This window comes from Bos grunniens, chromosome 2 (genome assembly GCF_055505025.1).
Source record: "Bos grunniens cultivar Pamir isolate PY7600 chromosome 2, Bosgru_T2T1.0, whole genome shotgun sequence".
Lineage (NCBI taxonomy): Eukaryota > Metazoa > Chordata > Mammalia > Artiodactyla > Bovidae > Bos > Bos grunniens.
The window spans coordinates 134,192,854-134,337,032 of record NC_141166.1 but is presented as its reverse complement, the minus strand read 5'-3'; the positions used below and the strand labels follow the sequence as shown (position 1 = coordinate 134,337,032).

Genomic DNA, 144,179 nt, shown 5'->3' with positions numbered 1-144,179 from the left:
AAAATGTATGCTTTTGAACTGTGGTGTTAGAGAAGACTCTTGAGAGTCCCTTGGACTGCAAGGAGATCCAACCAGTCCATCCTAAAGGAAATCAGTCCTGAATATTCATTGAAAGGACTGATGCTGAAGCTGAAGCTCCAGTACTCTGGCCACCTGATGCGAAGAACTGACTCCTTGGAAAAGACCCTGATGCTGGGAAAGATTGAAGGCAGGAGGAGAAGGGGACAACAGAGGATGAGATGGTTATCACTCGATGGATATGAGTTTGAGCAAGCTCCAGGAGTTGGTGTTGGACAGGGAAGCCTGGTGTACTGCAGTCCATGGGATTGCAAAGAGTCTGGCATGACTGTGTGACTGAACTGAAACTGATTATCTGTAGGTTAGAAAAGCATAAATGTTCATACCATTATGCAGGATAGCACTGCTCATGACACTAACCTCCCTCCTAAGCCCTTCTTTTGCTCTCATACCAAGTGGAGGAGAATACCTGTATTTGGAAGGCAGCTTTCTGTTCTAATTATGCTTATTAGGGACAGTAATAAGACAGAAAGTTTGGTTTAAATGCACTTCTAGTGCTTCATCCTTCCTCATAAGTCATGGCAGGAAAGAGTTAAAAATTGGTTGAAACAGTGTGTGCCATCAAGAGGCAGATTTTAAAAAATGGCACAGCTGTGAGTTTGGACAAATGCTTAATAATGTCTTCTCTTCAAGAAAAGGCTAATAGTATCACTTCTTTGGCTACAGAGTAGGAATTATTCCTCAGGATACTGACATGATGAATGTCAGTCTCCTGATGTATGGTCTTCCTTAGCAATAACTCTGCTGTCCTGTCAGGCTCAAGGAGGGAAGGAGCTCTTTATGTGGCCATACTGTAACTCAATGAGGTCTGCTCTTTCTGGGAACTTCGTATGAACTCCTCCTGTAGCAATGTCTCTTGAAATGAGATGCTTTGTAGATTTCTCTGGTGCATGATCAGAGATGCCAAAAATAGCATATGCACCGAAGAGCCGAATCTGGTGTAAAACTATTTGCACCTTGTAGTGCTATCTGTCGACCCACAGGTTGTGATCAATGAACTCTCAGCCCTTAGCATCGGGCTCAAGCTCCTGGAAGGGGGGAGGACATCCACCACCTTGGCTGCCTCACATAGTCAGTAGCCAGCCTTTGAGAGCCTAAGGTGAGGACGAAAAAAACAAATCACAGTTGAAGAAATCAAAATCTTCAAGATAATGGAAACAAATTCAAGATCTCATGGAGAGTGTGCTATGACAGAAGTACACATAGAGAAGGCCAGGGGAGAAGGAGCAGATTGTGCTGAGAATGACTGAGGAAGAATTGAAGCTAATCCACTTCTCAGGCTTTGCAAATTTTTCCAGTTGTCTTTCTCCTAAAGTTTGATGATGAAGAAATTTCTATCTAGAAATCCCCTCTTAGTATCTTTACAATATTAAAGTTCAAGAAATGATTGAAGAGAAAGTATGCTTTATACAAGACAACATTATAGTATCTTAATAAGCCCCTTATCCTGAGTGTTTTACTTGCGGGGCTCAGAATTACTCTACTTAGGACAATGCTCATTGATTCAAGAGGAACACTGAGCATCATGCAACATGTACAGCTGTTTTCCTGTGGTAGAGGGGGTGGGGGGAATCTGGGAAAATGAAACCATAAGACCAGGATAAAACTCATCCTTCACATCTCTGTAAGGAATGAAAAATTCCCCTGAACCCCTGGATCTGGAGCTGACCAGATCCAGGACACCCTCAGATGCAATGAGCTCAGTCATTGTTGCCAGAACTTTATCAGAGATTATAACTCCAGTACCTCTGTGTCATCAGTACATCATCCCTTACCTACAATCAAATTGACTCAAGATGCTGGGATGATGTATTGTATTTAAAATGAAAGTCATATATTTCACTGGCATCAGACCAAATGAAGAAATGATTACCAACCCACCTACCTATTTAAGGCATACAACACACAATGAGCATCAGAGGCTACTGCTAATGGCAGAACCACTGCAAATGGGAAATTTTCATGTATTCCTATATTCTTATGTTTGCAATTTATTTTTACCAGGTTCCATCTTTAAGTCTAGATTAATTTATGGATGTAACTGAAATGCATACAGATATATTTATTTAAATAAATATTTATTTTAGAATAGTTTTAGATGCACAGAAAAATGTCAGTTTCCTAACACCTCACACCCAGCTTCCCTTTCTATTAACACTTCACATTAATACAACACATTTGTCACAATTAGTGAACCAATCCCAAGGTATAATAATCAACTAAAGTACATACTTTATTCAGATTTTCTTAGTTTTTACTCAACCTCCTTTTTCTGTATCAGAATCTCATTCATGATATAAAATGTGGTTGTCATAGTTCCTTGATCCCCTGGGCTATAAAAATGTCTGACATGTTCCTTGTTTTTGATGACCTTGACAAATTTGAGGTGTACTGGGCAGGTATTGTGTAGAACATCCTTCAAATGGATTTTTCTTATAGACTTTTTTCATGATTAAACTGACGGATTTGAGGGAGGAAAATCACAAAGTAAATTGCAATTATCATTATATCATACCTAGAAGAAATTCTATCAGGACTTCCCTGGTAGTACAGTGACTAAGACTCTCCTCCCAATGCAGGGGACCTGGGTCAATCTCTGGACAGGGAACTAGATTCCACCTGCCACAACTAAGTGTTCCATGCTGCATCCAACTAAATATCCCACACGCCATGACCAGGATTTAAGATTCTGCATCCTGAAACTAAGTCTGGCACAGTCAAATAAATAAGTAAATAAATAAAAACTTTAAAATAGTTATTAGAGTATCAACTGCACGACCACTACACAAAAAAGCAGAAGAAAAAAATCACACTGCATATATCAGTTCAACTCAGTTCAGTCACTCAGTCACGTCCAACTCTTTGCAACCCTGCAGCACGCCAGGCCTCCCTGTCATTCACCAACTCCCAGAACTTAATCAAAGTCATGTCCATCGAGTCAGTGATACCATCCAACCATCTCATCCTCTGTCATCCCCTTCTCCTCCTGCCTTCAACCTTTCCCAGCATCAGGGTCTTTTCCAAGGAGTCAGTTCTTTGCATCAGTTGGCCAGAGTACTGGAGCTTCAGCTTCAGCATCAGCCCTTTCAATGAGTATTCAGGACTCATTTTCTTTAGGATGGACTGGTTGGATCTCCTTGCAGTCCAAGGGACTCTCAAGAGTCTTCTCCAACACCACAGTTCAAAAGCATCAATTCTTCAGTGCTCAGCATTCTTTTTGGTCCAACACTTACATCCACTTATGACTAGGAAAAACCATAGCTTTGACGAGACAGACCTTTGTTGGCAAAGTAATGTCTCTGCTTTTAAACATGCTGACTAGGTTGGTCATAGCTTTTCTTCTGAGGAGCAAGTGTCTTTTAATTTCATGGCCTCACCCATCATCTGCAGTGATTTTGGAGCCCCCCAAAATAGTCTGTCCCTGTTTCTGTTGTTTCTCCATCTATTCGCCATGAAGTGATGGGACCAGATGCCATGACCTTAGTTTTTTGAATGTTGAGTTTTAAAGCCAATTTTTTCACTCTCCTCTTTCACTTTCATCAAGAGGCTCCTTAGTTCTTCTTCATTCTCCACCATTAGAGTGGTACCATTAGCGTATCTGAGACTGTTGATATTTCTCCCGGCAATCTTAATTCCAGCTTATGCTTCATTCAGCCCAGAATTTCACATGATGTACTCTGTATATAGGTTAAATAATCAGGGTGACAAAATACAGCCTTGACGTACTCCTTTCCCAATTTGGAACCAGTTTGTTGTTCCATGTCCAGTTGTAACTGCCGCTTCTTGACCTGCACACAGATTTCTCAGGAGGCAGATAAGGTGGTCTGGTATTCCCATTTCTTTAAGAATTTTCCAGTTTGTTGTGACCCACACAGCCAAAGGCTTTGGTGTAGTAAATAAAGCAAAAGTAGATGTTTTTATCTGGAACTCTCTTGCTTTTTCAATGATCTAATGGATGTTGGCAATTTGATCTCTGGTTCCTCTGCCTTTTCTAAATCCAGCTTGAATATCTGGAATTTCATGCTTCACACAGTTGAAACCTGCCTTGGAGAATTTTGAGCACTACAATTTCAAATATAATGTATAAAAACAAAAAATAAATACTATTAACATAGCTTACATTAGGAAGTGAGAAATTTCCCTCTCTTTTGTTGTTGTTCAGTTGCTCAGTCATGTTTGACTTTTTGCAACCCTCTGGACTGCAGCATACCAGGCGTCCCTGTCCTTCACCATCTCCTGGAGTTTGCTGAAATTCATGCCTGTTGAGTTGGTGATGCCATCCAACCATCTCATCCTCTGTTGTCCCCCTTCTTTTCCTGCCTTCAATCTTTCCCAGCATGAGGGTCTTTTCCAATGAGTCATTTGTTCACATCAGGTGGGCAAAGTATTGTAGCTTCAGCTTCAGGATCAGTCCTTCCAATGAATATTCAGGGTTGATTTTCTTCAGGAAATCAGAATATTTGGGATTGACTGGTTTGATATCCTTGCAGTCCAAGAGATTCTCAAGAGTTTTCCTTAACACAACAGTTCTAAAGCTTCAATTCTTTAGCGGTCAGCTTTCTTCATAGTTCAACTCTCACATCCATATGTAACTACTGGAGAAACCATAGCTTTGACTATACAGACTTTAGTTGGCAAAGTAATGTCTCTGCTTCTTAATATGCTATCTAGGTTTGTCATAGCTTTTTTCCCAAGGAGTGAGTGTCTTTTAATTTCATGGCTGGCTGCAGTCACTATCTGCAGTGATTTTGGCAAGAAAATAAAGTCTGTCACTGTTTCCATTGTTTCCCCATCTATTTGCCATGAAGTGATGGGACCAGATGCCATGATCTTAGTTTTTTGAACGTTGAATTTTATGTGCCAGCTTTCTCACTCTCCTTTCACCTTCATCAAGAGGTTCTTTAGTTCCTCTTTGCTTTCTGCCATTAGGATGATATCATCTGCATATTTGAGGTTATTGATATTTCTCCCAGCAATCTTGATTACAGCTTTTGCTTTATCCAACCCATGCTTGTGCTTCATTCCTCCTTAACAACTGTTAATTTCTTGTGGCTGGACTAATAATAAAATTTGACACTAGACAGATTTATCAGAAAAATAGAAATAAATCTTAATCATCTGTACACAGAGGTCCCATAGAAATGAAACTTAGGAAGTAACTAAATCAGGCAGCTTTTACACTTTTCAAAGAAAGAAAGAATGAATTTGTGATAAATTGACAGGACAAAGTACCTTTGGTTTAGGGAGACCAATTAGTGAGAAATCTGAACAGAATTTGGGCTTGGGTAGGCAATTAGAGAAGTAATAAGGTTTGTTTACATAGGCTTTTCAGCCCAAGTTTTTAAATCTTTGGTGATAAAGGGATCCTTCTACTTCAAGATGTAACTTTCACATAAGTGATTTATTTCTTGTTTGTAGTAAGACAGAAAGGAGGGTCAGAGTATTCCTCTTGTATTGGCTATGTCTTAAGTGATATAATTCAGAATAATCAGCACATCATTGAGGTACATTTTTGGGCAGCCTACCTTGATCCTTGACACTTATCACTGTCAACTCTGAGCTTTTCAGATACTGGTTTCATTCACTTAACAATATGTATTTAACATTTGTCCATGTCTTCATGGCTTGACCACTCATTCATTTTTATGGTCGAATAGCCTCCAATCATGGATGGAATAATGTATATTATGTGTCACCTGGATGAGGTGGGTTTGGCAGAGTTTTCTGTTGGACAGTTATTCTTATTTCATCATCTCCATACTGTTACTTTTTGGAAGGGGTCACTATTTAAACCCCATGCTTAGGGGTAGGGATTTATACTTCATCTCTTTGAATAGGAGTATCTGTACTTTCTGCTATTATAGGATGACCCAGGCTCATTATCCCAGTTTTAGAATCAACCATTTCTCCAAAGATTCCTCATAGAAACCAAGATTTTATCATAGAGTTTGAAGGATGTTTCAGTTCAGTTCAGTTCAGTTCAGTCACTCAGTCGTGTCCGACTGTGACTCCATGAATCGCAGCACGCCAGGCCTCCCTGTCCATCACCAACTCCCAGAGTTGACTCAAACTCACATCCATCAAGTCGGTGATGCCATCCAGCCATCTCATCCTCTGTCATCTGCTAGGAGCCGGTGTAAGGAGCTCCGCCTGTGACAAAGGTCATGAGGAAGGAGGTTCGGCATATGCAAAGGCGGGATCGAACCTCAGGAGTCCCCCTGCAAATTCTTGAGCATCTACCCCCCAAACCAGAGTCTGCCTACTTTCTGCTTTGTGCTCTCACCTACACCTCTGACTTTATGGGGGGCTGTCCCCCACTACCTCTCTCTGAAAAAAGAGTTAACTTACAGCTCCAGTTAATAATTCCTGGGTGTGACAGTCTCAACCTAAAAACTCCTTTGGAAGTCCTCTAGCCTGCCTGAATAGGTTTTTCCGGCCACATGTGATTGTTCAGAGCCTCCCAACTGTGAGAGGCATGAGATGTTCTAAACTGTCTAAATACAGATTCCTTTGAGCAGTTAAAAGATTGATTAAAAATTGTATGGGTGAAGGGTTTTTCACTTGTTGGGCCAATGTTTGCTGCTAAGTTTCCATATCCCTTACCTGCTGTGTCCCTAGTAGGGTATTGATTAATATAATTGGTGTAAGTAGTAGCTTTAATGTTTGTCACCTTGGACCCTTGAGTTAATTCTTTTTCTTGTTATAGCCCACCACACTTTGCCCTGTAGGAATGCAACTTTATCTAATGCTTTTGGAGGATGGCGCCTGACTAATCACCTGTAGAGAAAAATAAGTTTTCTGAAGAAAGGGTCTTAAAATGTTAACAGGCCTCCAGGCCAGAAGATGATGCAAATCACCTAAACTTTTGCATATGATAAGTTTGCAGGAAGAAAGCCTGGCTTACTGCATGACTCTACCCCTTCCCCCATTATCCTCTATGCATAACAAGGTATAAAAACTACTTTGGAAAATAAAGTGCGGGCCTTGTTCACCAAAACTTGGTCTCACCATGTCGTTCTTTCTCTCACCTTCTGGCTGAATTATTCAGCCTCTTTTGTCCACTGAATTTCCTCACTGAGCTATCCTTATTTAACCACTATTTATATCCTTAATTAACGTTTAATTAAGCAATTGTTTCCTGATCCTCGCCGACGCCGTCCCCGCTTCGAATTCCCTGGATCCACCAGGGCTGGACCCCGGCAGTCATCCCCTTTTCCTCCTTCCTCCAATTCCTCCAAGCATCAGTCTTTTCCAGTGAGTCAGCTCTTTGCATGAGGTGGCCAAAGTACTGGGGTTTCAGCTTTAGCATCATTCCTTCCAAAGAAATCCCAGGGCTGATCTCCTTTAGAATGGACTTGTTGGATCTCCTTGCAGTCCAAGGGACTCTCAAGAGTCTTCTCCAACACCACAGTTCAGAAGCATCAATTCTTCGGTGCTCAGCCTTCTTCACAGTCCAACTCTCACATCCATACACGATGACTGGAAAAACCATAGCCTTGACTAGACGGACCTTTGTTGGCAAAGTAGTGCCTCTGCTTTTCAATATGCTATCTGGGTTGGTAATAACTTTCTTTCCAAGGAGTAAGTGTCTTAATTTCATGGCTGCAGTCTCCATCTGCAGTGATTTTGGAGCCCAACAAAATAAAGTCTACTGGTACATATTTGTTTGTAGGTCTTCTCAGTTGACAGAATAAGGAAATACATATATGTACTGACCTACTTACACACATATCTATAAATATTTCTAAATGTATCCATTTGATTCTATATTAGCTCAACAAGAGGTCACACTCATGTCTCCATTATCTAAGGTTCATTCTAGTTTTCTTTCAATGTGAAAACTTTATCTGTGCAAGAGTACAGTGATTGGGGCTTCCCAGGTGATCCTAATGATAAATAACCTGCCTACTGATGCAGAAGTTGTAAGAGATGTGGGTTCAATCCCTAGATTGGGAGGATTCCCCTGAAGGAGGGTATGACAACCCACTCCACTGTTCTTGCCTGGAGAATTTCCATGGACAGAGAAGCCTGGCGAGCTATGGTCCATAGGGTCACAAAGAGTCAGACATGACTGAAACAATTTAGCACACACACTCACAGATTATGAAAAGTGTCTTTTACATTCAGTCACAAGCTCTACTTATTTCCAAAGTTACTTAGGTCAGAATCTTTCTTTCCCATCTTCTTTAGTGAGGTTATATCATACACTATAATAGTAAGCAGTTTTGGTCATAGTCTACATTTCATCCTGGGTTTTTCTGACCACCTGAATGTTGTTTTTAAAATTTACATGCATTAAACTCCGCTCTTTGTGCTACAAAGTTCTAAAGTTTTTGACAGATGCATGATGGCATGTTTTTACCAAAAGAGCATCATACGGAACAGTTTTACTATTCCAAAAAGTTTCTGGTGCTTTACCTAGTCAAACCTCTCTTTTCCCAAAATTGTGGCACCTGCTTATATAGTTTTGCGTTTTCAAGAATGTCCTATAAATAGAATAATAAAGTATGTAGCCTCTTCAGAAGCTGGCTTCTTTCAGGTAACAATATGCATTTAACTTTTATCCATGCCTTAGTATGATTTGATAGCTCATTCCTTTTTTATTGCTGAATAGCACCCATCTATGGATTGAATCATATGAATATGATAATCTATGAATAGAGGTATCACAGTTTGACTATCCATTCATCTGCTGAATCTTAGTGCTTCCAGTTTGGGGAATTATTAATAATGCTGCTATAAATATTTATATACAGGCTTTTGTGTTTTCAAATCATTTGGGTGAATGAATTTCCAGTAGTGCATTTCTGGATCTTTATGGTAAGATTTTTTTCAGTTTTGTAAGAACATGCCAAACTGTCTTAAAATTTTGTATTCTAATCATCAATGAATGAGTGTTTCTGTTGCTCTGCATTCTCACTATCAGCTGGTATTGCCAGTTTAAAGAAAAAAATTAAATCAGTGAATGGCTCTAAACATATTTTTCTCAGGTGCACATACAATATTCTCCAGGATAGACCATATGTTAGGCCACAAAAAAGTCTTAATAAATTGGCATAGATTAAAATAATGTAAATAATAAATATCATTGTCTTAAAAAATCCCCAGTTGAAATTTCCAGTCAAACAGAATGAAAAAAAAAAAAAATCAATCACAGAAGGAATCTGGAAGATACAAAGTTTGTAGAAATTAAACAACACACTTTTAAAAATAAAAATTGCATATATTTTCAGTGTGCAGCATATGTTTACATATATATATTTAGGTTTCCCAGGTGGCTCACTGGGTAAAGAACCTACCTGTGATGCAGGAGATGCCAGAGATATAGGGTAGATTACTGGGTTGGAAAGATTCCCCTAGAGGAGGGCATGGTAATCAACTCTAGTATTCTTGCCCAGAGAATCCCATGGATAGAGGAGCCTGGCAGACTACAGTCAATAAGTTGCAAGAGTGGGACATGTCTGAAGTGACTGAGCACAGCACAACATATATATATATATATATATATATATATATATATATATATATTTATATATTTATATATTTATATATTTATATTTATATATACACAGCACAGTGTGTGTATATATATATATATATGTATATATAACTGAAATGATTACTACAGTCAAGCTAGTTAATATATATCTATTTCTTCACATAGTTATCATTCTTTTTATTTTGGTCATGAGAGTACCTGAAGTCTACTCCCTTTGCAGGTTTCCAGCATACAATATAGTTGTATTAATTATAGTCACCATGCTGTACATTACATAAGCTTATTCATCCTACAGAACCTCGACTTTGTACCCTTTGACCAACATTTTGGGTCATTTGGGAGTTTGGAGGAGAATGGATACATGTATATATATAACTGAGTTCCTTCCCTGCTCACCTGAAACTGTCACAACATTGTTAACTGGCTATGCCTCAATACAAAACAAAAAGTTAAAAATGAATAAATAAAATAAGATATTAAAGGACAAAAAATGAGCAAAAGAAAAGAGTAAAGATTAGAAGAGAGATAAATAAATTACAGATAGAAAAACAATAAAATTAAAAATTGGTTATCAGAAAAGATTAATGAAGTTGACAAAAGTTTAGCTATATTGACTCAGAAAAATCAAGAAAGAACACTCAAACTACTAAAATCAGAAAGGAAAGTGGAGATATTACTACCAATATTACAGAAATAAAAAGGATTACAAGAGAGAATTATGAAAAAATATACACCAACAAATTGGACAACCTAGATGAAATGAACAAATTCATAGAAACACTCAATCTATTGAGTCTGAATTATGAAGTAGAAAATCTGAATAAAGCTATAGCTCATCAGGATATTGGCATAATAACAAAACAGTAAAAAACCTCCTGCAAGCACAAAAGCCCTGAACAAGATAGCATTGTTGATGAATTCTGCCGAATCAAACCTGTAGTGAGGTAATACTTGATGCCCATAAAGATGATTTTTTTTTTAAAGGAAGATAAGTATTGGCAAAGCCTTTGACTGTGTGGATCATAATAAACTGTGGAAAATTCTGAAAGAGATGGGAATACCAGACCACCTGACCTGCCTCTTGAGAAACCTATGTGCAGGTCAGGAAGCAACAGTCAGAACTGGACATGGAACAATAGACTGGTCCCAAATAGGAAAAGGAGTATGTCAAGGCTGTATATTGTCACCCTGCTTATTTAACTTATATGCAGAGTACATCATGAGAAATGCTGGGCTGGATGAAGCCCAAGCTGGAATCAAGATTGCTGGGAGAAATATCAGTAACCTCAGGAATGCAGATGACACCACCCTTATGGCAGAAAGTGAAGAATTAAAGAGCCTCTTGATGAAAGTGAAAGAAAAGAATGAAAATGTTGGCTTAAAATTCAACACTCAGAAAACAAAGATCATGGCATCCGGCCCCATCTATTTCATGGGAAATAGATAGGGAAACAGTGGAAAGAGTAGCAGACTATTTTTTCGGGCTCCAAAATCACTGCAGATGGTGACTGCAGCCATGAAATCAAAAGATGCTTACTCCTTGGAAGGAAAGTTATTAACAACCTAGACAGCATATTGAAAAGCAGAGACATTACTTTGCCAACAAAGGTCCATCTAGTCAAGACTATGGTTTTGCCAGTGGTCATGTATGTATGTGAGAGTTGGACTGTGAAGAAAGCTGAGCACTGAAGAATTGATGCTTTTGAAATGTGGTGTTGGAGAAGACTCTTGAGAGTCCCTTGGACTGCAAGGAGATCCAACCAGTCCATCCTAAAGGAGATCAGTCCTGGGTGTTCAAAGGACAGATGTTGAAGCTGAAACTCCAATATTTTGGACACCTCATGTGAAGAGTTGGAAAAGACCCTGATGGTGGGAGGGATTGGGGGCAGGATGAGAAGGGGACGACAGAGGATGAGAAGGCTGGATGGCATCACTGACTCGATAGACATGAGTTTGGGTAAACTCCGGGAGTTGGTGATGGACAGGGAGGCCTGGCGTGCTGCGATTCATGTGGTCACAAAGAGTTGGACACAACTGAGTGACTGAACTGAATGGAACTGAAGTATTGGAAGGATGTGGAGAAATTTGAACCTTAATGCATTACTGATAGAATGTAAAATGGTACAGCCATTGTGGAAAACAGTTAAGCAGTTCCTCAAAAAGTTCAACATGGAATTACCATTTGACCCAGCAATTCCACTGCTAGCATGTACCCCAAATCATTGAAATCCAGGTTTTAACCAGATAATTATACCAGTGTTCAGAGCAGCATTATTCATAATACACCATATGTGAAAACAACCCAAATATTCATCATTAGTAGAATGGATAAACACAATGTATGCACATGCAATGAAATAGTCTTCATCGTTAAAAAGAAATTCTGATACATATTACTATATGAATAAGCCCTAAAAGCATTATGCTAAGTGAAGTAACATAGCATATGTGTATGCTTATTTTTGTCCCACTTTTTGTGATCCCACGGACTGTAACCCTGCAGGCTCCTCTGTCCATGGGATTTCCTAGGCAAGAATACTGGAGTGGGTTGCCATTTCCTCCTACTGGGAATCTTCCTGATCCAGGTATCAAACCCACATCAGCAGCATCTCCTACATTGCAGGCAGATTCTTTACCACTGAGCCACAGGAGAAGCCCACTAAGTGAAGTCAGCAAGATACAAAAGAACAGCAAATGGTATGATTCCACATCTGTGATGTACCTAGAATATATAAATTCAAAGGTACAGAAAATAAAATAGAGATTAGCAGGGCTAAGGTAGTGGGGAGTTCAGATTTATTATTTTATGGGTATAGTTGCTGTTTAGGGTGATGAAAACATTCTAAGATGGACAGTGGTGATAGTTGGACAACATTGTGAATGTACTTAATGCCCCTGAATTGTAATTGGTTAAAATAGTAAATAGTAAATTTTGTGTTACGTATATAGAAAACAATAAAAAATGAAGGGAAACTCTCTAATACTTATCAGGTGATGCTAAGATTCAGCAGGATTGATAACTACTTGTTCTGATCCTTGGTACCTCTTCACCAACAGATAACTCTCCTTTAAATGAGGCTCTACACATTTCACTCTTAGTGTGGTGGTATAGATGGTGGCTTTAAATGAGCCTATGTACCTTGTATCTTGTACCTATGTCCCTTGGGCACACATGACTCAACTTCTCTAAGAATCAATTCTCTCATCTGTAAAATTAGAGTGTTCCACAGTTTTTTTTTAATTTAATAAGATTATACAGGAAGCTTAAAACAGTATATGACACCTGGTTCACATACGGGTGATGATGAAGATTCCTTAAATCAAAGGTTGGGGTTGTGTGGTTAAAAATGAACTTAGAGCAATGGTTCTCACATTTGAGCAGCACCAGAATCACCTGGAGCCTTGTTAAAATATATTCTTAGGTCTGGGTTCAGGCCTAATTCTAACCAGTAATTATCTCAGGTGATATTAATGTTGCTGGTCTAAGATCCACACTTGGAGAACCATGGATTTGGAGCTATCACTGAGATCTCCATCCTTTGAATAACCCAATGCACCCCCATAGGTCCTGCTCCAAGAATCTAATTTTAGAAGAGGTTCCCTATCTTATTAGAGGAAATACTGCCTGGACTGTCAGACATATATAATCTTAACCTTTAGAATTTATCAAGCATCTCAAAAATGCATATGCATATTAAGCAAAGTAGTCAGAATTTGAACTAAGTTTAAAACTAATTCTATAAGTTTGTATTTTAAAATTCAGTAAATTGAATAATGAAGTTTCAGAAAACCTAGAGGATTATGTAGGCATGCTTTGGAGAACAAGCCAGTGAAAAATCACTTCTGTAGACTCTGGGTTTTGTTTTAGCTATTAGAACCTCTGCTACCTCTGATGGTGAATGAGCATCTGAATCAGACTTCCTGCCAGATGTCTTTGTCATAGCTTTCTATAACACCAACTTGGACTATGAGAAATGTAACAGAACAAGCATATGAAGATGCACTAGCATCAGAAACCAGTAGATCTAAGCAATGACTTAAGCCCCTTTCCTGTAAAATACAGAAAAGAAAAAATGAATTTAGATTTTGAGGATTGGAACTCCTGCTTGTGGACTGGGGAAACTGAGAAACAAAGAACAAAGAAAAGGGGGAACTGAAACTGAATAGGGCTCTGCAGGACCCTCCTGGATACAAAAGCCCCCATTTCTTTTTTTGTAGTAAAAGGCTTTAGTCTCCTAGCCTTACCTGAGTTTCAAAGAGCAGACTCAAGCAGTTACTAACCACGGTATTGAGGGAAGGCAGGAAGAAAGGAAATGCTGCCAAGAAACAATACTGCAGTGATAAAACAAAGTCTTTGAGTTCCTCTGCAAAGGATGTAATAACAATCTGAAACTATCTTTGAGTTCTCCTGCAGGAACTAAGGCTCCCACCCAGATGGAGGATGGTGACCACCTGCTGAGACACCAGACTGGTCAGAACCAGAAGACTGATGATTGAGATTCCTGGAACACTACCTGTTACCTCACCAACAACCAATCAGAAGAAAGTCAGGCATTTTGCTCCCTCACCCCAAACTCTTCCCTGAAAACCATCAGGGAGTACAGGTCTTTTGAGAATGAGCCACTCATTCTCTTTGCCTGGCCCTAGCAATAAACTTTCCTCTGCTCCAACCTCAAACATTTAGGTTTCTTTGATCTCACTGCACTGGGCACACACCTTGGCTTTGACAGCACTGTATTTCTCCCTCCTTAGACCCCATTAGGAAAGGCAGTCTTCTACAAAGTTACTCTAATTCCACTTGAGGATCTCTAAAATCAGTTAAGCCTATTCAAGTGGCATCCCATGTAGCCTCATTGGTATGCCACTCTAGCCAAGAGTGCTGGGCACTGTAAATGGCAGATAAATTATGTATACCAGGGCTCAGAGAACATTTAGCATGCCTGAAGCAATGTGCATTTTGAAAGAAAGTCATTTTGATTTTATAATATATTATAGATCCACAGCCTTCACAAGACTCACAGCCCCCATGCTGATGTCTGAGAGCTTATTGGGGTAAGCAAAGGGTGTGACTGTAGCCCTCTGCCCCAGGTCCTATGGCCACTGCCCTCAAATCCTCAGCCCAGAGTGGGAGGCTGCTCTGAAATTTGTCCCTCCTTGTTAGATCTTTAGGTTTTAGCTCATTCTTTTGCCTTGGAATGTGCTAACTTCCCAAGCTCTAAGTTGAAGTTCAATTAAAACCAGCCTCTCCCTCTATGCCACCTGCTTGGTCAATGTGATCTCAACAGCTTACTCTGCTCTCTGCACCACAGGACTCTCTGCAGGACTCCCCATCATGGAATCTTCCATTTATGGCACCAAGCTCTTCTGCACAGGTGGGGACTTCCATAGGGAAAGTCATCCACAGAAATGAGCCAAATCACTCCTGGAGAATATAATGCCTTGAAATCACCAATACATCTTAAGGTTTCATACAATAGTCCCTTTGCCAGGAATGCCACTTCTTTCCTTCATTATCTAGGGAAACAGGCATTCCTTTCAGAGTCCATTCCAGTTGAATCCTCCACTACGCTTTCCCCATTCTTCTTATCTGTTTTCACAACAACCACCACCCCTGCCACCTCTACCCCTAAATACATATACACACAGCAATATAAACAATATTTCAGGTGGACATGCACTGGGTCTGGTAAACCCAATCATTGCATGAGTCACTTCTACTGTAATGATTTCTCTCTCACTAGGCTCCTAACTTCTATAGGCACAGAATACGGTACTTTTCTTTCTTCATCACTGGTCTCTAGCATGGCGCCTGGTGCTGGGAAGTTGTACAGTAAGCTATCATCTCGATTTTGTGAAGATGTGGTTTATTCCAGAGATCATGCTTACACAAGTGGTAATGGCTGAAGGTTGTGGAAGAACCAGGGGCTTGAAATTTGAACAACTTGATTTCAGTGTTGACTTTATTAAAGACCTTACCAGATGAACTGACATTGACTTCTGAACTGAAGCCATCTGAACTCCTTGGTCACTGGAAGGAACAAGTCAGCATAACTTAGTACATGAGCCTTGTCTAAGTTTCAGGGTAGATGTAAACTGCTCTGAACTGTGCAGGTATATTACCTGGAAGAAAGCATTTACTTTTCAAATCACTCTTACTTAGCATTTAATTTTAAGTATCCTAACAAGTTCTGTAATAGATATGGAAACTGTACACAGAAGAAACATGTACAACCTAAAAGTTGGAAGCTGTGTCTTATTCTAGTCATTACTGAGGACCGTAGCCTGGGACACAGCCTTTCAGATCACTCTGAGGAAAAGTTCTGAAAAGGAAAGGGAGATATAAAGGCCAGGATATATGGAAGTTTTTGCTAAGAACAAAAAGCAAATCAATATAAAAAGATTACTTCTAATTACAAAAAAAATAGACATCTCAAGTTAATAATTTTAACACTTTTCTGTGTATGTGAAGATGCCAGAATCTGGGTTTATTGAAATTATTCCTTAGATGTGTATCTTAACTATCTAGGGACAGTATCTTGTTTTCCTCCATCCTGATTTCCCCTCAGGGTGCACCATCGAGGGCAGCTGATGGCTTGATGATGGACAACAGTCACTGATTACTGGAATGACCGGCAACAATTTTTTGTCCCCATACCTAGGGCTTTCCTGGTGGCATGCAGGACATCTGGGTTTAATCCCTAGGTTGGGAAGATCCCCTGGAGAAGGGAACGACAACCAAATTCAGTATTCTTTCCTAGAGAATTCCATGAACAGAGGGGCCTGTGGGCTATAGTCCATGGGGTCGCAGAGTTGGACACAACTGAGTGACTAACACTTTCACCTGAGAATTGTAATCAATAGCCTTTTTGTTTTCTATATTAAACAATATTGGACCAAGCAAACATAATAGCTACTTTGCTTTGAAAAGTACTGGCTCTTGGAAAATAAGACTGGAAGTCACACAAAATAGATTACTTATCAAAACTAACTTCTTGATACATCAATATTCACTTCAAGACCCTCATCTGTCTGTGACTGCTAACCTAAATCTATTATGCAAAAATTCTTTCTAGTACCTACCAGTTCTTTCCTCAAGGCTTGTGTTAAAGTGATCTGACTCATATCCTAAAAACTTATAATTATCCCACTGGGTTTCTCTTTTTGAGATGTTCCTAGAATTCTGTCAAGGTGGTGTTCTTCTTTGCTGCAGTAAATTAATAAACTTAATTTTGCTTGATCTGAAGACTCTCCAATGGTTTTAAGGACAGCTCTCAGCTGTCAGCCTCTGGTTCAAATGAGTAACAATGCTATACTTATTCAGATGTCACATGATATGCTCAGCTCTCTAAAAATCACTTTAGACGGCAGAGAGGAAGAACCTCTAGGTTCTTCTGGTCGTTCTAAGAAATAAATTGCCATGAGGCAGATTAACAGAAGAAAATCATACAAAAGTTCAATGACGTGTTTACATGAGAGAAGCCCAGGAAAACTGAGTAACTCATCTAAATGGCCAAAACCCTCACCTTAAATTCCGTCTTCAGCTAAAGACAAAAGAGTACATTGGGGGAAGGGGTTTGGGACTTCAAAGGGGAGAAAGGCAATTGATGAGATAGAAAAACAAGGATTTGGTAGATGAATGTTTGTTGGGCCCACACAGAGACAGTTTGAGACACAGAGAGAAATTTTAACAGACAGACTTTGGTGAGTTCCTCCCTGTCTGCACAGCCAGTTTACACCATAGTTTTCTATGGGGATAGCTTCCTGGAACAGGCACTTTATCTACACATTCATTTAGGCAGTTATGGGGAATGCCAAAGTTTCTTCCTTAGTCTTTTGGGCCTTGATTATTCTCATCTCTAAATAATCCACCCTCCAAAGAGACATTTTGGGGTGGCAAATGTTGCTCCCTTACCAAGATCAGTATGTAAGCAAATAAAGAAACAAAACCCAACCAAACAAGAACAAAACCATTAAGTAGAAAAAAAATAAAATTCATATATCATATTCATGGTTTTACTCACCAGTGAGAAAATATCTTTGTTTTACTTCAAGACAATTTGCCCCTGTTTTCAGTATAATTCTAACAGTTTTGGTTGCTTATATCAAATTAAAAACTGCCAAGCTTTTAAGGAAGTGTAGAAATAGAGTCTCTACTCAGAACCAGAAAGCAAAGGACTGTATGCCTTGTATCTTGCTTTGAGGACCACCTGCCCATTTCTGGGGGTATCTGTGAGGGTGTTTCTGGAAGAAATTAGCATTTGAATAAGTAAAGAGAGTTAGGAAGAGCAATCTCACCAATGTCTTTCAATCTGTTGAGAGTCCAAATAGAACAAAAAGCAAAGGAAGGACCAATTCCCCCTCTCTCTTTTTGACCTGGAATGCCCATCTCTTCCTGCCCTTAGACTGAATTACACCATTAGCAACTAGAATTGCAAATTGTGTGAAGAGTGAAACCCCAACAACTTGTGGTCACTCCACTTTACCACTTCCTGGGTACCCATGCTCCCACTGGGCCATATTGAGTGTAGATCCTCAAATACTCAGGTGGCCCTTTTCTCCTTTCCTTTCCAACTTCACCATCTGCTGAATACTCATCTGCTTCTGTGAAAATGCAGTGACCTTCTCAGTTCTATAGTCCCTTCCTGATGTGGCTTATTGTTTCTTCCTTAATGTTCCCTTGTATCTGTCTTCACTGACTCACCAGGGACACTAGAGATGCACATGTCCAGCACATGCTTTGAGAGTCAGCTTCTTGTCAAGTCAGTGCTAGTGATGACTGTCCATTCTAGGAATGAGTGAAAGAGGTAGAAATTATGTAAGAAAACAACAAAAAATGTGATTGTAATGTGTAAGGAAGAACCCAATGCTATGAATATAAACTGATGTGGTGGCTAGGGGGTGGACAGGGTGATTATCTACTGTAAGATTGATTCTCAGGGAAATGCCACTTCTTGAGCTCTTGGTCTCACTGCAGTGTGCACTCCAACTATGTAGGAGGGTGGGAGGAAACCAGACATGTTGGCAACACAGGAGAGAAGGTCTTCACGTGGCTGGCCAGAAGATCTTATGAAGGCAGGGAGTCCTAAAACAGGTCTTAAAAAATATCCTTTCTACATTGCACTGTCTAACCTCCACCATAATGCCTAGTTATTGGGTTTTTCAATAAAAGGTATGACTATCTCAAATGCCTCATGTACTCAAGTCATTAACATTTGGACTTATGCAGTAGAAACATCCTTGCAAACAAATTCTTAGGACGTGGCAATCACAAGCAGGGATCCAGGACTGAATTGTTCTATGACTGCAATTGTTCTATGACTCCAAGTTTGCATCAGGCAAAGCCAGGAAAATGAGCATATTGTGGTTAAGCAGATGACTTGACTCTTTCATTTAAGGGTTATAGAATTTTTCTTGCAACTCTAAAACTTAGATTAAAGTAAATAAATATTTAACTTAGGTTTCCAAAAAGCAGAATCTGAAACAAAAGTCTGCATAAAGGTAGTTCTTTGGGGAAGAAATATCAGGTAGCAAGAGAAAGAAGCAGGGGAAGGGCAATGGGGAAAGCCAATATAAGGAAGCATTATAAATTCAGCCATGGCCACCATCAACTGAGGCTCAACCCACAGGTCTTCTGTGTAAACTTTTTCTGTTTGTCCACTTGGGGGACAAACGGGTCCACTGGTTCTCACCTACCATTGGTAAGTTCCAAGGTAAGTGAATGCCATAGTACAAGAGCTTAAGAACTAATTCAAATTCTGCCTCTGCCTCTACCATTTACTACCAGTATAAACTTTAATTTATAAGTTATTTAAAGCCTCTGTGTGTCTATTTCCTCACAGCCAAATGGACAAATTATATATGTATTGATTTGATGTGAGGATAAAACAGAACAATAGTGTAAAGTACCTGAAATCATGCCCAGCATGGCTAAGAGGCTTTACCCCATTTCAGTTGTTTGGTTGGTGTTTCCCAACATTTCCTAAGGACTCATCTGAGAGCTTGTTAAAAATTCAGATCCCTAGGTCTTTACCCTGCAGAGGTTCTGAGATCAAAACTTCCTTAGAGCTACTTTTTGCAATCTTACTTGAAAAGAGCTTGCTGTGGGGTGTGTGTGTATGTGTGAGTGTGATTTGCTCCTTTGTCTTGAAAGAAGAGAATAAAAAAGACTTCTAAGGAGTTGAGATTTCCAGGATATATTCATTCTGGTTTGTCAAAGTCAATCTAGAATTCATTCTCAAAAAAACACCTTTTCCCTCAAAATGTTGAATGCCCGAGAATTTGGTCTCTAAATTACCAGCAAGTCATGGGTGATTGGAGCAGGGTAAGATTCAGCTAGAATCTGAAACCAAAAGGATGATAAATGAAAATAAATGTATGCATTTTCTCAGATGAAGTCACAAGCTAATCTAGAACAAAAGACAACAGTCTAGGAAGAAATAAGAAATGGATCAGCAGGAATGTCAAGCATTACCCTCTTCGTGGGAGATGGATAGGAACATGCAGTGGTGTCCCACTCTTTGGTTCCCATCTGTATGGCCACCTCTGCCTGTGATGCAGGTGTTTGAAGAGACTGTGTCTGTGCTTCTTGATGTCTCCTCACCAAGCCTGGAAAACTGAGAATTTTCTTTGGGAAAAATGTGCCCTGATAATGAGAGGCTGAGATACCTGGAGTAACAGGCAAGTTTGATCTTGGAGTACAAAATGAAACAGAGCAAAAGCTAAGAGAATTGTATCAAGAGAACACACCTGTTATAGCAAGCCCCCTTTTCCAACAACACAAGAGAGGACTCTACACATGGTCATCACCAAATGGTCAATACTGAAATCAGATTGAATATATTCTTTGCAGTCAAAGATGGAGAAGCTCTGTATAGTCAGCAAAAATAAGACCTGGAGCTGACTATGGCTCAGATCATCAGCTGTTTACTACAAAATTCAGGCTTAGATTAAAGAAAGTAGGAAAAACCACTAGGCCATTCAGGTAAGACCTAAATCAGATTCCTCAGTGATTATACACTGGAGGTGTTGAATAGATACAAGGGATTAGATCTGGCAGACGGACCGCCTGAAGAACTATCAACAGAATTTTCTAACACTATATGGGAGGTAGTGACCAAAACCATCCCAAAGAAAAAGAGATACAGAAGGCAGAGTGACTATCTAAGGAGGCTTTACAAATAGGTGAGGAAAGAAGAAAAGCAAAAGGCAAAGGAGAAAGGCAAAATATACCCACCTGAATGCAAAGTTCTAGAGAATAGCAAGGAGAGATAAGAAGGCCTTCTTAAATGAACAATGCAAAAAATAGAGGAAAACATAGACTGGAAAACACTAGAGATCTCATCAAGAAAATTGGAGATATCAAGGGAAAATTTCATACAAGGATGGGCAAAATAGAGGACAGAAATGATAAGGACCTAACAGAAGCACAAGAGTTTAAGAAGAGATGGCAGGAATAAACAGAAGAACTATACAAAAGAAGATCTTAATGACCCATATAACCATGATGATGTGGTCAGTCATCTAGAGCCAGACATTCTGGAATGTGAAGTTACGTGGGCCTTAGGAAGCATTACTAAGAACAAACTAGTGGAGGTGATGGAAGTCCAGCTGAGCTATTTAAAATCATAAAACATGATATAGCTTAAAGTGCTGCACTCAATATGTCAGTAAATTTGGAACTCAGCAGTGACCACAGGACTGGAAAAAGTCAGTTTTCATTCAAATTCCAAAGAAGGGCCATGCCAAAGATTGTTCAAACTACTGTACAATTGCACTCACTGAAAAAAAAAAAAAAAAAAAAAACTGGAAAATTCTTAAAAAGATGGTAGTACCAGATCACTTTACCTGCCTCCTGAGAAACCTGTATACTGGTCAAGGAGCAACAGTTAAAACTAGATATGGAACAATGGACTGGTTCAAAATTGGGAAAGAAATACAACAAAGCTGTAGATTGTCACCCTGTTTGTTTAACTTATATGCAGAGTACATCATAAGACATGCTGGGTTGGATGAACCACAAGTTTAAATCAATATTGGCAGGAGAAATATCAACAGCATCAGATATGCAGATGATACCACTAATGACAGAAAGTGAAGAGGAACTAAAGAGCTTCTTGATGAGCTTGAAAGAGGAGAGTGAAAAAGCTGGCTTAAAATTCAAAAATGAAATTCTATATGGAAAGCCCCAAATACATGTATTTCTTTTATTTTTAATGAGTTATCATAGATGTGTAATAAAACTGAAACATTTTACAGGAAAAAAAAATTCAACATTAAAAAAACTAAGATCATGGCATCCGATCCCATCACTCTATGGAAAATAGAAAAGAAAACAGTAGAAGCAGTGACAGGTTTTATTCTCTTGAGCTTCAAAATCACTGTGTATGGTGGCTGCAGCTATTAAATTAAAAGACATTTACTCCTTGGAAGGAAACCTATGATAAACCATTCAGTGTATTAAAAAGCAGAGACATCACTTTGTCTGCAAAGGTCTATATAGTCAAAGCTCTGTTTTTTCTAGTAGTCATGTATAGATGTGAGAGTTGGGCCACAAAGAAGGCTAAATGTTGATGAATTGATGGTTTTTGAATTGTGGTGCTGGAGAACACTCTTGAGAGTCCCTTGGGCAGCAAGGAGATCAAGCTAGTCAATCTGAAAGGAAATCAGCCCTGGATATTCATTTAAAGGACTGATACTGAAGCTGAAACCCCAATACTTTGGCCACCTGATGTGAAGAGCCAATTCATTGGAAAAAACACTGTTGCTGGAAAAGATTGAAGGCAAAAGGAGAAGGGGGTGGGAGAGGATGAGATGGTTAGATAGTATCATCGACAAAATGGACATGAATTTGAGAAAACTCTGGGACATGGTGAAGGGCAGGGAAGCCTGGTGTGCTCCATCCTATAGGGTTGCAAAGAGTTGGACACGACTTGGTGACTGAACAAAAACAACAAATGAGAGGCTATGCAATTCCAGCTAACATGCTGGGCAGCACTGCAGGGAGTTTCAGGACTCCTGGAGGTTTATGCAGGTGAAAGAAGAAGATAGCAGCGCAGGCACTTGCGGTGAGTGATCCTGCCCCAGAAGGACAGTACAGGTAGTCTTCCTCTGAAAGGGGAAGGTCTCACAAGGTTTCCAAGTTGGTGCGGAGGGACTTGGGATGCAGGATATTGCTTCTGCCTCACGTGTTACAGCTCAGACTGTGGATCTGCCTCCTGCTTTTATGCCAGCCTAAATTTCTCTTTCTTAAGTCAGCTAGTTAGCCTTCTTCCTCTCCTTTACCTCCCTATCTCCATCTCATTAACTCTCCTCCTCCTCACACATCCTTCCCACCCATCCTCCAATGTGGGTCTCCTCTCAACGTCTTCTTCCCCATGGGTCTTCTCACCCAGCCCCAGTGAAGTCATGCCACCCATCTGATACTGAAAACTTTTGGTTTGATGTGTGCTATGCGCCTTGACCACCCACTTTTCCTGGTACAGCTCTATTTCTGATATCTCTGCCCAGCTTGACCTGAACTCAGTGCTGAGCACATCTCTTGTCTGAGAAATGTGGAGTGTTTGCATCACCTACTTCCTGGCCTCCCTGTGAAAGATGCTAGGATTTGAAAGGAGACTTGCAAGGCAAACAGGAGCTAGGCTATACACATGACACCCCTGGGAGGTGCTGGCAGTTCAGGAGTCCTGCAAAGCACATAGGAGCTGGGTTGGGTAGATGACATCACTAGGAGGGGCTGGTAGTCTGAGCTGTTAAATCCAACAAAACCCAGGAAACATGGGAATTTCCAGGGATGATGTTAGCACAAAGCCCTGATGTGGAATGAAGCCTGACACATGGTCTGTGATCCTGAAATCAAGCAGGATCCTGTGGGGGTCCTAGGCATGGAAGCCTTTAGTAAAGGGTTACTAATCAGGAAAGGGAAAGGATACAAAGATGAAGGAGGAGCAGCCAAGAAACAACAGTGCAGTCAAGAGGCAGGGTCCTGGATCCCCCTTAAGGGATACACATAACAATATCTTTGAACTCTTTGCATAACTAAGAAATAAAGTGTTAGTTGCTGAGTCATTTCCAACTCTGTGACCCCATGGACTGTAGCCCACCAGGCTCCTCTGTCCATGGAATTCTCCAAGCAAGAATATTGGAATGGGTAAATGGGTAACCTTTTCCTTCTCCAGGGGAACTTACCAACCCAGGGATCAGACCCAGGTCTCCTGAATTGCAGACAGATTCTTTACCATCGGAGACACGAGGGAAGCCTTTGCAGAACTAATACCTCTAACAAATGGAAGACATTTGCATTCTTCATTTCAGAGAAGACCATCTGAGGCCAGATTCAAAGAGTGCAAGCCCTTCACACATGCTAATCCTTATCAGAAAACCTGCCCTTAAACCACTGCTATAAAATTCTTCATGAAATATAACTGGGTTGGGACATACAGTTTTGAAGGACATGCATTTTTTTCCTTTCCCTGAAAAAAGCAATTTAGCAATTCTTTTCTGTTTCACCCAAGCCTCTGTCCTTGAGACTTGATTCAGTACCAGTGCACAGAGGTTGAGTTCTCAATACCAATCCCTGGAAGAAGACTGGTAGAAACAGGATCCCAGGATCAGAGTGAAGGCTATCAGGTAGGACAGATAAAATACAGAAGGCCTAGATAAATTTGAAGTTCAGAGTAACTGTGGACACATTTGTGTATAATTATGCCTCATGCAATACTTAGGTGATATTTAATAGTGATGGGCAGAATAAAGCCACCAAGGAGATGTCCTAATCCCCAGAAAACTGTGAATGTGTTCAAAAGGGAATTAAGATTGCTAATAAACCTAAAACAAGAACATTATCTGGGTTATGTTAGTGAGACCAGTGAAATCACAAGGAATACGAAATGGGGAAGAAGGAGGCAGAATAATCAGTGTCAGAATGATGCATGGTGAAAAAGGCTCAACTGGTCGTGCTTTGAAGATGGATAAATCTGGTCCCATCACTTCATGGGAAATAGATGGGGAAACAGTGGAAACAGTGTCAGACTTTATTTTTTGGGGCTCCAAAATCACTGCAGATTGTGATTGCAGCCATGAAATTAAAAGACGCTTACTCCTTGGAAGAAAAGTTATGACCAACCTAGATAGCATATTCAAAAGCAGAGGCATTTGCCAACAAAGGTCCGTCTAGTCAGGGCTATGGTTTCTCCAGTGGTCATGTATGGATGTGAGAGTTGGACTGTGAAGAAAGCTGAGCGCCGAAGAATTGATGCTTTTGAACTGTGGTGTTGGAGAAGACTCCTGAGAGTCCCTTGGACTGCAAGGAGATCCAACCAGTCCATTCTAAAGGAGATCAGCCCTGGGATTTCTTTGGAAGGAATGATGCTGAAGCTGAAACTCCAATTACTTTGGCCACCTCTTGCAAAGAGTTGACACATTGGAAAAGCCTGATGCTGGGAGGGATTGGGGGCAGGAGGAGAAGGGGACAACAGAGGATGAGATGGCTGGATGGCATCACCGACTCAATGGATGTGAGTTTGAGTGAACTCCAGGAGTTGGTGATGGACAGGGAGGGCTGGCGTGCTGCAATTCATGGGGTCGTAAAGAGTCGGACACGACTGAGCAACTGAACTGAACTGAACCAAACTGATAATGAGTGATCTTGAGCATCTTTTCATGTGTTTGTTAGCCATCTGTTTGTCATCTTTGGAGAAATGTGTGTTTAGTTCTTTGGCCCATTTTTTTGACTGGGTCGTTTATTTTTCTGGAATTGAGCTACAGGGGTTGCTTGTATATTTTTGAGATTAATTCTAGGTCAGTTGCTTCATTTGCTATTATTTTATCCCATTCTGAAGGCTGTCTTTTCACCTTGATGTTTCCTTCATTGTGCAAAAGCTTTTAAGTTTAATTAGGTCCCATTTGTTTATTTTTGCTTTTATTTTCATTACTGTGGAGGTGGGTCATAAAGGATCCTGCTATGATTTTTGTCAGAGAGTGTTTTGCCTATGTTTTCCTCTAGGAGTTTTATAATCTCTGATCTTACATTTAGATATTTAATCCACTTTGAGTTTATTGTTGTATATGGTGTTAGAAAGTGTTCTAGTTTCATTCTTTTATAAGTGGTTGACCAGTTTTCCCAGCGCCACTTGTTAAAGAGATTGCCTTTTCTCCATTGTATTTTCTTGCCTCCTTTGTCAAAGATAAGGTTTCCGTAGGTGCGTGAATTTATCTCTGAGCTTTCTATTTTGCTCCATTAGTCTTTGTTTCTGTCTTTGTGTAAGTACCATACTGTCTTGATGACTGTTGCTTTTTAGTATAGCCTGAAGTCAGGCAGGTTGATTCCTTCAGTTCCATTCTTCTTTCTGAAGATTGCTTTGGCTATTCGAGGTTTTTTATATTTCCATACAAATTATGAAATTATTTGTTCTAATTCTCTGAAAAATACCATTGGTAGCTTGATAGGGATTGCATTGAATCTATAGATTGCTTTGGGTAGTATACTTATTTTCACTATATTGATTCTTCCTCCATGAACATAGTGTTTCATTAGTGTTTTATAGTTTTCTATATATAGGTCTTTTGTTTCTTTAGGCAGATTTATTCGTAAGTATTTTATTCTTTTCATTGCAACAGTGAATGGAATTGCTTCCTTAATTTCTCTTTCTGTTTTCTCATTGTTAGTATATAGGAATGCAAGGGATTTCTGTGTGTTAATTTTATATCCTGCAACTTTACTATATTCATTGATTAGCTCTAGTAATTTTCTGATAGAGTCTTTAGGGTTTTCCATGTAGAGGGTCATGTCATCTGCAAAAAGTGAGTGTTTTACTTCTTTTTTTTTCCAATCTGGATTCCTTTAATTTCTTTTTCTGCTCTGATTGCTGTGGCCAAAACTTCCAAAACTATGTTAAATAGTAGTGGTGAGAATGGGCATCCTTGTCTTGTTCCTGACTTTAGAGGAAATGCTTTCAATTTTTCAGCATTGAGGATAATGTTTGCTGTGCGTTTGTCATATATAGTTTTTATTATGTTGAGGTATGTTCCTTCTATGCCTGCTTTCTGGAGGGTTTTTTTTCATCATAAATGGATGTGGAATTTTGTCAAAGGATTTCTCTGCATCTTTTGAGATAATCATATGGTTTTTATCTTTCAATTTGGTAATGTGGTGTATCACATTGTGATTTTGATTTGTGAATATTGAAGAATCCTTGCATCCCTGGGATAAAGCCCACTTGGTCATGATGTATGATCTTTTTAATATGTTGTTGGATTTTGTTTGCTATAATTTTGTTAAGAATTTTTGCATCTATGTTCAACAGTGATATTGGCCTATAGTTTTCTTTTTTTGTGGCATCTTTTTCTGGTTTTGGTATTAGGGTGATGGTAGCCTCTTAGAATGAGTTTGAAATTTACCTTCCTCTGCAATTTTCTGTAAGAGTTTGAGTAGGATAGGTGTTAGCTCTTCCCTAAATTTTTGGTAGAATTCAGCTGTGGAGCCATCTGGGTCCTGGGCTTTTGTTTGTTGGATTGTTGGAAGATTTCTGATTACAGTTTCAATTTCTGTGCTTGCAATGGGTCTGTTAAGATTTTCTATTTCTTCCTGGTTCACTTTTGGAAAGTTATACTTTTCTAAGAATGTATCCATTTCTTCCAAGTTGTCCATTTTATTGTCATATAGTTGCTGATAGTAGTCTATGATCCTTTGTATTTCTGTGTTTTCCATTGTGATTTCTCCATTTTCATTTCTAATTTTGTTGATTTGATTCTTCTCCTTTTGTTTCTTGATGAGTCTGGCAAATAGTTTGTCAATTTTATTTATCTTCTCAAAGAACTAGCTTTTAGCTTTGTTGATTTTGGCTATGGTCTCTCTCTCTCTCTTATTTTATTTTATTTTTTTTTCATTTATTTCTGCCCTAACTTCTATGATTTATTTCCTTCTACTAACCTTGGGGTGCTTCATTTCTTCTTTTTCTAGTTGCTTTAGGTGTAGAGTTAGGTTATTTATTTGATTTCTCTCCTGTTTCTGAGGTAGGCTTATATTGTTATGAACCTTCCCCTTAGCACTGCTTTTACTGAATCCCATAGGTTTTAGATTGTTGTGTTTTCATTTTCATTCATTTCTATGCATATTTTGATTTCTTTTTTTTATTTCTTCTGTGATTTGTTGGTTATTCAGAAGTGTGTTGTTTAGCCTCCATATGTTTGTATTTTTAATAGTTTTCTTCCTGTAATTGACATCTAATCTTAGCACATTGTGATAATAAAAGGTACTTGAGATGATTTCAATTTTTTTAATTTACCAAGGCTAGCTTTATGGCCCAGGATGTGTTCTATCCTGGAGAAGTTTCCATGTGCATTTGAGAAGAAGGTGAAATTTATTGTTTTTGGGTGAAATGTTTTATAGATATCAATTAGGTCTAACTGTTTCATTTTATCATTTAAGGTTTGTGTTTCCTTGCTAATTTCCTGTTTAGTTTATCTATCCATAGGTGTGAGTGGAGTATTAAAGTCTTCCACTATTATTGTGTTACTGTTAATTTACCCTTTATATTTATTAGCATTTGCCTTACATACTGTGGTGCACCTATGTTGGGTACATATATATTTATAATTGCTATATCTTCTTCTTGGATTGACCCTTTGATCTTTATGTAGTGTCCTTCTTTGTCTCTTTTCACAGCTTTTATTTCATAGTCTATTTTATCTGACATGAGTATTGCTACTCCTGCTTTCTTTTGGTCTGCGTTTGCACGAAATATCTTTTTCCAGCCCTTTGCTTTCAGTCTGCATGTGTCCCTAGGTTTGAGGTGGGTCTCATGTAGATAGCAAATATAGGGGTCTTGTTTTTGTATTCATTCAGCAAGTCTTTTTCTTTTGGTTGGGGCATTCAACCCATTTACATTTAAGGTAATCATTAATAAGTAGGATCCCGTTGCCATTTACTTTGTTGCTTTGGGTTTGAGTTTATACACCTTTTCCATGTTTCCTGTCTAGAGAAGATCCTTTAGCATTTGTTGAAGAGCTGGTTTGGTGTTGCTGAATTCTCTGAGCTTTTTCTTGTCTGTAAAGCTTTTGATTTCTCCTTCATATTTGAATGAGATCCTTGCTGGGTACAATAATCTGGGTTGTAGGTTTTTCTCTTCTATCACTTTAAGTATGTCCTGCCCTTCCCTTGTGGCTTGAAGAGTTTCTTTTGAAAGATCAGCTGTTATCCTTATGGGGATACCCTTGTGGGTTATTTGTTGTTTTTCCCTTGCTGGTTTTAATATTTGTTCTTTGTGTTTGATCTTCATTAATTTGATTAATATGTGTCTTGGGGTGTTTTCCCTTGAGTTTATCCTGTTTGGGACTCTCTGGTTTTCTTGGACTTGGGTGGCTATTTCCTTCCCCATTTCAGGGAAGTTTTCAATTATTATCTCCTCAAGTATTTTCTCATGGACTTTCTTTTTGTCTTCTTCTTCTGGGACTCCTATGATTCAAATGTTGGGGCATTTAACATTGTCCCAGAGGTCTCTGAGGTTGTCCTCATTTCTTTTAATTCTTCTTTCTTCCTCTCTTCTTCATTTATTTCCACCATTCTATCTTCCACCTCACTTATCCTATTTTCTGCCTCAGTTTTACTGTTGGTTCCCTCCAGAGTGCTTTTGATCTCAGTTATTGTATTATTAATTATTGATTGACTCTTTTATATTTCTTTAGGTCCTTGTTAAACTTTTCTTGCATCTTCTCAATCCTTGTCTCCAGACTATTTACCTGTTACTCCATTTTGTTTTCAAAATTTTGGATCATTTTTATTATCATTATTCTGAATTCTTTTTCATGTAGACTCCCTATATCCTCCTCTTTTGTTTGGTTTGGTGGGCTTTTATCATGTTCCTTTACCTGTTGAGTATTTTTCTGTCTTTTTATCTTGTTTAGGCTCCTGTGTTTGGGGTGACTTTTCTGTAGAATGGAAGTTTGTGATTCCTCTTTATTGTGGAGTTTCCTCCCTGTGGATGTGGTTAAATGAGTGGCTTATCAAGGTTTCCTGGTTAGGGAAGCTTGCATCGGTTTTCTGGTGCATGGAGCTGGATCTCTTCTCTCTGGAGTTCAATGAAGTGTCCAATAATGAGTTTTGAGATGTCTATGGGTTTGGTGTGACTTTTGGCTGCCTGTATTTTTGTGCTTAGGGTTATGTTCCTACTTTGTCGGAGAGTTAGTTTGGTATGTCTTGCTCTGAAACTTGTTGGTTCTTGGGTGGAGCTTTGTTTCAGTGTAGATATGGAGGCTTTTGGATGAGCTCTTGTCGATTAATGTTCCCTGGGAATAGGAGTTTTCTGGTGTTCTCAAGTTTTGCATTTAAGCCTCCTGCCTCTGTATTTCATTTATTCTTACAGTAGCCTCAAGACTTCTCCATCCATACAGCACTGATGATATAACATCTAGGTTAATGGTGAAAGATTCTCCATAGTGGGGGACACCCAGAGAGTTTTACAAAGTTACATGGAGATGAGAAGAGGGAGAACGGAGATAAAGGTGACCAGGAGGAGAAGAGGGAAGAACAAGCTAGCCAGTAATCAGTTCCCAGTAATCAACTCAGAGAGGTTCACAGAGTTCCATAGAGAAGAGAAGAGGGAGGAAGGAGATAGACATAACCAGGAGGAGAGGAGGGGGAGTCAAAAGGAGAGAGACCAGTCTAGTCTGTGATCAGTTCCCTAAGTGTTCTCCACAGCCCAGAACATCCTAAGAGATTCACAGAGTTAAGTAGAGAAGAGAAGGGGGAGGGAGGAGATAGAGGTGACCCGGAGGAGAAAAAGGACAGTCAAAAGAGGAGAGAGAAATCAAGCCAGTAATCACACTCCTAAGTAAAAATGGATACTGAAGATTGGATTCTTAAAAGTACAGAATTGGTAACAAATACCAAAAAGCAAAGATTAAAAATATAGAGATTAGACTCTCAAAATACAATAGTTTTAAAAAATCTCAGAAGTTATAAAAAAATATGAAAGTTTCTTTTAAAATAGGGTCTTTTTTACAAGGTAATAGTAGATTTTTAATTTTTTAATTTTATTTATTTATTTTTTAAATTTTATTTTATTTTTAAACTTTACATAATTGTATTAGTTTTGCCAAATATCAAAATGAATCCACCACAGGTATACATGTGTTCCCCATCCTGAACCCTCCTCCCTCCCCATACCATCCCTCTGGGTCGTCCCAGTGCACTAGCCCCAAGCACAAGTGGGCAAAGGTGGTCATTTATTTAGGCTCACTTGTTCAATTGTGCTGTGGGGAGAGAGGAACACTGCAAACACAAATCATTGGTGTATGTGGGAAGTGCTCGCAGTGTCTGGGCCACACTGGGTTTGCCCCCACTCACGGTGTGTGTGCTTTCCTGGTCTACACTGCTCAGGCTCCAGGTTGCTCTGCAGGGGAACTGTCTAAAGTGGCCCCTGGGTTGCATGTACTTCCCAGGTCGAAACAGCTCAGGTTCAGATTTTTGGGTACTCCACAAAGGCACAGACTCTGTTGGGCCTCCGTTTTGTGCCCTTCCCAGGTCTGAGCAGCTCAGGCGACCAGGTGCTTGGAGAGTGCACATTCCCCAGGTGGGGCGGTGTGTCTTATCACCTCCCTGGTCCCAGCCGCTCGGTTTCCTGGAAGCGCAGCGGGAGCACCATCTCAGGTGTGCTGTGTGTCTCCTCTGGGGAGCTGATCTCTGGCTGCAACCCTCCTGGCGGATGTCAACTGTCCAAGATCCCAGGAAGGCTCGGTTAACAACTGGGAACGTGTTCGCAGTTTGGTAGGGGATGCCTTCTCTGGGGCTGAGTTTGCCCCTTTCTGGCTCTGGCTGCCACCTGCCTGCCTCCCTGCCTCTGGCGGGGGATTGTCTGGTCTGCTGCTGGCTAGCTCTCCTCTGGTATTCGCTCAGTCCTTTGTTCTGTGAGTGGGCCAGCAGTGCCTTAGGTTAGAGCTCTTCCCAGGAAAGTTCTTTCTCTCTCTCTCTTTTTTTTTCTCTCTGAGTATCCCACAGTTTGGGTTGCTATCTCAGGTTAGCTCCCTCAGATTGCCCTCAGGGCATTCAGGCCCCGTCCTTACCCTAAGCAATGCAGCCTGTGCCTCCCTGTTCAGCCCCCACTTGCTGGTGGCAGACGTGAGTGTCTGAACTACTTCTCCACTGGGAGTTGCAGTTAGACGCATAATCTGTGGGTTTTATTTATTTTTTCCTCCAAGTTATGTTGCTCTCTGAGATTCCAAAACTCCCCACAGACCCACCAGTGACAGGGTTTCCGGGTGTTTGGAAACTTCTCCTTTTTTACATCTTCCTCTTCTGGACAGGTCTCCTTCCTTAACTCTTTTGTCTCTCTTTTTATCTTTTATATTTTGTCCTACTTCCTTTCAAAGACAATGGGCTGCCTTTCTGGGTGCCTGGTGTCCTCCACCAGGATTCAGAAGTTGTTTTGTGGTATTTGCTCAGTGCTAGAATGATCTTTCAATGAATTTGTGGGGGGAGAAAGTGGTCTACCCGTCCTATTCCTCAGCCATCTTAGCTCTGCTCCATAGGGACTTTAAAGAGGTTATTATTTTAAAGGATTTCTTCCTAATCCAAGAGGAGATAAAACAAGATTAAGATGCAATCATGCAAAGAAAGACCATATGAGGACACAGAGAGAAGATGGCCATCTGGCAGGAGATCCTGAGAGAAACCAACCTTGCTGGCCAACACCTTGATCCAGCACATCTACCTTCCAGAACTATGAGGAAATAAATTTTTGTTGTTTAATTCACCCAGTCTGTGGTATTTATTTTGTTTGCTGCTGCTGCTGCTAAGTCGCTTCAGTTGTGTCCGACTCTGTGCGACCCCAAAGATGGCAGCCCACCAGGCTCCCCTGTCCCTGGGATTCTCCAAGCAAGAACACTGGCAACTGGGTTGCCATTTCCTTCTCCAATGTATGAAAGTGAAAAGTGAAAGTGAAGTTACTCACTGATGTGTAGATCAGTCTTATGGACTCTGTGGGAGAGGGAGACGGAGGGGAGATTTGGGAGAATGGCATTGAAACATGTATAATATCATGTATGAAACGAGTCGCCAGTCCAGGTTCGATGCACGATACTGGATGCTTGGGGCTGGTGCACTGGGACGACCCAGAGGGAGGGTATGGGGAGGGAGGAGGGAGGAGGGTTCAGGATGGGGAAACACAGGTATACCTGTGGCGGATTCATTTAGATATTTGGCAAAACTAATACAATATTGTAAAGTTTAAAAATAAAATAAAATTAAAAAAGAAAAAAAAAAAAAAGAAAGTGAAGTCACTCAGTCGTGTCCGACTCTTCGCGACCCCATAGACTGCAGCCTACCAGGCTCCTCCGTCCATGGGATTTTCCAGGCAAGAGCACTGGAGTGGGTTGCCATTGCCCTCTCTGATTTATTTTGATGGTCAGGTCAGAGGTAATTAATACAGGTGGGGGAATGAAAAGGAGAGGCAGTCAAGGAAGTCAAAGGGGTTTCAATTCTTGGAGGAGGTAGTGGTTGGTGCAAATCCCATTTGGATTAGGCACAGGGCATCACTAGCAAATCCTTTGGTTCCCACCACCATGCCATTGTCTGGTTTTTCTAAAAAGAAATTTCCTATACATTCTACTCACTCTCCAGGTTTTGGAATGCAGTTCTTTATTATCTCCATTCAGCAGCCAAGGAAACTGAGGTTTATATCTTTTGTGACTTGCCTGTAACTTTATAAATATTTAGGGACAGATCTCCTGACCCTCTTCTTAAATTCCTGCAATGCAATTCTCCCAGGTCACTCTACTCTGCAGAGTGATTCTGAAACTCCAGAATTACTTCAGGAGCTTGTTTGCAGCAAGTTAGCTCAGTTGGTAAAGAATCTGCCTGCAATGCAGGAGACCCAGGTTAGATTCCTGGGTCGGGAAGATCTGCTGGAGAAGGGATAGGCTACCCACTCCAGTATTCTTGGGCTTCCCTTGTGGCTCAGCTGGTAAAGAATCTGCCTGCAATGTGGGAGACCTAGTTTTGCTCTCTGGGTTGGGGAAATACCCTGGAGAAGGGAAAGGCTACCCACTCCAGTGTTCTGGCCTGGAGAATTCCATCTCTAGGAATTCTCTGTATAGTCTTTGGGATTGCAAAGAGTCAGACATGACTGAACGACTTTCACCTTCACTTTCTTTCACTTTCAGCTCTGGTCTGATAGAAGCAAAATGAAATACAAGCTAGATTGTCATAGATGGATAGACACAGGGTCTCCTCAGCAGCTGGCCTGGCAATCCTAATTGGCAAGCACTTTTGATAAGCCAGCTAAGGGTGGTAGCCTCAGGCTGGAGCTCTGGTTCTTGGTGACAGAAGCCAGATTCTCTGCCAGCATAGAGGGAGAGAGTAGGGATGCAGAGGACAAGACTCTCAGGAGAAACAGAGTGACTGAAGACAGTGAATGGAGGCAAAAGCTTCCACTGCAAATGTCACTATGGGATGTGAGTTATTTCAAACTGAGAGCCATCAAAGCCCAAAAGACTCTGGAAGAAACTTTGAACTACTCCTTAATGCCTAGAAGAATATACCTTGAGGACCTGTTCCAGGAAGTGAGTTATTGGCATAGGGTCACTATAATGTGAACTAGGTGTGCAGACTGGGAGGAACCCAGCAAAGTTTCTTTGTTAAGAGTCTTCTCTGTGTCCCACTGTATCTGATGGCCCAGTAAACATTTGTTAACCAAACATTTGTTTTTCTATTTTTATGTCAAAGTCCAAAACCCCTTTTCTTTTCATTGGAAAAGACTTTGATGCTGGGAAAGATTTAAGGCAAAAGGAGGAGGGTGGCAGAGGATGAGTTGGTTAGATAGAATCACTGACTCAATGGGCACGAATCACAGCAAACTCTGAGAGATAGTGAAGGACAGGGAAGCCTGGCTTACTACAGACCACAGGATTGCAGAGATTCAGCCATGACGTAGCAACTGAACAACAGCAACCCAAACCCCTGACCCAAAATTCTTTTCTGTCTTTAGCCACGGATGATTTTTAAGATGGGAGTTTCAGCCATTTTGGTGAATTATTCAGCTTTCCTGTGTTTCTCCCATGTGTGTGTGTGTGTGCAAGCTATGTCATTTCTGTCATAGCCAACTCTTTGTAATCCTGTGGATTGTAGCCTGCCAGGCTTCTCTATCCATGGGACTGTCCAGTCAAGAATACTGTATTGGGTTGCTATGTCCTCCTCCAGAGGATCTTCCTGACCCAGGGATCGAAACTATGTCTCCTGCATTGCAGGTAAATTCCTTACCACTGAATCACTAGGGAAGCCTTCTCCAATGTGTACATGTTATTAGACTTTGTTTGATTTTTTTCTGCTAATCTGTGTCATGTCAACTTAGTTCTTAGACCGGCCAGAAGAACCCAGAAGGGGAGAAGAAAATTTCCTCTCCAATAACAGTTTATTACCCCTCAAAATGTTAGGCTAGTGACTGAGGGGAAAGGGCCTCATCTTCCTCCCCTACAACATGCATGCATGTTAAGTCGCTTCAGTTGTGTCCAACTCTGTGCGACCCCATAGACAGCAGCCCACCAGGCTCCTCTGTCCCTGGAATTCTCCCGGCAAGAATACTGGAGTGGGTTGCCATTTCCTTCTCCAATGCATGCATGCATGCTAAGTCGCTTCAGTTGTGACCAACTCTGTGTGACCCTATGGACAGCAATCCACGAGGCCCCTCTGTCCATGGGATTCTCTAGGCGAGAATACTGGAGTGGGTTACCTTTCCTTCTCATACAGAGCCTTTAGCAATTTGTGTGGAGGTCTCTAATGCTTAGAACAGTTGGTGTGTGTGTGTGTGTATGCACACACATATGTTTTGTTTCAGGACTGGTGGAAACTCCAAGAAGAGGATGGAAACTTGAGGTTTTGATTAAAGACAAACCAGCGGCACAGAAGCAGAAACACCAATTCTGTAAGCTAACTCCTGTCTCCAGGGCACCTTATTTGTATGTACCCTAACCCCCACAATCCTACAACACTGACACATCTCGTCCATCTGCCCTGACCTGGGCTTCCTCCTTGGCATGGCCATAGGAGGCCATGTGCCTGCTTCCCCATCTTTCCTTCCCTGGGATCAAACTTTCTTCAGAAGACCTACTGTCCATTTGTTGGCCTAACTGCTACCTTAGTTTGACAATCATTTCATAAACCTTCTCAAAATGCCCTTTCTCACCTGGACACACATCTTCTACCCTAGTCACCCCCAAGACTTGGTTTCTATCTAGTTCCCTCCTTGGGCCAGTGGCAACATTTTAGAATGGTTCCACCTTTAACTTCTTGTGGAAGCCAGAGCAAAAGCCTGGGATTGCAGGAGTGGGGGTGGGGTTGTTAGCAAGAGCAAAGGGATTCTTGTTCTGTGTGTGTGTGATTGGAAGAATCCTGCAACTTTCTGCCTTGGAGAGGGCAGGGTCTTGGAGAGCCCCTTGAATCATGGATGAAAGCTGGGTCAAGACTTGTAGGTGAGTTGTGGGGAGCTCTGGGGATGTGTGTAAGGTGGGGGATGACCACCTAACCACAGTAGATGCACTGTTTGGGAACAACATTTTAAGGAGTCAAACTTATTCCCTGTGAAAGATGGCAATTCAAACACATTATATCTGAAAAGAAAAAGTGTGCAAAAATAAGATAAAAACTTGAAACAGGAACAGGAAGATTTCTCTGTTTGCTTTTTTTCCCTTCCAGAATTACCAGTATAAATGATCTCTTTTTACATTACAAACTAGTGTTGACATATAGAAACTTAATTGTGTATTTGTTATGACAAAGTGATACCCATGACTGATAGAACTGCAGAGTTTAATTAGAGAGGGAGAATGAAATATTACCTGTGTTAAGCTGAATGAACACCAGTTATAAATGCTGACCTCAGCCTGGGGAAATGCTGCACTTAGCCTTAGGCTAGGTCTTTTGGCCAGTGGAGCTCACTCCTTCCTTTCTTCAAGTGGGACTAGTGTCTGCCTGCTATCCACACACCCAATTGGTGGAAGTCTTTCTCTCAGACCCCTTATGTAAATGCCACCTGCAACCCTGTGCATTTTTTAAGGCCTCCAGACCCTTTTCTAAAGTTTTCCAATTTTCTCCAGCCCCACCTACCTCCATGAGTTAGACTGAGGAGAAAAAGGAGAAAGTACAGGTTTTTGTACCAAAATCCTTTACTAGTTTCCTTGGGCAGCATCAATTAACCTCATTTACTTGCCTCTACCTATATGTATGTCAGGAAGCAACAGTTAGAACTGGACATGGAACAATAGACTGGTTCCAAATAGGAAAAGGAGTACGTCAAGACTGTATATTGTCACCCTGCTTATTTAACTTACTTGCAGAGTACATCATGAGAAACGCTGGCCTGGAAGAAGCACAAGCTGGAATCAAGATTGCTGGGAGAAATATCAATGACCTCAGATATTCAGATGACACCACCCTTATGGCAGAAACTGAAGAGGAACTAAAAAGCCTCTTGATGAAAGTGAAAGAGGAGAGTGAAAAAGTTGGCTTAAAGCTCAACATTCAGAAAACTAAGATCATGGCATCTGGTCCCATCACTTCATGGGAAATAGATGGGCGAACACTGGAAACAGTGTCCAACTTTATTTTTGGGGGCTCCAAAATCACTGCAGATGGTGACTGCAGCCATGAAATTAAAAGACACTTACTCCTTGGATGGAAAGTTATGACCAACCTAGATAGCATATTCAAAAGCAGAGATATTGCTTTGCCAACAAAGGTCCGTCTAGTCAAGGCTATGGTTTTTCCAGTGGTCATGTATGGATGTGAGAGTTGGACTGTGAAGAAAGCTGAGTGCTGAAGAATTGATGCTTTTGAACTGTGGTGTTGGAGAAGACTCTTGAGAGTCCCTTGGACTGCAAGGAGATCCAACCAGTTCATTCTAAAGTAAATTAGTCCTGGGTGTTCATTGGAAGGACTGATGCTAAAGCTGAAATTCCAATACTGTGGCCACCTCATGCCAAGAGTTGACACATTGGAAAAGACTCTGATGCTGGGAGGGATTGGGGGCAGGAGGAGAAGGGGACGACAGAGGATGAGATGGCTGGATGGCATCACTGACTCAATGGACGTGAGTCTGAGTGAACTCCGGGAGTTGGTGATGGACAGGGAGGCCTGGCATGCTTTGATTCATGGTGTCGCAGATTTAGACACGACTGAGCGACTAAGCTGAAAACTGAACTGAACTGAAGATGTGAAGAACAACGCTTATTCTAAGGGATGATTTTACTATTAAATGAGTTATAATAATATAAAGTTCCTGTCTTATAGGCATCCCTTCTTTTTTGTAGAGTACTTTATAGAGCATTCATGCACTTACGCCATATCTCATCATTTATTCATTCATATTCACCAAATTTACCTGTGTGTGCTTTTTTTTTGGGGGGGGGGACGGCATGCCTTGCAGGCTGTGAGATGTTAGTTCCCTGACCAAGGATTGAACCTGTGCCCCCAGCGCTGGGAGCTGGGAGTCTTAACCACTGGATTGCCAGGGAAGTGGGTTTACCATTTTGAAAGGCATGATGCTGCCTTTTTCATCTGTATCCTCACAGTACCACAGGTCTAACTGTAAAATGCAATTGGTTTTAATTGTCCTGGACTAGCCATCCCACTTGACTCTACCCTGTTTCCTGCCCCTTAGACAATGATATCATCAAAACATTGACTTCATTACAGTGGGTTTATAATAATTAACTAATATAAAGCATTATATTAATCCTAATTAATTAATGTAAAACATGATTAATCCTAAAGCATGCTCAAACTTTCAGGAGAGTAAAGGCAAGTTCTTGACCTTGTGGATTTCATAGCCCAATCACACACAGGATAGTCCTGACAGGGTGTCTGGTGAATAGAAAAGAGGTGACACTCTTCACCTGAGTTTTTCTCATATATTCATCTGGTGCACAACAATCATATCTGGATTTAAAAAAATGTCAATCTTGAAAGGTAAACCAATGGGTTGACAACCAGGAGCCTTGGATTTTCACTGAGTCATCACCCAATCTCCAATGAGGGTGTGCTTGCCTAACATTGTGGGTATGAATTCATCACATTTCTTCTCTAATAACTCAAAATCCTGTGAAATGAGGGGGTGATCCTGCACCCTCAGTGACCTTTGTGTAAATCATTCCATGCCTTAGTTTGCTAAAATGAAACAAATGAACTATGTTTCCCTCTTGTCAAACATCTGGTGTTTTTCTTCATGTATTTTGCTTTCGGTGACTCATAGTACCCAAAGATATCATTTCATGTTTTTCTTTAGAAGTTTAGTTTTGCTTTCCTCACATAAGTCTAACATTTGGCAACTGTCCCAGCATCATCTACTGGGACACACACCTTTCCCCACTGATTTGTAATAATACTACTGCCATATATCAATTTTTTGTCTATGTGCAAGACTATTTCCACCCTCTCTATCTAATTCTATTATTATTTCTGCTTCTGCTGAGTTTTTAAAAAATTACTTTGCTTTATAGCAAATCTTGACTCTAACACGGTATGCAATTTTTTAAATAATTCTTTTGTTAAAATCATCCTTGATTTTCTTGGCTTTTGGAATTCTACATACATATTAAGATCAGCTAGCAAATTTCAGAAACAAATCCGTTGGGATTCAGGTTAGATTTACATTGAATTTTAAAATTAGTTTGGGGAGAACTGACATGTTTAAACTACTGAATTTTGGTATATTAGCATGATATAGGAGAAGGCAATGGCACCCACCTCCAGTACTCTTGCCTGGAAAATCCCATGGATGGAGGAGCTTGGTAGGCTGAAGCCCATGGGGTCGCTAGGAGTCCGACATGACTGAGCGACTTCCCTTTCACTTTCCACTTTCATGCCTTGGAGAAGGCAATGGCAATCCACTCCAGTGTTCTTGCCTGGAGAATCCCAGGGACAGGGAAGCCTGGTGGGCTGCTGTCTATGGGATTGCACAGAGTTGGACACAGCTGACATGACTTAGCAGCAGCAACAGCATGATATAGCTCTCAGGTTATTCAACTTTTTCTTTTGCCATTCAATTAACTTGTAATTTTTATACACAAAGGACTTGCCCATATTTATTTAAATCTGTTTTATATAAAATTATTTTATACTTTTTTATATAACATTTCTTTGCTATTATGATGTGCATCACTAGATGGTCAACAAAAATCAGATTGATTATATTCTTTGCAGCCAAAGATGGAGAAGCTCTATAAAGTCAGCAAAAACAAGACCAGGAGCTGACTGTGGCTCAGATCATGATCCTCTTATTGCCAAATTCAGACTTAAATTGAAGAAAGTAGGAAAAACCAGTAGAAAATTCAAGTATGAACTAAATCAAATCCCTTCTGATTATACAGTGGAAGTGAGAAATAGATTTAAGGGACTAGATCTCATAGAGAGAGTGCCTGATGAACTATGGATGGAGGTTTGTGACATTGTACAGGAGGCAGGGATCAAGATTATCCCAAGAAAACAAAATGCAAAAAAGCAAAGTGGCTGTCTGAGGAGGCCTTACAAATAGCTGTGAAGTGAAGAGAAGTGAAAAGCAAAGGAGAAAAGGAAAGATATACCCTTTAAATGCAGACTTCCAAAGCAGAGCAAGGAGAGATTTAAAAAAAAAAAAAAAAAAAAACCCTTCCTCAGTGACCAGTGCAAAGAAATAGAGGAAAACAATAGACTGGGAAAGACTAGAGATCTCTTCAAGAAAATTAGAGACACCAAGGGAATATTTCATGCACAGATGGGCTCAATAAAGGACAGAAATGGTATGGACTTGACAGAAGCAGAAGATATTTTTATTTTATTTTATTTTTAAACTTTACATAATTGTATTAGTTTTGCCAAATATCAAAATGAATCCGCCACAGGTATACATGTGTTCCCCATCCTGAACCCTCCTCCCTCCTCCCTCCCCATACCATCCCTCTGGGTCGTCCCAGTGCACTAGCCCCAAGCATCCAGTATCGTGCATCGAACCTGGACTGGCAACTCGTTACTTACATGATATTTTACATGTTTCAATGCCATTCTCCCAAATCTTCCCAACCTCTCCCTCTCCCACAGAGTCCATAAGACTGTTCTATACATCAGTGTCTCTTTTGCTGTCTCGTACACCAGGTTATTGTTACCATCTTTCTAAATTCCATATATATGCGTTAGTATACTGTATTTATGTTTTTCCTTCTGGCTTACTTCACTCTGTATAATAGGCTCCAGTTTCATCCACCTCATTAGAACTGATTCAAATGTATTCTTTTTAATGGCTGAGTAATACTCCATTGTGTATATGTACCACTGCTTTCTTATCCATTCATCTGCTGATGGACATCTAGGTTGCTTCCATGTCCTGGCTATTATAAACAGTGCTGCGATGAACATTGGGGTACACGTGTCTCTTTCCCTTCTGGTTTCCTCAGTGTGTATGCCCAGCAGTGGGATTGCTGGGTCATAAGGCAGTTCTATGTCCAGTTTTTTAAGGAATCGCCACACTGTTCTCCATAGTGGCTGTACTAGTTTACATTCCCACCAACAGTGTAAGAGGTTTCCCTTTTCTCCACACCCTCTCCAGCATTTATTATTTGTAGACTTTTGGATCGCAGCCATTCTGACTGGTGTGAAATGGTACCTCATAGTGGTTTTGATTTGCATTTCTCTGATAATGAGTGATGTTGAGCATCTTTTCATGTGTTTGTTAGCCATCTGTATGTCTTCTTTGGAGAAATGTCTATTTAGTTCTTTGGCCCATTTTTTGATTGGGTCGTTTATTTTTCTGGAGTTGAGCTGTAGGAGTTGCTTGTATATTTTTGAGATTAGTTGTTTGTTGGTTGCTTCATTTGCTATTATTTTCTCCCATTCTGAAGGCTGTCTTTTCACCTTGCTAATAGTTTCCTTTGATGTGCAGAAGCTTTTAAGGTTAATTAGGTCCCATTTGTTTATTTTTGCTTTTATTTCCAATATTCTGGGAGGTGGGTCATAGAGGATCCTGCTGTGATGTATGTCAGAGAGTGTTTTGCCTATGTTCTCCTCTAGGAGTTTTATAGTTTCTGGTCTTACGTTTAGATCTTTAATCCATTTTGAGTTTATTTTTGTGTATGGTGTTAGAAAGTGTTCTAGTTTCATTCTTTTACAAGTGGTTGACCAGATTTCCCAGCACCACTTGTTAAAGAGATTGTCTTTAATCCATTGTATATTCTTGCCTCCTTTGTCAAAGATAAGGTGTCCATATGTGCGTGGATTTATCTCTGGGCTTTCTATTTTATTCCATTGATCAATATTTCTGTCTTTGTGCCAGTACCATACTGTCTTTGATAACTGGCTTTGTAGTAGAGCCTGAAGTCAGGTAGGTTGATTCCTCCAGTTCCATTCTTCTTTCTCAAGATTGCTTTGGCTATTCGAGGTTTTTTGTATTTCCATACAAATTGTGAAATTATTTGTTCTAGCTCTGTGAAGAATACTGTTGGTAGCTTGATAGGGATTGCATTGAATCTATAAATTGCTTTGGGTAGTATACTCATTTTCACTATATTGATTCTTCCAATCCATGAACATGGTATATTTCTCCATCTATTGGTGTCCTCTTTGATTTCTTTCACCAGTGTTTTATAGTTTTCTATATATAGGTCTTTAGTTTCTTTAGGTAGATATATTCCTAAGTATTTTATTCTTTCCGTTGCAATGGTGAATGGAATTGTTTCCTTAATTTCTCTTTCTGTTTTCTCATTATTAGTGTATAGGAATGCAAGGGATTTCTGTGTGTTGATTTTATATCCTGCAACTTGACTATAGTCATTGATTAGCTCTAGTAATTTTCTGGTGGAATCTTTAGGGTTTTCTATGTAGAGGATCATGTCATCTGCAAATAGTGAGAGTTTTACTTCTTCTTTTCCAATTTGGATTCCTTTTATTTCATTTTCTGCTCTGATTGCTGTGGCCAAAACTTCCAAAACTGTGTTGAATAGTAATGGTGAAAGTGGGCACCCTTGTCTTGTTCCTGACTTTAGAGGAAATGCTTTCAATTTTTCACCATTGAGGATAATGTTTGCTGTGGGTTTGTCATATATAGCTTTTATTATGTTGAGGTATGTTTCTTCTATTCCTGCTTTCTGGAGAGTTTTTATCATAAATGGATGTTGAATTTTGTTCTGCATCTATTGAGATAATCATATGGTTTTTATTTTTCAATTTGTTAATGTGGTGTATTACATTGATTGATTTGTGGATATTGAAGAATCCTTGCATCCCTGGGATAAAGCCCACTTGATCATGGTGTATGATCTTTTTAATGTGTTGTTGGATTCTGATTGCTAGAATTTTGTTAAGGATTTTTGCATCTGTGTTCATCAGTGATATTGGCCTGCAGTTTTCTGTTTTTGTGGCATCTTTGTCAGGTTTTGGTATTAGGGTGATGGTGGCCTCATAGAATGAGTTTGGAAGTTTACCTTCCTCTGCAATTTTTTGGAAGAGTTTGAGCAGGATAGGTGTCAGCTCTTCTCTAAATTTTTGGTAGAATTCAGCTGTGAAGCCGTCTGGACCGGGGCTTTTGTTTGCTGGAAGATTTTTGAGTACAGTTTCAATTTCCGTGCTTGTGATGGGTCTGTTAAGATTTTCTATTTCTTCCTGGTCCAGTTTTGGAAAGTTGTACTTTTCTAAGAATTTGTCCATTTCTTCCACGTTGTCCATTTTATTGGCATATAATTGTTGATAGTAGTCTCTTATGATCCTTTGTATTTCTGTGTTGTCTGTTGTGATCTCTCCATTTTCGTTTCTAATTTTGTTGATTTGATTTTTCTCCCTTTGTTTCTTGATGAGTCTGGCTAATGGTTTGTCAATTTTATTTATCCTTTCAAAGAACCAGCTTTTGGTTTTGTTGATTTTTGCTATGGTCTCTTTTGTGTCTTTTGCATTTATTTCTGCTCTAATTTTTAAGATTTCTTTCCTTCTACTAACCCTGGGGTTCTTCATTTCTTCCTTTTCTAGTTGCTTTAGGTGTAGAGTTAGGTTATTTATTTGACTTTTTTCTTGTTTCTTGAGGTGTGCCTGTATTGCTATGAACTTTTCCCTTAGGACTGCTTTTACCGTGTCCCACAGGTTTTGGGTTGTTGTGTTTTCATTTTCATTCTTTTCTATGCAAATTTTGATTTGTTTTTTGATTTCTTCTGTGATTTGTTGGTTATTCAGCAGCGTGTTGTTCAGCCTCCATATGTTGGAGTTTTTAATAGTTTTTCTCCTGTAATTGAGATCTAATCTTACTGCATTGTGGTCAGAAAAAATGCTTGGAATGTTTTCTATTTTTTTGAATTTACCAAGGCTAGCTTTATGGCCCAGGATGTGATCTATCCTGGAGAAGGTTCCATGTGCACTTGAGAAAAAGGTGAAATTTATTGTTTTGGGATGAAATGTTCTATAGATATCAATTAGGTCTAACTGGTCTATTGTATCGTTTAAAGTTTGTGTTTCCTTGTTAATTTTCTGTTTAGTTGATCTATCCATAGGTGTGAGTGGGGTATTAAAGTCTCCCACTATTATTGTGTTATTGTTAATTTCTCCTTTCATACTTGTTAGCATTTGTCTTACGTACTGTGGTGCTCCCGTGTTGGGTGCATATATATTTATAATTGTTATATCTTCTTCTTGGATTGATCCTTTGATCATTATGTAGTGACCTTCTTTGTCTCTTTTCACAGTCTTTGTTTTAAAGTCTATTTTATCTGATATGAGTATTGCTACTCCTGCTTTCTTTTGGTCCCTATTTGCATGGAAAATCTTTTTCCAGCCCTTCACTTTCAGTCTGTATGTGTCCCCTGTTTTGAGGTGGGTCTCTTGTAGACAACATATGTAGGGGTCTTGTTTTTGTATCCATTCAGCCAGTCTTTGTCTTTTGGTTGGGGCATTCAACCCATTTACGTTTAAGGTAATTACTGATAAGTATGATCCCATTGCCATTTACTTTATTGTTTTGGGTTCGAGTTTATACACCGTTTTTGTGTTTCCTGTCTAGAGAATATCCTTTAGTATTTGTTGGAGAGCCGGTTTGGTGGTGCAGAATTCTCTCAGCTTTTGCTTGTCTGAAAAGCTTTTGATTTCTCCTTCATACTTGAATGAGATCCTTGCTGGGTACAATAATCTGGGCTGTAGGTTATTTTCTTTCATCATTTTAAGTATGTCTTGCCATTCCCTCCTGGCTTGAAGAGTTTCTATTGAAAGATCAGCTGTTATCCTTATGGGAATTCCCTTGTGTGTTATTTGTTGTTTTTCCCTTGCTGCTTTTAATATTTGTTCTTTGTGTTTGATCTTTGTTAATTTGATTAATATGTGTCTTGGGGTGTTTCTCCTTGGGTTTATCCTGTTTGGGACTCTCTGGGTTTCTTGGACTTGGGTGATTATTTCCTTCCCCATTTTAGGGAAGTTTTCCACTATTATCTCAAGTATTTTCTCATGGTCTTTCTTTTTGTCTTCTTCTTCTGGAACCCCTATGATTCGAATGTTGTAGCGTTTAATATTGTCCTGGAGGTCTCTGAGATTGTCCTCATTTCTTTTAATTCGTTTTTCTTTTATCCTCTCTGATTCATTTATTTCTACCATTCTATCTTCTAATTCACTAATCCTGTCTTCTGCCTCTGTTATTCTACTATTTGTTGCCTCCAGAGTGTTTTTAATTTCATTTATTGCATTATTCATTATATATTGACTCTTTTTTATTTCTTCTAGGTCCTTGTTAAACCTTTCTTGCATCTTCTCAATCCTTGCCTCCAGGCTATTTATCTGTGATTCCATTTTAGTTTCAAGATTTTGGATCAATTTCACTATCATTATTTGGAATTCTTTATCAGGTAGATTCCCTATCTCTTCCTCTTTTGTTTGGTTTGGTGGGCATTTATCCTGTTCCTTTATCTGCTGAGTATTCCTCTGTCTCTTCATCTTGTTTAAATTGCTGAGTTTGGGGTGTCCTTTCTGTATTCTGGCAGTTTGTGGAGTTCTCTTTATTTGGTGTTTCCTCACTGTGTGTGGGTTTGTACAGGTGGCTTGTCAAGGTTTCCTGGTTAGGGAAACTTGTGTCGGTGTTCTGGTGGGTGGAGCTGTATTTCTTCTCTCTGGAGTGCAATGAAATGTCCAGTAATGAGTTATGAGATGTCTATAGTTTTGGGGTGACTTTGGGCAGCCTGTATCTTGAAGCTCAGGGCTGTGTTCCTTTGTTGCTGGAGAATTTGCTTGGTATGTTTTGCCCTGAAACTTATTGGCCCTTGTGCGGTGCTTGGTTTCAGTGTCGGTATGGAGGCATTTGATGAGCTCCTGTCAATTAATGTTCCTTGGAGTCAGGAGTTCCCTGGGGTCAGGGTTTGGACTTAAGTCTCCTGAGAAGCAGAAGATATTAAGAAGAGGTGGTAAGAATACACAGAAGATCTGTACAAAAAAAGATCTTCATGACCCAGATAATCACGATGGTGTGATCACTGACCTAGAACCAGACATCCTGGAATGTGAAGTCAAGTGGGCCTTAGGAAGCATCAGTACGAACAAAGCTAGTGGAGGTGATGGAATTCCAGTTGAGCTATTTCAAATCCTAAAAGATGATGTTGTGAAAGTGCTGCATTCAATATGTCAACAAATTTGGAAATCTCAGCAGTGACCACAGGACTGGAAAAGATCAGTTTTCATTCCAGTCCCAAAGAAAGGCAATGCCAAAGAATGCTCAAATTACTGCACAATTGCACTCATTTCACGTGCTAGTAAAGTAATGCTCAAAATTCTCCAAGCCAGGCTTCAACAATACATGAACCATAAACTTCCAGATGATCAAGCTGGTTTTAGAAAAGGCAGAGGAACCAGAGATCAAATTGCCAACATGTGCTGGATCATTGAAAAAGCAAGAGAGTTCCAGAAAAACGTATACCTCTGTTTATTGATTATGCCAACACCTTGTACTGTGTGAATCACAGTAAACTGTGGAAAATTCTGAAAGAAATGGGAATACCAGGCCACCTGACCTACCTCTTGAGAAATCTGTATGCAGGTCAGGAAGCAACAGTTAGAACTGGACATGGAACAACAGACTGGTTCCAAATAGGAAAAGGAGTATGTCAAGGCTGTATATTGTCACCCTGCTTATTTCACTTATATGCAGAGTAAGTCATGAGAAACGCTGGGCTAGATGAAGCCTAAGCTGGAATCAAGATTGCTGGGAGAAATATCAGTGACCTCAGGAATGCAGATGACACCACCCTTATGGCAGAAAGTGAAGAACTAAAAAGCCTCTTGATGAAAGTGAAAAAGGAGAGTGAAAATGTTGGCTTAAAATTCAACACTCAAAAACAAAGATCATGGCATCTGGTCCCATCACTTCATGGCAAATAGATGGGGAAACAGTGAAAAGAGTGGCAGACTATTTTGGGGGACTCCAAAATCACTGCAGATGGTGACTGAAGCCATGAAATTAAAAGATGCTTACTCCTTGGAAGGAAAGTTATGACCACTCTAGACTGCATGTTAAAAAGCAGAGACATTGCTTTGCCAAAAAAGGTCCATCTAGTCAAGACTATGGTTTTTCCAGTGGTCATACATGGATGTGAGAGTTGGACTATAAAGAAAGATGAGTGCCAAAGAATTGAATCTTTTGAACTATGGTGTTGGAGAAGACTCTAGAGAGTCTCTTGGACTGCAGGGACATCCAACCTGTTCATCCTAAAGGAAATTAGTCCTGAATATTAATTGCAAGGATTGATGTTGAAGCTGAAACTCCAATACTTTGGCCACCTGATGCAAAGAGTTGACTCATTTGAAAAGACCCTGATGCTGGGAAAGATTGAAGGCAGGAGGAGAAGGGGACGACAGAGGATGAGATGGTTGAATCGCATCACTGACTCAGTGGACATGAGTTGAGCAAACTCCAGGAGTTGGTGATGGACAGGGAGGCCTGGCATGCTGCAGTCCATGGGGTGGCCAAAAGTGAGACATGACTGGGTGACTGAACTGAACTGAACTTCTGTTTAGCCTATTGTTATTGTTCATTTGCTAAGTCATGTCTGCCTCTTTGTGACCCCATAGACCACAGAACACCAGGCTTCCCTGTTCTCCTCTATCTCTCAGAATTTGCTCAAGTTCATGTCCATTGAGTCAGTGATGCTATGTAACCACCTCATCCTCTACTGCCCTCTTCTCCTCATGCCCTCATTTTTCCCCCAAATCAGGGTCTTTTCCAGTGAGTCAGGTGGCCCAGGTATTGGAGCTTCAGCTGCAGCATCAGTCCTTTCAATGAATATTCAGGAATGATTTCCTTTAGGATTGACTGGTTTGATCTCCATACTGTTCATGGGACTCTCAAGAATCTTCTCCAGTATCAGAATTCAAAAGCATCAATTCTTTGACACTCAGTTTTCTTTATAGTCCAACTGTCACATCCTTACATGACTACTACAAAAATCATAGCTTTGACTATATGGACCTTTGTTGGCAAAGTGATGTTTTTGCTTTCTAATACACTTTCTAGGCTTGTCATAGCTTTCTTTCCAAGAAGCAAGTGTCTTCTAATTTCATGGCTGCAGTCACTGTCCACAGTTATTCTGTAGCCCAAGGAAAGAAAACCTGTCACTGCTTCTGCTTTTTCCCCTTTTATTTGCCATGAAATGATGGGGCAGCCACTTGGGAAGATCAGCTGGAAAAGGGAAAGGCTACCCACTCTAGTATTCTGGCCTGGATAATTCCATGGACTGTATAGTCCATAGGGTTGCAAAGACTTGGACATGACTGAGCAACTTTCACTTTATCAGCATAGGAAAAGAGTGTAATTGTCTGATAGTTTGAACCTTCTTTAGCCCTACCCTTCTTTTGGACTGGAATGAAAACCGATATTTTCCAGTCCTGTGGCCACTGCTGAGTTTTCCAAATGTACTAACATATTGAGAGCAGCACTTTAACAGCATCCTCTTTTAGGATTTTGAATAGCTCAGCTAGAATTCTATCACCTCCACTATCTCTGTTGTAATTCTTCTCAAGGCCTTATTAACTTCACACTCTAGGATATCTGGCTCTAGGGGAGTGACCACACCATGGTGGATATCTGGGTTATTAAGAATGTTTTTGTATAGCTCATTTGTGTATTTTTGTCATCTCTTCTTAATTTTTTCTGCATCTGTTAGGTCCTTACCATTTCTGTCCTGTATTGTACCCATCCTTGCACAATGTTTCCTTGATAGCTCCAATTTTCTTGAAGAGATCTCTAGTCTTTCCCATTCTATTGTTTTCATCTATTTCTTTGCATTGTTCATTTAGGCAGACTTTTTTTTTTTTATTTCTCCTTGTTATTCTGTGGATCTCTGCACTCAGATGCATATATCTTACCCTTTCTCCTTTGCTTTTCTCTTCTCTTCTTTCCTCAGCTATTTGTAAAGCCTCCTCAGACAACCACTTTTCCTTCTTGCATTTCTTTTCTTCTTTTATTTATTTTTTTAAAGATGATTTTATTCACTGCCTCTGTACAGTGTTAGGAACATCTGTCCATAGTTCTTCAGGCAGTCTGTCTACCAGATCTAATCCCTAGAATGAATTTTCCACTTCTACTGTATAATCATAAGGGATTTATTTAGGCCATACCTGAATGGCGTAGTGATTTTCCCTACTTTGTTTAATCTAAGCCTGAATTTTGCAGTAAGCAGCTGATGGTCTGAGCCACTGTCAGCTCCAGGTCTTGTTTTTGCTGACTGTATAGAGCTTCTCCATCTTTGGCTGCAAAGAATATAATCAATCTGATTTTGGTATTGACCGTTTGGTAATGTCCATGTGCAGGGTTATCTCTTGTGTTTTTTGGGAAATGGTGTTTGCTATGACCAGTGCAAATACTTGGCAAAATTCTGCTAGCTTTTGCTCTGCTTCATTTTGTACTCCAAGGCCAAACTTGCCTGTTAATCCAGGTAACTCTTGACTTCCTATCTTTGTATTCCAATCCCCTATGATGAAAAGAACATCTGTCTTTGACGTTAGTTCTAGAAGGTCTTGTAGGTCTTCATGGAACTGGTCAAATTCAACTTCTTCGGCATGAGTGGTTGGATAGACTTGAATTACTGTGATATTGAGCAGTTTGCTTTGGAAGTGAACCAAAATCATTCTGTTGTTTTTGAGAAATACACCCAAGTCCTACATTTCTTTGATGACTATGAGGGCTTATCCAATTATTGCCTAGACTAAATAGTTATTAAAAATGTTATTAAATTTTGTATCATCTTACATCCATCCATTGACTCAAATTAGATTTAGCAATTAATAACCTTTCTTGGATTTTCTAAGTAAGTGCCTAGAATATTTCTGCCTTTTGTTGTTTGTTTATTTTATTTGACCTCATGGTGATCATGGCTTCCATGTTGAAGGGAAAGTTTTAAATGGTCAAACATTATATTAAGTGTTTGCTATAGATTATTTTTTATCAAACTAGGAAATTTCATTTTGTTCTTACTTCCTTAAATTGTTTATTTATAAACCATAAATGATATATGGTAATGTTGATTAAATCTTTTCTATTATTTTCCTTGATTATATGTACACCTGTGACTGATTCATGTCAATGTATGGCAGAAACCACCATGATTGTAAAGTAATTAACCTCCAATTAAAATAAATAAATTAATTAAAGAAATGTATGTTGAAAACAATCACAATATTGTAAAGTAGTTATCCTCCAATCAAAATTAATTAATGAATATATTAACAGATTTTCTCTGATTTATTTTAACTACTACTTAACATCTTTATAACATACATTTTTTATGCATTTACCTGAATTTTTAACATTTTTGAAAATGTGTCTTACAGTTATAGTCTGTTAGACTACTTGAATGGAGATGTTTTTCTTTGATATTCAACAGCATTTCATATTAAGTGAGCTGCATTTTAGGTTTTCTAATATTTAACTATTTAACAATTCTGATATAAACCCACCTTAATATAATTTATTTGGTATCTTTGTATTTATTTCATAAGATAGGACTATAATTTTTTGCTTTCTTCTACCTACCTTATTTTATTTTATTGTATTTCATTGAAATATAGCATTATTTTCAGATGTATGACATAATGGTTATATATTTGTATGTATTCCAAAATGATCACCATACGTCTACTTAACATCCATCGTCATATGTGTTGTGTGTGCTGTGTGCTCAGTGGCTCAGTCATAGCCAATTGAACCCCAGTCTCTTGCGTCTCCTGCATTGGGAAGTTGATTTTTCACCACTGTGCCACCTGGGAAGCATGCGTCTATCAACGGCTGTGTGAAAAGAGGAAACCTTGATGTTTCAGACAACATGGATGACTCTTTAGGGCATTATGCTCAGTGAACTAAGTCAGACAAAGACAAATGCCGTATGATCTCATTTATATGTCAAGAATCCCTGACAATATGCTGGATATTAGAACACAGTGAATCCAAGCTAACAGTGTGCCACAGCCGTTACAGAGCTGACTGCTTAAATGATCAAGCTAATATGACCTCATGTATATGTGGACTCTTTTAAAAATAAATAAATAAACTAGCTCATTGTTACAAGAACAGATTGGTGGTTGCCCAAAGCAATGGCAGGGAATGGGGAAGGGCAGCTAAATGGGTGAAGGGAGTTAAAGATACAAACTTCCTGTTACAAAATAAGTAAGTCCTGAGGATGTAAGGTGTAGCATGTTGACAATAATTAATGTGTATATTAGTTGCTCAGTCATGTCCGACTTTTTGCAACCCCGTGGAGCCTGCCAGGCTCCTCTGTCAATGGAATTTTCCAGGCAAGAATAGTGGAGTGGGTTACCATTTCCTTCTCCAGGGGATCTTCCCTAACCAGGGATCATCCTGGATCTCCTGCATTGCTGGCAGATTCTTTACCATCTGAGCCACCAGGAAAGCCCCCAGTAGTTAATAATACAGTATTATGTATTTGAAAGTTGCTATAGTTACAAGTTTTTCTTTGTGATGAGAATGTTAAAGATTTCCTCTTAGCAACTTTCAAATATATAATATTGTGTTATTAACTATTGTCAACATACTGCACATTACATCCCTTCATGTGTTTCTCATCTGTCAAGGTTTTTTTTTTTAATCTAACAAAGTGTTCATATTATAACTTATAAATTAAGTGGTATGAAATAGTTTACTTATCTTATGATTTAAAAATCTCTCTATAGCTATAGCCCTCTTTTCTTCTGAGTATTTTATTTCTTCTTTTTCTTTATATTTAGAGTCTGTCCATGCTATTAGTTTTTAAAATAGTATATACTTTTGTTTTTCATAATCTTTATTACTATTTCTTTATTTTATATTTCATAAATTTTAACCTATCAACGTTTTCATTGTTCTGCACTTTAAGTTTTATATTCTATTCTTTTTCTAATCTCTTGTTTTGCAAGTTTGGATAATCTTTTTTCTTTTCTAATATATACAACTCAACTAGTCCTTAGACTTTGACTATCTAATAAAAATTGTTCGGTTTTTACTAATTTGTAATTTTCATTAGGATTCTTTTCACAAATATATGTTTTTCACATTTCTAAGGAAATGTGAAGGCTACTTTGTGCTGTTTCTTGCTTATTTGTCCTTTACTCATATGTTACAACAAGAAAAAATATAGTGTAAATGATTTGATATCTGGTTATCCTTGCTCTGCATGTGGTCTATTTTTTATTTTTATTTTTTAAATTTTTATTTATTTTTAAAATTTTAATTGGAGGCTAATTACTTTAAAATATTGTGGTGGTTTTTGCCATACATTCCCATGAATCAGCCATGGGTGTACATATGTTCCCCATCCTGAACTTCCCTTCCACCTCCCTCCCCATCCCATCTCTCAGGGTCATCCCAGTGCAGCAGCCCTGAGCACCCTGTCTGATGTGTCAAACCTGGACTGGTGATCTGTTTAACATATGATAATACACGTTTCAATGCTATTCTCCCAAACCATCCCACCCTTGTCTTCTCCCACAGAGTCCAACAGTCTGTTCTTTACATCTGTGTCTCTTTTGTTGTCTCACATACAGGGTCATCATTACCATCTTTCTAAATTCCATATATAAGCATTAATATACCATATTGGTGTTTTTCTTTCTGATTTACTTCACTCTGTATAATAGGCTCCAGTTTCATCCACCTCATTAGAACTCATTCAAATGCATTCTTTTTAATAGCTGAGTAATATTCCATTGTGTATATGTACCATAGCTTCCTTACCAATTCATCTGCTGATGGACATCTAGGTTGCTTCCATGTCCTGGCTATTGTAAACAGTGCTGTGATGAACATTGGGGTACATATGTCTCTTTCAGTTCTGGTTTCCTCAGTGTGTATGCCCAGCAGTGGGATTGCTGGGTCATATGTCAGTTCTATTTCCAGGTTTTAAGGAATGTCCACACTATTCTCCATAGTTGCTGTGCTAGTTTGCATTCCCACTAACAGTGTAAGAGGGTTCCTTGTTCTTCACACCCTCTCCAGCATTTATTGTTTGTAGACTTTTGGATCGCAGCCATTCTGACCAGTGTGAGATGTTACCTCATTTTTTAAAAATGTAGCATTTTTAAAATTATTGTTTGTGACATTCTGCATGTCTTATATTATTCTATATTTTTACTGATTTTAAAAATAATACTGAGTGCTCAGATTCTGAGAGATGAATTAAATATTCACACCTATGTATTTAGATTACTCAACTTGTCCTTATAATTTTGTGTGTTTTACCTTTATATACTTTAAAACTATCTTAGGCTCTGGGTTGCTATAGTTTTCCAGTGAATTCATTCATCATTTTTCATGTTCAAAATACTTTTTTTCAGTAACAATTGTCTTTTGTTTTAAAACATATTTTATCAAACCATTTTAATTAATGCTTTTCCTGATATATCTTTTTATATTCCTTTCTTATCTTTTCTTAATGTTTAATATTTGTGAGTTAAACTGAACATTGTTTAAAGGTTAAAGTAGTCATAAGGGAGTGAGATGATGAAATTCTGATATTCTTACCCCAGAATCATGATGGTGGTTATATCTCCTGTCTTCCCTTCACCCAACTTGTCTCAGAAATTATGCTGGATAGGAAAAATTGTGGACTCAGTTGAACTTTGAAGAACTATCATAACATAGCCAAAACCTATCATAACATAATCTATATTTTATTTTTTTATTTTTATTTTTTTATGATCTATATTTTAAAAATTATTATTTTTGCTACTGTTTTTTTCAAAACACTTTTCAACCCATAAACAAGCATCCTTGACAATATGCTAGATATCTGAGTACAGTGAGTCCAAGCTAACAGAGTTACAGCCATTACAGAGCCGACTGCTGGATTCTTTCTGTGTGTGCTCTGTGCTCAGTTGCTTCAATCATGTCCAACTCTTCAACCCCATGGACCATAGCCCACCAGGCTCCTCTATCCATGGGGTTTTCCCAGAAGGAACACTGGCATGGGTTGGCATTTCCTTCTCCAGGGGATCTTCTCAAACCAGGAATCGAAGCCTTGTCTTCCACGTCTCCTGCTTTGTAGGCAGATTTTTTGCCCCTGAGCCATAGGGGAAGCCTGATTCTCTCTGTCCTGGCAACCAAATACTACTCTTCCCTTCACATTTATTGAATTAGTTTCCCTGCTATTTTGCCTCCACCCTCTGCAAACCCCAACATTCCACCTACCTACTTCACAGAATACTGAACTAGAATTGTCCATGAGCCTCTAACACTTTGTCTTATGGATGGGGAAATGGAGACTCTGGCAGGGAAAGAGGATGGCTCGGCCTGAGCTCTAATTCCCGAGCTCACGATTCCCCTCTGCCTGTGGTATACACACTGTATCATTCTTCATTGTTTTGTGCCACTAGCAAACTTCTATTGTGTGATTGTGTGTGGGTTTTTGAATTTTTTTCCAAGGGTGCTGTTGTGCATAAGGAACAGCTTTCTCTGCCTCTCCATGTTCACAGTGCCCTGTAGATATTAGATCATTATTTGCTTTTTCATAGGTCCTTGCTTTGTCTCCTGGTTTTCACAGTGAGATACTGAGGGCTGTGAGAGGCAGAGCCTTGGGCTTGGTTGTATTTTCCCAGCTCCCATCTTAGCAGCCCATACCTAGACGTGGTGGCTACAGTAAATATTTGTTGACTTGAAGAGCTAGTGAAATTCATTTCCTCTCCTCCTCCACTTCTGCATTTAGACTGCTTTCTTTTCCCAGGGTGCCCTGACTTCATTATGACTGCAGGGTTTCACAGAAATGCTGTTCTCTCTGTACCAAGACAGCACAAAGCCTTGGGGAAACCACTTCAGTGATGAATATACCCAGAGACACTTCAAAATTGCCATTCCAAATATTTTTAAAATTCTCCAAATTATTAATCAAGATGTAATTTTTAATGCTTCTTTTTCAATATCCCACATAAATTATATTCTTTCCTTGGTTGTTATTAAAGAAATCTCTCCTGGTTCATTTCTGAGTCTGACATGTTCTGCATATAAAATCAATAGCTGGAGATTTTTAATAGTCATCAAGATTATGACTGTGCTCTTGCATTTTCTTTCACCCTTCTTTCTCAGCTTGATTCATTTTGCCTCTTCTTCCAAACTTGGCAGACAAGGACCTCTCCAAATGTAGACTCTGAATTATTAATGATGCTCAGGCCACCAACAGTGCCCACACAGCTTGTGCACAGCTCATTCTGAAAGGATGCATCAAATCATTAAATGCTGGATGCCCCCTATAAACCCTGGAACCACACACATCTAGAGATGTTATTTTACTAAATTATTTCTCTACTGCTAGTTTTTAGATTATTTAGGCTTGGTTCAGTTACACTTATTTTAACATACATTTGTTAGCCACAAATTGTCCCAAGAGATTGGATCAAAAGTTGTGTTCTCAGCAGCTCTCATAAATTAATGAAAAAGGCACATGCACAAACAACAAGGTCAGGGCATAAAGGGTATCAAATACAGAGGGAAGGTCAGTTCCTCAGAATACAGGAAAAGAAGACTCCTTGGAGAAGAAATGATTTCATCTGCTCCTGGAAAGAAGAAAACCTGGAGAATCATGGGAAAGTGTTGGGTTAGAGGACATTTCAGACAAAGGGAAGGCTATAAGTGATATCAGTTCAGTTCAGTCACTCAGTCGTATCTGACTCTTTGTGACCCCATGAATTGCAGCACGCCAGGCCTCCCCGTCCATCACCAACCCCCGAGTTCACTCAAACTCATGTCCATCGAGTCGGTTATGCCATCCAGCCATCTCATCCTCTGTCGTCCCCTTCTCCTCCTGCCCCCAATCCCTCCCAGCATCAAAGTCTTTTCCACTGAGTCAATTCTTCACATGAGGTGGCCAAAATATTGGAGTTTCAGCTTTAGCATCATTCCTTCCAAAGAACACCCAAGTCTGATTTTTAGAATGGACTGGTTGGATCTCCTTGCAGTCCAAGGGACTCTCAAGAGTCTTTTCCAACACCACAGTTCAAAAGCATCAATTCTTTGGCACTCAGCTTTCTTCAAGTCCAACTCTCACATCCATACATGACTACTGGAAAAACCTTGACTAGATGGACCTTTGTTGGCAAAGTAATGTCTCTGCTTTTGAATAAGCGATATAGCCCATGTGAAAGCAAGTGATGAATATTAAATATGAAGCCCAAAGTTGCCGGGACAAGGGGGATGTTTCATAGTGCAACACAGGAATCCTTTCCACCAGGAAGGTGTGTCTCAGGTTAGATTTACTCAGGGTGTTCCTTTAACTATAACAAAGTGACCAGAGTAAATAACTGCTTACCACTGTTAGAGACAAAATTGTATGCAGAAGTGAGAAAATTCAGGACAGGAAACACCCTGATAAGTCAGGGCTGAGCCCTTTTTAAGAGTGGCAAACAGCCAGTGTCTCTCCAGTTGTGACAAATGGTGGACACAGGCAGTCTTAATTCTGCATGACCCTAGGAAGGGCTTGGTCCTTGGCAACACAGGTTATACTCTTGAAAATTACTCCAAACTTAGATCAACTTTATGGCAGGAGACTGCGACTGTATATTTTTAATTTAAACATTAAAACTATGTAAAATGTAAATGAAAATTCAGTGCAGAGCTGTGGGAAATTGCAGAACCTGATGATACAAAAGAAAAAGATGCAGAGCAGACTAGACAGTCTTCTCTTAGATACACTTAAATAAGGGTTTGCATCAGCTTTTCCTTTAGAAGCAATGGAAAGTATCTGTTCAAACACACTTGATGTCTTTGCCCTTCAAAGTTCTGTTCGAGAAAATCTCACTCAAATTGGATTGACTTTGTTTGCTGGAATAATTGAAAAGTCCATAGTCAAGGGTTGCATCGTTGCATCTGGATCAGGCTCCATGATGGGTCAGGATGTCTTTCATCTGCTACCTGCTAGTCTCAGTCTCCTGAGTCTCCTCTGGGGCTCTGTGCTGACATCCCTCACTTGTTATGTCCAGAAGAAAGAGAGCCTCTGTTTCCAAAAGTGCCAGCTGAGGCCCACACATCACTCTTCGTGGCCCTGACTGGGACATGTGCACACCCCAGGAACAAACACTGTGTTAAATGAGGTAGATTAATGGGATCAAGGGGCCTGCTGAAGAAAAATCAGAGTGCTGGGACGGAAGATGGGTACTGGATGGTCATAGACTCACTCAGGCAATGCACAGCAATCAGGTGACATTTTAACACCCAACTGAAATCTCACCTCTTTTGGGGAAACCTTGTCTTACTCATTCTGCAGCATTTACCTCTTCATCTGTTACAATTCTCTTTCCACAACTGAATTGGGTGCTCCTTCAGAGTTTGCACCCACTTTTGCAGGGTGCCAGACCAAGAACAGGGTGTGCTGAGGTGAAGGGCATAGATATGGGGTACACACAAGCATACTATATACATGCTAGGGACATGCACTTATTGGTAGCATTTCTGCATTGATTCTTTTTTATCTTTTTTTTTATTTTTAGAGGTATAATTGATTATAAAATTACATTAGTTTTAGGTATAGATATTAATGGTTCTATATCTGTAGGCATTGATTATTTTGAGGTAAAGATCTAAACACATTACTAATTTTACCAATACTTGTAATATACATATAATTTATTGCAGGTCATTGTTTTTATTGTTCATTCACTAAGTCATGCCTGACTCTTTATGACCTCATGGACTGCAGCATGCCAGTCTTTACCATCTCCCAGAGTTTGTTCAAACTCATGTCCATTGAGTTGATGATGCCATCCAACCATCTCATCTTCTGTTGTCCCCTTCTCCTCAATCTTTCCCAGCATCAGAGTCTTTTCCAATGAATTGGCTATTCGAATCAGGTGGCCAAAGTATTGTAGCTTCAGCTTCAGCATCAGTCCTTCCAATGAATATTCAGGGTTGAATTCCTTTAGGATTGACTGATTTGATCTTGCAGCCCAAGGGACTTTCAGGAGTCTTCTCCAGCACCACAATTTGAAAGTATCAATTCTTCAATGCTTAGCCTTCTTTATGGTTCAACCCTTTTGTGCCCAGGAGCACCACAGGGGATTGCTTAGTTTCACTAGAAGGACTCACTGATGAGACCCTAAACCAGGTACCTAGGTTAACTTGGACCTTGATGTTCTTGATCTGGTTATCTTGTAATAAGAAACACATAATTAAGATGTTAATAATAAACTGAAAAATAAAAGATGAGTTGCACATGTTTAGGGGACTGTGGCCACCCTTCATATTCCTCCTGGGTCTGGAGTTGTGGGCACATTGTTAAAACACTTGTCAATGAAGCCCATTGAGTGCATTGCTAATGTGAATTATAATCCTTACCCTCTTCAGAACATATGCCCTCCACCCTCTTCAGAACATATGCCCTCCACGTCAGGGCAAGAAGCAAGAAAACATTCTTCATAAAAGAGGAGGAACAGTCACAAAGAGTTCATATCATTATTTTTCAGGTAAGAGAAACATGATATTAGGAAAAAATGTTTTCTGATGAAAAATTATATTTCATTCTTTTTTTTTTCTGTTCAGAGTAAGGGGTCTGGAATAAATTCATGACTCATAAGTATATTTCTTTTCTAGGTGTCTAATGAATCATTGAAGTCTGAGGCCCTTAGAGGGGTTCCACCCTTCCAGCACATGGCTTAGGCTTGGAAATACAAATCTTTGGGCTCAGCTATGTGTTCTTTTTCTTAAATAAGCCCAGGTTTGAATGCACACCCCAAGTCAGAATTGAACACAAGTGGGAGTGTGGCTGTTGAAAGTCCTGTGCTCAGACCTTAGTGTGAAAGAAGGCGAGCATTCACTCAGAACAGCACTGCAAGAGAGAACACAGGTTCTGGGCAGCCCCTCAGGAGACAGTGTGGGCAGGTAGGTATGGGTGGGGAAGCGCAACATCTGGATCCTGTGTGAGGACTTATTGGCTGCCTGAACTTCTTGGGGCTCCACATGGAAGGCAGAGGAGAGGCCACAAGAATTCCAGAACCAACTCAATGCCTGTCTCCTAGCCTTTCTGGCTGTCTTTGAGCCTCTTAGGTCAAGGTGAGAGTGGAGGAAGACAGCAAGCATTAATTGACCAGTCTTGCTCCTGGCTGAAAAGGCTAGAGGCAAGTCTCCAAAAGAAACCAAAAGATCCAAATCAAAACAACATTCTCTGACATCTTGTATTTGTTTATGTATTTAGCTGCACCCCGAGTCTTGTGGGATCTTATTTCCCCAATTAGGGATTAAATCCCGGGCCCGTGGCTTATCCTCTGCAGAGACGCAGCCAGCCCCCAACTGTCTTTCCTAGATATTTGGTCATCTTCTCACCAAGTCTTAAGTGCCCATGATAATGTTCTGCTGTTTGTGAATCTGGCCCCGTGTAAGGTATTTGGAAATATTCAAAATTCATTAGGAGGACTGCAGACACAACATAATCAGATTCTCTACTTTTATTTTTTAATCTCTTATTCTTTTTTCTCTTGTAGTGTTATCTCTTTTTACTTTTTAATTTAACTTTTCTTTCATATTGGAGTATAGATTTCCAATGTTGTGTTAGTTTCAGGAGTACAGCAAAGTGATTCATTTATACATATACATATATCCATTCTTTTTCAGATCTTTTTCCCATTTAGGTTATTATAGAATATTGAATTCTCTATGCTATACAGTAGGTCCTTGTTGATTATTTTATATACATTAGTATGTACATGTTACTAAAGGGGACAAAGGGGAGGAGGGGTAAATTAGGAGGTTGGGATTAACATATATGACTCCCTGCTTTTATATAGAGGATACCCAGAAGCAGAGTAACCACACCTGAGCTCTGGCAGAGCCTGGGTGCAGCTGGTCAGTCTCCAGCTTAGCTTCCCCATTCAACTGAACCCTGAAGTCTCAGGATAGAGTGAGGGCAGGCACAAGGAGGCAGGGAGGGCTAGGATTACAGGTGAGTGTGCCTGCCTTCAGCCAGTGCAAACAGAGAAGGGTGAGGCCCTCAGAGCAGAAGCCCCACCCAGCATTTCACCTGTTACATTCCTGCTCACAGCCGGAGTCTTCTGATCTTTCTGAAACTCAGTACTCTCAGGGAAATATGGTTGCTGGGCAAACATTCTTGACTTTATTTGCTCAAAATTATTTGGGCTTCCCAGATGGCACTTTTTGTCATTTCATGCTTTTCATAGGGTTCTCAAGAAAAGAATACTGAAGTGGTTTGCCATTCCCTTCTCCAGCAGACCAAGTTTTGTCAGAACTCTCCACCATGACCCATCCATTTTGGGTGGCCCTATATGGCATGGCTTATAGTTTCACTGAGTTAGACAAGACTGTGGTCTATGTGGTCAGTTTGGTTAGTTTTCTGTGATTGTGGTTTTCATTCTGTCTGCCCTCTGATGGATAAAGATAAGAGGCTTATGGAAGCTTCCTGATGGGAGAGACTGACTGAGGGGGAAACGGTCTTGTTCTGATGGGCAGGGCCATGCTCAGTAAATCTTTAACCCAATTTTCTGTTGATGGCTGAGGCTGTGTTCCCTTCCTGTTGTTTAACCTGAGGCCACACTATGGTGGAGGTAATGAAGATAATGGTGACCTCCTTCAAAAGTTCCCATGCACACTGCCACACTCAGTGCCCCCGACTCTGCAGCATGCCACTGTCAACCCACCCCTGTGCCAGAGACTCCTGGACACTCACAAGCAAGTCTGGGTCAGTCTCTTGTGCGGTCACTGCTCTTTTCTCCTATAAAGGAGAGAGTTGGACTATAAAGAAAGCTGAGCACCACAGAACTGATGCTTTTGAACCATGGTATTGGAGAAGACTCTTGAGAGTCTCTTGGACAGCAAGGAGATCCAACCAGTCAATCATAAAGGAAATCAGTCCTGAATATTCACTGAAGCTGAAACTCCAATACTTTGGCCACCTGATGGGAAGAACTGACTCATTTGAAAAGATCCTGATTCTGGGAAAGATTGAAGTCAGGAGGAGAAGGAGATAACAGAGGATGAGATGGTTGGATGGTATCACTGACTCGATGGACATGAGTTTGATTAAGCTCCAGGAGTTGGTGATGGACAGGGAAGCCTGGCATGCTGCAGTCCATGGGGTCATAAAGAGTTGGACACAACTGAGCAATTGAACTGAACTGAAGTAGTGTTTAGTGGTAAAGAATCTGCCTGCCAATGCAAGAAACAAAAGGAGACATGAGTTCTTTCCCTGGAGGATGGTAAGAACCCCTGGAGAAGGAAATGGCAACCCACTACAGTATCCTTGCCTGGAAAATCCCATGGATGGAGGAAACTGGTGGGCTACAGTCCTTAGGTTCACAGAGAGTCAGACATGACTGAGTGACTTAGCATGCATGCTCGCCAAGTGCTCTTGAGAAAATAGTGTCACTTCTGGTGCATTTTTAGTGGGAACGTATGCAAATGGAAGAAAGCTGCATCTTCCCTCCAGCACCTATTCTGCCTCCATCCCACATGTCTGCTTCTTCCCCCAGGCATCAGGACTCAAATCTCCTTTGACTCTTCTTCATTCAGCTCCACCCTCTTCTAGTCACAGTCAGTGGTTGGCCTCTCACAAGACCCTATGTTCCCCTTTCCACCCCCAAACTACCTCTTCTTTTCTCTCTTCAATGGTCTAAACTGTATTCTACCTGGATAGAGGATCATCTCCCAAATTTCCCATCTTATTCTGCCTCTCTGTACCCCTTAATACCATGGCCAATCTTTATAAGATGTAATTTTGATCATGTCATTTAATCTTCCTTATCAAATATATTTATCAGTTTCTCATTGTCTGAATAATCAAGCCAATGTTCACAGTCTCTCATCTCACACAGAGTGTGGTTCTCAGGGTCTGCTGCCTGGAGGCCATATCCTGTGAGGGCAGGAGGTAAGGACCATAGGCCTGCTTCCAGTCTGCTCTGAGACTTCCATGATGTGTGACTGGTGCAGGTCCCTGACCTCTCTAGATTCAGTGCCCTCATCCATAATACCCACTTTACAGCCAGACTGCTATCCTCACAGGGACATTGGAGCTGGAAATGCCTCCTCACATGCAGATGGCCCCTCCACAGCCCTGAGCCTTTTCTCCTCCTGACACAAGTCTCTACTCTGTTCCTGTACCTTCCCTGTCCTCTAGTCTCACTTGCAAGACCTTCTCAGCATTTGTGCTTTGAAATGTGTCAGGCTGCCTGCCTTTGTCTCATCTTCTCATCTAAAACCTCCTCATTTGCCAAGATCTGATTTCATACTTATGTCTACCTTGGTGACTGCAGTCCAGGCCCCACCCATTGAGGTCATCCTGCAAGCCAGCTCCCTGCCCCACCTTGGGTATTGAGCTGTGCTCCCAGCCTCCTGGCTTAGCATGCATGTGGACAACAGCTTTGTCTTTCCTTGCAGAAGCAGGGCAGTGCCTCATTGTTGAGTAGGGGCCAAGTTATCCTCATGGTGTGAGTGCTCTGAAGGAAAGACTGTTCTGTCTCACTTCATCCTGATGTCTGACATGTTGCCTGGGGCTCAGCCAATCCTCACACAATGCGGAAACTGAGTAGCATGTGGGCCAGGAGGAGTCTGGGGCTTTGCAGAGAGCTGATTCCAAACTCCCTCTGCTTCTTCCCAGCTGTGGATAATGACAAGCTACTAAGTAGCTCCCTGGGCCCCATTTTTGGCTGATTTTAAACAATAGGGGACTTTGTTATTCTTTGAGCTGCTGGGAGGAATAGTGACATAACCTTGGAGGTTAGTGACATAACCTTAGCCCCAGACACAATTCTTAACCCTGTGGGTCCTGCCTCTATCTAGTCACAGCTGTCTGGGGGTGTGTGGGAAGGATTCTGGGTCCAGATCTGGAATATGGAGAAAGTTGGAATGGTCACTCATGTGCCTGGTACCTGCATGTATCATTTCCCTCTAGAACAACATGCTTTTAACAGCTCAGAAAAATGATGTTTGTTGTTCTTCTCCTGGAGAGAGTGAAGAGAAGCCTGATAAAGTCTCTGTTAGGCTTTCACTCTTGCTTTGAATCTGGGTCTCTCTGTTCTGTGGCCCTGTCATCCCCAGTGTCAGAACAAATTGTCCAGTTAATCAGATATGGGAAGGAGAGCTAGCGAGGGAACTAAGTCCTGGAGATTGACAAGGAGAGAGAAATTTTTCACTTTGCAACTAGTTGCTTTGGCATTTTGTAGACACAGCCTTGGGCTCTCCCAGTTTTGTAACACACACCAGTCCATTAGAAACAGAATTTTTTGTGTAGTTTATAAAATATTGATTGTCCATCTTCCTTAACATTTTAATTGCATTTCAGAGAGCACTGAGCTGCCGTAAATGTGGGGCAGCCTGGTTTCCATTTGCTCCCAGGGGAACAGGCAATCTGGAGAAGTAAGAATGCAGAAAGCTATCTTATAAATAAACCAGAGGAATTATAGGGAGGACAGCCACACATGGCCTGGTTGGAAAGGAAGCAAGCTAGTTTTGGGGGTACAGGAGAAAAACCAAACCAACTTTCTGGTGTGAAGAGATTCAAGGCATATCTGAGCACATGTGCTCATTCTCCTATACCCCAAACATATCTGGGCTGCCAAATGCCACTTTCTGCTGAGCCCTCTGAGCACAGGGTAGGTGGTGAATCTGGGTCACCAACTCAGTGGTCATCAGGACAGACCAAGCAGAGGGCTGCAGTCATCCCTGGGAATCAGCCATGTGGGCCCCACATGAAGTAGTTGTGGGAGAGAAGCCAGAAGGGCTGACAAGCCTAGGGCTAATGGGGAAGCATAGACACAGCTCCTGTTGTGTTGGAAGAATATGTGCTGGTGTCTGGGGAGACATGGGTTTCTTATAGTCTACAGGAGACATCACAGTGATGGAGAGCCAAAAGCCTCCTGCATCCTCGGAACTGGCTGTGCTTGCCTGTCCATGGACATGCATTCTGTCCTCCTGCTATGTCAGCACCATCTCTGGGTTCTAAAGTCGCCTCCCCCCACTCCCCCAATCCTCACCTCTAAAGCAGACTGCATCAATCCAGTTTTAAACCATAGAAAAATGAGCCTAGGGTTGTAAATTACAGACAACTAAGCAGAAGTGCTTCTAGGAGCTGCCCAAAGTGTTCAGAAAGCTTCCCCAGCCCCCTCTGGGCCATGTGGTCTCTCCAGGCTTTGAGGGCAGGAATTGTGGGCTCCATTTACTCCACACTTACCATTTTCTGATTTTTTATTTATTTTGTGCTGGCATCTTTTATAGCTGTTTAACTTTTTGTGAGTTGCATGTCTCATCTTTCTATCTGTGTTACAAGTGCCTCAAAGTAGTGATTGAACCAGGAGTTTTAGAATCAATATTAGATCTCAATTCCTGAAAGGGGCTTTTCTCACTGGGTTTTACTTTGTTGTTGAGGGAACTGGCTTGAGAGTTTAAAGGAGTTCCCCGAGGCTACCCAGGATGTGGGTCACAGCTTCTGTACAGATGAACAATTGTCAACATTGGGTTGCACTGCAAACACAGGTGGTGCCTTGCTTCCATCCTCTGCTTAACAAAATTATTGTCATCTTGTAACTGGGAAAAGTTAATTTTGAACTAATGCTGGATCTGCTTCTGTGACTAACTCTCATCCTGCCCATTTCTTGTTACTGTACGCATACATAATGGCCTGCCTCAGGGAGACAACCTGAGCAGCCCGCCAGTGAATGACTGTAAGGAAGTGAAACTAACTCATTCCCTTGCCAGTCTAGGGGACATTTGCAAAGATTGAATAGTCTTTTTACTTTGTATCCTCACCCGTCCCCATCTTTGATCCTATAAAAACCTGGCAACCAGGCCCCTGGTTATTTTGGCTATTTTGAGGTGTTAGCTGACTGTTCTTCTCAGTCAGCTGGCTCCTGAATGAAGTCCCTTCCTGATCCCAACACCTCGTCTTGAATTCATTGACTTATCTTGTGGTGGGTAGAGCAAGTTTGGACTCGGTAACAGTAATCCTGTTGTACCCAGTAACACTATGTTCTTACATTCAATTTTATATATATTATTATATTCAATAAAATATTACATATTAAATAAATCTTGCACTTACAAAATAAAGATATTATACCTTGTCTTCTATACTCTTTCACTGTTTTAAATTTTCCACACATATGTAAACTCCATGTTGAACAGTATTGAAAAAGCTTTAGTTTTGTGTATTGAACTTTGTGCTTTAATTGATTATTTTAAATGTGTTGTCAAAACACAAAGGTATGAAGTACCACATAGGTTAGAGCTGCAAGCTACCCCTTAGAATAGTCTGGAGGGCTCTCATCTTATGACAGACACGCACAGGGGTGGCTGAGTTGGTGTGTGTTGGGACATACTCTGAATCAACTTCCATGTAGAATACAATGTTCATTTAAGGATAAGTCATAAAAATATGCTTATTTGAGGCTGACATTTATATTATTAAAACTTAGCAGTAACCACAGCAGTTATTTAGGACTTAGACCAACATAAGATATTTAAAGGTGAAGAAATATTATTGACATTCTTCAGAATGGTGATAACAAAAAGCATATCAACTTTTAGTAAGTTTTTTTTTTTATTGTTTTATAGTCCTCTATTGTCACTCCATTATTCTTACTGGAAATCCCATGGACAGAGTAGACTGGTGGGTTATAGTCCATGGGGTTGCAAAAGAATCTGACACAATTTAGTGACTAAGCAAAAACAACAGCTGACAGTGCTACACCATTACCTATACTGGAGAAGTCTACCACCACCCCACAATAGTTTGGTGCTGTTGCTATGGGTTTGTGAAAACAACTGTATTTTGCCAGAGACATGGGTATACAAACACTCATGTTTCTCCTGGCTTAGCTGTATCTTCCTATCAGGTTCCTTACAGATGGAAAAAGTGGTTATCAAATGAACCATTGTTATGAGGTTTTGAGCCTAACAACCTAAATGGAATCACAGAGAGTGTGGCTGGGCCTCTGGAAGCTTCCTGTCTAAATCAGAGGGGCTCTAGATCTTAGAGTAAAACCCTCTGAATGAACGCTCTTTCAACTACATGGACATGTGTGACTTTTAACTCTGCTGGCCAGGAGCCTGCTGACCTTTGCAAAGCAGGTCAGCTGTTGAGAAGAGTGGAGATCAAAGGGAGGGAGGTGGAGCAGCTGCCATGTCTGGAGCTCCATCCTTGGGTCCTCAGGTCCCTGCATCAGTCCTGCACCCTGACCCCAACCACTAACACTGAAGAGGGAGTCAGGCAGAGAGGGGTAAAGCTTTCCAAATGAGAGTTTGGGAAATTTGCATGAAAAATATTTGTACTTAAAGGTGGCAAATGTTGTCACTTCTGTTGTGAAAGTAATCATTTCTTTTAAAACATATTGCTATTTTCTAAAGAAAAGGAAAACTGGGCACTCTTCTTTCTTCTTTTGGCAGTGCTCAGAGGTTCTCAACTGCAGCTGCAGGTTGGATTCACTTTTTGTGGACTCTGAGATAAATTAGATGTCTGAACCAACTCCAGACTAATTACTATACCAAATGTGTGGCCTAAGATATCACCATCTGTATCTTTAAAGTGCTCCTCAGGTGGTTGCAGTGTGTACTCTGGCTGAGCATGACTGAAATACCCAATAGGAAGTGATCTGATAAATCAGACAGTTTCTTTGGAGCCATTCCTGACAATGCCACCTAACACATTCATGTGGCTGGTCACTGAGGTGCTGAATATGTGAGCTGTGTGCACAAGGTAAATAATAAATGTTCCATGTACAAAACTGTCAACCACATTACTGGTTAGAGGCAAAGGAATGAATAGATGAAAGAAATTTCAGATAATTTTAAAAAGTCTGAGGCTGTGATGAAGCACAGAGAACTCAACGCCACTATGGGGGCATTGGCTTGGACCATGCCCTTGATCATGATACTGTTTAGTTGAGTAGAGAAAACCTCTTGCAATTACAGGGGCAGTATTTTTTTGGCAAATATATGGAAGTGAAGATCATACAAGGAACTCTTTTTCCACACTCTTTATTCTTGTGTTGCAGAATGTTGCTGATTCTAAATGAACCCGCTCTATTCTTTAATTCTCTGTTGAGATCATGCACAATAATTCTTTTTTATTCCTTTTATTCCAAACTTTCACCATTTTTTAAAATGATCTCTTTAAAATTCCTTAGAGTTATCAGGAGCCAAAGAGATCTGAGTATTCCACTTAAGGAGGACTTATTTTGTTACCTTCTATGAAGTATTGCAGGATCTCCCCTCTCTTGGGAAGTTGGAGAAAGGTTTATGCAATTTAACCAAAGAACCTGCTGAAGCTGCTCTCAGCTTTTCCTGGCCCATGTTATTTTATGTTACTTTTGCCATTTATCACTAAAAAAGTGCTGTTGTAGCCACGCGTTCCAGGAAACAAGCTCACTTAGAAGGACAATGCAGATAGTGGAGTGCAGTTCATTACACTGATGGGCCCAAGGCAGAGTCTCCTCTTAGCCAAAGACCCCAACCAGTTTTGGTGAAAACCTTATATACCCTAAGCATAAGTGCCCAAACCTACGTCCCCAAATTCCCTGAAACTAGTCTGAACAAAGGAAAAAGAAAGATACAATCAAAGTCAACCTGTGATTCATATGCCTTAAACCTAGGTAGTTAACAGTGGACAACTATCAATAGGCTTGTGGTCGTTCCCCAATAAGCATAATAGAATGTATGATTCTATTCGGTCACACAGATAATTAGGGTATTCTTTTAGGTGCTGGAGAGTCCTGGGGCTCTTCCTTCCGGGGGCCTGGTTTTCCAGTTGGTATGTCGTTTCCATAGATACTGGGCATATAGCTCAAAGTCCACAGTCCTGCCCAGGATGGAGTCCTGCTTTCAAGATAGAGCCTGTTCTGTTTCCTCCTTCAGTGCAACAGATGTTCCACGAATGCCTGAGGTGTCTTTCTTTGGCACATTAATTTGCAATTCAGCAGGATGCTTGTGACAAAGGCCTCTTGTGTCCTTAAGCTATGATCAAACAAGACTATGACAAGTGGCAGGTTGCACTGTCCTGTCTCTAGGAAAGAGCCAAAGAGCTTTCCTGGTTGAGATTGGAATTTGAAAATAACAGACAGGTCAAGGCATAAGGGTCTTCACTGAGTTCTGCTCACCACCATCTTGTAAGAGATAGTAATACACAAAGCATTCATGGCTTTATTTCTTCAACAAGCCAAAGAAAAACTGAGAGACTTACTCATGGTAATAACCACCAGAAGCTCTATTTGTATGATCAGAGCAACAACTGTAACACATCTATCAGAAAAAAAGATTTCCTCAGGGCAGCACTAATTCTGTTCCAAACAAGAAGCCACTCATCTCTGTTGAACTGGGTTCCACATACAAGCAGTGACATCAGAAGATACCACTTGCCAGAACTGATTATTCTATATTCTAAAATAAAAAGCACTCACAGGAACTTTCCTGGTGGTCAAATGGTTAAGAATCCACACTTCCACTGCAAGGAACATGGTTTCCATCCCTGGTCAGGGAACTAAGATTCTGCATGGCACAAGGTGTGGCCAGAAAAAAAAAATATATATATATATATATATAAAAATTATAAAATGTTTATAAATAAATAAATATATATATATACACACACACACACACACACACAATAAAGAGCACTCGCAAACTATCCATAGCCTGCCACCTGAGGAAAACATGGCACACAGAAGTAACACACACAAGCAAGAGGTGCACTAACCCTTAGGCACGTGTGAGGGCATGGTGCTGGCCTTTAGTTGGGCTGCCATAGGTCTGTGTGAATACTGCTTTTCCCTCCTAAAGGATGCTGGCATGCTCAGACCCCTGGAAAACATGGATTTCATTCTGGGAGATATTGCCTCAGAGGCTAAGGGAAAGGGTGAGGTTGGAAGCTGGGGAGAAGTGAAAGTAGGGACCCAGTTGACAGGCCCAGGAATTTGAAACTGTGGGAATGAAAGCAGACTAGAACAGAACCGCATTCCATCAGATCCAGGAAAGAGAAATTTCACATGGACCATTAAGTGGAAGGTGCCAGCCATTTCGGTGTGCATGTCTGGACAGAATTCTATTCTGGAGGAAACTCACTTCCCTCTGTGGCTGGCAGCCAATGTGAGTGATGTCACCAGTTGGTTGGCAATGAGGTGGCAGTGTAAATCAGCTGCGAAGGAGTGCGGACAAGCTTGGCCAAGGACTGACTGGCGGAGAGGCTGGCAGGGAGAGCTCTCACCCAGGGAGGGAGAGAAGCTGAGTCCTCTGAAACAGATGGTGCATGGGGCCCGAGGCAACAGATTTCAACAGAACAGTATAGCGATATAGCTTCATTTTCAGGACCACTCCGTGAAGAGATGGTTCTGGCAAACAGGTCTACCTCCCAACAGGTCCTCTTGCCTCCTGGGGTGTTTTCAAAAGAAGACAAACCTTGAGTTCTGGCCCCAAAGTGCTGTAAGAAAAATTTGGTCTCGTTCCTCTCAGTCCTATTCTTTGTGTCATTCAAGTGATTAAATGCTGTTTTACAAACCTGACCTTGGCACTAGAGCTCCCCATGGTGCAACTCTTGCTCACCTCCAGTCTTCTCTGTAAGCTATCCACCCATTGCAGGAAGGCAGTTCATAACAACAAGCTAGATTTCTTCCTACTTCTGCAGGTCCACAGGAGCCTCCCACCCCCACCCTTACCCCTTGCCCAGCTAACTCCTATCCATTTATTCCTTGACTTCTGCCAAGGAAGTTTTCCCTGACACACTTCCCATGGCTGCTGCTCCCAGAGCCCCTTGTGTGAACTTGAAGGCTTCCATCTTAGAATTCTGGTTCCATTTTTTCTTACCTTCCAGACTATGAGATTTCCAAAGTGAAGGGCAAATTCTGACTAATTTTAATAATTTTCTTTTTAAGAAATTTTAGCACTTTTTAAGCACTTATTAAGTTCATTGATGTTTAAGTATTTCCTTATTTGTGGTCAAATTTAAGCTATTTTATTTTGGCATTTTTTTTTTCCATTTACAGTGTGTGAAGTCACTAAAGAAATACTCAAAAGCCACTCATTGATCGAGCTCTAATGACAAGGCATTAAATTATGAAATATACCAATTGTGGCCAGTTATAAATACCAGCAGGAAAAGTCAGAGCGTTCTCTCAGGAACTGTCATTCCTTCATCTTCTGATTCTTAGTTCTGCTTAGGGGAAGTTAGATGATACTCTTGCAGGCTTTGGAAAGTGTTTGTGATGCAAACACAGCTCCTGTAGTCTTCTGTGCCAGATGCACAACTGAGCTGATCAAGGAGATCCAGCAAAGTGTTCAGGGATCTATAAATCAGGCTCTAGAAGCCAGCTTCTCCAGTTCAGAGGCATTAAAAGAAAGAAGAGAGGGATGCTTTGTTTTTCATCATTGCATTCCTAGACTTGGCTTATAGTCAAACTCAGAGGGTAGCTAAGATTTACACTATAATTTATTGCTACATACCATAACCTTGGCATTGTATTCCAGGCTTGGGGAATGGACTCTTTCCTAAACTACAAGTTTCAGGGTTCCTGCAGGGATTCTGGCCCTCTCTCTACACATGGACTAGAAAGTTGCCCACCCAAATCTTGTTAGCAATTATGTGGAAGGAAGGGGCACTTTAATATTCAATGACTTCATCTTTGGCACCGGTTACCTAATTACAGAACCTGTCACTATTACCTAGTGGGAGATATGTTTTCATCTCATTTATCTCAACCATAAGGATAAGGACAGGGAATGTGTCTTATTCATTATTACATTCTCTTCCATTAGCAGAGGGTAGATGTCTAAGAAATGACAACTATATGAATGAATGAAGTTAGGTCAACCTCAATGATTTTTCAGGGATTTAATGCATATTGATTATACTTAAATGGTTAACAACTATGGGATAAATAAAGTATAAAGGGCTTTGCAAATACCATATTCACAGCAGAAGGGGAGGGAAGAGGCATTGTTATCTCCTTCTATGGATGAGGATGATCTAAGGGTGCATATAATAGGACACAATGGAGCTGTCCTTTGTGTTCAAGCCAGATCTACCTATGTGATCATTTTCCTCCTCAAAGCTATGCTCATCCCCAGAGAAAACAGTCAGATTGCATACACACATGCACAGCACATGTTCCTAAGGCACATCACAGTGTGTTGTGTTTCATTAGTCTTGCTAGGTGGTGAGTTCTTTTTAAACACTTCTTCTATAGTTCCTAGATAGTCCAGGGTTGACTCTGGTTGGGTGGGATGTTAGAAGGACTCTTGGAGCCCCCAAGAGGAGGGATTGTGAGGCCTGAAACTGTGGTTGGAAAGGGGCACTGAAGGATGGGGCAGGAGAGGTACATTATACATTCTCAAGCTGCAAGCATTATTCTTGTACAATGTGCATTATTTGTTTATTCAACATGGGTATAGGGTGCATATTTTATCACAAAGCACTACTCTAGGGAACTAGCTATTAATAAAATTGTTCCTGAATAAGAGATATTCTATGAGTATTATTTCCAGATATCACTTAATTCTTCTTGACTGATATTATCACAATTTAAAAGCAAAAGATTCTGAGGTTGGACCAGGTTGAGCATCTTGTCAAGGTATCATAGAAAGAAACAAATAGAGTGCATTTAAACCTGAGTCTTTCTAAAGTTCAAGCTCTAAACATATCTGCAATTTATGAAAAAAAAAAAAAAACTTTAATGGATATGCGTTCTGACTAAATGCACAAAAGTTAGTACATCTGATATGATGGCACAATAAAAATAAGACAAGGTGTAAGAGAACTACGAGAGCTAATCAGTGATAAGTATTAGACCAGTGAAACTTGCCACAGGACAGAGAGCTGTTTGGGTGGTCAGCATAGTGTGAAGAGGAAGCCTGAGTGTGCACTGAGCCTACTGGGTACCTTGTTAGCCTTCAGAAATGACACAGGGCCAACTCAGAAGCAGCTCTCTAAAGACATCCCCCTATCTGATGTGGACTAGATAAAGACAGGGCTGCTTTGAAGGTGTCCTGGGGCTGGAATGTGCCATGGGTAGGGCTCCATGGACCTGAAGCTGTGAGAAATGGAAGTAGCAAGTGGATACCAGAGAATCTCATGAGAAAGTTACAGTGTAAAGTCTTTCTTTCAAAGTACTGTATATAGAGAGATCCAAGAAATAGAGCCAAATGAGAAGCAAAGAGTCTTTGGCTGAGAAGGGAAATGAAGGGGTAAAAAGCAATGTAGAAAATTTCTGGACACTATGTTGAGAATATTTATAAATTTTACACAAAATCAATGAGTAGGCTTTCTGGGGAAAGTTCTTTAGATATAAAAGTGTTGGCCATTTGTGGCTTGGCAGGATAGGCAGGTATGAGCTCCTTTAATATAGAAAGCAGTGAGGCCTTTGGTAGTTTAGGGAACCTCTGTACCATGATATTCAGAGGCATTAGTGATGGTGAGTGGCTCCAGTCACCAGGTAGATGAGCATCTTATACAGGCATGCTGCAGTTCTGGTAAGTGCCACCTCACAGAGCATGACACCTGGGGAATGTAGCCTCTGCATTTAAATCATCCACATAAAAAGTTTGCACTCCAAGTCTTATCTGTGTTCTTCTCTTAAAACAACAACAATTAACATGAATTTTTTTATCCCATGGACAGAGGAGTCTGGTGGGCTACAGTCCTTGGGGTTGCAAAGAGTTGGACATGACTGAGAGACTAAAAAGCAACAGAAATTATGAACAGTAGAATGGAATCAAACTGCCACCTGAGCCCAGGATCATACACAAGTTTCCAGGGAGGGGATTTGTGTGGATGTCTGTGTGTGTGACAGAGAGAGAGAAAAAAATATTTAAAAAAATACTATTATCACTATATGAAGTGAATCAACACAGAGTAATCTCTAAGATGATATTTAAAAGAAATAAACCTAAGGTTCTCCAGGATCAATCAAGATGATATCCTAAGTGAAAATGTTGAAACATTTTATCAGTTTTCCACTAAAATAACTCAACTAATGTAAAAGGCAAAATTCTATATCACAGTGAGTAGCCATAAAAAATTTAACACTGATGTATAAAATCTCAGAGTTCATCTTAACTCTCAGTATGAATGAAGCAGGTCTCTCCTGTGTGAATATTTGCACAATCAAACAACCCAGGAAAACTATAATTCTCAAATTACAGCAACAGTGTGAGCATTTACTGCAAATGATTTCCTGTAAAATAAAGATAGCATAATACCAGTACACTAAATTCTCCAATCATAAGACATAGAGTGGCTGCATGGATACAAAAACAAAACCCATCTATATGCTGCCCACGTGAGATTCACTTTAGATGGAGAATACACACAGACTAAAAGTGAAGGTATGGAAAAAAATATCCCATGCAAGTGGAGACCAAAAGAAAGCTGGAGTAGCTATACTTATATCAGACAAAATAGACTTTAAAATGACTGTAATGAGAAACAAACAGAAGCATTCTACAAAAATTGAGGGGTCACTCCAATAAAGGAATATAATACTTGCAAACATTTATGCATCCAACATAAGAACTTCTAAATATATAAAGCAAATATTAACAGACCTAAAGGGAAAAACTGACAGCAACAATAATAGTAGAGGACTTTAATATCCTGCTTACATCAATAGGTAAATTATCTGGACAGAAATAACAATAAAGAAACATGACCCTTAAATGACATAATAGAACATATGACCTTAATACACATATGCACATACAGACAAACACAGATACACACACAGGACATTCATCTAAAAGCAACAGAATATATGTTCTTCTCAAATGCACCTGAAGCCTTTTCCAGGGTAGATCATATGTTAGGCCAAAAAACAAGTCAATAAATTTGAGGGTGGAAATTATATCAAGTGTATTTTCCCACCACAGTGGTATGAAATCAGAAATTAACTTCAAAGAGAAAACTGGAAAATTTACAAATATGTAGAGACTAAACAACATGCTAGTGAGCAACCAATTGGTCAAAGAAGAAATCAGAAAAGAAATTTAAAAAATGCCTCAGGACAAACAAAATGGAAATGTACTAACATTTGTGGGATGTAACAAAAGAAATTCTAAGAGGAAAATTCATAGCAATAAATGCTTATGTTATGCATTAATGATGGGAATATAGAACAGTGAACTGGCTTTGTAAACAGTATGGCAGTCCTCCAAAACTAAACTGATAATTAGTCTATGGTCCAGCACTTGTGATACTAGAATTATACTAAAAATAACATAATAAAATGCATAAAGACTTATACATTGTGCCATTATTCATGGTAGCCTCAAATAAAGATGACCCAAATGTGCATCAATAGACGGGCAGACAAAATGTGGAGTATCCATACAATGGAAAATTGTTCAGTCATTAAAAAATGAAGTACTGATACATATTAGAACATGAATTAACTTTGAAAACATTGGGCTAAATGAAAAATAACAGATACATTAACCACATATTATACAATTCCACTTCCATGAAACATCCATAATAGAAAATCTACAGAAACCAAAAGTTGTTGCTGATTGTCAAGAGATAGGGTAAGGGGAAAATGGGGAGTTATAGTTAATATAGATAAGGTTTCATTTTGTAATGGAGTGGTGAAAATATTCTGGAATTAGGTATTGGTGATGGTCAGTCAACCTTGTAAATACACTAGAAAGCACTTAATTTTATACTTATAACACTTGAATTTTTGATACATTTTGATATGTTAATTATATCTCAAAATGAAAAATCAAAATAGGAGATAAAATGGACAAGCAAAGATAACTCAGAAAAAAATACTTCAAAATATTAGGTGAGAAATTATCCCAGTTAACCCAGAATATGCATAAATGGTGTAAACCACCAGTAGAACTCATGGAGATTTCATTGTAGAATAAGAAACTGTGTGGAGGGATAAGATGATGGGGTGTTCTGCTGCTACTGAAAAATCCAGGGGTTACTAGTGGTTGTTCCCATAGAATAGAGAGGAACCTAATCTAAGGACTGATCTGAGAACAAGCAGTGAAACTATGAGAATGTAGCCTGTGCTCTGATTTTCTCAAATACACTTTAAAATATTTCCAGAAGTGCAAGATGAACCAGTATGAAAAACAGTCAAAGGAGAATCCAAACTTAGCAAAATAGTAACAATAGGATTAATAAAAGAGAAGGTTCTGATATAAAGGATGAAACATAAAGGGGAACTATGGAGATGACCACATAGAATATTTGAAAACTGGAAAAACTTCCCTGTCCCATCCCTCTGATGAGGCATGAACTCCATCTAAAAGTGAAGAAACCACCTCATTTTTGGTAAGCAATACTAAATGACAAATGAACTTCATGTAGTGATATTATCAAACAAATGATTAAAATGATAAAAGTTAATAACTGAATTATAATTTAATAGATAATGAAGGCATACCTTAAAATTATAGTTGAGTAGATAAACAATGATCTAATATAAAAAAAGATAAAATTTTAAAAAATATGAAGAGCAGAAAAAAATGCCAAAGATGAGATGTAGAAAATTTTAGAATTTTAATTACTAAACAAATCAAGTATATGAAAAAGAGCAGACATGCTAGAAATTGTAAATATATGTATATATACACACATACAAACATACTAATGAAGAAAGAATTAGAAGGAAATGAATAGGTGATAAAGAATGTATAATAAAAGAATTAGAGGAATAAGACAAAAAATAAAGAAAAATAAAATTTTAAATTAGAGAAAATTATAGATGTAGAAGACAAAAGAATATACCATCTATATTTATATTCATAACCAGTATTCCCAAAGGAAAAAAGAAGTAAACATAAACCAAAACTATAATTCAAGAAATATTCTATATATGAAACGACATCAGATACTTATTGAAATGCCACACTGTGTAATTGTGAAAATCAAGGCATAAAAATCAATCCTGAGATGTATTTCAATAAAGTTGTAAGACCTTAAATATGTAAAAAAAACTTTTTTGAAAAAGGATGAAAATATTCAATTTATAAGGAAAAAATTAGGTGATTATCATGCTTCTTCAAAGTAAGATTTCATAACAGAAAACAATAAAGAAACATATCTAAGATGCAAAAGAATGAAAATAAGAATCAAGAATGTCATATTTGGTCAAACTGACACACAACTATAAAAGCTAAAATTAAACAGGCATGTTATTTTCAGGAGTGCATAGAATTTCTTTTCTTTCCCAGGTGGCGCTAGTGGTAAAAAACTTGCCTGTCAATCCAAGAGACAAGAAATAGAGGTTTGATATCTAGATTGGGAAGATTTCCCTGAGGAAGGCATGGCAACCAACTTCAGTATTCTTGCCTGGAGAATCCCATGGACAGAGGAGCTTGGCACACTACAGTCTGCATGCACACAAGGAATCAGAAGAATAAGGCTTAGCCAACCAGGAAATCAGGTGAAGGTTTGGATTAAAGTGTGATATTGAATATTAAATATATTTAATTTTAGATCTAAAGCTCAATGATGGTGATAAAGTCGAGAGTAAGGATATCACTTTATAATAATAGAGAAGAGAAAAAGAATATGGCTTGGGGATTATAGTTCACTTCATTATTTATCATATAAAGAAAACAGTAGACAGTACCCAGGGAAACACAGGAGTTCAGGATACTAAATGCAAAAAATAAATTTCTTGTTACAGTCACATTAAAGTACAGTTAAGGCCAAGTAGAGCTCTTATCCAGGATATAAATAACTACAAATCAGCAAACAGAATAGAGACAAACTCATTGAAAAATAGTCAAAATTCTATAAAGACATTATAAAAGAAGACATATAATACATAAAGAGCATATATACAAATTAAAACAATGATTTAATACCATTACACACATACCAGAGGGGCTGAAATGCAAAAGATAATTGACAAGCATTAGAAGAAAGAACATTTGAAGAAATCATAATTGAAAACTGCCCAAATTTCATGAGACACATAAATCTATATACCCAAGAAGCTAAATGAGTTTCAAGTAAGATAAACTAGAACAGATTCACAGAAACATTATCATGAAACTGTCTGTTATGGACTGAGTTGAGTCCCCCTTGCCCAACTTATATGTGAAAACCCTAACCCCTAAAATTGGAGAATGTGACTATAATTGGGGATAGGGCCCTGAAAGATAATTAAACTAAAATGAGGCTGTTTGGGTAGGCCCTGATCTAATCTAACTGGTATCCTTATAAGAGGAGTAGATTTGAATGCATAGAGAAGCAACAGGGATGTGCACACAAAGGAAGGACCCTGTGAGGACACAGTGAGAAGGTGGCCATCTGCAAGGTAAAGCAAGAGGCTTCAGGAGAAGCCAACCATGCTGACATCTTGATCTTGGACTTCTGGCTTTGAGAGTGTGAGAAACTAAATTTTGGTTGTATAAACCACCAAGCTTGTTTTTTTATGTCAGTCCTCACAATTGACACACTATTTAGAGCCAAAGACCAAGATAGCATCTTGAAGATAGAAAAATAAAAATAAGAAAAACAAAACAAACAAACAAACAAAAAATTCATACAAGGGATTTTCAAAAATTAACTGCTGATTTCTCTGTAGAAATCAGGGAGGCCAGATAACAAGTTTAAAGTACTGAAAGAAAAAATAAAAAAAGTCAAATGAGAATTCTATACACAACAAAACTATCCTTCAAAAATGAGGCAGAAATTAAATCATTCCAGTTAAATAAAAATGGGGAGAGTTCATCACCAGAAGAACTGTCCTACAAGAAATGATTCAGAGAATCCTTCACACTGAAGTGAATGAACACTAGATAGTAACTTGTATCTACATGAAGAAATAAGACCACCAGAAAGTTAACTACACTTGTAAATATAAAAGACAGTATGCATATGTTTTTGTTTTTATCAATTTTCTGCTATAATTATTATAATTCAAAAAACTGTGGCATAAAGCAATAAGGAGCTTAGAGAGAAAAAGAGAGGGGATATTTTAAGATAAAAAGGTTAATAAATCAGGTAAACATAAAAAAAATTACAATCATATATGAATATGAATACACGAAACATGAGCTGATAGAAAGATGTGAAAGAAGAAATTTATAATTCAACAACAAAGTTGGAGACTTAAATATCCCACATTGAATAATAGATATAACAACTAAACAGAAAATAGACATTGATCAATATTTCTGTCTTTGTGCCAGTACCATACTGTCTTGATAACTGTGGCTTTGTAATAGAGCCTGAAGTCAGGTAGGTTGATTCCTCCAGTTCCATTCTTCTTTCTCAAGATCGCTTTGGCTATTTGAGGTTTTTTGTATTTCCATACGAATTGTGAAATTATTTGTTCTAGCTCTGTGAAGAATACCGTTGGTAGCTTGATAGGGATTGCATTGAATCTATAAATTGCTTTCGGTAGTATACTCATTTTCACTATAGTGATTCTTCCAATCCATGAACATGGTATATTTCTCCATCTATTAGTGTCCTCTTTGATTTCTTTCACCAGTGTTTTATAGTTTTCTATATATAAGTCTTTTGTTTCTTTAGGTAGATATATTCCTAAGTATTTTATTCTTTCCGTTGCAATGGTGAATGGAATTGTTTCCTTAATTTCTCTTTCTGTTTTCTCATTATTAGTGTACAGGAATGCAAGGGATTTCTGTGTGTTGATTTTATATCCTGCAACTTTACTATAATCATTGATTAGTTCTAGTAATTTTCTGGTGGAGTCTTTAGGGTTTTCTATGTAGAGGATCATGTCATCTGCAAATAGTGAGAGTTTTACTTCTTCTTTTCCAATTTGGATTCCTTTTATTTCTTTTTCTGCTCTGATTGCTGTGGCCAAAACTTCCAAAACTATGTTGAATAGTAATGGTGAAAGTGGGCATACTGGATGCTTGGGGCTGGTGCACTGGGACGACCCAGAGGGAAGGTAGGGGAGGGAGGAGGGTGGAGGGTTCAGGATGGGGAACGCAGGTATACCTGTGGCAGATTCATTTCAATATTTGGCAAAACTAATATAATATTGTAAAGTTTAAAAATAAAATAAAAATTAAAAATAAAAAAATAAAAACAACATTCTCTTTAAATAAAAATTCCTTTCTGCCACATCTTTCTGCTTTGTATGTTTGTGGGATCTTCACTGAGACCTTATACTCCTCTTCAAATTCACAGAATATCTATGGTAAACAAGGAGATATATATGCTTAGAATCAAAATTCATTTTAAAGTATTTTCTGATTTCCCATCTGTTTCAGCAAAAAATAAATTCTTTTCTGAAAGGAAAAGGGAATGTTTTTGCAAGGTTAATTTCCTCTGAGAAAAGTGGAGTTTTCAGAACAATTTTAATGTTTTTTATTTTTCTCTAATTTATAACTTATGATTGAATTTTTATTCACATTTTATATTCATGTTTGCATGATAAAGAGGTGCTCTGTCATTTTTAAACACCTCTTTATCACCTGAATTGTTGGAGGAAGAGCACCAGGGGAAAATGTAGAGTAAGGTTCGATGCAGGATACAGGAAGCTTGGGGCTGGTGCACTGGGATGACCCAGAGGGATGGTATGGGGAGGCAGGTGGGAGGGGGGTTCAGGATGGGGAACACGTGTACACCTGTGGTGGATGCATGTTGATGTATGGCAAAACCAATACAATATTGTAAAGTAAAAAAATAATAATAAAAAAAATAAAAAAATAATAAAATCTCAAAAAAAAAAGAAAATAGACAATGAAGTAGAATATTTGAATAAAAGTATAAAACAACTAGACCTAACACAATTTTATAGAACTTTCACCTCAAGACGGCAGAATACATATTCTTCTTAAGCTTGCATGGAACATTCTCTAGGATAGACCATATGCTAGGTTGTAAAATAAACCTGAGTAAATTTTAAAATAATTGTATTCATGTAAAGACTATCCTTTGATCACATTGGAATTAAATCACATATAAATAACAGAAAGCAATTTGGAAAATTCACAGAAATATAGAGAAATATGAAAATTAAACACCTTATTTCTAAAATAACTAATGGATTAGAGCAAGAAAATTACAAAATAGTTTGAGATGAATGAAAACAAGTAAAATACATACATAAATTTAGGGGATGCAGCTAAAGCAGCACTTAAAAGGAATACTATGAACAATTTTGTGACAATAGTTTAAATTACCTTCATGAAGTGGACACTTTCCTTGAAAGACACCAACTCCAAACTCTGAATCAAAAATAAACAGAAAACCTGAATGTCTATAACAAGCAAAGAGATTGAAATAGTGACCAAAAATCCCTTGCAAAGGAAATCTCATAGCTATAGTTTCACAGATGAATTCTACTGAAGTTTTAAAGCAGAAATAATAGTAATTAACCACAGATATTTTGCAAAATAGAAGAATATTTTTCAAATTACTCTATGAAGCCAATATTACCCAAATACCAAAACCGAATAAAGACCTCTAAAGAAAAGAAATTACAGACTAGAGTTTCTAATGAAGATAAATGCAGAAATCTTCAATAAAATACTAGTAAATTGAAAATAACAATACATAAAAGAGATTATATGTTATAAATAAGTATAATTTATTCCAGAAATGCAAGGTTTATTTAACATAGCAAGATTGATCAATCAAATATACCATATTCATAGAATAAAGGACAGAAAACATAAAAAGCATCTCAATAGACACAGAAAAGGTATTTGACAAACTCCATTATTCCATCATTAACAAAACAAAATCAAAACCGAAACTCAGCAAATTATAAGGGAGCCTAGTGAAAGAAATCTATAAAAACTCATTAACTAACATCGTTTTGATGGTGAGGAATGCTTTCCCCTTCAGATCAGGAAAAAGACAAGGATGGCTCTTCTGTTTTTTTTTTTTTTTTTTTTTCATATTTTATTGGAAATTTTAGTCATAATAATTAGGGAAGAAAATTAATAAATGACATTCACATTGGAAAGGAAGGAGTAAAACTATCTATATTCACAGAACACATGATTTCATGTACACATAAAACCATAAGTGAAAATGAAAGTCACTCAGTCTTGTCCAACTCTATGTGACCTAGTGGATTATACAGTCCATGTAATTCTCCAGGCCAGAATCCTGGAGTGGGTAGCCTTTACCTTCTCCAGGGGATCATCCCAATCCAGAGATCAAACCCAGATCTCCCACAGTGCAAGCAGATTCTTTACCACCTGAGCCACCAGGGAAACCCCAAAATACTGGAGTAGGTAGCCTATTCCTTCTGGAGCATATCTTCCTGACTCAGGAATTGAACCAAGGTTTCATGCATTACAGGCAGATTATTGACCAGCTAAGCTACCAGGGAAGCCCATATAAAACCATAAGGAATGAACAAAATACTAGAACTAATAAGGAAGTCCAGCAAGGTTGAAGGATAGGATCAATAGGCAGAAACCAGTTGTATTCTATACACTAAAAGTAAACAATCTTAAAATTAAATTAAGAAAACTACTTCACTTATATTTTTATCATAGAGAATAAATAATTAGGAATAGATTTAACAAAAATTGCAAGAGTTTTACACTCAGAAGTACAAAGCATCATTTAAGCAATTAAAAATCTGAATAAATGGAAAAACTTTCAGTGTTCATAGATAAGAAGTTTGATGTTGTTAACCTGGAAATACTTCCCAAACTGATATACAGATTCAGTTCAATTCAAAAGTTTTTGTTGTTTATAGAAGCTAACAAATTAATCCTAAAATTCATGTAGAAATACAAAGGATCCAGGATTATATAATCTTGGAGAGATAAACTTGGAGGACTCATATTTTCTGATTTTAGAACCAACAGTAAATCTATAGTTATTGCAACACTGTGTTACTGGCATAAGGCTGGAAACAAATATCTGTGGAGTATAAACGAGAATTTGGAAATAAATACTTAAATGTATGGTCAATTACTTTTCTGTAAGAATGCCAATATATTTCTGGGGGAAAAATAGTCTTTTCAACAAATGGTGCTGGGACAACTGCAAACCACATGCAAAGAGAAAATCTGAAGCTCTACTCACATGTACAGAAAACTTAACACAAATTAATCAAAGACCTAAAGATGAGAGTGCTATAAAACTTTTAGAATAAAACATAGGATTGCACCTTTATGTACTTCAATTTGACATTTAAACTTAGATATAATACTAAAGCAAAAGTAGATTAGAAAAATGAAACTTTATCAAAAATTAAAAGTTGTTGTGCTTCAATGAGTGTTATCAAGATTCTAATAAAATAGCAAAAATAATAAGGAAAAAAATCAATAAATCATTTACCTGATCAGAGACTTCTATTCAGAATCAATAAGGAATTCTTAAACTTCAATAATAATTTACTGCTAATGATTTAGTAGCAAACCAAGACACCTACCACTGGAGAAGAGAATGGCAAACCACTTCAGCATTACTACCTTGAGAACCCCATGAACAGTATGAAAAGGTACAAAGATATGACACTGAAAGATAAACTCCCCAGGTCAATAGGTGCACAGTATGCTATTGGAGAAGAGCAGAGAAATAGCTACAGAAGGAATGAAGAGCCTGAACCAAACCAGAAATGATGCCCAATTGTGGATGTGTCTGGTGGTGAAAGTTCAATGCTTTAAAGAACAATACTGTATAGGAACCTGGAATGTTAGGTCCATAAATCAAGGTAAATTGGAAGTAGTCAAATGGGAGATAGCAAGAGTGAACATCGATACTTTAGGAATCAGTGAACTAAAATGGACCAGAATGGGTGAATTCAATTCAGATGACCGTTATATCTACTACTGTGGGCAAGAATCTCTTAGAAGAAATGGAGTAGCCCTCTTAGTCAACAAAAGACCCCAAAATGCAGTACATTGGTGCAATCTCAAAAATGACAGAATGATCTGTTAGTTTCCAAGGCAAATCATTCAATATCACAGTAATCCAAGTCTATGCCCCTGGCATTAATGCCAAAGAAGCTGAAGTTGAATGGTTCTATGAAGACCTACAAGACCTTCTAGAACTAACGGCAAAAAAAAAAAAAAAAAAGAAAGAAAAGAAAATGTCTTTTGCATCATAGTGGATGGGAATGCAAAAGTAGGAAGTAAAGAGTTACCTGGAGTAACAGGTAGCTTTGGCCTTGGAGTACAAAATGAAGCTGGGCAAAGGCTAATAGAGCTTTGCTAAGAGAATGCCCTGGTCATAGCAAACACCCTCTTCTAACAACACAAGAGAAGACTCTACACATGGACATCACCAGATGGTCAACACTGAAATCAGATTGATTATATTATTTGCAGTTGAATATGGAAACTCTATACAGTCAGCCAAAACAAGACTGGGCGGGAGCTGACTGTGGTTGAATCATGAATTCATTATTGCAAAATTCAGACTTAAATTGAAGAAAGTAGGGAAAACCACTAGACCATTCAGGCAGTTCAGTCACTCAGTCGTGTATGACTCTTTGTGATCCCATGGACTGCAGCATACCAGGCTTCCCTGTCCATCACCAACTCATGGAGCTTACTCAAACTCATGCCCATCAAGTTGGTGATGCCATCCAGCCATCTCATCCTCTGTCATCCCCTTCTTCTCCTACCTCCAATCTTTCCCAGCATCAGAATCTTTTCTAATGAGTCAGTTCTTTGTATCAGGTGGCCAAAGTATCGGAGCTTCAGCTTCAGCATCAGTCCTTCCAATGAATATTCAGGAATGATTTCCTTTAGGATTGACTGGTTTGATCTCCTTGCAGTCCAAAGGACCATTCAGGTATGACCTAAATCAAATAACTTACAATTATACAGTGGAAGTGACAAATAGACTCAGGGGATTAGAACTGATAGACAGACTGCCTGAAGAACTATGGATGAAGGTTTGTAACATTGTACAGGAGGTGGTGATCAAAACCATCCAGAAGATAAAGAAATGCAAAAGGGTATTTGAGGAGGCCTTACAAACAGCTGAGAAAAGAAGAGAAATGAAAGGCAAAGGAGCAAACGAAAGATACACCTGTCTGAATGCAGAGTTCTAAAGAATAGCAAGGAGAGATAAGAAAGCCTTCCTAACTGAACAGTGCAAAGAAATAGAGGAAAAAAACAGAATGGGAAGACTAGAGATCTCATTAAGAAGATTACAGATACTAAGGGAACATTTCATGCAAGGATGGGCACAATAAAGGACAGAAACCTCATGTTCCTAATTGAAACAGAGCATATTAAGAAGAGGTGGCAAGAATACAAAGAAGAAGTATACAAGTATACATCATGGTCTACCGTGATGGTAGACCAGCTAGACCCAGACATCTTGGAGTGCAAAGTCATGTGGGCCTTAGGAAGCATCACTATAACCAAAGCTAGTGGAGGTGATAGAATTCCGGTTGAGCTATTTCAAATACTAAAAGATCATGCTGTTAAAGTGCTGCACTCAATATGCCAGCAAATTTGGAGAATGCAACAGTGGCCACAGGACTGGAAAATGCCCGTTTCATTCTAATCCCAAAGAAAGGCAATGCCAAAGAATGTTCAAACTACTGCACAATTGCACTCATTTCACATACTAGCAAAGTAATGCTCAAAATCCTCCAAGCTAGGTTTCAAGAGCATGTGGACTGAGAGCTTCCAGATGTACAAACTGGATTTTAAAAATGCAGAGGAACCAGAGATTAAATTGCCAACATCCATTAGACCATAAAAAAAACAACCAGAGGGTTCCAGAAAAACATCTATGTCTGCTTCATTGACTACACTAACACCTTTTAATGTGTGTATCACAACAAACTGTGGAAAATTCTTAAAGAGATGCGAATACCAGACTACTTTACCTGCCTCCTGAGAAGCCTATATGGAGGTCAAGAAGCATCAGTTAGAACCTAACATGGAACAATGGACTGGTTCCAAATTGGGAAAAGAGTACATCAAGGTTGTATACTGTCACCCTGTTTATTTAACTTATATGCAGAGTATATCATGCAAAATGATGGGCTGGATGAAGCAAAAAGTCGGAATCAAAATTGCTGGGAGAAATATCAATAACCTCAGATATGCAGATGACACCACCTTTATGGCAGAAAGCAAAGAGGAACTAAAGAACCTCTTGATGAAAGTAAAAGAGGAGAGTGAAAAACCTGGCTTAAAACTCAACATTCTAAAAACTAAGATCATGGTATCTGGTCCCATCACTTCATGTCAAATAGATGAGGAAAAAATGGAAACAGTGACAGAGTTTATTTTCTTGGGCTCCAAAAGCATTGCAGATGGTGACTGCAGCTGCAAAATTAAGACACTTGCTCCTTGAAAGAAAAGCTATGACACACCTAAACAGCATGTTAAAAAGTGGAGACATTACTTTGTCAAATGGTCCATATAGTCAAAGCTATGGTTTTTCCAGTAGTCATGTATGGATGTGAGGTTGCGGACCATGAAGAAGACTGAGCACAGAAGAATTGATGCTTTTGAACTGTGTAGTTGGAGAAGATCCTTGAGAGTCCCTTGAACTGTAAGAAGATCAAACAAATCAATCCTATAGGAAATCAATCCTGAATATTCATTGGAGGGACCCACGCTGAGGCCGAAGCTCCAATACTTTGGCCACCTAATACAAAGAGCTGACTCATTGGGAAAGACCCTGATGCTGGAAAAGATTGAAGGCATCAGGAAAAGGGGACAACAGAGGATGAGATGGTTGAATAGTATTACAAACTCAATGGGCACTAGTTTGAGCAAGCTCCAAGGACATGGTGAAAGACAGGGAAGCTTGGTGTGCTGCTGTTCATAGGGTCACAAAGAGTCAGACACGACTGAATGACTGAATAACAACAAAAACATCTACCATGCAGATGAGAAAAACAGGCCTTAGAGTGGATGTACAGGTTTGCTAGAAAGCCAAAGTCTGCTGGTGAGCCTGGTCATGGCACAGATCAAGGCCAAAGGAATGAATCAGAGGTGAGTTTACAGGGGTTTATATTCCCTAGATTAAGTTGTTATAGCCAACTCTAGGTCATTTCCATCAGTTATTTATATAATCAGCACTTTTTACTTAATTTTTCTTTAAATATAATTTTTTAAAATATCATTAAAATGGGGAGATTTGAATACATATTTCTCCAAAATAGGAATACAAATGAGCAGTAAGCAAATGAAAAGATGATAAACATCATTAGCTATTAGATAAATACAAAGAAAACCATATTAAGCTTCCATTCACTTGTGGTAAGGTGGCTACAATTAAAAAGATATAAAATGACAAATCTTGGTGAGGATGTGTAAAAATTAGGAACCTAATTCATAGCTTTTGGGAATATAAAATAGTACATCTATTTTGGAAAATAGTGGTAATTCTTCAAAATATTAAATACTGAGTTATCACATGACTGAGCAATTCAACTAAAAGCCTACAACCACAGAAAATCTTTTACACAACTGTTTCTAGTGAGAATATTTAGTAAAGCCCCAAATAGAAATAACCAAAATGCTTATCAACCAATTAATGGATAAATAAAATGAGACATATCCATGATAAAAGTTTTGATCAACCCAATTTCATTTGGAAAGGGTTATCCTACATCACCAAACAATGCTCTGATATCTTATGGATGTCCTACCATTCAGCTCAATTCTTACACCACTTACATGGAGGTAGCATCAGATCCCACAAGTTAAAGGCTCAGTCCCACAAGATTGCCCTGTGCTTCTAATGTGTGTGAAGTCACTCAGTCATGCCCGACTCTTTGAGACCCCATGAACTGTATCCTACCAGGCTCCTCTGTCCATGGGATTCTTCAGGCAAGAATACAGGAGTGGTTTGCCATTTCCTTTTCCAGGGGATCTTCCCGACCCAGAGATCAAACCCGGGTCTCTTGCATTCAAGGGATATGCTTTACCCTCTGAGCCACCAGGGAAGCCCTAATAGAATGCTTCTAATGACACCACACAAAAAAAGGTGTCACCTGTGTGACTGACTGAGCAGCTATAGACTAGAGGTTTCAACCACTCTCTCCTTGGGTTTGATTAATTTGCTGGAGTGGTTTACAGAACTCAGAGAAACATTTTACTCAGTAGATCACTGATTTATTATGAAACGATATAACTCAGGAACAGCCAGATGGAAGAGACACAGAAAGCAAGGTTTGAGGAAATGGCTTGGAGCTCCCATGGTTTCTCAGAGCACTCTATTCTACCCAAATCTCCATGCATTCACCAACCCAGAAGCTCTCCGAGTTCAATCCTTTTATGATTTTTTTTGGAGTCTTTATTAGATAGGCACACTTGCTTAAATCATTGGCCACTGATGCTTAAACTCAGTCCCTATTCTTAGTTGCTCTAAGAATAAAAAGCCACCGCGTTAATGTAACAAAAAACACATTTGGATTTTAGTAGTTCTGTGCTGTAAAGGGGATGTAGGACAAATATATGTTTCCTATTTTAAATCACAATATCACATATACAAAGAAACTGTCGAGGAAAAGAAATGAAGCACTGATACATGCTCTGACATGGATGAACCTTGTAAACAAATGTAAGTGAAAGAAGCCAGTCATAACAGACCACATATTATATGATTCCATTTGTATGCATTGTCTGTAATAGACAATTCTAGGAAAAGATAAAGCAGATTAATGGTTTTCCTGGACTGGAGAGAAAGATTTAGGGAATATTTTCTAAGAGGCTCAGAGTTTTATTACCTCAAAAGGAAATGAGTGGTAAAGGTTGCACAACTCCTTGCATATACTAAACAACCATAAATTGTATAATTTAAAATGGAGAATTTTTGATGTGTGAATACAGATGTCATTTAAAAAAATAGATTGCCTATTTTTGGAATTTAAACTCAGTTTAAAACACTGAAAAATTTAAAAAAAAAATCATGATTTGAAGTCAGGTCAAAAGGTCCAAGGGCTTCCCAGGTGACTCATGTAAAGAATCTGCCTACCAATGTAGGAGAAGCAGGAGACACAGATTGAATTGCGTTAAGAAGATCCACTGGAGAAAGAAATGGCAACCCACTCCAGTATTCTTGCCTGGAAAATCCCATTACAGAGGAGTCTGGCAGTCTACAGTCCATGGGTAGCAAAGAGTCAGACATGACTGAGCACATAAGCATGCCAGAAGTCCAATGATCACTTCTTTGTATCCATCAGTAGATGACCGTGCTTGTGGTCCATATCTCAGAGGCAGGCTTCCCCTTATGTGCTACTCATACCCCCAGGCTCTAAGGTCTACAAAGTCAGGGACTCTATATGTGTATTTTTTGTATTTGTAATCCTGTACTTAACACTAGGATGGTGCCAGGCATGCAAGATTGGTCATATATACTCATTAAATAAATGTCTTTTCTCCCACTTACTCATCCCACCTATACACATATACAAAGTATTATATGAGTACTAATCTTTGTATATCACATATACAAAGGAATTGTCAAGGAAAAGAAATGAAGCACTGATACATGCTCTGACATGGATGAACAAACATTAGTGAAAGAAGCCAGTCATAAAAAAACACATATTATATGATTCCACTTGTATGCATTGTCTGTAATAGACAATTCTAGGAAAAGATAAAGTAGATTAATGCAGATTAATAAAATATATTAAAGTAGATTTTCCTGGATTAGTAGTAAGCAATCCTTCTCCAGTGGATCTTCTCAATGCAATCCAATCTGTGTCTCCTGCTTCTTCTACATTGGTAGGCAGATTCTTTACCTATGAGTCACCTGGAAAGCCCTTGGACTTCTTGACCTGACTTCAAATCATGATTTTTTTTTTAATCTTTCTGTGTTTTAAATTGAATTTAAATTCCAAAAATAGACAACCTATTTTTTAAAATGATGTCTGTATTCACATACCAAAAATTTTCCATTTTAAATTATACAATTTATGGTTGTTTAGTATACTCAGAGAGTTGTGCAACCTTTACCACTATTTCATGTTAGAATATTTTCTTCACCTTTTGAGATAATAAAACTCAGAGCCCTTTCCTGGATTAGTAATAACCCAAGCTATCTACCAAGCAGGGGAGGGAGAGAGACAGAGAGAGAGAGAGAGAGAGAGAGAGAGAGAGAGAGAGAGAGAGAAAACTAGGTCACAACATGCAAGCCAGGATGGTTTGGAATCCAAAGTCCTTTGGTGAGTCTCAGACAAAGTATCAGAAATGAGTCAGAGATGAATTTACTCGGGGCTTTTGGACCCAAGATTTCAGCAACCCACTCCAGTATTCTTGCCTGGAAAATCCCAGGGACAGAGGAGCCTAGTGAGCTACTGTCTATGGGGTCGCACAGAGTCAGACACGACTGAAGTGATTTAGCAGCAGCAGCAGCAGCAGCCACATTTTGACCACTTCCATTATCAACACTTACTATTTAACTTTACTTTAAATATACATTTAAATGATGTTGCTCTTCTCAATGAAAAGGGAACTTACTTTTCCCTCCCCCCTGCCCCCTGGCATCAATTGGTACAATCAAATGGTACTTATCCATCCTCCCTAGGTAGAAGAAATTTAACATCAGTAGAAAAACCTTTTAAAATCTGTTTTATTTTTGCATCAATCAAGTGTCCATTTTATACTACACTGCAATGTTTTAAATCTCTTTAATTCTTGGACCATATCAAACTGGGAGAAATTACAAAACTGACTCATTCAAGATACCAACAGATATATTAATCCTGTTTTATCAGTTCACAATGCAAATAAAAAACAATAGATTTTTTTCCCTCAACAAAGTGGTGTTTTCAACAAAGGGCTGTGGTTCAGTTCAGTTCATTTCAGTTGCTCAGTCATGTCCAACTCTCTGTGACCTAATGGACTGTAGCACGCCAGGCTTCCCTGTCCTTCACCATCTGGAGCATGGTCAAACTTGTGTCCATTGAGTCAGTGATGCCATCCAACCATCACATCCTCTGTGGTCCTCTTCTCCTCCTGCCTTCAATCTTTCCCAGCATCAGGGTCTTTTCCAATGAGTCAGTTCTTCATATCAGGTGGCCAAAGTATTGGAGCTTCACTTTCAGAATCAGTCCTTCCAATGAATATTCAGGACTGATTCCTTTAGGATTGGCTGGTTTGATGTCCTTGCAGTCCTTGAGAATCCAAAGACTCTCAAGAGTCTTCTTGAACACCACAGTTACCAAAAGCATCAGTTCTTTGGCATTCAGCTTTCTTTATAGTCCAACTCTCACATCTATACATTACTACTGGAAAAGCCATAGTTTTGACAATATGGACCTTTCTTGACAAAACAATGTCTCTGAGTTTTAATGTGCTGTCTAGGCTGATCATTGCTTTTCTTCCAAGGAGCAAATATCTTTTAATTTTGTGGCTGCAGTTAACATTTGCAGTGATTTTGGAGCCCAAGAAAATAGTCTGTTACTGTTTCCATTGTTTCCCCATCTATTTGCCATGAAGTGATGGGACTGAATGCCATGGTCTTCGTTTTTGAATGTTGAGGTTTAAGCCAGCTTTTTCACTCTCCTCTTTCACTTTCATCAAGAGGCTCTTTATTTCCTCTTAGATTTCTGCCATATGGGTGGTGCTATCTGCATCTCTGAGGTTATTGATATTTCTCCCAGCAATCTTGATTCCAGTTGTGCTTCCTCCAGCCCAGTGTTTCTCATGATGTACTCTGCATATAAGTTAAATAAGCAGGGTGACAATATACAGCCTTGATGTACTCCTTTCCCAATTTGGAACCAGTCTGTTTTTCCATTTCCAGTTCTAACTGTTGCTTCTTCACCTGCGTACAAGTTTTTCAGGAGACAGGTTAAGTGGTTTGGTATTCCTGTCTCTTTAAGAATTTTCCACAGTTTGTTGTGATCCACACAGTCAAAGGCCTTATTTTCAACAGAAGACTGTGGTTACTTACTAAATTAAAGAAAATGCAAGAAGGATGAAAATGCAGTGTTGGTCAAGAACAAAAGTAAGATCAAGCAAAATGAGAGGCCAGAGAGGTTGTTCTGGCCCTAGAGTTTATAGGCATTTTGGAATAGAGATCATTCATTTTGTGCCTCTTCGAACCTCCAGTGTCCTGAGTCCACACTGAGAGATGTTTACCTGGGTGTGCTTGGTGACCTCCCACACTGCCACTTTGGCTATTACATATAGTGCCAAATTTCTTCCTTCACCATATTCTAATTCAGTCCCCATTCCTGAGTTCCTGTTTTTCCAAGGTACCTCTGGATGACAGTTAGGTACTGGGTTGATTCAGGAAAGCCATCATCTTTTAGAAGAGAACTCAGTCACCTCTGATCAGTAGGTGACAGTGGATTGCAGTACTTGATGTCAACAGGGCTTACGCCACACCTGGAAAGTGGAGTGTGATTAATCACCACTGTCTGCAATGAATGCTGGGATGGAGAGAATGGTACATGTTTGTCATCTGTGATGCCTCCCAGTGCTCTCATTTAAAGCTAAATTCACTTTACACAGGCAGGCGCCTCTCACATACTCCACAGCAGTCACAGTGGTACTTGTGGCTGTTCAGACTGCATTGTCTTTCAGGAGTCCATCAGTTCAATTCACTTCAGTCGCTCAGTCATGTCCGACTCTTTGCAACCCCATGAATCGCAGCACGCCAGGCCTCCCTGTCCATCACCAACTCCCGGAGTTCACTCAGACTCACGTCCATCGAGTCAGTGATGCCATCCAGCCATCTCATCCTCTGTTGTCCCCTTCTCCTCCTGCCCCCAATCCCTCCCAGCATCAGAGTCTTTTCCAATGAGTCAACTCTTCGCATGAGGTGACCAAAGTACTGGAGTTTCAGCTTTAGCATCATTCCTTCCAAAGAAATCCCAGGGCTGATCTTCAGAATGGACTGGTTGGATCTCCTTGCAGTCCAAGGGACTCTCAAGAGTCTTCTCCAACACCACAGTTCAGAAGCATCAATTCTTTGGTGCTCAGCTTTCTTCACAGTCCAACTCTCACATCCATACATGACCACTGGAAAAACCATAGCCTTGACTAGACAGACATTAGTTGGCAAAGTAATGTCTCTGCTTTTCAGTATGCTATCTAGGTTGGTCATAACTTTCCTTCCAAGGAGTAAGAGTCTTTTAATTTCATGGCTGCAGTCACCATCTGCAGTGGTTTTGGAGCCCAGAAAAACAAAGTCTGACACTGTTTCCACTGTTTCCCCATCTATTTCCCATGAAGTGATGGGACCCGATGCCATGATCTTCGTTTTCTGAATGTTGAGTTTTAAGCCAACTTTTTCACTCTCCTCTTTCACCTTCATCAAGAGGCTTTTTAGTTCCTCTTCACTATCTGCCATAAGGGTGGTGTCATCTGCATATCTGAGGTTATTGACATTTCTCCCAGCAATCTTGATTCCAGCTTGGGCTTCTTCCAGTCCAGCATTTCTCATGATGTACTCTGCATATAGGAGTCCATAGTGTTCCTCAAAGACAGCAAACACATTCAGACCCCAAGATTTTGCCCCTGCTCATCCTCCTGCCTGTCTTTCCTTGTTCAAATATTAGTTTCCAGTGAGATCTTCCATGAAAACTTTTGTAAAACTGTATCACCTCTCTTCTCCCATGCTTATTCCTTCTCCATGGAACTTGCCATCAACTGATCCACCATATTACTCACTGATGTTAATGATCTGTCTTCCCACCCAGTGCACTGACATTTTGGGGATGTGGTGGTTTGTCTGATTTCTGTGCTGTTTTCCCAATGCTAGAGTATTGTCTAGCACAGAGTGGTCCCACACTATTTACCTTTTGAATAAAATAGTGTATCGACTATCAAACTAGCTTTCTCCCTCTTCCCCCATGGTATCCCCACATTTTACATTTTTCTTCATTTTTGGCTTTAATTTTTGTTCTTTTTCTGTGCTGTTGTGTTTCCTTTCCTTTTGTTTTTCTGAGTTCTTGAATTTTATCTATGTCTGTTACATTAGGCACATTAATTGAAGTTTTAGCACATTTGTGAGGAGTGCTGAGAGGGTGTTTTGGAGCATGCCCTCTATGGAAATTTATCTGATGTTGTTCTCACAATCAGACTGAAGTTATGAGTTTTGGAAAGGAAAACCACAGAGGCATATCATATTCCAACTGTTTATCCTAAGAGCTTGATTTATCACTATTGATGTTAAACTTGATAACAGGGCTGAGGGATTGTTCATTAGCTTTCTCTACTGTAAAATTATTTTTCTCCACACTCCTTTCTGTACTGAACTCTCTGATAGAAAGTCACTCTGTCTGCACAACCCACATTTAAGGGGACAGTGACACTCCACATAATTGAGAGGGGAGCATTACATACATTGTTTGGGGATTTCTTCTGCACAGGAGATTAGACTCTCCTGCTTTATGTTTATTCAGTAATGTGGTTAAATGAGTATGGACTGGTGTTTGTTTATTTTTCACTTTGGTCTAAAATAATATACTACTTTATTTATTGAGTTACTCAGATTGTTCCAGCTTTGGCCACTTGGAGTTCTTTCAGTTGAGTCCTGTGTCCCATTGACTTTCTTCACTAATGTGAGCTTGTATTTTCTTTTCTTTTTTTTTTCTGCTTACTTTCTTAGTCTGATTCTACAAGCTGCTCCAGGCCAATCGTGAAATCCATCATTTCTCCAGAGAGTTCTTATTTCTTTGATAGAAGATCTACAGTGAAGATGCAAATACTAGTTGTATTCATACTAATGGGGTATGTAAGGTTGCCACTAGGCCCTCTCAGCTGACATAGCAAGCGAAAATGTGTGCATACACTATCCATTGTATGCATACATATCTAAAGATGTTTTAGTATGAGTCTATTTGTACCTATATCAGGTGAAGTATGAACTGATACTGACACATCCAAACACAATATAGTATCACACTGATCATTCTGAAACAAGAGGGAAAGGGTAGACCAAAAGCTTCTGAAAGAATGACACAGCTCAAGTATACAACATAACCTAATTAGAATCAAATGGGTCCAAGATGGCAGACAAGTCAACTTTGACTAAAACTTGACCCTCAGTCAGCAAGCTAAATGACACATCCAGAGTCACCATGATAGTTCCAAGGCAATATCAAAAGACCATCTCTACCCCTTCCCCTAAACATTTGGATTAATCCTCCCACTCATTAGCCTATAAAATTACCCAGCCCATAAAAGCTAACCATGGCATGTTTTGAGGCTGCCAGATTTGCCATCTGCAATGGCTCACACTCTGTCTGTGAAATGTGTTTTTCTCTAAATAAATCCACTTCTTACCTATCTCTTTGTCTCTTATTGAATTCTTTTTGTGATGAGACATTAAGAAACTGAGCTTCATTAGGTCCTAAAATCAAGTATCATGGGTTTTGGCTGGATTCGAGTCCCAGTTATGTGGGTTAGAGTATTAAACTAGGTTTTGGCTGTGTTCATGTCACAGTCACATGGCTTAGAGTCCCAAACTTGGCTTTGAATAGGTTTGAGTCTAAATTTGAGGAAAATGATTTCAATTCTAGCCTCTTGCTTATTTGTAATCTTCTACTCCCAAAGTAAGAAATCCTCTCACAGTCTGTCAATCATTTACGTCAACTCTAGCACACATGATAAAATGGCTCTTCTCCCAATTTCAGATGTGGAGTTGCCCCATCACCATCAATATGCTCTGGACTTCAACTGGGTATCCTGCAATCAACTAATTCTGATACTATCTACCTGTGGAGAACCTCAGTTCCCATGTGTTAAGGGCTCAGTCCTACAAGATTGTCCCTCTAAAGTGTTAGAGCTGTTACTGAGTCCAAGTGTTTTCTGCTCAATGCATGATAGGCCAATAAATCCAGGAGATGAGGTGTAGAGGCAATGGATACAACTTTATTTGGAGAGCCAGCTGACAGAGAAGATGGCAGACTAACATCTTAAAATAACCATCTTGTCAGAGTCTGGAAGCCAAGTTCTTTTACAGAGCCGGAGAGACGGGCAGTGAGGAACTAAAGTCAAAGGCAAAATAGAGAAGGAGAGGCAGTGGGGAAGTAAAGTGAAAAGGTTTTCAGTCTCATGAAACATCTCTGTGAAGGGTAAACTTTTGGAAGAGGTGTGTTAATCTCTTCTTTCTTACAGTCATTAACAGGTCTGTGCTTAGTTGCTCAGTCGTGTCTAACTTTGCAACCTCATGGATTGTAGCCTGCCAGACTCTTCTGTCCCTGGGAATTTTCCAGGCAAGAATACTGGAGTAGGTTGCCATGCCCCCTTCCAGGGGATCTTCCCAATCCAGGGATTGTACTTAGGTCTCCTGCATTGCAGGTGGATTCTTTACCAGCTGAGCTATCAGGGAAGCCCCTTTCACAGGTAGGCAGGGCCAGATTATCTATGAGCTGAACAAAGGAACTTTAGTTTACAGTCAGGCAGAGGGGTTGGGTGCAGAGTGTATACTTATAATACAAAAGCAGTGAAAAGCAAGAAAAAAAAAAAAAAAAAAAAACAGTTTCCAACATGGAGCCAGAATTGGCTTCTTCTCTGCAAAAGAGCTGCTCACAGAACACAGAGAAACATTTTACTTATAGATCAATAGCTTGCTAATAAAAGAACATAATTCAGGAATAACCAGATGAAAGGTGCTGTCTTCTAAAAGAGTACACTTTTCTTCTGCGAGGACATCAAAATTGCAACTAGCTGCTGAACAATAATCAACAGGAGGATGTTGGAACCCACTAAAAAAAGATACCCTACATTCAAGGACAAAGGAAAAGCCACAAGACTGTAGAGAGGGTGGCAATCATGTTAAAATAAAATCCTATACCCATCCTGGAGGACACAAAAAAATCTTGAGCACACCAGGAACCAGGGGAAGGGAGCAGTGACTCCTATAAGAGACTGAGCCAGATCTGCCTATGACTGTTTGAGGGTCTCCTGCAGAGGCATCAGTAAGCATGGGCCTGCCATGGGGAGAGGAACACTGGTACCAACAGTCCTGGGAGGTGCAGCATATTGGCATAAGTCCTCTTGGAGGAGGTCACCATTATCCCTACCATAGAGCTGCCAAGTGGGCGATCTGCAAACTGAAGAACAGTTATACTGAAGAAGCTCTTGCACTGTTGTGAGGTTCTAGGTGCCACATCAGACTTCTCAACTTGGGAATCCAGCAAAAAGACTGGGAATCCCCAGGTAATTTGACTTTGAAGGTCAGCAGGATTTGATTACAGAACTTCTACAAGACCAGGTGAAACAGAAACACCAGGAAGGCACAAACAAAACTTTGTACACACCAGGACACAGGGGAAAGGAGGTAGACGTACAAAAGACTGAGTCTGACTTGCCTGTGAGTGTTTGATGGTCTTCTGTGGATGCATGGGTCAACAGTGGCCTGCTTCAGGATCAGGAGCATTGGCAGCAGCAGTAATGAGAGGTCCGTGATGGCATAACTCCTTTCAGAGGTCACCTTTCACCCTACTATAGAATCTGCAAACTCCAGGACTGGGCAGCCACAGGCCAGTCGACTAACAAAGAGTCAGTACAGCTGCACCCATCAACAGAAAACTGGATTAAAGATTTACCAAGCATAGCCCTGCCCACCAGAGCAGGATGCAGTCTACTCCACAGCCAGCCCCTCCCATCAAGAAGCTGGCACAAGCCTCTTATAAGAACCAAGAAATATAATTGCATTCTCTCCAGAACAAAAACTACCATCACAGAAAACTAACCAAAAATAATCACATGGATCACAGTCTTGTGTAATTCAATGAAACTATGAACCATGCCGTGCAGGGCCACCCAAGGCAGATGAGTCATGATGGAGAGTTCTGACAAAAGGTCAGAAGAAATGGAATGGAGAAGAAATGGCAAACCTATTCAGTATTCTTGCCTTGAGAACCCCATGAACAGTATAAAAATGCTCCAATATGCTATTGAGAAAGAGCAGAGAAATATCGCCAGAAAGAATGAAGAGGCTGGACTAAAGCAGAAATGAAAATCTACTCTGGTTGTGTCTGGTGGTGAAAGTAAAATCTGATGATATAAAGAACAATACTGCAAGGAACCCTGAATGTTAGGTCTGGGAATCAAGGTAAATTGGCTGTGGCAAGAATGAACATTTGCATTTTAGGAATCAGTGAACTAAAATGGATGGGAATGGGTGAATTTAATTCAAATGACCATTGTATTTACTACTGTGGGCAACAATCCCTTAGAAGAAATGGAGTAGCCCTCATAGTCAACGAAGAGTCCAAAGTGAAGTACTTGGGCACAATCCAAAAATGCCAGAATGATCTCTGTTCATTTCCAAGCCAAACCATTCAATATCACAGTAATCCAAGTCTATGCCCCAAGCAGTAATGTCGAAGAAGCTGAAGTCAAATGGTTCTATGAAGACTTCAGGACTTTCTGGAACTAACATCAAAAGGATGTTCTTTTCATCACAAGGGATTGAAATGCAAAAGTAGGAAGTCAAGAGATACCTAAAGAAACAGGCAAGTTTAGCCTTGAGGTACAAAATGAAACAGGGCAAAGGTTAATAGGGTGTTCTCAAGAGAACAGTCTGGTCATAGCAAACACCCTATCACAACAAAACATAAGACAACTCTACACATGGACATCACCAGATGATCAATGCTGAAATCTGATTGATTATATTCTTTGCAGCCAGAGATGGAGAAACTCTATTCAGTCAGCAAAAACAAGACCTGGAGCTGACTGTGGCTTAGATCATGAACTCCTTATTGCAAAATTCAGACTTAAATTGAAGAAAGTAGAGAAAGACCTGGGCCTTTCAGGTATGACCTAAATCAAATCCCTATGATTATACAGTAGAAGTGACAAATAGGTTCAAGGGGTTAGAACTGATAAACAGAGTGCCTGAAAAACCGTGGATGGAGGTTCATAACACTGTATCAGGGGCAGTGACCAAAACTATCCCAAAGAGATAAAAAATGTAAGAAGGAAAATGGTTGTTAGAGGAGGCCATACAAATAGCTGAGAAAAGGAGAGAAATGAAAAGCAAAGCAGAAAGGGAAAGATATAACCAACTGAATACTGATTTCCAGAGGATGGCAAAACAAAGCAAAGAAATAGGGGAAACCAATAGAATGGGAAAGGCTAGGGATGTCTTCAAGAAAATTGGAGATATCGAGGGAATAATTCATGCAAAGATGGGTACAATAAAGGACAGAAGCAGCAAAGACCTAACAGAAGCAGAGATATTACGAAGGGATGGAAAGAACACACACAAAAAAGATCTTAATGACTCGGATAACCACAGTGGTGTAGTCACTCACCTATAGGCAGATATCCTGAAGTGTGAAGTCAAGTGGGCCTTAGGAAGTATTACTATGGACAAAGCTAGTGGAGGTTATAGAACTGTAGCTGAGCTATTTAAAATCCTAAAAGATGATGCTGTGAAAGTGCTACGCTCAATATGCCAGCAAATTTGAAAAGCTCAGCAGTGGCCACAGGACTGGAAAAGGTCAGTTTTCATTCCAATCCCAAAGAAGGGCTATGTCGAAGAATGTTCTAACTACCACCCACTTTTTCTCATTTCACATGCTAGCAAGCAGCATATTGCTAAAAATCCTTCAAGCGAGGCTTCACCAGTGGGTGAATGAAGAACTTCCAGATGTTCAATCTGGATTTAGAAAAGGTAGAGGAATCACAGATCAAATTGCTAACATCTGTTGAATCATAGAGAAAGCAAAGGAATTCCAGAAAAAAAAAATATACTTATGCTTCATTGACTATAAGAAAGCATTTGACTGTGCAGAAAGAACTGTCAAAAATTCTGAAAGATATGGGAATACTAGACCACCTTGTCTGCATCCAGAGAAATTTGTATGCAGGTCAAGAAGCATCAGTTAGGACCAGACATGGAACAATAGACTCATTCAAAATTGTGAAAGGAGTACATCAAGGGTGTATATTGTCACCCTGTTTATTTAACTTACATGCAAAGTTCAGTTCAGTCACTCAGTCATGTCCGACTCTTTGTGACCCCATGGACTGCAGCATGCCAGGTTTCCCTGTCCATCACCGACTCTTGGAGCTTGCTCAAACTCATGTCCATCGAGTCGGTGAAAGTACATCATGTTAAATGCCAGGCTGGATGAAATTCAAGCTGGAATCAAGATGGCTATAAGCAATATCAGCAACCTCAGATATGCAGATAATACCATCCTAATGGCAGAAAATGAAAAGGAGCTAAAGAGCCCCTTGATGAAGGTGAAAGAGGGGAGTGGAAAAGCTAGTTTAAAACTCAACATTAAAAAAAATAAAATAAAATCACGGCATTCAGTCCCATCACCTCATGGCAAATAGATGAGGAAAAATTGTAAACACCTTTTCCCCCCAAAAAAAAACAGTGACAGACTTTATTTTCTTGGATCCAAAACCACTGCAGACAGTGATTCCAGCTATGAAATTAAAACACACTTGCTCCTTGGAAGGAAAGCTATGACAAACTTATACATTATATTAAAAAGCAGAGACATTACTTTGCGGACAAAAGTCTGTATAGTGAAAGCTATGGTTTTTCCAGTAGTCATGTATGGATGTGAGGGTTGGATCATAAAGAAGGCTGAGTGCCGAAGAACTGACACTTTTGAACTGTGATGTTATAGGAGACTCTTGAGAGTCCCTTGGACAGAAAGGAGATCAAACCAGTCAATCGTAAAGGAAATCAACCTTGAATATTCACTGGAAGGACTGGTGCTGAAGTTGAAGCTTCCATACTTTGGCCACCTAATGGGAGAGCTGACTCATTGGAAAAAACCCTGATGCTGGGAAAGATTGAGAGCAGGAGGAGAAGGGGATTACAGAGGATGAGGTGGTTGGATGGCATCACTGACTTAATGGACATGAGCTTGAGGAAACTCTGGAAAATAGAGAAGAATAGGGAAGCTGGTCATGCTGGAGTCCATGGGTTCACAAAGAACTGGATACTACAAAAAACTGGACTCATTTTCAAGGTTAATTAAGTCAACACGTTTTCCCAACTCCCCTTCAGTAAGGATGCATCATATACTTGTAAAACAGTTTGATTCAGTTTTATCTGTATCCCACCCTGAATTCCCCAAACTCCTAAATGATTTTTAAATTTGTACACATCAAGTTTCATTATTTGTGCTTCAAATTCTATGAGTTTTGACAAAAGCATCTTGTCATCTATCTCTCTATCCTCATGGTATCAAATAGAATAAGACAGTATTGTACTATACAGTGGCAATCCACTCCTTTATTCTTGCCCAGGAAATCCCTTGGACAAGGGAGCCTGGTGGGCTACAGTCCATGGAGTTGCAAAAGAGCCAAACACGACTGAGCAACTGAGCTCACACAGATGCTATACAAATATATGTGTATATATACACATATATCCCAATATCCCAATAAATCATTTGTCTTTTCTCAAAATCATTTTTTTCAGAGAATTAGCTTTTAGTTTTAATAAAGTATTACACATCTAATTATTATTTTATGGATTATACTTTAGTGTTTTATCTAGAAGCTCAATACCAAATCCAAAGTCATAGAGATTTTTTTCTTGTGTTTTATGCAAGAAAGTTTATGTTTTCATTTTACCTTTAGATGTATGATTCATTTTCAGTTCATTTTTGCATAAAGGTCTGCATCAAGGCTTATTTTATTAATATTTGTAGTTTTTTATATATAGATCCCATGCATAATTTGTTAAATTTATACTTGAGCACTTCTTTTTCTGACACTATTGTAAAAAATAATGTTTCTTTAATTTCAGAATCCAGTTGTTTATTACTGATATACAGGAAAGCAACTAAGTTTTGTATATTGACCTTGCATCCTACAAATTTGTTATACTAGCTTATTATTTCTAAGAAGTTTTGTAGATTCCCTGGGGTTCTCTATATGGCCTATAACATTATCAAGGAGTAAATAGTTTTCTTTTGTCCTTTTCAATCTATGTTTCCTTTATTTCTCTCTCTTGGCTTATTACTCTAAATAGGACTTCTGGGACAATGTTGAATTGGCCTGGTGACATAAGACATCCTGTCTTTCTCCCTGTCTTAGGAGAGAAAGTATTCAGTTGCTCATCTTTGAATATGATGTTAGCTCTATGTTTTCACATATTCCTTTATTAACTTAGAGCATTTTTTAAACCTACATTTTTATTTTTTTTAGATTTTATTTTATTATTATTATTATTATTTTTAATTGGAGGTTAATTACTTTACAATATTGTATTGGTTTTGCCATACATCAACATGAATCCACCACAGGTATACACGTGTTCCCATCCTGAACCCCTCTCCCTCCACCCTCCCCATACCATCCCTCTGGTTTGTCCCAGTGCACCAGCCCCAAGCATCCAGTATCATGCACTGGACCTAGACTGGCAATTTGTTTCATATATGAAATTATACATGTTTCAATGCCATTCTCCTAAATCATCCCACCCTCGCCCTCTCCCACAGAGTCCAAAAGACTGTTCTATACATCTGTGTCTCTTTTGCTGTCTCGCTTGCAGGGTTATTTTCAGCATCTTTTAAAATTCCATATATATGTGTTAGTATACTGTATTGGTGTTTTTCTTTCTGGCTTACTTCACTCTGTATAATAGGCTCCAGTTTCATCCACCTCATTAGAACTGATTCAAATGTATTCTTTTTAATGGCTGAGTAATACTCCGTTGTGTATATGTACCACTGCTTTCTTATCCATTCATTTTTTAAAAGTTAGTTTTTATTATTATTATTATTATTATTATTATTATGAATTCACACAAAATATTTATAGAATTCTTCAATGAAACTTTCTGGGCTTTGAAAGGTTCTAATTATTAATCTCATTTCTTTAATAGTATTTATATATATTATACTTAATAGATATTCAAGTTATTCATACTTATTCAGTAGTTATTCATTTCTCCTGGAATAGGTTTTAGTTGTGTGACTCTTTCTAGGAATTGGTCTGTTTCATCTAAGTTTTCAAATTTGTGACCATGAAACTGTTCATGCTGTTGTTTTATTAATTGCTGTTGTGTCTGACTTTTTTGTGACCCCCATGTACTGTAGCTTGCCAGGCTCTTCTGTCTATGGGATTTCCTGGGCAAGAATATTGGAGTGGGTTGCCATTTCCTTCTCCAGGAGATATTCCTGACCCAGGGATCAGGTTCATATCTCCTGCATTGGCAGGTGGATTCTTTACCAAAGAGCCCCCTGGGAATCCCAAAATTGTTCATCAGTTCAGTTCAGTTCAGTCACTCAGTCGTGTCCGACTATTTGCAACCCCATGTATTGCAGCACGCCAGCCCTCCCTGTCCATCACTAACTCCCAGAGTTCACTCAGGCTCACGTCCATCAAGTCAGTGGTGCCATCTCATCCTCTGTCATCCCCTTCTCCTCCTGCCCCCAATCCCTCCCAGAATCAGGGTCTTTTCCAATGAGTCAACTCTTCACATGAGGTGGCCAAAGTACTGGAGTTTCAGCTTTAGCATCATTCCTTCCAAAGAAATCCCAGGGCTGATCTCCTTCAGAATGGACTGGTTGGATCTCCTTGCAGTCCAGGGGACTCTCAAGAGTCTTCTCCAACACCACAGTTCAAAAGCATCAATTCTTCGGTGTTCAGCTTTCTTCACAGTCCAACTCTTTCATCCATACATGACCACTGGAAAAACCATAGCCTTGACTAGACGGACCTTTGTTGGCAAAGTAATGCCTCTGCTTTTGAATATGCTATCTAGGTTGGTCATAACTTTTCTTCCAAGTATTCTTCATAGTATTCCCTTTTTATCCATTTAGTGCCCATGGAATCAGTGATGATTGAATCCTCTTTCATTCCTGATACTAGTAACTTATGTCTTATCTCTTTTTCTCTTGATTAGATAAGCAAGAGAATTTGCAATGTTATTGTTCTTTTTTTAAAAAAACCTAGAGTTTGGTTTTGTTGCTTTTCTATTTGTTGTTGTTGCTTTATTTCCAATTTCATTCATTTTTCTTCTAGTTTTAATTATTTTCTTTCTTCTGAATGTTGAAATTTAATTTCCTTATTTTTTCCTTAATATCTTGAAGTAGAAGCTCAGGTAATTGATATTAGGTTTTTTATTTTCTAATGTCAGAGAGAAAGAAAATTTCAGCTACCCTTCCAGGTACTTCTGGATGGTCTAAGAACTAAATTGGCATGATACAGATAAAAGAAAGCTAAATAATATTTATATAATATGTATTCTTGGAAGAAATTCAAAATAACTGAGTAACTAACCAAAATGATTGAAAGCTTTGCCTTAAATGCCATCTTCAAGTGAAGACAAAGAGGATGTTTGGTCCAGGGGTTTGTGACTTCTGAAGGGGAGGAAGGTAATTCACATGGAGATGGAAAAGCAAATGTTTGATAAACAAACCTCTGCAGGGCCATCAGAGACAATTAGACACAGAGAAGAATTTTAACAAACAGACTGTGCTAGATTCCTTTCTGTTTATAAATCTAGCTCTGGTTACCTATGGTATTAGCTCTCTTCCTGGTACAGGCCCTCTAATACATTCTTTAAACAGGAGGAAGGTCAAAAAGTTTCTTCCTGAGTCTTTTGGGCCTTGTCTGTTTCAGCTCAAAATAATCCACATGTCATAGAGACATTTTAGAGTGGCAAGTTTTTCTCACTTACACTAATATAATGAACTTAATGGCATAAATATTCCTTTCAATATTGTTCTAGCTGCCCTTCCTCCCATTCTGATGAGTTGCATTTTTGTTTTGTTTAAAATATTTTAAAATTTCTCTCAAATATGTGTTATTTAATCTCCAAGTATTAGGGGAGTTTCCAGCTTTCTTTTTGCTCTTGACTTCTAATTTATTTTCATTGTCATCTATAAATGTACTCTGTATGGTTTTGAAACAGGAGGAAATTGAGCAGGGCACAACGTTTAAAAGAGTGGTATAGCCATAGGACTATGGTGACATAGTGACAAAGTATGGTTAGAAGTACATAGGTCTAAGATGAGTTTCCCAGGTAGCATTAATGATAAAGAACTTGCCTGCCAATGTAGGAGATGTACCAGATGTGGGTTCGATCCCTGGGTTATGAAGATCCCCTATAGGAGGGCATGGTAACCCACTCCAGTATTCTTGCCTGGAGAATCCCATAGACAGAAGACCCTGGAGGTCTATAGTCCATGGGATCACAAAGAATCAGACACAACTGAAGTGACTTCTCATGCACATATCTAAGATGGTGAAAGAGTTGACTTCCAGTAGACCTTGACTCTCAGTATACATTCATTATAATACATTAGCTAAATGACATATCCAGAAAGACCCATGATTGTTTTGAGACTGACCATAATAGGTCAAATAGTGGGTGTGGCCCAATTCCTGGAAATCCCCCAAATAATTGAAATAATCCTCCCACTTAAATTATCCTATGAAATTACCTAACCCAGGAAAACTATCCATGCCATATTCCAGAGCCTCTCACTTTCTGAGATGGCCCCTGCTCTGTCTGTGGAGTCTATTTCTCTCTAAATAAAGCAAGTTCTTACCTATTACTTCATCTCCAAATTCTCTCATGACAAGGAAAGAACCTTAAATTCTCTGGAAACAATTTCTATTATTTTAAATTTGGGTGTTTTTTGTGATCCAGCATATGGTCTATATTGGGGCTTTCCAGGGTGGCGCTAGTGGTAAAGAACCTGTCTGCCAATGCAGGAGATGTGGGTACTATCCCTGGCTAAGGAAGATCCCCTGGAGAGGGGCATGGCAGCCCACTCCAGTATTTTTGACTGGAAAATCCCGTGGACAGAGGAACTTGGTGAGCTACAGTCCATAGGATCATAAAGAGTCAGACATGACTGAAATGACTTAGCATGCATGGTCTACCTTGTTGAACTTTCCATGTTAGCTTGACAAAAATGTGCATTTTGCTGTTGATATATGACCTAGTCTATAAGGGTTAATTAGATTGTGTCAATTAGTGTTGCTCATCTATATCCCTACAGTTTTGTTTTTGTTTTTTTCTTATTTTTGTCTGCTTTTCTGTGTATTGAGAGACATGTTGAAGCAACCAGCTAAAAGAGGATTTGTCTGATTTTCCTTTCACTTCTGTTAGTAATTTTTCACATATTTTTATGCTTTTTTGTTAAATACATACACATTTAGGATCACTGTTTTGTTTTTCTTAGAAAACTGATTCTTTAAAATTAAGCAATGTCCCTCTTTAATCCTGATAATTTTCCTTGTTCTGAAGTCTGCTTTGTTTAAACAATAGAGCTACTACAGCTCTCTGTTGATTAAATGTTAGCAGGGCAAATGTTATTTTTAACCTGAATCTCTGGATTTAAAATTGGATTCTTATACTAACATATAGTTGGGTTTATTTTTGTAATCCACTCTGAATTTCTCTATGTTTTAATTGGTATATTTATATCATTTACAGTTTAAGTGACTATTGATGTAGCTAGATCAATGTCTCCCTTCTTGTAACTATTTTCTATTCACTACATTTGCTCTTTGTTTCTTTTCCCCTCCTTTTCTGCCTTCTTCTGTTTTGGGCATTTTATATGACTTCACTTTGTCTCCTGGCAAATGTCATTTACACTTTAAAAATAACAATTTTCTTGGAGTTTACTCTGTAAATTCTTAACTAACCCCAGTAAGCCTTCAAATAGTAAAAGACTATACCATTAAATGTGTAGTATAGTTGTCTTATAGTTACAATTTTCCCCTTCCATCCCCTGGGACATTGCTGTGATTCATTTTACTTATTCATGTGCTAATTATCCAGTACGTTATCACTATTCTTGCTTTAATCAATCAGTTATCTTTTAGATCAATTAAGATTAAAAAGTGAAAGTGAAGTCGCTCAGTCCTGTCCGACTCTTTGTGACCCCATGGACTGTAGCCTATCAGGCTCCTCTGTCCATGGGATTTTCCAGGCAAGAGTGCTGGAGTGGATTGCCATTTCCTTCTCCAGGGGATCTTCCCGACCCAGGAATCGAGCCGGGTCTCCCGCATTGCAGGCAGACGCTTTACCGTCTGAGTCACCAGGGAAGCCCCAAAGATTAAAAATCAATGAATATTTATTTTATCTTCATTTATTCCTTCTCTGATGCTCTTCCTTGCTTTATGTAGATTCAAATTTCTGTTCTATATAATTTTTTCTTCTTTTTGAAAAGCTTATTTAACTTTTTTTCTTTCAGAAAACATCTGCTATCTAAGAATTCTTCCATTTATTATTTGAGAAAATCTTTAAACCTCGCAGTCTCCAGCTGGCAGTGACTATAGTGGCCAACTAATCTATCTTTACCACAATGTTAATGACTAAAAATTGTAGGTATCTTTTACTACAAGGAAGGATAACTTTAAAGACTGACACATCAGTTCAAGGGGAAAATAATTAATTCCAGATGTTGCAAAATAGGTATGGGGAAAGATTTTCATAGTTGCTATGCATAGGTAGTAGCTTCCCTGGTGGTTCAGTGGTAAAGAACCCACCTGCCAATGCAGGAGATGTGGTTTCCTTCTCATCCCCTGGAGAAGGAAATGGCTACCCACTCCAGTATTCTGCCTGGGAATTCCATGGTTAGAGGAGACTTGTAGGCTACAGTCCATGAGATCTCAAAGAGTCAGATGTGACTTAAGGACTAAACAGCAATGGATAGGTAGCTTTTTTCTTTCACTTTCTTGAGATACGGTTCATACTGAGTCCAGCAACTAAATGGGAATATCAACCACTTCCCCATACAAGACCACAGCTAAAAATATTTACAAAAGGCAAAAAATATTCTTGATCAGTTCCAAAACAAAGTGGAAAAGACTTACTTTTTCTGACAAGCAGTCTTGTTTGCATCTCTCTAAATCCAACAAAAGTGAAAGTGAAAGTAGCTCAGTTATGTCTGACTCTTTGTGACCCCATGGACTATACAGTCCATGGAATTCTCCAGGCTGGAATACTGGAGTGGGTAGCCTTCCCTTCTCCAGAAGATCTTCCCAACCCAGAGATTGAACCCAGGTCTCCTGCATTGCTGGAGGATTCTTTACCAGCTGAGCCACAGGGGAAGCCCTAATACCACGGAAATTATACAACAAGCAAAGAGATGATGCTAAAGAATGAAGGTAAAAAGTTAGGGACCAATGACTTGCAGAACCAATAACTGAGTTAAATTAGGTCATAAGATATAAGATAATCATACGACATCTGAGTTTGTTTCTCTTTTGTAAATAAGTTTTTTAAACATTGTTTTTAATATACCACATATAAGTGATATCACACACTATTTCTCATTCTCTGTTTGACTCCATTCACCCAGTATAACAATCACTAGGTCCTTCAGTGTTGCTACAAATGACATTATTTTATTTTTTAAAGGATGGGTAATATTCTATTGCATGTATGCATCACATCTTCTTTATTCATTCCTCTGTTGATGGACATGTAGGTTGCTTCCATGTCTTGGCTACTGTAAAGCAGACTGCAATGGAATTAGGGTGCATATATTCTCTTAGATAATGTTTTTCTGTGGATATATATGAACTTATGATTTTCAAGGAGAAGTGTAGGGGAGGAGGGGTCATCAGAGAGTTTGAGATGACATGTATCCACTACTATTTTTCATGTGGATAACCAATAAAGATCTACTTTATAGCACAGAGAAATCTCAATATTATGTAACAAACTAAATGGGGAAAGAATTACAAAAAGAATAGATATATGTATATGCATAACTGAATCACTTTGCTGTATACCTGAAACTAAAATGACATTATTAATCAATTATACTCCAATACAAAATAAAAAATTTAAAACGATAAACACAAAAATCAATTGCATTTCTATTCACTGATGAACAAATGGAATGAACAAGTGGAAACCTATTTAGAAATTCAATACTTGCTTAAAAAATGAATTAGAAGTATAAATATGATGAAACATGCACAGATCTATCTGATAAAAATTACAAATTGCTAATGAAAAAAATCAAAGAAGACCCAAATGTTTCATGAAATGCAGTGTTCCAGGAGTGGATGGCTTGACATAGTAAAGAAGTCAATGCTTCCTAAACTGAAATGTAGGTTTAATAAAATTAATATTGAAATTTCAGCAAGGTGTTTCTTGTAGACAAACATGTTCTAAAAGTTATAAGAAAGGGAAATACTCTAGAATAGCTAGAACAAGTTTCAAAAGTATAAACATGGAGAAATCACTCTTTCTCACATTAAGACTTGCTATATAATTGCAGTGATCAAAGTGTTGTGGTATTAGCAGAGGGATATTCAGGGATCAACAGAAAACCCAGAAACAGATCAACACAAATATGCCCTATTAATTTTCAACAAATGAGCTAAAGGAACTCAATTGAAGAGAAACAGCCTTTCAATAAATATTCAACAGTATTTGGATATTCATAAGCATAAAAGTGAATCTTGGCTTCACACTTTACATTAAAATTAACTCAAAACGGATCATCAATTTTAAATGTAAAATATAAAACTGTAAAACTTCTAGAATAAAACTATGAAAACTATTAGACATGAAACCATTTGTATTATACTTAAAAAGAAAAATTGATAAATTGAACTTTATGAAAATTAAAAACTTTTCCTCTGTGAAGTATTCTGTTGAGTATAAAAATATGAACTACAGCTTGAGAAATATTTGCCAATTATTCATGTGATATGAAAACTCAGCAATAAAACCCAAGGGATTCAAAAGAAAATGGGCAAAGAAATGCAGACAATTCACTGAAGAAGCACATTATATAAATGTCATAAAAGTAAATGAAAAGATGTTTAACATCATTATTAGTTAGATAAATGAAAAAAAAAAAACATGAGAGATATTACATACCCATCAGAATAAAATAAAATAAAAATGATTACTATGTGCTTGTGAAGATACCCAAGAAACTAGATCTCTCATACATTAATGTTAAGGATGTAATATAGTACAACTGTTCTGGAAAATAGCTCAACAGTTCCTTTTCAATGTAAAGATGAAATTTCCATACAACCCAGCAATTGCCTCTTGGGCATATATCCTAAAGGAATTAAAGATTATTTCCAGGCAGATATTTATAAACAAACGCTTACATCAGGTGTATTTGTAAATAGACTTAATTGGAAACCACCTAAATGTCCTGCATGGATAAATAAATTTGTATATCCATAGCATGGATTAGGAGAAGGCAGTGGCACCCCACTCCAGTACTCTTGCCTGGAAAATCCCATGGACAGAGGAGCCTGGTAGGCTGCAGTCCATGGGGTCACTGAGTCAGACACGACTGAGCAACTTCACTTTGACTTCTCACTTTCAGGCACTGGAGAAGGAAATGGCAACTCACTCCAGTATTCCTGCCTGGAGAATCCAAGGGACAGGGGATCCTGGTGGGCTGCTGTCTATGGGGTCGCACAGAGTCGGACACGACTGAAGTGACTTAGCACCAGCAGCAGCAGCAGCAGCAGCAGCATGGATTATTCCTATTAATAAATATAAACAAATTATTTATATACATATGATATGGGTGAACCTCATAGAAGTTATGCTGAATGAAAAAAAAAATCTCAAGATAACTCAAACTGCAGGATGTCTTATAGAAGATAATACATGAAATAACAAAGCTGCAGATGTGAAAAACAGAGAAGTGACTGTCAGGGTAGGTGAGGCTATAGAGGATATCTGAGCAGATACTGTAGTAATTTGACAGTTAAGTATGTAGATAATGGTGATGATTCCACAAAGCTACATGTGTTAAAATTACACACAGTCACACACATATACATACACACACATTAGTTCAGTTCAGTAGCTCAGTTGTGTCCAACTCTTGGTGACCCCATGGACTGCAGCACTCCAGGCTTCCCTGTCCATCACCAACTCCTGGAGCCTATGAAATCACGTCCATTGACTGGGTGATGCCATCCAACCATCTCATCCTCTGTCATCCCCTTCTCCTCCTGCCTTCAATCTTTCCAAGCATCAGGGTCTTTTCCAACGAATGAGTCAGTTCTTTACATCTGGTGGCCAAAGTATTGGAGTTTCAGCTTTAGAATCATTCCTTCCAAAGAATATTCAGGATTGATTTTCTTTAGGAGGGACTGGTTGCATCAACTCCTTGCTATCCAAGGACTCTCAAGAGTCTTCTCTAACACCACTTTTCAAAATCACCAACTCGTCGGCACTCAGCTTCCTTTATAGTCAACTCTCACATCCATACATAACTACTGGAAAACCATAGCTTTGACTAGAGGGACTTTGTTGGCAAAGTAATCTCTGCTTTTTAAAATGACATTTAGGTGTTTCATAGCTTTTCTTCCAAGAAGCAAGCGTCTTTTAATTTCATGGCTGCAATCACCATCTGTAGTGATGTTGGAGCTAAGAAAAATAAAGTCTATCACTATTTCCATTGTTTCCCCATCTGTTTGCCACAAAGTGATGGGACCAAATGCCATGATCTTAGTTTTTTGAATGTTGAGTTTTCAGTCAACTTTTTCACTCTCCTCTTTCACTTTCATCAAGAGACTTTGCATTCCTTCACTTTCTGCCATAAGGGTGGTGTCATCTGCATATCTGAGGTTATTGATATTTCTCCTGGCAATCTTGATTCCCACCTGTGCTTCATCCAGCCCAGCATTTCTCATGATGTACTCTGCATATAAGTTAAATAAGCAGGGTGACAATATACATCCTTGATATACTCCTTTCCCAACTTGAAACCAGTCTGTTGTTCCGTGTCCAGTTCTAACTGTCACTTCTTGATGTGCATACAGATTTCTCAGTAGGCAGATCAGGTGGTCTGGTATTCACATGTCTTGAAGAATTTTCCACAGTTTGTTGTGATTCACACAGTCAACAGCTTTGGCATAGTCAATAAAGCAGAAGTAGATGTTTTTCTGAAACTCTTTTGCATTTCGATGATCCAATGGATGTTGGCAATTTGATCTCTGGTTCCTCTGCCTTTCTTAAATCCATCTTGAACATCTGGAATTTCACAGTTCACGAACTATTGAAGCCTGGCTTGGAGAATTTTGAGCATTAACTTTACAAGCATGTGAGATGCAATGGTGTGGTAGTTTGAGTATTCTTTGGCATTGCCTTTCTTTGGGATTGGAATGAGAACTGACCTTTTCCAGTCCCATGGCCACTGCTGAGTTTTCCAAATTTGCTGGCATATTAAGTGCAGCACTTTCACAGCACCATCTTTCAGGATTTGAAATATTTCAACTGGAATTCCATCATCTCCACTAGCTTTGTTTTCAGTTATGCTTCCTAAGGCCCACTTGACTTCACATTCCAGGATGTCTGGCTCTAGGTCAGTGATCACACCATCGTGATTATCTGGGTCGTGAAGATCTTTTTTGTATAGTTCTTCTGTGTATTCTTGCCACCTCTTCTTAATATCTTCTGCTTCTGTTAGGTCCATAGCATTTCTCTCCTTTAGAGCCCATCTTTGCATGAAATGTTCCCTTGGTATCTCTAATTTTCTTGAAGAGATCTCTAATCTTTCCCATTGTATTGTTTTCCTCTATTTCTTTGCACTGATCACTGAAGAAGGCTTTCTTATCTCTCTTTGCTATTCTTTGGAACTCTGCATTCAAATGGGTAAATCTTTCCCTTTCTCCTTTGTTTTTCACTTCTCTTCTTTTCACAGCTATTTGTAAGGCCTCCTCAGACAACCATTTTGCTTTTTGCATTTCTTTTTCTTGGGGATGGTCTTGATCCTTGCCTCCTGTACAGTGTCACAAACCTCCATCCATAGTTTTCAGGCACTCTGTCTATAAGATCTAATTCCTTGAATCTATTTCTCACTTCCACTGTATAATCATAAGGGATTTGATTTAGGTCATACCTGAATGGTCTAGTGGTTTTCAATACTTTCTTCATCTTAAGTCTGAATTTGGCAATAAGTAGTTCATAATCTGAGCCACAGTCAGCCCCCAGACTTATTTTTACTGAATGTGTAGAGCTTCTCCATCTTTGGCTGCAAAAAGTATAATCAATCTGATTTCGGTATTGACCATCTGGTGATGTCCATGTGTACAGTCTTCTCTTGTGCTGTTGGAAGAGGGTGTTTGCTGTGACCAGTATGTTCTCTTGGCAAAACTCTGTTAGCCTTTGCCCTGCTTCATTCTGAACTTCAAGGCCAAATTTCCCTGTTATTACAGATATTTCTTGACTTCCTACTTTTACATTCTAGTCCCCTATAATGAAAAGGACATCTTTTCTGGTGTTAGTTCTAGAAGGTCTTGCAGGTCTTCATAGAACCATTCATCGTCGGCTTCTTCAGCATTACTGGTCAGGGCATAGACTTAGATTACCGTGATATTGAATGGTTTGCCTTGGAAACGAACAGAGATCATTCTGTCGTTTTTGAGATTGCATACAAGTGCTGCATTTTGGACACAAATTAGTATGACTGGTGAAATCTGAATAAGCCCTTTGGGTTGCATCAGTGTTAGCGTCCTGGCTTGAAAACTGAAGGATAGCTTTGCAAGATATTAACACTGGGAGAGGCTGATGAATGTTGCACAGGAATTCTTTGGAAATTTTTTTTGCAGTTTCATATAAAACTTTATTTCAAAATAAAAGAGTTTAAAAATATAATAAATAAGGCAATAGAAGAATTTATGGTTTTTTAGCAGATGGCATAAGTGAGGTATTTTGTTTCTTATAATTTTCATTGGAGTATAGTTTCTTTACAATGTTGTGTTAGTTTCTGTTGTATAGTAAAGTGAATCAGTTATATGTGTACATATATTCCTTCTTTTGTGAATTTCCTTCTCATTTATGTCACCATGGAGCATTCAATATGGCTCCCTGTACTACAGTAGGTTCTCATTAATTTTCTATTTTATACATTAAAGTGAAAGTCACTCAGTCATGACTGACTCTTTCAGACCCATGGCCTACAGTTCATGGAACTGTCCAGGCCAGAATACTGGAGTGGGTAGCTGTTCCCTTCTCAGGGGGATCTTCCCAATCTAGGGATCATACTCAGGTCTCCCACATTGCAGGTAGATTCTTTACCAGCCGAGCTACCAGGAAAAGCTTATTTTATACATAGTAGTGTATATATTAACCTCCAAACTATACAAACATCTTATGCAACTAGATATTATAAAAACAACCCAAACAAAAAATGGGCAGAAAACCTAAATAGATATTTCTCCAAAGACATACAGATGGCCAAAAGGCACATGAAAAGATACTCAATATCAATAGTTATTAGAGAAATGCAAATCAAAATTACAAGGTATCACCTCACACAGGTCAGAATGGCCATTATCTAAATATCTACAAATAGTAAATGTTGGAGAAGTTATGGAGAAGAGGAAACCCTCCTACACTGTTGGTAGGAATGTAAAGTGGTACAGCCACTATGGAAAACAGTATGGAGATTTCTTAAAAAACTAAAAATAGAGCTACTGTATAATCCAGAAATGCCACTCATGCACACATATCCAGAGAAAAACCATAATTTCAAGTAGATTTGTAGTAGAAAAGTTGTGATTTTATTTAAAAGAGAAAGCTCTATGCACTTTTTAAAATTATTATTAGAATGGATGAGAGTAGGTAAAAACATGAGGGGAGTAGTAAGACTTCAACACAGATCTCAGTCAGTCAGTTCAGTCACTTAGTCGTGTCCAACTCTTTGCAACACCATGGACTGCAGCATGCCAGGCCTCCCTGTCCATCACCAACTTCCGGAGCTTGCTCAAACTCATGTCCATCAAGTCAGTGATGCCATCCAACCATCTTATCCTCTGTCATCCACTTCTTCTGCCTTCAATCTTTCCCAGCATCAGAGTCTTTACCAATGAGCCAATTCTTCACATCAGGTGGCCAAAATATTGGAGTTTCAGCTTCAACATCAGTCCTTCCAAAGAACACCCAGGATTGATCTCCTTTAGGATGGACTGGTTGGATCTCCTTTCAGTCCAAGGGACTCTCAAGTCTTCTCCAACACCATAGTTCAAAAACATTAATTCTTCAGTGCTCAGCTTTCTTTATAGTCCAACTCACATCCATGCATGACTAATGGAAAACCATAGCTTTGACTAGATGGAACTTTGTTGGCAAAGTAACGTCTCTGCTTTTTAATATGCTTTCTAGGTTGGTCATAGCTTATTTTGCAAAGAACAAGCGTCCTTTAATTTCATGGCTGCAGTCACCATCTGCAGTGATTTTGGATCCCTCAAAGTAAGGTCTCTCACTGTTTCTATTGCTTCCCCATCTATTTGCCATGAAGTGATGGGACTGGATGCCATGATCCTAGTTTTCTGAACTTTGAGTTTTAAGTCAACATTTTCACTCTCCTCTTTTACTTTAATCAAGTGGCTCATCAGATCCTTCTTGCTTTCTGCTATAAGGGTGGTGTCATCTGCATAATCAATATTCCCAGCAATCTTGATTCCAGCTTGTGCTTCATCCAGCTGGCATTTCTCATGATGTACTCTGCATATAAGTTAAATAAGCAGGGTGACAGTGTACATCCTTAACGTATTCCTTTCCCAATTTGGAACCAGTCTGTTTTTCCATGTCCAGTTTTAATTGTTGCTTCCTGATCTGCATACAGATTTTTCAGGAGGCAGGTGAGGTGGTCTGGTATTCCCTTCTCTTGAAGAATTTTCCACAGTTTGTTGTGATCCACAGTCAATGGCTTTGGCATAGTCAACAAATCATAAGTAAATATTTTTCTGGAACTCTTTTGCTTTTTGAATTTCCAATAGATGTTGGCAATTTGATTTCTGGTTCCTCTGCCTTTTCTAAATCCAGCTTGAACATCTGGAAGTTCACAGTTCACGTATTGTTGAAGCCTGGCATGGAGAATTTTGAGCATTACTTTGCTAGAGTGTGAGATGTGTGCAACTTTGTCATAGATTGAACATTCTTTGGTATTGCCTTTCTTTGGGATTGGAATGAAAACTGACCTTTTCCATACCTGTGGTCACTGCTGAGTTTTCCAAATTTGCTGGAATATTGAATGAAGCACTTTCACAGCATCATCTTTTAGGGTTTGAATTAGTTTAACTGGAGTTCCATCACCTCCACTAGCTTTGTTCATAGTGATGCTTCCTAAGGCCCACTTGACTGATTTACTGTCACATTATAAACCTGTCTACTAAAACACTCCCTTTTGGATCCTGAACACCAAGCCAGGAGATACAAGTCCTTATCCACTTATTTTACATTTCTTCTCAAGGAACACATTCTCCCAGAATATATGCTAATATTTTAACTTTTGGCTCAATATCCATTATATATATTCCCCCATCCAATCCCTTGGCACAGTATCTCCAAGAAGTAAGTTCTAAAATTTTGAGAACTCTTCACTTAATGCTCACTTCACTTTCATTGTCCACAGAGTTCTGACTGAGATTATATCTACAATCTCCTTGGTGTTTTAATTTGGTCCAGTCCACATAAATTTTAGGACTTTTGGGAATATTTCTGAAAGCGCCTGTTTTAATGCCCCACCCTTATGTGCTCAACCCCCTGTTTAGCCACTAATTACTGGCTCCTTAATTTCTCCAAGTCTCAGTATACTTACTAACAAAGTGACATGGCCACACTTATCCAGTGGAATGAATTAAATGAGATCATGTATATAGAGCATTCAGTACCATGATTGAAAAATCATGCCACACGTGTTCAAATGAAAATGCTTTCAGTCTTACCATCTCTCTTCTAATAAACAATATTCTCTGAGTAGAGTTGACAACAATAGAAATAGAGGAAATAGAGAAATATATATGGGGTAGAATCTTTTGAATAGCTCATCAGTAAATTTGAACTTTATCAAGTAGCAAACAGAAAACTCTTTGGAATAGAAGAGGGATTAGAGAAGCCCATATGAATATGAAACTGCAGGATAACAGATAGAGTGACTTCTATGTTTTAGATACCTCAGTTTTGGGTATATTATCTTAGTACTCAAAACAATACAAAGAGATGAGCATGCACACGTCTGTGTGTTTGTGCATGTGTGTGTGATGTCATATTACTTTGCTTACATCCTCATAGTTAGTGTTTCACTGTCTATTTCTGTGTAACAAACTGCTCTAAAACTCAGAGGCTAAGAATAATGAGCATTTACTATGCCTCCCAAGTCAATGAGGTGGCTGGGTGGTTCCCCTGGTCTCTTGTGTCTATGCTCAGTGGCAGATTGAGCAGACATGTCTGCTACTCTTGGCTGGGCTCACTCACATATCTGGTTCAGAATGACTCAGCTGGGACAAGTTGGTCTTCTCTGTGAAACTGTTCTGTGTAAATGTCTCACCTCCCATTTATCTCGTTGGATTTGGAAGAATTCTGTTACTGTTGATTAATAGCAATGGCAGGGAAGCAAGAAAGAAATGAAATACATAAGCACTTTGTCAAGAATTTTCTTGTGTCAGTCTTGATACCATCGCTTCCTTTGTCAAAGCAACTTACATGGTTTAGCTTGTAATCAGAGATTATAAAATTACATAAACAAACATGCAGATACCAGAAGACCATTAATGAGATCAACCAAGTACAATTATTAAAAGGAGAAACCGAAACCCTCTGAACCCCAGATCTATAGATAATATCCTCATACAACACAGATTCTCTGTACATAGTTCTTTACATTCTGAGATGAATGGTTGAGTGCTAAGTAACTTCAGTCATATCTGACTCTTTGTGACCCTATGGACTATAGCCTGCCAGGCTCCTCTGTCCATGGGGTTCTCCTGGACAGGACACTGCAATGGGTTGCCATTTCCTCCTCCAGGCGATCTTCCAGATCCGATCTTGCATCTTTCACATCTCCTGCATTGGCAAGCAAGATCTGTACCACTAGCACCACCTGGGAAGCAAAATGGATGTTTCAGTACTAACAAAACAAACTAATCGATGGCCATTGAAATTCCACCCAGAGCCTGGGCTGCTTAGAAGAATCAGAAACCCAACTCTGACAGGCTGACAAGTTAAGAAGGACACTTGCTTACCTTCCTCCTGAGTCTTGATACAGCAATACAACTCTAGAAACCTAGTCATAATTTCATTTATTGTCTTACTTCCCTGAGACACATTACAATAGTCTCACATGTCTAGAACACATCTACATCTTAAAGACCATCTGAGCAGTCTGAAACACAACTCAGACTGAAGCCCACTCTTGGATTTCACAAGATGGCAGCTGGAAGCAAATGACATTAACTGAATTCCTTTAGATAGGTTAAAAGAAATCTTGTCTCTCAGTAGGCAAAAATTAATGAGACATTCAGGATGCTTTTAGTCTATATAGCAATGGTGGGGTTTCTCTGGAGACTAATATTTAAAGTTACATTTTATTACTAAACCTTGTAGAGGATCTGCAAATTACATTTGCTTAATTCCACAGCTGTGAAATGTCAGCTGCTTGATGTCTTTGAATATTGGCTTCAGCTGACTTTGAAAACTTGGAGGATCTTGCTTCCTTTTCTCCAGTGTTTAACTTTTCAACCAATAAGTGGCAATGGAACAAACACCCCTGATAATACAAGCCAGGTCTGATACAGAAGCCATTCTTTTTAGAATTCTTGGAGCTTAATTTCCAGGCAGACTTTGCCCAGTACAGTTTGATTTGCATGTGAAACTTTTGTTTCTGTAATTTACTTTGTTCCTTTAAAGTGACTTAAGGTTTGATAGAAGGTCTGTTCCTCAGTGAGGATGAAAAGTTTTCCAGTTTTCTTAATTCACAGTTAACAAACTTTTATGACGCTCAGAGTCTGAAGCAGACATTCTGATACCTGGAAGGATTTGGAAATGAATAGAATATGTCCCAACCTGGGCATAACCATCTTATGGGATATGGATGCCAGATTCTTTTAGAGATTAGAGATGGGGGTGTTGAAGAGACAAAATAAAAAGGCCATTAATCTTGCACATATCTCCTAGAATGGCAAGCCTCGGGCAGGGGATGGGTTAATTTCTTCCTTCCTGCCATCTACATGTGGACAGGGTTCTGAACAAAGGCACTTTATTTTAACAGGCAGAGGGGCAGGATTCTCCGATGAAGGTCATTATGTATGATTATAATAATAAAAGCAATGAAAATCAAGTCAAAGAAACTGTGAAGTCAGAATTGGCTTTTCTACCTACCACTTCTGAGGCCTCACTCCCAGGGACAGGCCAGGTGAGTCATGAGTGGATGTGACAAGGTGAACCCACTGGCTCTTGACAGAGCTCCTGGGAGCCAGACCAGGTCCCCAGACTGCCTTACTTGTGCTTTGCAGAAATGTCCTCCTCTACTGTCCACCCAGTTCATAACTTCCCACTTCTCCTTGGAGATCTGGCCCAGGTGTCAGCTTCCTCAGCAGACTGATCCCATGGTCCTCCCTTGAGGGTAGGCAACTCCCTCCCAAAGTTTAGAAAGCTTTCAAAACCCTTTTCATCACAGACTCCAGCGCAAGGCCAGGCTGTAACGAGGAAGCAGCCAGGAGGCTCTTCTCATGTTTGTAGTTAAGGGTCTGGTATAAAACATGTCATTGGTGATGAAAAGTGTATGTAAAATTCAGTCACGGAGCAATTCATAGTTTTTACTTTCTTCTCCTTTCCTAAACTCTACACAGCGTCCACATTGCACCTATTATTTCATCCTTATTTCTAATATAGAAACTGGCCCAGACTAGGGACTGATAAATGCAAATAAAGACATTAATGAGTTAATTAATAATGAAAATATATTCTCCACAATTATATTGTTAGAGTAGTTCCCTTTGGGTTCAAAAATTCCTTTCTTCTAAGGAAAGCTTTCATGGTTTATAAGATGCCTTCAGAATTTCTGCAGGCAGTAGAGATGAGAGGAACATCTCCAGCTACAGGTGAAAATTTTCTGAGCTCCTCCAGGGGGTCAGAGTTCTGGACTCCACACCTTCTTCTCTCTTTCTAAAACCAGCATGTGGGATTGTCCTTTTCTGTGTTTGGGGCTGTGTCTTCCACAGACAGACAGCTCTCAGCAGCAAGCAGAGCCCAGTATGTCTTGGTAACTGACTCCCCCTGGGGCTCTACACTGTGCACCTCAGCCAGCTCTGTGTCAGGTAGGGCAAGCTCATACCTGTGTCAGCAGGCTGGCACTGCAATCTGTGAGGCTTCATGCTGTGAGGAGCATTAATTCTCTTCTTCCCTTGTGGACAAAGACAGCACCGTGATGTCTAACTAAGAAAAGTTTGATACTTAAAAATATATATATTCATTTCTCTGAGATGGAAGAGACACTGAGAAGCAAATCTCACTTCTATAACCTCTTCTGCCTCACTTGCGTGCATGCTAAATTGTTTCAGTCATATTCGACTCTTTGTAACCCCATGGACTGTAGCCCATATGGCTTCTCTGTCCATGGAATTCTCCAGGGAAGAATACTGGAGTGGGTTGCCATGCCTTCCTCCAGGGGATCTTCCCAACCCAGGGATTGAACTTGTGTCTTTTATATCTTCTGCATTGGTAGGTGTATTCTTTACCACTAGAGTCACCTGGGAAGTCCCTTCTGCCTCACAACTTTTATCAAACTAAAAATTAGAGAAAAAGGTAGAAACAGAGTCTGATATTGTAGTATTTACCAGGAGTTCTGCCTCTGGGGGTTATGGACCACTTAGCCTGCCTGTGCTAAGGCTGCTTACCGGGTGTTAAAGTGGTTTGGGGTGTGATGTGAGTGAGCTCAAATCTATGCCTGCGGAAATCTGATATTTAATTGGGGTACAAGGCAGCAAGTATTTTAAAGTCCAGTTTGTCCTAAACCCACAGCCTAGGGAAGGTGTTCCAAGAGAGCAGCCGCCAGTGCCCTGTCCAAACTCCATCCACCTCCCAGTGTACCTGGGTCCCCTGCAATGGGTCAGTGAGGGGAACACAGAGAATCAAAACTAACTGCATGGGGAAAGCATGACAAACTCCAGAGCTGATAGAAAGTGCTCAGATATGAACCCTCCCATCTCTCCTGGCTGGGGACAACAGTATGGGCTTCCTTCTGCACATAAGGGGCTGCACCCTCTGTGCTGCTGCTAATTTGCTTCAGTCGTGTCCAACTCTGTGAGACCCCATAGACGGCAGCCCACCAAGCTCCCCCATCCCTGGGATTCTCCAGGCAAGAACAATGGAGTGGGTTGCCATTTCCTTCTCCAATGCATGAAAGTGAAAAGTGAAAGTGAAGTCGCTCAGTCGTGTCTGGCTCTCAGCGACCCCATGGACTGCAGCCCACCAGGCTCCTCCGTCCATGGGATTTGCCAGGCAAGAGTAGGGCCCTGCAAATCCTCCTGGCATAGAACCACCATGAAACATATACCAAGCCCCTATTCTCACTGAAAAGGCACAGCAACCCTCTGGGGGGTGAGTCCCCTTCTAGCCCAGGGGTGTGGCTCAACAGCACGCACAGTATACAGACCCCCAATCCCTCCAGAGCGGGCACTTGAGGAAGACACTCCAAGCATCCAAAGAGATGGAACCTCAAGAAATGTGTGAGGTTAGTACCTAAACTACTGCTTCAAGACAACATTTATGAGGTGTGGAGTTCTCTGTATGGGGCTAGGCCCCAGACTCACTTTCAGTGATTTAGTTACTTTAACAGCCCCAAAGGGCAGGTGATTCTAGCTCTGTTTTAGAACTAAGAAGCTAAGATTAAGAAATGCTCTGTGATTTGCCTAAGGTTATTCAGCCAACAATAGGACCAAAGCACAGTTGGGGCTGAGCCTGCCTCCTCTGAAGCTGTGTTCTTTCCTACAATGCACCCCACTGACCCCAAATGGGCTTCTGCCTGCCTGCTGTGAGGTGAGGCTGGACACGTGGTCTAGGGGATGTGAGGGAGTAATGTGTTTTCATTAACTGTTTCCACTGTTAACATTGGACACACTTTCTCTTAAGCAAAGACAGAAAACGGTTCCTTTAGTCTGCATAGCAGCTTAGAAAATACTTTAGGAAAGTCAATTTTGCTGAACTTGTGAATCAAAGAGTAAAAGATGGCACTATGTTTTTAAATGTGGGTGCAGATGAACAGGATAACAGAGTGCAAAGGGCAAATCTCCATAAACTCAATGAGGACCAATGACACAAATCCTTGCATCTTACGTGAGAAGAGCACATAGACATCCAGTGTGTTGTCACCACATGAGTACCATCCACACCAGGCCATGTCAGCCTTGCTGAGAATATATACCTCCTATCAGCTTCCTTCTAAGTCCTTGGTGGGTGTGGGAGGAAGAGACCATGTGTCTGATCCAGCTCTTAGGAGTGACGGGCACCCAGTGGGTATGGCAGGAGAATAAGCTGTGGTCAGAGTTCCCTCTGCTCACTCCAACCTCTCTCTAGCTCCTGATATTGACAATATTTCATGAGATACAATGATTTCTTCCATGAGATGAAGTATTGCTAATTATCTATGACACAAATGTTATTTTCATTTAAAAGAGGCAGTGCCCATTGTGTTCCACTTTGTATTAGTCAGCTCAGGCTGCAGTAACAAACAAACACATTGTTTAAGGAGGCTTAAAAAATGGACTTTTATTTCTCACATTTTTTTCTTTTTTTTTCTTTTATTTTAATTTTTAACTTTACAATATTGTATTGGTTTTGCCATATATCAACATGAATCCACCACTGGTACACACGTGTTCCCCATCCTGAACTCTCCTCCCTCCTCCCTCCCGTACCATCCCTCTGGGTCGTCCCACCGCACCAGCCCCAAGCATCCAGTATCGTGCATTGAACCCAGACTGGTGACTCATTTCATATATGATATTATACATGTTTCAATGCCATTCTCCCAAATCATCCCACCCTCTCCCTCTCCCACAGACTCCAAAAGACTGTTCTGTACATCTGTGCCTCTTATGCTGTCTTGTTCATGCAAAGATGAGCTTGATAAAGGACAGAAATGGTATGGACCTAATAGAAGCAGAAGATATTAAGAAGAGATGGCAAGAATACACAGAAGAACTGTACAAAAAAGACCTTCACGACCCAGATAATCATGATGGTGTGATCACTGACCTAGAACCAGACATCCTGGAATGTGAAGTTAAGTGGGCCTTAGAAAGCATCACTATGAACAAAGCTAGTGGAGGTGATGGAATTCCAGTTGAGCTATTCCAAATCCTGAAGGATGATGCTGTGAAAGTGCTGCACTCGATATGCCAGCAAATTTGGAAAACTCAGCAGTGGCCACAGGACTGGAAAAGGTCAGTTTTCATTCCAATCCCAAAGAAAGGCAATGCCAAAGAATGCTCAGACTACCGCACAATTGCACTCATCTCACACGCTAGTAAAGTAATGCTCAAAATTCTCCAAGACAGGCTTCAGCAATATGTGAACTGTGAACTTCCTGATGTTCAAGCTGGTTTTAGAAAAGGCAGAGGAACCAGAGATCAAATTGCCAACATCTGCTGGATCATAGAAAAGGCAAGAGAGTTCCAGAAAAACATCTATTTCTGCTTTATTGACTATGCCAAAGCCTTTGACTGTGTGGATCACAAAAAAACTGTGGAAAATTCTGAAAGAGATGGAAATACCAGACCACCTGATCTGCCTCTTGAGAAATTTGTATGCAGGTCAGGAAGCAACAGTTAGAACTGGACGTGGAACAACAGACTGGTTCCAAATAGGAAAAGGAGTACGTCAAGGCTGTATATTGTCACCCTGCTTATTTAACTTCTATGCAGAGTACATCACGAGAAACGCTGGACTGGATGAAGCACAAGTGGGAATCAAGATTGCCGGGAGAAACATCAATAACCTCAGATATGCAGATGACACCACCCTTATGGCAGAAAGTGAAGAGGAACTCAAAAGCCTCTTGATGAAAGTGAAAGTGGAGAGTGAAAAAGTTGGCTTAAAGCTCAACATTCAGAAAACGAAGATCATGGCATCCGGTCCCACCACTTCATGGGAAATAGATGGGGAAACAGTGGAAACAGTGTCAGACTTTATTTTTCTGGGCTCCAAAATCACTGCAGGTGGTGACTGCAGTCATGAAATTAAAAGACGCTTACTCCTTGGAAGGAAAGTTATGACCAACCTAGATAGCATATTCAAAAGCAGAGACATTACTTTGCCAACAAAGGTCCGTCTAGTCAAGGCTATGGTTTTTCCTGTGGTCATGTATGGATGTGAGAGTTGGACTGTGAAGAAGGCTGAGCTCCGAAGAATTGATGCTTTTGAACTGTGGTGTTGGAAAAGACTCTTGAGAGTCCCTTGGACTGCAAGGAGATCTAACCAGTCCATTCTGAAGGAGATCAGCTCTGGGATTTCTTTGGAAGGAGTGATGCTAAAGCTGAAACTCCAGGACTTTGGCCACCTTATGTGAAGAGTTGACTCATTGGAAAAGACCCTGATGCTGGGAGGGATTTGGGGCAAGAGGAGAAGGGGACGACAGAGGATGAAATGGCTGGATGGCATCACTGACTCGATGGACGTGAGTCTGGGTGAACTCCGGGAGCTGGTGATGGACAGGGAGGCCTGGCGTGCTGCGATTCATGGGGTCACTAAGAGTTGGACACGACTGAGCAACTGATATGATCTGATCTGATACAGGGTTATTGTTACCATCTTTCTAAATTCCATATATATGCATTAGTATACTGTATTGGTGTCTTTCTTTCTGGCTTACTTCACTCTGTATTATAGGCTCCAGTTTCATCCACCTCATTAGAACTGATACAAATATATTCTTTTTAATGGCTGAGTAGTACTCCATTGTGTATATGTACCGTAGCTTTCTAATCCATTCTTCTGCTGATGGACATCTAGGGTGCTTCCATGTCCTGGCTATTATAAACAGTGCTGCGATGAATATTGGGGTACATGTGTCTCTTTCAATTCTGGTTTCCTCAGTGCGTATGCCCAGCAGTGGGATTGCTGGGTCATAAGGCAGTTCTATTTCCAGATTTTTAAGGAATCTCCACACTGTTCTCCATAGTGGCTGTACTAGTTTGCATTCCCGCCAACAGTGTAAGAGGATTCCCTTTTCTCCACACCCTCTCCAGCATTTATTGCTTGTAGACTTTTGGATCGCAGCCATTCTGATTGGCGTGAAATGGTACTTCATAGTGGTTTTGATTTGCATTTCTCTGATAATGAGTGATGTTGAGCATCTTTTCATGTGTTTGTTAGCCATCTGTATGTCTTCTTTGGAGAAATGTCTATTTAGGTCTTTGGCCCATTTTTTGATTGGGTCGTTTATTTTTCTGGAATTGAGCTGTAGGAGTTGCTTGTATATTTTTGAGATTAGTTGTTTGTCAGTTGCTTCGTTTGCTATTATTTTCTCCCATTCTGAAGGCTGTTTTTTCACCTTGCTTATAGTTTCCTTTGTTGTGCAGAAGCTTTTAAGTTTAATTAGGTCCCATTTGTTTATTTTTGCTTTTATTACCAATATTCTGGGAGATGGGTCATAGAGGATCCTGCTGTGATGTATGTCAGAGAGTGTTTTGCCTATGTTCTTATTTGTTTCTCAGTTTCTAAGTCCTGTCCAACTCTATGCCACCCCATGGACTGCAGAATGTCAGGCTTCCTTGTCCTTCACAGTCTCCTGAAATTTGGTCAAACTCATGTCCATTGAGTCCATGATGCCATCCAACCATCTCATTCTCTGTCCTGCCTTTCTCCTCCTGCCCTCAGTCTTTCTCAACATCAGGGTCTTTTCCAGTGAGTTAGCTCTTTGCATCAGGTGCCCAAAGTATTGGAGATTCAGCTTCAGCATCAGTCCTTCCAATAAATATTCAGGATTAATTTCCTTTAGGATTGACTTGTTTGATCTTCTTACAGTCCAAAGATTTGTCAAGAGTCTTCTCCAACACCACAGCTCAGAAGCATCAATTCTTTGGTACTCAGCCTTCTTTATGGTCCAACTATCACATTCACACATGACCACTGGAAAAACCATAGCTTTGACCATAGAAAACTTTGTTGGCAAATGATGTCTCTGCTTTTTAATATATTGTCTAGATTGGTCATAACTTTTGTTACAAGGAGTAAGCATCTTTTAATTTCATGGATACAGTCATTATCTGCAATGATTTTGGAGCCAAAGAAAATAAAATCTGCCACTATTTCCATTTTTTCTACATCTATTTGCCATGAAGCGATGGCACTGGATGCCATGATCTTAGTTTTTTGAAACTCACAGTCCTAGAGGCTTGGAAAGCCAAAATCAAGGGGCTGGCAGATTTGGTTTCTGATGAAGGATCTTTTCTTGGTTTATGGATGGCTGCCTTTTCACGGTGTCCTGACACAGTGAGAGGTGAGACAGAGAGAGAGGGAAGAAGGCAGAAGGAAGGGGAGGGAAGAGGAAGAAAAGAGAGGAGAACATGTTGAGAGAAGAGAGGAGGGGTGTAGGATGGAAGGTGAGCTCTCTGGCATTACTTGTTACAAGGACACTAATCGTATCAGATCAGGGCCTCACCTTTATGATCTCATTTAGCCTTAATTGCCTTCTTAGAGGTCCTATCTCCAAATACAGCCATACTTTAAGTTATCGCTTCTACAAAGGAACTTCATAGGGATACATTGAGTCCACAACACCCTCTTAGGGGCATAGAGTCTGGAGTTCCATGGTTTTCTTTAAATTCCACCTTTGCCCATTAAACCTGGGGGACCTTGGTCAAGTTACTGAACTTCTCTAGTCTTAGTTTCTCATCTTCAAAACAGGGATAATAGTAATTCTACTTCTGGGATTGTTATGAGGATTAAGCTACACAATTTATGGAAGTATTTGGAATGGACCTGGTGTATGGGTAAGCTATTATTAATACTCTTTAAAACTGCATTTTATAAAATGTTCTAAAATCTTACTATTGTATTTACTCACCTACTGAAGAATGAAAAAAGTCAAAGTGTTAGTTGTTTGTGCATGTTTGAGTCTTTGTGACCCTGGGTAGCCTGCCAGGCTCCTCTGTCCATGGAATTCTCCAGGCAAGAACACTGGAGTGTGTAACCACTCCATTCTTCAAGAGATCTTTCTGACCTGGGGACCAAACCCGGTCTCTTGCATTGCAGGATGATCTGAGTCACCAGGGAAGCACTTGCTGACTATGGAACATAAATTAGTAAAATGTGTCAACTAAGAGACATTCTTTGAGGTCAGTAATGACAACAACTTGCTATTGCTGAGGGCTCCCCATTCCACAGATTCTGGTGCAATCCTTATGGCCCTCATCTCACATAGTCTGCACAACTCCTGAGATCCTATTCTTACCTTTGTCTGACAGAAGTGACAGCTGCCATCACAGAGGGCCAGTGAATCTCTCAAAGTTACTCAGCTATAAAGGGAAGATTCTGGGTACAATTTCTCAAATCCCATACCTTTTACTGTTAATTGTATTGTAATACAATATAATGTAAGATTTATTTCCTACAAGTTATCAGTTTCCTCAGTAAAAGTTGTATCTGGTTTGTGCTTGTTCCAGTCCCTGTGCTGTGCTGTGAAAAAACTCACTCCAGGCAAGTGTAATCCAGGGAGGCCAGTGAAACCTCAGCATGACAACGTTTATCAAGCCTGGGGGTGGAGGGGTGGGGCATGCCCTGTGACTGCAGAGATCGCAGGAGGCTGCTTGGAGAGAGCCACTCCAGGTGAACCACAAAGCAGAGGGGGGGGTGGGGGGTGGGCAGGGGGAGGCAGTTAGGGGAGGAACTCTGGAGCAGATTGCTTAGATGTATGACATTTTTTTCCTTTGGACTTGCTGCAACTTCATGAAGTTTTAGGGCACCTGCCACATGCCAGGTGCCCTGCTGGACGTCAGTGATAAAATACTACCACAGGAACACAACTGTCCATGTAGTCTTTACAGAGGCAGAGTCCAGCGGTAGAGTTGGATTTGGGAATGTTATTAAAATACAAGGTGGACTTGAAACAGGCAGCTCTCCAGAGCAACCTGCTTGAGATCAGGACCATGGGATTTCTGGAGGCTTTACACTGAGCTGATCGCGATCAGAGGGGAGAATGGGTGAGGGACGAGCATTCCAAGAAGGGGCGTAGCTGACCTGAGGCCAGAGACAGCTCACTGCTGAGTGTTTGGGGAAACGCTTTATTGTCTGGACAACAAGAGGGCTTGGGGACTGGCCAGAGATGGGAGAGGTACACCTTGCCTCTGATTTTCAGCCTGTGGCTGTGTGGTTGGACTTTTCACAAGAGTAGGGACCCAGGGAGGCCAGCTGGCTGGAGACACTAACGGTCAGCTTCAGACAGATTGTGGTGAGGTTGGTTAGGCGTCTGAAACCTGGAACTACAGAAATTATTTCCACTCCGAAGGAGAGCTAGTGCTCGGGCTATCTGTCTCTTTCCTTCTACTGCTGATTCCTCAGCGTTTGCATTATATGGTGGACATTGGCAGTGTGGATCTTACTCTGGGCATCTGGCTTCCACAAAATCTGATTATTTTGGGATGCGGCCTGTACCTTCGTGCCCCCCACCTCCCCACACACACACGCCACTTGCCACCCCACTCCCACCTGCTATAGCCTATTGCTCCAAACACAAGCACTGGCCATAGATCTCTGTGTTGGCATCTTGGACTTGGAACTGGAAAATCAAATCACTCCTCTCCTGAAGTGGAAATAAAGCATAAGTGTTGTTGGCAGCTCTATTTTTACATTTTTGGTGGTGTAGAGAAAGGTAATCTCAAGTGAGTGAAAATTAGAATGGAATCCACAGCCTGCAAAGATGAGAATTAGACTGTGACACAGTGATGTTGGCCCTGACACTGAAGCTTGGGACTGGTCATCTTCCAGTGGAAAGCCTTCCCTTCTCTCTGTGGTTAGTTGTAGTTTAGTGTTTTAGCTAACTTTTGTCTGATTCTTTGTGACCCCATGGACTGTAGCTCACCAGGTTCCTCTGTCCTTGGGATTTTCCAGGTAAAAACACTGGAGTGGGGTGCCATTTCCTTCTCTATTCCATGGCTTCCTTGTTGATTTTGTGAGCCTATGCCTCCCCTTTATAGTTAAGTCCAGTGAAAGGTCTGTAGAAGTTTTTTGGGTTTTGGTCCATTTATATATTGTGTTCACAACCACACATAATCTTGACTGTAGTCTTGCCCAGGATTAACAGTCACATGGCACAGACTAGATTCAAATTTAGAACAATTTGACCATTTATACAGCAGATTTGTATTCATAACTTCTCTAATTAGCAGCCTGCAAATTTCAGTGATTTACTCTCATGAAGTTTCACTCTCACCCATGCCACTGTGGATGTCCCTAGATAGGCAGACCAAAGGTTCTCACATCTAATATTTAACACCCTAAGCCTAAGAATGCTTCACATCATCTCCACTGGCACTGCTCCAGCAAGAACCAGTGATGTGATTACACTTGAATGAAAAGAGAGCTGGGAAGTGAGTGCTTGGATAGGCAGTTCCGCTCTAGCCACAGTTACCACAGGAGGGGAGCATTGATTATTGGTGTCCTTCCTGTCTATCACAGATCCCATTCAATCCACCAGGTTCAGTGGAAAGACAAAGGGATTGAGCTCTCCAGAGGCCTGAGATTAACACGAGGAACAAGTCAGGTGATGTTGGGTCACTGTGTAGAGAAGGAGAAGAGAACCCCATTGCATCATAAGCATCTGGACACAGGCAAAGATTTTCTTTGCCATGCACATGACCTTGGTCTCCATGGTACTAGGTGGCAGGAATGTGGGGGCTGGTACACACCTTCAAGCACCACCTAACTCCATGCTTTTTTCCCTGTGAATGAGAGTCAGGGAAGGAAGCAACAATTATACATGGGGAGAAGTCAATCATATGAAATTATAGAGCAAGGAATCAGTCATAGAATATGGACCTTGCCCTCTAAACCTGAGGGTAAGAATAATGGGCCAAGGGTTGATCTTTTATCTTCTAGCTTTTTGGTCATGTGATGTCACAATAAATAGGCATTTTACCCCCTAATTAGAAGCCTGCTGTGCCTTATTTATTGTATCTTAGAAGAAGTGCTGTAGGAGCCCAGGGTATACTTTTGGGTATGGTAGCAGCATGGGGTATCCCATGAGCTTTCCAAGGTGGAGTGAATGGACTCATGCAGACTTCAGAGGCATATCCAAGACCTGGCAATTGCCCCTAACACACCCATTTGTACACACATGCACACACAGGCACACACACTACACTCTGCTTTGGACCTATATGGAAATCAACCGCCTGGCCCCTAGGGTTGCAAGCATGCCTCACAATATATGTGAAAAGAATAAAATTAGCTTGCAGGACATTTTCTGTTTTCTTTTCAATGCACAGAAGAATGGTGTGTGAGTCCTGCTCTGCTGATCTCTGAAATGGTTCTTTACCTTGAAAGAACATTAAAGTCACTACTGTCTGAGAATCTAGGAGTCTGTTTACAATATAATTAGCATGGTAATCAAAGGCAGTCAATGAAACACAAAAAAACCAATTACTTGAAGCTTTAAACTGTTTGCCATTAAATAATAAAACTAGAAACAACAACAAATCCTGTTTTTCTAGTGAACTCTCAGGCACACTGTCTTTTGTGAGGCTTTGAGGTAAAAAAAAAAAAAATCAATTCATCTCTGTCTGAGACCTTAGCTTATTATAGACATCTGCTGATGGCAAAAAGCCAAGATCACACTTACAAAGTTTCCACTAAAGCAAAGACATTTTTATGCTATTCACAAGGAAGAAAGGTTGATTTATTTATTTATGGGGTAAATATCTCTGTATGCTTTTCCTTTCTGCCAGATTTTGACTTCTGAAGTATTCATAAAAATAATTGGCAGCATTCAGTCAAGAGCTGGTGGGTCTCCATTTCAATGTTTCCTTAGGTACTGCCTTGAGTCAGGCCTGGTCTTGTGGACCGGCAAGGGTGAGTGTGTAGGCAAGAGCCTCTCTAGGTCCAGATCATTCACCATGTTGGGGCCAGCTGGGTGGGGGACCTCACCTGGAACTGCTCCTGCACAGGGTCGGGAAGAGGATAGCAGGTGCCTAAGGGGCCTTCATGCAGACTGATTAGATGCAGTGGGTACACAGGGTGGTCATTCAGCTCTACTGGCAAAGCCAATGACACCCTTTTGATGGCTGGTATATTCCTCACTCCAGTGAGAGAGGAAAATTGCTTCCAATCATCAGTGGAAAGGACATGATCAGAGAGAGTGGTGAAGTTGCTTGCTGATGTCCCCAGCAAGTAAGATACTGACTCCATATCCCACACTCTTTGCACTGCATCAGACACCCTCTGGATCTGATCTTAGAGTGCTGTTCTCCTAGATGGTTACTTTCTGCAGAGGAGAGACCGTCAGTAACTCATCTCCCTAGAAAGCATCCACAGCAAGAAAAACATAACTCAGAATGTTCTGTTAGCCATCAGAAGGTGACAGTCATCATTTCCTAGTTCTAAGTTTGATATATCTGCATTATTGCTCCCTTGTTGGATTTACTTTATGTATGTTCCCCAGATCATTTGCTCCTTTTTTTTTAAAAAATACTGTAGATGGAAGCCTGGCTTCTAGTTAGGCTGCTAATTATTATTTTTATCCCTTTGCCCCATCTAGAATTCAACATCCATATTATTTTAAACAGATATAATTAAATCAACACCAACCACTCATTACTGGACACTAGTTTTATAAATGGGAGTGCTGGAGGTAGGTAATTCAGATTACTGGCTATGCCTTCCACCAAAAAAACTGATCCCCTTAAACCAACACATCTTGCTTGATTTTACTAACATATATCAGGGCTTTCATTTGCATTAATTTTAATTTATAAACATGGTATATATATTAAGCCATGCTAAATCAAAGTTAACTTTCCTTCCCTCATTATTAGCTCTCACTCTTGGAAATAAAAACAAAATAGAAATTTCAACAAAATTAAAAGCTTAATTTTACCTTGATTGACAAATGCTTTTACTTTGGAGTTGTATTATTATCTTGAAAAATTAGATGCAGAAAATAAGGAGACTGGCTTTTTTATCATTAATTTTTTTTTGCCCTGAAAACAAACAAAACATCTACAAACTGATATCCTTCATGAACATATAGTCAAAAGTTCTAAATAAAATTTTATCAAATGGAATCCAACACTGTAGTACAAGGATCCTTACCTCATACTATATGCAACATTTAACTCAAAGTGGATCATACACCTAATTAAAACCTACATTATGAAACTTCTACAAGACAACAGAAAAGAAAAAAAAAATTGTGACCTTGGATTTTAGTAACGACATCAAAGGCACAATCTATGGAGTATTGGAGAAATGCAAATTAAAACCACAAGTCACTGTAAGTGTGATTAGATTAAATGCGAAAGTCTGACCATATGTATTAGTGATGAGAATGTATAGGAACCAGAACTCTGCTGGTTGAAGTGTAAGGAAAAAAAAGGAAGGAAGGAAGGAAGGAGGGGAAGAAGGAAATGGTACAACCATCCTGGGAAAGTTTGACAGCTTCCTAAAATATACCCCTGCTAAATGATCCAGGTTTCATCCTCAGATGTTTGGTATCTTGAAAATCACTGGTTTATATATTTGGTCTGATTATTTATGGTGGTGTTGTCATTAGCTCCCCCCCCGCCACCCCCCCCCCTCCCCGTGCAGGAGGGTTTCTGTTTCATTATTCCAGCTAAGTATAAGTCTGCAAGCAGTTTTTAGAGATGGAGCTTTATCAGTAAGCACACAAACACTTTAACAAAACTGCCACCAGGGGCTTTGCATTGGCCACCAAATCCACACACGTATTTCCCCTGCTGGCTAATTCTGTGTATTTTTCTGTTATCTTCAAAGTCTGAGGTCATCTCCAGTTCCTAAAGAGATCTAGTCATAGTCCTGGAATTTCATAGTAGTGACTGCACTTCAGTTTGATTAAAATGTCTTGAGCTCATGCTTTATACCAAGCTCTATAGAATGTACTGGGAACAGAGAGGGTTTCATCACAGTTCTCAGTGTGGAGAAGAGCCATGTCATCCATATCAACCATGAAATTCTAGATCAGTCTGGATGTTGAGAAAAGGCATTCCATCAAGTCTTTAGGGTATCAGCCTCTCAACATGTGCCTAACCCTACTTTAAGCTCTACGTTCATAGCATTCCAGCCCACTGATTCTGCAACCCTATAACACCAAAATCAGACCAGAAGACCATCTTATTTATCTCAATATCAACTCTATAAGTAGATATTATTAGTCACATTTTATGTAAGATGAAATTGATACTTAGAAAATTTAAAGACTGCTTCATAATCATTCTTTAAAGCATTGGTAAAATAAAATTAAGTAAAAAGTAACATATTTCTATCCTATACAATATCTGTTTTTATGTCACTTACTGTAGATCCAAAGTACAAAACACAGGACCTAAAACATATCAGGTGTGTGATCTGTGCAAGTTATAGTAATATTAGCAGTGAAACCAAGTGGATGGAAAAAATGTAATTGTGCTCATAAACCCCACAGTTGTTGATGTTGTTCAGGAGCTCAGTCAAGTCCAACTCTTTGTGACCCCACAAACACAGCAGGTCAGACTTTCTTGTCCTTGACTATCTCCCTGAGTTTGTTCAGACTCTTGTCCACTGAATCAATGATGCCATCCAATCATCTTATGCTCTGTCTCATCCCCTTCTCTTCTTGCCCTCAACCTTTCTCAGCATCTCACCATTGAGTCAGTTATTCATGTCAGGTGTCCAAAATATTGGAGCTTCAGCTTCAGCATCAGTCCTTTCAGTGATTATTCAAGACTGATTTCCTTTAGGATTACTGGTTTGATATCCTTGAAGTCCAAAGGACTCTCAAGAGTCTTCTCTAACACCACAGTTCAAAGGCATCAATTCTTAGGTGCTCAACTTTCTTTATGGTACAACTCTCACATTCATACATGATTAGGAAAAACCATAGCTTTGACTAGATGGACATTTGTTGGCAAAGTAAGGTCTCTGTTTTTTAATATGCTGTCTAGGTGTGTCATTGCTTTTCTTCCAAGGAGCAAACATCTTTCAATTTCATGAAAGCACTCACCATCTGCAGTGATTTTGCAGATCCAAAAAAAAAAAAAAAAAAGTTTCTCACTGTTTCCCCGTCCATTTGCCATGAAGTGATGGGACTGGATGCCATTATCTTAGTTTTTTGAATGTTGAGTTTTAAGCCAGCTTTTTCACTCTCTTCCACTTTCATCAAAAGGCTCCTTAGTTCCTCTTCACTTTCTGTCATAAGGGTGGTGTCATCTGCATATCTGAGGTTACTGATATTTCTCCTGGAAATCTTGATTCCAACTTGTGCTTCATCCAGCCCAGCGTTTTTCATGATGTACTCTGCATAGAAGTTAATAAGCAGGGTGACAATATACAGCCTTTTCCTATTTGGAAACAGTATGTTGGTCCATATCTGGTTCTAACTGTTGCTTCTTGACCTTCATACAGATTTCTCAAGAGGCAGGTAAGGTGCTCTGGTATTCCTATCTCTTTAAAAATTTTCCACAGTTTGTTGTATTCCACTGTATTCCACACAGTCCAAGGCTTTGGCATAGTCAGTAAAGCAGAAGTAGATAATTTTCTGGAACTCTCTTGCTTTTTTTCAATGATCCAACAGATGTTGGTGATTTAACCTCTGGTTCCTCTGCCTTTTCTAAATCCAGCTTGCACATCTGAAAGTTCTCAGTTCATGTATTGTTGAAGCCTCACTTGGAGAATGAGTGTGAGATGAGTGCAATTGTGTGGTAGTTTGAGTATTTTTGGCATTGCCTTTCTTTGAGATTGGAATGAAAACTGACCTTTTTCTAGTCCCATGGCCACTGCTGAGTTTTCCAAATTTGCTAGCATATTGAGTGCAGCACTTCAACAGCATTGTCTTTTAGGATTTGGAATAGCTCTACTGGAATTCCGTCACCTCCACTAGCTTTGTTCATAGTGATGCTTCCTAAGGCCCACTTGACTTTACACTTCAAGATGTCTGGTTCTAGGTGAGTGATCACAGCTTCATAGTTATCTGCCTCATTAAGATCTTTTTAATATAGTTCTTTGGTGTATTCTTGCCACCTATTTTTAATATCTTCTGCCATACCATTTCTGTCTTTTATTGTGCCCATCTTTGCATGAAATGCTCACTTGGTATCTCTAGTTTTCTTGAAGAGATCTCTAATCTTTCCCATTTTATTGCTTTCCTCTGTTTCTTTGCATTGTTCTCTTAGGAAAGCTTTCTTATATCTTCATGATATTTTTTGGAACCCTGCATTCAGATGGGTATATCTTTCCTTTACCAACCCATTTTTTTTATATAGTGGTCCACATCTTGGGGTTTCTTGGCTGAAACATAACATTGTTTCTCTATGAAAGCATTTTATGTATAGCAAGATTACCATGTTTATAGTCCTCCAAAGAAAGCAGAAAGCCACCTACCAGTCTGAGTAAAACAGTTTTCCAGCCACTTCTATTAAATATTCAGATAAACACTACAAATAATTCAAGGCCAATTTATGAGTTTCTTGGGAGGGTTTTGTAAAATCATTGAGGATCTCCACTCAAATGTTAAGCCACGTAACTTAGATGATTTATTTCAGGGATTCATAAGCAGTATAAAATAATGCAGTGTTTGTGTATGTGTGTGTGTTTGTGTGTGTTTCCAAATGCCACAAGACCCATACAGTTATTTATGTCATTGTCTTTAACCAGTAGTGGTTCCTCAGGATAGTAAACAAAGGTCCCAGAGTTCCAGAAGCAATTTTATAAGGGCACACGGTCCCACATCAGTCTACATGCTTGTGGGGACAAAGCCACAGCAGTTGAGCCCCAGGCCAGCTTCCTCTGAGCTCAGACCATGTTACCTTTCATGGGACTTTGTTCTCAACCTTGAAACTGGTATGTTTTTGTCCACAGACCTCTCTTCACTTGGATCTGCAAGGTTATTTCTTGCTGGTGTGTTCTCTCCCTTTCTCCCCACTGATTCCCAGAGATTGTTCTTGTTGACTCCCCCTTTAAGGCAGCTGGCAGCCAAATCTTGCAAGTGGTCTTCAGAAAAAAGGCTGAGAGCTCCCTGATCACCGACTCAGAGAACCAGTAGTGTCAGGGCAGTGCTTACAGATGGATGCCCTGCAGAGTGGGCATGTTGGGACACTCCTAAATCCTAGAGAGTCACTCTCACTGGTGGTGGGTGGTGGCAACAACATAAGTGCCTCTGGAGCAGTGCTGGAGCAGAATTCTCTGAATGAACAGAGGGAATCACATGAGAATGCCCATGAACTCTGAGATGAGAGGGCAGGATATCACCACTGCTGCAGTTTTGTAACAGAATTCTGCAGCTTGGCACTTTTCAAAGCCACAGGACAACCTCCTGTGAAGGAGGAGAGTGAAGAGCCCAGGAGCTGAACTAAAAGCACAAAATAGACTGGGAGTCTTGATTAAGTCTTCTTGTCCTTTATAGTATGAGGCTCAAATAGACCTTTGTGTTCTTATCTGTTCTTGGTTGTACATACAGAATCTGGGTTGGGATCCTTAACTATATGAAGAAGGTACTTATGTAGCAAGATCCCAAACTGGACCCTAAAAGGGAGTACATGGATAGGCCAAGGGAAGTCTATTTTCACAGTGTCTGAAAGATGGCAGGGAGAAGGAAAAAAGGCTCAAGGTACAGGGAGACTGGTCTAGCAGCCCAGGCAGAGGCAGATCATAACCCCTGTCCATGCTCCCTGTGGATTTGGGCTGGGATTCATAGAGTGCAGTGTAGCAGGACTTAATTTCTGCTAAAAACTAGAAGGGACACAAGGCCCTGAATGGTGAGATCCTGAGATCCTGCCTACAAAGGGAGAAATCTTTACCACAGCACACTGAGGTCTATCCTGGGTAGAAGACAACAACAGTACTTTGGAAGTAGAGGACACATGATCATGTATGAGGCTTTTCTTGGTGATTCCTATATGGCATCAGTCAGTCAGTTCAGTAGCTCAGTCATGTCCCACTCTTTGTGACTCCATGGACTGCACCTGCCAGGCCTCTCTGTCCATCACCAACTCTTGAGCTTGCTCAAACTCATGTCCATTGAGTCGGTGATGCCATCCAACATTCTTATCCTCTGCCATCCCCTTCTCCTCCTGCCTTCAATCTTTCCCAACATCAGGGTCTTTTCCAATGAGTCAGTTCTTTGCATCAAGTGGCCAAAGTATTGGGGTTTCAGCTTCAACATCAATCTTTCCAATGAATGATCAGGACTGATTTCCTTTAGGATTGACTTGTTTGATCTCCTTTCAGTTCAAAGGACTCTCAAGAGTCTTCTCCAACACCAGTTCAAAAGCATCAATTCTTCAGTGCTCAGCTTTTTTTATAGTCCAACTCTCATATCCTTACATGACTACTGGAAAAACCATAGTTTTGACTAGATGGAATAGGATGAGGCTTTGCAAGTCTCAAGGATTTAGGGAGAACAAGTGAAAGGAGGAGTTAGGAACAATGTGAACCTGACCAACTCAGGGAGATTGTTCTTCAGTACAGTCTTCTTTTAATAGTAGAACACATCCTGTCCTTGAGAGGATATTGGTGCACAGAGCATAGGCTTGGGGATTATACAAACATGGGGCTGAGTACCTGTGCCATTTATTTAACTTCTCTCAGCTTCAGTTTCTTCATCATTAATACAGGAATAATATCTGCTTCTCAAAGGAGTCATAGGGAGTGAAGCGTTCATGCATGTGTAGAGTTTAACCCATCCCTTTGGTGCTCACCCTAGGTTCAATAAATGCTCATAGGAAAAAAAAAATGAATGCAGCATTCTTTGAAAGTCCCTGTTTGTTATACTAGGATTCATCTTTCTCATTCTGCACTGACATTTCCTATAAGAAATGGGCTTGACTGGGTTGCTGGGTATCAGAAAGTGAAATTACAGTGACTTGAAGGTCATTGTAAAGGTCCCTCCATAGTGTTTAGGTCAACAAAAAGTGATCCCTGCCATGAGTGGTAAGCCTTTGGGCTTTGCCTGAGAGCCTGGCTGAGCACTGAAGCAGAACAAGAAAGGTTATACAGAATGATCCTGGCTCTGCCTAGAAGGGCTCCCTAATCATGCACAGATGATTAGATACTGCACAGGTGGATGGCAGATACTTTTCAGATAGGTCAATAAAGCAGAGTTTCCTTCTATTAAGATCACTTAAATAAGATTATTCCAATCATGCACTGTCTGCATTTCAGATTACATAAATATACCAACTTAGGCACCAAGGTTATGCTGGATTCATTCTTGCATCCCATGGTTACTCATTGGTACTAATCTTTACTGGATATTGTAGCAATATTTGGGGATAAAACATTGAGTAAGCACCATTCCTGTCCTTTCTTCCAGTGATGAAAAAAGTGAAAAAGTGAAAGTGTTAGTCACTCAATGGTGTCCAACTCTTTGCAACCCCATGAACTGTAGCCCACCAGGCTCCTCTGCCCATGGAATTCTCCAGGCAAGAATATGGGAGTGGGTAGCCATTCCTTTCTCCAGGGGATTTTCCTGACTCAGGGATTGAACCCAGTTCTCCTGCATTGCAGGCAGATATGAGCCACCAGGGAAGCCCTCTTCAATTCATGAGAACAGACAATTACAGCAGAGTGAGATGAATGATGGAGGGAATTACTTTGTGCTAAGTCCATACAAGGACCACAGGGGACTTCAAAAAGTGAGGTCATACCTGAACTAAGGTCAGAAAGACAAGTAGGAATTGGGCAGATGGAAAAGGGGGAAATGGGAACCTCTTCATGCAATCATTCCAGGTGTTCAAGTTGGGTTTAGAAATTGCAAAGGAACCAGAGATCCAATTGCCAGTGTCTGCTGGATCATAGAGATAGCAAGGGAATTCGAGAAAAACATCTATCTCTGTTTCATTGACTATACCAGTGCCTTTGACTGTGTGGATCATAAATATCTGTGGGAAAATCTTAGAGATGGAAATACCAGACCATCTTACCTGTCTCCTGAGAAACCTGTATGTGGGCCAAAAAGCAACATTTAGAACCTTGTATGAAACAACTGACTAGTTCAGGATTGAGAAAGGAATATGACAAGGCTATTTACTGTCACACTGTTTATTTAACTTATATGCAGATGACAACTTGCAAAATGCCGGGCTGGATGAGTTACAAGCTAGAGTTAAGAACGCCAGGAGAAATTTCAGTAACCTCAGATATGTGGATGATATCACTCTAAAGGCAGAAAGCAAAGAGGAAATAAAGAGCCTTCTGAGGAGGGTGAAGGAGGAGAGTGAAAAAGGCAGCTTAAAACTCAAAATTAAGAAAGCTAAGATCATGGTATCTTGTTCCATCACTTCATGACAAATAGAAGGGGAAAGGGAAGCAGTGACACATTTCCTCTTCTTGGGCTCTAAAGTCACTGTGGATGGTGACTGAAGCTGTCAAATTAGAAGACCTTTGCTTCTTGGCAGGAAAGATATGACAAACCTAGACAGTGTGTTAAAAAGCAAAGACATCACTTTGCCTACAAAGGACTGTATAGTCAAGGTTATGATCTTTTATGTGAGAGTTGGACAATAAAGAAGACAGAGTGCTAAAGAATTGATACTTTTCAATTGTGCTGCTGGAGAAGACTCTTGAGACTCCCTTGGAAAGCAAGGAGATCAAACCAGTCAATCTGAAAGGAAGTCAACCTTTCTTTGGAAGGACTGATGCTTAAGCTTAAAGTCCAATACTTTGGCCACCTGATGTGAAAAGCTGACTCATTGGAAAAGATCCTGATGCTGGGAAGGATTAAAAGCAGAAGGAAAAGAAGGTGACAGAGGATGAGATGGTTGGATGGCATCACTAATTCAATGGACATGAACTTGAGCAAACTCTGGGAGATGAGGCACAAGGAAGCCTAGCGTGCTGCAGTCCATGGGGTCATAAAGAGTCAGACATGACTTGGTGACTGAAAAAACAACCATTCAATAATTACTGGTTTAGCACTTCTCTGTTGTCCTGTGCTCCAATTACAAAATGATGAATAAGACAGAACCTTTGTCCAAGGAGGCAGTGAAGGCATGGAGTCACAGGTGCTTCTAAAGGGGAGGTGGAAGTTGCTAAAGGATGACCATTGTATCTCTAACCTGGTTTGCAGGGGCAGTGTGGAGGTGTATTGGGAATGTCTTAAAATGAGACTTGAATGCTTGGCAGGAGTTAGGTGGTGTATGTGAACAGAACAGCATTTCAGGTGGAAGGGAGAGCATATGTGAAGGATGAGAAATTAGAAAAATGTTGGCACTTTCAAGGAAGTGAAAGAATTTGAGCCCACGTAGAGCCTAGAAGGGGGAAGGAGAGGTGAGAATCAAGAAGTGAGAAGGGCCTGATCATGCTAGGCTATGGGACTCAGGTTAGACAGGATGGACAGTTGGAAACATTTTAAAGGTGGGCATAACATTTAGATTTCAGACTGAGAAAAAGCAGTGCTTTTGGTTAGGATATGGAGAATGGATTCAAAGTGGGGCAGGAAATAACTCTTCTCTGTAGAACGGGTCTGGTGGGACCAGGGGAGCTGAGAATCCACTTAAGAGTTCATTTTAGTAACTCAGACAATGCTGCTGTGAACATCAGGAGAGGCAGACAAAATTGAGATTACAGATGAGTTATAGAGGCAACATGGTAGATTGTTTTTCTCAGTAGGTTAAAGCAAGTTTTGTAACCTAAAGTTGCGTATCAAAAATTCCTTCTGATCAGTAGGGTAAATTCTTCCTCACCTAACAAATTGCTTGCTCTCAGAAGGAAGAGGGGCCAGACTTCCTGGGAAAAGTAGGTACTATTGGCACCAATTCCCCACCCACCACCTCTCCTTCTAACTTTGTTCCCATTGCAAGACTTTCTTGAGGCCCCACATGGGTGCAAAAGTCAGGAGATGATCTGAGACCATGACTGCCCTAAACATCAGGTTTTCAGTGGTTAATTCCACAGAATAACTCATAAAAGGTTAAATTATCATCAAATATCATGTGAGCTGCTGAAACAACCAACAAATAAGTCCCAACACTGGTGAAACTCAGGTTTCTGTGTGCTTCTCTCTCCAGCTCCTGATGATCAGAACAAGGCAAGTGGCCAGGACACTGTCTTCTAGAGGTGCTGCAGTGAAGCAGGGCTCACCAGTCTCTTCAGTGAAGGAGGGCCCACCATTTCTTCTAAACCTCATCAGAGCAGCAAGGTATTGCATTTTTATCTTACTAAAAGACAGTCAGATTTAACTGACATTTAAACTGTTTATGCTCAGGACTTAATCAACTTAGAGTTCTTTCCAGTTCATATGGTCATTTACACCAAAACATATTCCTCACAGAGATTGTTGGAAATGTCCATTCCCAGCCTTCTCCATTACTTTTACAAGTGGGCAGTGGGTTATAGCCACATGTGATGTAAACCAATTCCATATCTGGACCTTAAAACTCTCCCACCTATACTCTAGCCATTTCTTCTTCTTCTGTGATGAGGACAACACTGGGTTCCCTGTTCAAGGTGTGAACAGGGAAAAGGGTCCCACCTAACACCTTTGGACTTTGCTTAAGTGAGGAATAAGTCTTTTCTTTGTTAAATCAATGGAGTTTGGGGTTTTACTGCAGCAGAGCACACCCAGCCTATAATGTATTCAGCTTGATTCTTACATCTTTTCTGAAGCAAACACTCATCAGCAATTTTGAAAGTGTCCTTAGTCAGGCCACATCTGCTCTCTATGCTCCATCTGAAAAAGGGAATGATTGTGAAAAAAACTTCTTAACCTCATATGGGACACTTAGGAAGTAAAATCACAATACTTGGATATTTTCTGGATGTGATGATGAAGAGGGGCAGAGATAATGAGATACTGCTTGATGGCAGTGTATTGGAGATAGGAAAATTGAGAGGCAGAGCATGTTGTATTCTGATTTGCTTTGTTTTGATTTTGTGGGAAGTGAGAAGAAATAGTCAATTCTGTGTTGGACTTGTTGATTTTAAGGTACCTGTGGACATCCAAGTTGAGAATCCAGGGGAAATTTGGATACACCTACCGGAAACTTGGCTAGAGTGGTGGCTGCATGGTGCTAGAGCGACTGTGAGGAGATATCCCATGTCCAAGGGCAGAGAAGCCCCAGCAAGATGGTAAGATGGGGCAAAATCATGTTTAGACTCAAACCCCATACCCGCCAGAGACCCTCAGAGGGCTCAAATAAACATTGTGCACACCAGGACCCAGAGACCCCACAGAGACTGAGATAGAACTGTGTTTGAGTGTCTCATGAGGAGGTTACGGGTCAGCAGCGGACTGCTGCAGGGGCAGGGACTCTGGATGCAGTAGACTTGGGTATTGCATAAGTTCTCTTGGAAAAGGCCGCCATTAACCACACCACAGAGCTGCCAGAACTTATACAAGACTGGGGAAACAGATTCTTGGAGGGCACAAACAGAAACTTGTGTGCACCAGGACCCAGGAGAAAGGAGCAGTGACCCCACAAAAGACTGACTAAGACTTGCCTAGAGTGTTGAGGAGCCTCTGACAGAGCCCTGGGTTGGCAGGGGCCTGCTGCAGGGTTGGGGGCACTGAGTATAGCAGTGCATGCATGGGACCATAGTTTGGCCTCGGGTAAATAACAGAGAGGGAACTCAGCCCTACCCATCAAAAGAACATTGGATTAAAGATTTACTGAGCCTGGCCCCACACATCAGAACAAAACCCAGTTTCCCCCTCGGTCAGTCTCTGCCATCAGGACGCTTCCACACATCTATTATCCTTCTCCACCAGAGTGTAGACAGACTAAAAACTACAATCACAGAAAACTAACCAATCTGATCACATAGACCAGAGCCTTGTCTAACTCAATGAAACTGAGCTAACCACATACGGCCACCCAAGATGGACGGGTCATGGTGGAGAGTTCTGACAAAACGTGGTCTACTGGAGAAGGGAATGGCAAACCACTTCAGTATTCTTGCCTTGAGAACTCCATGAACAGTATGAAAAAGCAAAAACATAGGACACTGAAAGAGGAACTCCCCAGGTAGGTGGTGCCCAAAATGCTATTGGAAATCAGTGGAGAAATAACTCCAGAAAGAATGAAGAGACAGAGCTATAGCAAAAACAACACCCAGTTGTGGATATGACTGCTGATGGAAGTAGTCAGATGTTGTAAAGAGCAATATTGCATAGGAAACTGGAATGTTAAGTCCATGAATCAAGGCAAATTAGAAGTAGTCAAACAGGAGATAGCAAGAGTGAACATAGAAATTCTAGGAATCAGAGGACTAAAATGGACTGGAAAGGGTGAATTTAACTCAGATGACCATTGTATCTACTACTGTGAACAGAAGAAATAGAGTAGCCATCACAGTCAACAAAAGAGTTTGGAATGCAGTACTTGGATGCAATCTCAAATATGACAGAATGATCTCTGTTCATTTCCAAGGCAAACTATTCAATATCATAGTAATACAAGTCTATGCCCTGACCAGTAATTCTGAAGAAGCTGAAGTTGAACTGTTCTATGAAGACCTACAAAACCTTCTAGAGCTAACACCCCAAAAAGATGCCCTTTTCATTATAGGGGACTGGAATGCAAAATAAGAAGTCAAAAAATCCTGGAATAACAGGCAACTTTTGCCTTTGAGTACAAAATGATACAGGGCAAAGGAGAATAGAGTTTGGCCAAGAGAACACACTGGTCATTGGAAACACCCTCTTCCAACAACACAAGAGAAAACTTTAGACATGGATATCACCACATGGTCAATACCGAAATCAGATTGATTATATTCTTTGCAGCCAAAGATGGAGAAGCTCTATACAGTCAGCAAAAACAAGACTAGGAGCTGACTGTGGCTCAGATCATGAACTCCTGATTGCCAAATTCATACTTAAATTGAAAAAAGTAGGAAAAACCACTAGACCATTCAGGTATGACCTAAATCAAAACCCTATGATTATACAGTGGAACTGAGATATAAATTCAAGGATTAGATCGGATAGACAGAGTGCCTGAAGAACTATGGATGGAGGTTCATGACACTGTACAAGAGGCAGGGATCAAGATCATCCCCAAGAAAAAGAAATCCAAAAAAGCAAAATAGTTGTTGGAGGAGGCCTTACAAATAGCTGTGAAAAGAAGAATAGCAAAAGGCAAAGGAGAAAAGGAAAGATATAACCATTTGAGTGCAGAGTTCCAAAGAACAGCAAGGAGAGATAAGAAAGCCTTCCTCAGTGATCAGTGCAAAGAAACAGAGGAAAACAATTGAATGGGAAAGATTATAGATCTCATCAGAAAATTAGAGATACCAAGGGAGCATTTCGTGCAAAGATAGGCACAATAAAGGACAGAAATAGTATGGACCTAACAGAAGCAGAAGATATTAAAAAGAGGTGGCAAGAATACACAGACGAACTACACAAAAAAATATCTTCAAGACTCAGATAACCACAATGGTGTGATCACTGACCTAGAGCTAGACATCCTAGTTGCAAACTCAAGTGGGTCTTCAGAAGCATCACTACAAACAAAGCTAGTGGAGGTGATAGAATTCCAGTTGAGCTATTTCAAATCCTAAAAGATGATGCTGTGAAAGTGCTGCACTCATTATGCCAGCAAATTTGGAAAACTCAGCAGTGGCCACAGGACTGGAAAAGGTCAGTTTTCATTCCAATCCCAAAGAAAGGCAATGCCAAAGAATGCTCAAACTACCGCACAATTGCCTAAGCTCACACACTAGCAAAGTGATGCTCAAAATTCTCTAAGCCAGGCTTGGAGAACCGTGAACTTCAAATATTCAAGTTGGATTTAGAAAAGGCAGAGGAACCAAAGATCAACTTGCCAACATCCACTGGATCATCGAAAAAGCAAGAGAGTTCCAGAAAAATATTTACTTCTGCTTTATTGACTATGCCAATGCCTTTGACTGTGTTGATCACAATAAACTTTGGAAAATTCTTCAAGAGATGGGAATACCAGACCACCTAACCTTCCTCTTGAGAAATCTGTATGCAGGTCAGGAAGCAACAGTTAGAACTACATATGGAACAACAGACTGGTTCCAAATCGGGAAAGGAGTACATCAATGCTATATATTGTCACCCTGATTATTTAACTTATATGCAGAGTACATCATGAGAAATACTAGGCTGGATGAAGCTGAAGCTTGAATCAAGATTGCTGGAAGAAATATCAATAACCTCAGATATGCAGATAACACCACCCTTATGGCAGAAAGTGAGGAGGAACTCAAAAGCCTCTTGAGAAAGGTGAAAGAGGAGAGTGAAAAAGTTGGCTTAAAGCTCAACATTCAGAAAACTAAGATCATAGCATCTGGTCCCATCACTTCATGGGAAATAGATGGGAAACAGTGAAAACAGTGTCAGACTTTATTTTTTTAGGCTCCAAAATCACAGCAGATGGTGATTGCAGCCATGAAATTAAAAGATGCTTACTCCTTGGAAGGAAAGTTATAACCAACCTAGATAGCATATTCAAAAGCAGAGATATTACTTTGCCAACAAAGGTCCATC

General features: G+C 39.7%; 1 pseudogene; it reads right to left on the bottom strand.

Moving 5' to 3' along the window:
* Nucleotides 1-30,937: 30,937 nt before the first annotated feature.
* LOC147378792 (uncharacterized) lies at nucleotides 30,938-129,919 on the bottom strand (annotated as a pseudogene).
* Between the last annotated feature and the right edge of the window lie 14,260 nt (nucleotides 129,920-144,179).